The sequence below is a fragment of the Thalia democratica genome, chromosome 3 (genome assembly GCF_965202585.1).
Source record: "Thalia democratica chromosome 3, ktThaDemo2.hap1.1, whole genome shotgun sequence".
Taxonomy (NCBI): domain Eukaryota; kingdom Metazoa; phylum Chordata; class Thaliacea; order Salpida; family Salpidae; genus Thalia; species Thalia democratica.
The window spans coordinates 43,207,225-43,316,441 of NC_139167.1; the positions used below are offsets into that span (position 1 = coordinate 43,207,225).

Below are 109,217 nucleotides of genomic sequence, written 5' to 3' on the forward strand. Positions count from 1 at the left end.
GACTTTAGTTCTACGCACATGGAGCAAGGTTTTGGAGTTTTGTTGCTATATTGTGACTACGGGCAGTTTTAAAGTTAGTTTACTCGGCTTCTTCTTTTTTTAATTATTAGTTTTCGGTATTTTTCCGGGTACCATAACTATTTATTTTTTTGTAGTAGAAAGTTAGTACTTGTTTTGACTTTAGTTCTATGTACATAGAACAAGGTTCTAGCTAGAGTTTTGTTGCTCTAATGTGACTACGGGCGGTTTTAAAATGCGGTAATGACTAAAAGTAAAAAATAAGAATGTGTTGAGAATCTTGAATTTAAATGTCTATGAAACTTCAGCCTTGTAAAACCTCAAAAGTTAAATGGTATTTTTGATTTCTATAAAAATTGACTTGTAATTTGTACTTGAAGCATTCGTGTAAAAGCCAAAGTTGATTTTTGTAAAAAAACGTAATGGACCCCAACCTCATATGCCTTTAAATAGTAATTATTATATGTCTATAAAAATGTAATTTCTTAGATAAATACCTATAAACTTCAAATAACATCTTCAGACAATACTAAACAGAAAATTCAAGCATCAAATAACAATTACTCAAACCACCATTGTTATCAAAAGAACCTTCCAAAAATGATTGAATAAAGGCTCAATAGTCTACCAAAAACTAAGAAATCTTCAAAGATTCCATAACCAAATCATTAATTTTCAATTTCTCTAATTTAACTCTAGCATCAAACCAAAACTTTAATATACAAATGTTAAGACACATTAAATAAAAAAGAAACCAGTACAAACAAGAAAAAAAATTCTTTACAACCTCATCTATTGCCAGTCATTAAAATCAATATAGGTAAAGCTTTTTTCCAAGTAAAACACAAACGTTTTAAAGAAGATCATAAACTAAACTAAATTATAATTAGAAACAATTACAGAATATCTTACATTTTTATGAATAACATAAAGAAAATGATTCAAAAAGATAACCAAAAATACTTAAAAAACAAAAATAATGAAAACAATGACATTATTTTCAGAACAAAATTAGTTAAGTAACTTCTAAATTAAAAGTAACAATTTAATATTTATTTTAGATTCAACTGTTGAGTTGCTTGCTTTGTAACAATGAAAATGGTACACTTACTAACATTTTTGATGCTCTTTTCCATATATAAAAATACTACATCACTTAAAATATTTGCATAAGCAACTCAAGAATGCAGACTAGCAGACTGTTGCAAAATAACAAGCTTATATTGTGTTTCCAAATGACCCAGTTACCACATGTTTAAACAGATTATGTTAAGCCAGAAAGTTCTATTAAAAGACTTTTAAGAAATGCTTAAAATCTAGCACTAGTTTTAAAGTTGCTGCTTGAAGAGAAGACACTAAGATATTGTATTGTAAGATAAAATCCATAAAAAATTTGAATATACTAAACAGTATTTATCCTATACTTTATCAATAACATACACCTTTAAAGTCATTAAACTATGTCATTATTTGCCTTTAGATAATACTTTGGTAGTTTATAGTACATGACTTTTGTTTTCAAGTATTTATAACATAAAGATGTTGCTTCTTTGATTAATAAGCATTTTTTCACAAACAATGGTAAAAAAAGTATTAATAGTTTTGTTGTTAATTCAGGTGATAGTACTTTACAAGTATAGATAAGACTACACTTGATGAAATTTCATTTCTTAAATACCTTTTAAGATGCTTATTCTTGCACAGTTGAAAATGAGCGGTCTGATAGTTTTTTTTTGGAAAATAATAACTTAAGCACATATTAGCTTACAGCATGCATACACAAATTATTTACTTTAACTAAGTATTGGATTTGAAATTAGAAAAACAAACAAAAACTTTTGCATTGCCCTAAATAGCAGTATTTTTTTACAGTTCCTGTTTTATACTTGTTGTTAGGAAAGTTTAACATATTAAAATTTTATTCTATACAAAAAATTGAACCCAATATGCATTATACATATCTGTTATTGTTGCTTTTAATTAAACTGTTTTAAACTGAAGTATTTTTTGCAGTTCTACTTTTACAATATGAAAAACTTGATTTTAAAATCTAATTATAGTAAGTTGATTGCATCACAGTTTACTAGAAAAATTCATACACTTCATAAAAATATTCTACCTACTTACCACTTTCAAAACTGTTTGCCTAGACTTCCAATACCAAAGTTACAAGATTCAATAGAAAAGTATTTAAGATCATTGCAAGCCTTAGAAGGACATCCTGATTGCTTAAAAGTAAGTTAAAGTTGTTATTATTATGTATAATGTTTTTTACTTTTAAGTTATGAAATATAAAGTTATTTTGTACATTATATATACAAAAAATATTAATCAGCATGTATTTATTATATGTTTTGATTTATAGAAAACAAATATAAAGATCTCAACTACTAGAGGAGAAATAGTATATTTATTCTTTTAAGACTTTATTATGCAAACTAAGTTTTGGTTAAAGACCTCATCAGTGCTTAAATAAAGAAACCTTAATCAAATAGAAGCACCACAGATGTTTTTGTGTCAAAACTTTATTCCAACTAACGGCGTTTCACTGCTCTCAAATAAATTTAAGAACAGATCTACGCAGTCTATAAAATATTAACACACATTTGAAAAAAAAGCATGTATAATTATGTATAATGTTTATGTGGGTAGTAGCTATAAACAAACTTTATGGTTTAAAAACAAAGCTTATCAGGATCTCCAGGATTTAACGCCTTTTAACGTAACATGTTATCAAATAGAAACATATAGTTATTGAAATTAGTTACAGCAGTTATAAGTTGTACATTTAAATTATTGCTAAGAGGTTTGCTTCATTTTTCTGTAAAAGTTTAAAGAAGTTAGGCAAAATTTTTATAAATTATAAACTGCTGAAATATACTATTGTTATTTCAAAAATTACTTCTGTAGAATTTGATAAAAAAATAATAATATATCATCCTTGACAAAAATATTTTAGTAAAATCTATTTAGATATTCTGTAAGTAACTTGTTTAGTTTGTTTGTAGCAGGGATCCAAAACATATGATAAAATTGCCCACATTTTGTTCTCAAAAATAAAAATAACTTCCTGATTAAATATATTTTTAACATTAATTCAAATTTTAATTATATGTTTTACATTTGTTCTGTTATTAATATTTGTATGCTTTTAAATGCTTCTGCATTACTTTCCAATTCATGTACTTTAAAAGCTTTTCAAATTGATCACTACAGACCAGTAAATATAATTATTTAGAATAGAAAGAAATCCAACTTAAAATTTGTTAATAATTTTTTTTTTGTGCAATAGAAAGACTATTTATACACAATGGTTTTAATATTAGTTTAGAACAGCAAGAATAAGTGGGATCTTCTATAAATATAGATTTATTAGTAGTTTAAAAGTTATTATTTAGAAAATATTAAAACAACAACAAAAGTTGTATATCTTTAAATTAAATTTCTAATAATGAGATTTCAATAATAAAACATTTTCTCAAAGCATTATTACCCCAAAAGCTAATATACATTTTATAGTTGTAATTTCATATTTAGATATCAAGAAATTCTTGTTTTAAAATATTTTTAAAAAATTTGTACTTATAGGTTTAATTTGTTGTTTAAGGGTTCTTCTTTTTTGACATTGTAATGGATAAGTATGGAGTTTTATAAACTTTCAGTATATGAAAAGTTTTACTATATAGTTAAATAACTTTTTAGTTTTTGTGTTTAAGTCTATTAAATAAATCTATTTAGAATTAAAAGCAGTTTTAAAGTTCAAAAAAGGCTCTTTATACAAAGTTTCAAAATACAAATATATAGTTATAAAAGTTATTCAAGTTTATCATAAACTAGTTAGTAGTGTAGGTATTAGTTAGTTCTATTTTAGAAATAATTACTTATTTTAGGCTATGACTAACTATTTGAGCAAAACCTGGTCTGCTGAATAAAGTTTTGAGAAACTAGAAATAAAAATTAGTTACAATCAACTTATATAGTTATAAAAATTTTTAAGCAAGTTTTTTTTTATAAACCTCTTTCCTAATCCAGCCGTTAGCAAACTACGATAACAGGCAATAATCTAAACTTAAATTAATTTAATTCATTACAAATTTGTTTTTTAAAAGTTAAATTTAATTTTTAGTGTAATTTTCTTAAACTAATTTATCCCACAAAAAACTTTTTCTTTAAAAAGTTAACCGGAAATACATTTCTTTAAGTAATATTTTTTTAAATTTTGGATATTCTTTTCAATTGTTTTTAAACTAGTATACTTGATTACACTTAAGTTATATTTTATAATCAGTCAAAACTGTTTTCTAATTACTTTTTTTAAATATAATTACTAAAAGATTTCTATTGCTTTTCATAATTCTATTTATATACATGGCTGCGACTTTACCTGGAAAAACCTGGAGTTTGACAATTTAGGCAAAAAAAAAAACCTTGAAAAACCTGGAATTTGAGAAAAAAAACCTGGAATTTTAAACGAAAATCACTAAAAAAACCTGAAATTATAACAATTTTCACATGTTCAGTAGTAAAATTTCAATTTGACTCAAAAAATCTATCGTATAAATGAATAAAAAGCTGTCATCATCAAAAATTTTTTTAAATAAAAAACATATTTAAAGTAGCTAGTCCAACAAAATTATAAACAAAAAAATTACAAGTTATACATTGAAAACAACAGGGTTGCCACTGACTTTTGGAAACTTTTCTCCAGCTTTTCAATATTTTTATACTATTTAACACAGTTTCTTACCTTAAACAAACCTTTAAACTAAAAACAGACCCAAAAATATGTACTTTTAAAAACCTGGAAATATTTTTGAAAAATCAAGTGGCTTCCCTGTATATATGAAGATAATGAATGGTTCATTTTATTTGATGTAAATTTTTAGTCATTTCAGGGTTGCTATTTTACCTGGAAAAACCTAGAATTTTAAACAATTTTTACATGTTAAGAAGAAAAAATTTGATTTCACACAAAATATCTACCATATAAATAAAAAAACTTGTCATCAAAAAACTTTTTATTAAAAATACATTTGAAGCAGCTTTAAAATATCTTTTCAATGTTTTTATACTATTTAACACAGTTTTTTACCTTGAACTTAAGTTTAAACTAAAATAAACTCAAAACACGTACTTTAAAAAACCTGCAAGAATTTTTGAAAACCTGGAGAAAAGTTTCCAAAAGTCAGTGGCAACCCTGTCGTTTTCAATGTAAAACTTGTAAATTTTTTGTTTATAGTTAAAATCTTTATAATTGACACCCTGTTTTATTAATTCAAGTTATAATTTATCATATTAAGTTTATGTTTTATTTATTTTTAAATTCTATACAATCTAGTTTTTTTCTTTATCAAACTTTATCGAGGAAAACTTAAAGTCTTATCAAAAAATATAAAAGTCAGATATTGATGAGGCAAAATCTCTTTCATACTCTTTACTTAAAGATGAGGGGGAGTCATTACAAAGATACATAGTTCAAAAAGACAAAATGAATAAGAATACATCTTATATCACTGGACCATGGTTTGACATGTATTTAGAAAGCAGAACACCTTTGCCTTTAAACTACAATCCATTTTTATTGTTCAAGAAAGATTCAAATGAGCTTTTAAACCATCAAACTACAAGAGCTACAAACTTAATTATTAGTGCACTTAAGTTTAAAAAAGAACTTGAAAATGAAAGCCTGGCACCTGAAGTAAGATTGTTTATACCTATTTTTATTTTTTTCAATTAAAATTAATTTTGTTTATATTTAGCAATATAATAATTAAAGTTTTGTCTACTTTTTGGCATTTTGAATATTGTTTTTAAAGTATTGTAGATACTTGTGTATATGTACTTTTGTATATGGTTTATTTTTTTTTAATGAGCCTTGATTCTAAATTATAAAGCTCACCTGAACACACCTCTTAAGGACTTTGAAGTTGTCATCGATATTGGAGTTTTGACAATGTAAACAATAATTCAAGTGATCAAAAATAGCACTGCGTTGGTCTTTTCCTTTGTGATCAGCAACGCTTCTAAACATTTGAGGCAATGTCTCCCCTGTGTGCTCTGGTATAAAGAGCAGGTGTACTTATATATGACATTAGCTTAAAATATTTCTTAATCCCTGCTTTTAATGTTGAAATAATCAGACACTTTCTTGGTGGTATATGCTGGTCTTATTTTTACATTGTGTTTTTCAAAAACAGTTGTTACTATTTTTGAAATCTTAACAACCAATTTCCTAAGTAAATAATTGTAAAACACGAACATTGATAGATTTCAGAGTTTTTACCAGTATTTGTATTTTATTCTTGTTTGAAAGTTGTTTTTGTGGGTTTTAGAAAAGTGATTTAGTTTAGTTCGTATAAGTTCTTCAGGATATTGATTTCTTGACAGTATTTTTGTATCTTTTTAAGTTCTTCTTTAAAATCAAAAAAGCTCTTACATAAATTTAATACTGTTATTATTTAAATAGATCAGTATATTTATGTAATAGCTCTATTGATTTCAAAAAAGAAATTAAAAAAAATACAAAAATACTGTTAAGGGATCAATATCCGGAACAACTTAAATGAACTAAATTAAATAACTTTCCTGAGAGCCATAAAAACAACACTTTAACTTTTAATCGAGGGCAAAATACAAATACTGGTAAAAACTCTGAAATCGATGTTTGTTTTTTACAATTATTTACTTAGGAAATTAATTGTTAAGATTTCAAAAAGAATAACAACTGTTTTTGAAAAACACAATGTAAAAATAAGACCAGCATATATCACTAAGAAAGTATCTGAATATTTCAACATTAAAAGCAAGGGTTAAGAAATATTTGACGCGAATATCATATATAACTACACCTGCTCTGAAAACCAGAGCATCTCCTATATTGGGGAGACATTGCCTCAAATGTTTAGAAGCGTTGTTGATCACAAAGGAAAAGATAAACGCAGTGCTATTTTTGGTCACTTGAATCATTGTTTACATTGTCCAAACTCCAACATCAACATTGACTTCAAAGTCCTTAAGAGATGTGCTCGAGGTGAGTTTTAAAGTTTAAAATCAATGCTCATTGAAAAAAAAAACAAAAAGTATCTGCAAATGGGAAAAAAGCCCTACTAACAATATATTAACTTAAACTTTATTGTTAATTTTGATTTGAATAGAATGTTTTTTATAACTTTGTTTAATTCCGTCTTAGTTAATTTAAACTAATTTTTTTTTAAATAAATCCTCAACTGTTTTACATTTCATTTAACTTTTGAAAAAGAATCTAGTAGATTCGAAAAGCTTTAAGTTTATAAAATAATTGTTTTAGTTTGTATAATATTTTTACATTAAGTTGCAAATGGTATTTAAATACAAGAAAATTCCTTTGGACAATAAAACCTATTTTTTCGTTTTTTTTATGTATTATTTCTAAAAATTCAACATTCAAAGTTTTGTAAATTGTATAAGTTTTTCGTAAAAAAATGTGTCTCTAGCTCATAGAATGAAGGAAAAGATAGATTTTTAGTAAATTATTTTATATCTCGAAAGAAAAAAATTACGAAATTCTAACAGAGTGTAAGCTTAGACTTACTTATGCTGCGAGACAGACTCAAATTAACATAAAGGTTTAATAATACCCACTTAAATCATCAGACCATAAGCCTTTGGTTGATTGAAAATGATTGCATGGTTTTCGGTTGCAACTGACTGACAAGTTTCAATAAAAACAAAACCTGGGTCCTTGTCTACTAAAGGCTTGTGGTCTGATGATCCAATTAGTCTGATCAAACATTTGTATATATTGTAGAAGTTTTTTTTTCTATAAAAACTGAACTATAGTTTATCTTAACGCTTTCAAAAGACTTATATAATAAAGTTAGAAAAATCAAACTTAGTTAGAATGCTTTTGTATCAATATTCTCAAATCTTTGATTATTACCATTGAAGTTAGTCAGTAGTACAACTATTATAAGTATTTGTTAATTGGCTCAAATCATACTATTAATGTTACTTTTTTAATGTTTTTAAATGTTTTAAACCAAAACAGGTCTTCTACCTAAATGACAAAGCAAAGTCCATTAGTACTCAACGTTTGGTGAAAATATTGCCAAATTTTGCAATGATCAGGTTTTTATCCAGTAATTGTGTTTAATATGAAAACTGTTATAATAAAAAAAACTTGAAATAGAAAAGAAAAACAGCTACAGTAATAAAGCTTCGAAATTTAGCAGTAAAATTTAAAAAAAAAATTATGTTGTTTATATTTAAAAAAATGTTTTAATTCTATACACATGTAATTGTAATGCAATTCAAGTTTAAATAGTGATTTTTTTTATTTTTTAGCAGTAATTTCTAAACTAAATTGCAATATAGAGAGCAATACTGCCCACTTTAAAAACTATTGTTGGTTTGTACGGGTCAGGCTAAATTATTTGATTTGGCAATGTCAAAATTTGCCATTTCAACTGCTTAAAACCTTCTTAGTTTCTTTAATTTTAAGTTATGAATATTATTTTTCCTTTTAAGTTGGCTAAGTAAAATATTTATTTTATTAATATAATTCATGTTATATATGAATATATATAACATGTTAATTTTACAAATACTAAAGCCTTGCTAAAGAAAGTGCATTAGACGCTTAAACAGGTGTATAAGCTATATGTTTGTTTTTGTGTATTAAATAATACTAAATATACTATATTATTAAGTAAATACTTATATATATATACATATATATGTATGTTTTTTGTATAACTTTTGCATCTCTGTTTACCAAAGTGCTTTTTATTTTAAATTTTAACTAGCTGAAGATTAAAGACATTTTTTTTGTTTTTATGAAACATATGTACTAGTATTTTTTAAAACGCATTTTACTAATAAATTATTTAAAAGCCCTTCAAGTGGGTTCTGTAGAATGGGATTGAGTTTAAACAATCATCTTATTTTCTACATATATATAATTACCACAGATGTTTTTGTGTCAAAACTTTATTCCGACTAACGGCGTTTCACTGCTCTCAAATAAATTTAAGAACAGATCTACGGAGTCTATGAAATATTAACACACATTATAAAAAAAGCATGTATAATTATGTATAGTCTTTATGTGAGTAACTATAAACGAACGTTATGGTTTAAAAACAAAGTTTGGAATAAAAACATAAAAATATAAAATTGTCTACAAATATTACATATTTAATAAAAGCACACACTAACCTCAAAAAAGCTCTAAGAATAGGCAAGTTTTTAAAAATGAAAATTATATTAAGTTGTGCAGAAATGTTACGTCATAATAAGTTTAACTAATTAATCAATAATTTATGCACCTTAAAAACATATTAAATTTGTAAGTGTTTGTAAATGTGAATGTTGTGAAATAAATAAGTGCATAAGTAGACAGAGTTATTTAAAGTAGAATCGTCAGTTGTGGGGACAAATATTCGATAAATTTTAACGCTTGTTCAGAAGTAGGTCTTTATCTTCTGCTGCAATCACTGCTCTTTCTGTATTGCAAGTTGGGAAAATTCTACTTACTACGTTGGATGCATGTTTGATCTTTGAAACAATACTCCACTCCATTTTTGGCCTTTTACCGTACCTGTGAAAAAAGCTCCGGACATAAACCGATAAACGCGTGCTTTGTTTTTTATTTATATTTTTAAAAGTATGTTTATGGTTAGCATATCTATCCTTGAAACTACCTGCTGTACTTACGATATAAATTTTATCAGGGCCCTTACTTTTAACTTTAACTTTATAAATTACATTTTTACACAGATAAAATAAAAAGATTTTAAAATTACTGCCCATTAAAAGGTAATTGTAAAATTTAAAATGATCATAATTTTTTGGACTGATTTTATATAAATTATTAGTTTTATCTGCAAAAATAACAAGTTTATTAGACTTTTTTATAGAATTGATTTTGTTACGCAAATTATATTGAAAGTTATTAGTTTTAACAGGTTTAAGTTTAATTTTATTAATTAAATCAATTAATTCAGATTCAAATGGTATTAATTTTACACAGATCGGCGCCGACTTTTTAGTCATGAAAGGCAAAGATTAACTTTTGTACTTCATTTACTTGTGTTCAAATTCGCCATACATAAATAACTGATTCGCATATTATGTTTGTTAAAGATGTTTGATAATGGTTTATTTTTGTTGAAATGTTTTTTTACTAAATTTATAAATTCTCTGCCGATATTTGTTTTGACGAACTACAAAAGGGGGGTTATACCAAATTATATTTCGCTTTCTTTTATTTTTATTGTTCGTTTTAGTTTTTTCCGATGTTTCAAAATTAAATTTATCACTGTAACCGCATTTCTATCTCATATATTCGTCAGTAAAGCTAAAGTTTAATAACATGTCTTACAGAAATTTTGATAAACATTTAAGTATCATGACGTAGTAATAATGGAGGTTTTTGTACAGTAAGCTAAGTTTGAAAAATACGCTTATTTTAGTTTTGTTACTGGTTTAATAATTTGTGCATTTTGAAAAAGTATTAGTGATTGTTATTAAAAGTTTTGTAAAGTATGGAAAGGAAAGGTTGTATTAGAAAAATGTTTTAAACTGTTAATGTGCGCGGCCTAATTTTACTTTGATATGTTTAGTTAGTTTAAATTTTGCTGAAAAAGTATTTTTGGTAATGATATGTTATTACACATATAGAAGTTATGTATATAGTTTGTACAAACTTTTAGGTATCTTCCTATGATGAAGCAAGGAGCTTACCCACTTGACATGAGTCAATTTAAAAACTTGTTTAGTTCAACAAGAATTCCATGTCAAGGAAAAGATAAATTGCAAGTTTACAATAACAGTAAACACATTGTAGTGCTTTACAAAGGTAATTTTTATTCTTTGTCGGTCTTGGATACCAATGGCGATGTTATTAATGCTAATGTGGTAAGAACATCACTAAACTGGATAAAAAAGATCTCCTCTGACAATGTTGAAGGTTTTTGATTTAAGTGAAATATAAGTTTTATAATAAATTGTAGATTAAATTTAAACGTTGATGAATTATTATTTTGTAACTTATTTTCAACTATTAAGTCGGTTTACACCTTTTAGTTTTTAATAACTTTTAAACACTAAAGATTTTACAATTATTTGAAATATTAAACACAAAAAAAATATTTAAAAAAAATTCTTGTTATAGAGTAATTATATATAAAAGTTGTAATGATACACAAATTAAACATTTTAGTGCTAATATTGAATCTCTTTCCTTTTAAATGTTGCTAAAACATTTTTACAATTTTCTAAAATAGCTTATTTTGGTCTAGGTTCAATCGCCCATTTGAGCACTGCTGACCGTAATGACTGGGCTTCAGCTCGCCACCATCTTATTTCTTTAGGTGACAACAAATCTAAACTAGAAGCCATTGATTCTGCAATCTTTTGTCTTGTGCTTGATGATCAAGTTGACACGGAGTCAACAGAGAAGAGTGTTGAAACATTTCTACATGGTGATGCGCGTTGGTTCGACAAGAGTTTTTCCTTGATAGTTGCTGCCAATGGCGATACTGCTCTTAATTTTGAGCATGCTTGGGGTGATGGAGTTGCTGTTGTCAGATTTTTTAGTGACATTTTCTCTGATTCTACTGAAAATCCAACTCTAACAGACATTGACGATAAAAATGATTTGATTAGTTCCAACTTGGTTACTCCACTTTCTTTTGAAACTGACAAAGAACTAGAAAATGTAATATCTGTTTCTAAACATGATTATGACACTTCCAGAGGTTCATTAGCTGCAGCTGGAGGTTTTACTGAAAAATTGAACAAAAAGTTTCTTAAAAACAAAAAAGTTTCACCAGATGGAGTGATGCAGTTAGCCATACAGGTCGGCCATATGTATGTATACAACCATCCTGCTCCAACTTATGAAAGTTGTAGCACTTCTGCATTTAAACACGGTAGAACTGAAACGGTTCGTTCTTGTTCAGTCGAATCGATTGCTGCCGCTAAGTTGTTGTTAATTTCTAAATTGCAAAACAAACTGACTGACAATGAAGTGAAATTACAATGTCGAAAAGCTATCAATACAAGCTGTAACAAGCACAATCAGCTTACAAAGGAAGCAGCAATGGGATTGGGCTTTGACAGGCACTTGTTTGCGTTAAAACAGGCGTCACTAGAAATTTTTGGACCAAATGGAACTCCTGCGTTTTTTAATTCAAAGACATACAATTTGATGAACTCTATAGTACTTTCGACTTCGACATTGAACTGCGATGCTCTTCAACTAGGAGGTTTTGCTCCAGTAATTCCTAAAGGTTTTGGTATAGGTTACGGAATAAGAGACGAAGGAGTTGGTGTTAACATTACTGCTTATGATGATACCAAAGCTCAACAACTATGTGATGCTATTGTAGAAGCATATGATGATATTTATAATATTTTTGATTCGTAGTAAAGTTGTATGTTATTGCTTCTATTAAATATTTAATGTTTAATTTTATTTATATTTAACTTAATTCTCATTTTATATATTTGATGACAATAATCTATTGACTTTTATAGTCATGCATATTTTTCAGTTTTTTGTTTACAGTTTAATTGAATAAAATTGTTTTATATAAATAGTAAGGATACTAGTTTTGTTTTAACGTAAAATTTAATTGTATATACAATTTAACTTTTTTTAAGTTTTCATTTATTCAGTTTAGTTTTACATAAAAATGGTTTAAGGACATTTTTTGTTATAAAATTTTTGTATTGTTTCACTTACATCTATACATGCAAGTTTTTAAAGAATTTATTTCAGGAAGTATGATTAAATAACAGGGTTGCCACACACTTAAACCACTATTTCTATAGAAGTTTGAGTTCCACCTTTTAATTCTTGTTAGTTTTAAAATCTCTAATCATTAAGTAATTTTTTTAGCTTTTATTTCAGGCGGGCTCTACTTTTAAGATTTTAATCAAATATTTTTAATTTAGACGCTGAAACCAAGACTTATAATGATAATTCAAACAGTTAAAATTAAAACTTTAAGTTAATTTCACAAATTTATTAAAGCTAAAAATATTTTAATTTTGTTTCGCAAGAGAAAGATTAAGAGACTAGATAATGAACATTTCAAAATAAAATTAAGTACTATTATATAATGGGTGTACAGTACAAGCATTTATTTAAAGTCATACTCGTATTGATTGTAAATAAATATAACTTTACTATAATAGATGCCTTAGAGAAATGTGAATTGCGTTGCAGGCGAAACATTTTAATCTAGTGTCTTTAATTAGCTCAAAATTTTAACAAAAAAAATTTTGGTGATGACAATTTTTTTTATCTCTTTGATAATTTTTTCGTGTTAATTCAAAATTTTACTACTGAAAATGTTCAAGTTGTTAAAAATCCCAGGATTTTTTAGTGATTTTTGTTCAAAATTCCAGGTTATTTTTCAAAATTTCTCAAATTCCAGGTTTTTTGGCAACCCAGATTATTATATTAGTATGTTTAATATACAAAAAAAATTTAATGAATATATTAGTGATAAAAAGATAGTATATTTTATTGAAATACTAATTTTAGGGTTGTCACTTTTTAGGCAAAATAGGTAGCCTAAGCTATCACAATGAGAAATTTTGAAAAATAACCTGGAATTTTTAACAATTTTAACATTTTAAGTAGTAAAATTTCGAATTAACACAAAAAAATTATCTAAGATATAAAAAAATTTTGTCATCATCAAATTTTTTTACTATTAAAAAACACATTTATAGTAGCTTTACAGTATATTTTCAATGTTGTTATACTATTTAACACCTATTTTTACCTTAATCTTTATTTTAAACTAAAAATGGATCCAAAAATATGTACTTTTAAAAACCTGGAGGAAATTTTGAAAACCGGGAGAAAATTTGCCAAAAACATTTGGCAACCCTGAATAATTATAATTTAATTTTATTTTATTCATAATTTTATAATATTTTAATACTTTTTAATAAAAGGTAATACTAACAATTGACTTTAATTAAATAATTTTATAAAAGCACATAAGTACAGTAGTTAGGTTTTAAGTCTTTAATCAGACACTTAATTTTTAATATTATAATACACATTAAAATTTTTCTTTAATTTTTGTTAAATAATTGGTCTGTTTTAATTGTTAAAAGAAATTAGGTGATTGAACAAAACTTATTACAAATTGTTTATAAACTTTTAATATGTATTTTATATATATCAAGCATGCTGATAAAATCGTTTGAATTTTTTTTTTTCATACTAAAAAGCTGATTCTGTTGTTCTTAAGATGAATTTATTTTATAGGTTTTTTTTAAATAAAATAACAACAGTGTTAGTACTAGTTGTTTTATGTAAAATTTTATTTTGAATTTTATGAGCTCATTATATAAAGTTATTTTTGCAATGTTGTATATATTTAATCATTAATTCATAAACAAAGAACAATTTTTTAGTTTGTTATATAAGTTAGTTTAGAAAGTTTATTAATACTGTTATATATTCCTTAATTTTATGTGTTACAGAACTTTATTATTATATGCTTTTCATTTTTATTCAAATTCTTTTAACCATTGACTAATAAATGCAATCTCACAAAATGATATAACTTTATGCATAATAAATTTATAATTTAATTTTTTTAGTTTCTTAAAAGAGTGCGGTAACTTCACTGCAGTTTATAACTGTTTATTTACAGCTAATAAACCTGTATATTAGAGTTTGCTCTTAGTTTTGTTTTAGTCGTAAAGTAAATTAGTTTCTTATATACAATTTTTAAAAATGATGCTTTAGTTCAGCGATTCTTAACATAAGGTAAATTTACCTACCATAAACTGCGGCCCGCGAGCACGTTTTTTTTTTAATGAAATGCAGCCCGCGAAAGAAAATTCTGCGAGCAAATAAATGTGGCCCTCTAAGCAAAATATATTTTATAATAACTATTTTACGGTAATTTGGTATAATTTGACTAATTGCGTTTTAATTCCTTGTATAAAATTTTGAAACAATTTAAAAACTTTACTAACTTGGCTTAAAAATGTGAAAAAGACAGATTGGCATTTGAGTAGTGGTTTTTTCTTAGTTTCATAATAATTTCCTTTTACAATAGCAAGTTATGATCTTAAAAAAGAGTTTTTTAAAAACTTTGACTCAGTTAATTATTTTTAAAATACCTATTTAGTAAACAAACTAAATGCAAATATTTTCCATTGTGTACAAAATAATGAACAGTAATCAACTAAAATGTCAGTTTTTTACAGTTTAAGTATTTTGTTTAATATGTAATTTTTATATAAATTTCTTTTCTGGATATGTTATCACAATATTTTATATTTGAGTGTACACAAAAACATTTAAAGTAATAAGAAATAAGGTTTTTTTTTGACAAATTTTGATTGTTTTAGAAGTTTTTTGTGCACTTAAAATTAATTCCTATGCATACCAATGTACAGAGATGCTCATTTTTAAACCATTTTTTTTTGTTTAATACTTAAATTAGACCACGTGTAGTTTAAAAGTTAAAAAAAAAGTTTTTGGCAGATTAAGTTAATTTCTATGCGTAGCATACAAATCTTCACAGATACTCCTTTTTGAAACTACTTATTTAATACAAACTAGTTTTATGTAAGGTAAATTCGTTAAGTCTGTTTCAGGGGCGTGTTTTGACTGGTTTCCTGTGAACCCCCTGAAAAAAAAACGAAATAAAAAAAGATTCTTAGAATATCACTAAAGATGTTGTTTATTGACTTTGTTTTGGTTATTTGATAAACTTTGAATAATGAATGTTAAATTTATAGCACTGAAAGATTATAAGTTTCCGTAACAATAAATGCTCGTTTTTGCTAATCTGAAATAGATTTTAAATGAGACGTGATAATAGGTAAAAGTTTTAAAGTAGCATTTGTTTTCTAAGAAACTTTTTACTAAGATGCTCTTAGTTCCCATTATAAATTGTTACTTAGTGTAAATAACTTTTGATTAAGTATTGTTTTTCAACTAGTAAGTAGAATTTTACTTAAAAAATGTCCAATATAATCGGTTTTATGTTACTTAGTTAATTACATAATTATGCTGTGTGAAGCTTTTAAACTTTAAAAATTTCAATTCAGATAGTTTTCAAAATCATCTTTAGACCACTACAACACCTGGCAATTTATTATTTAATGCTATTTTAATATTTTTATTCAAGTTATTTTATTTTTCTATATCTGTTGACCACAAAGTTGATTCTTGATTTTTTGAAATTTTCAACTCAAAGAGATTTCAAAACCATCATTAGAAGCCCTGCACCATCAGGCAAACATTTAATTATAATTTAAATATATTTTGATTTAATTGTATAAGTCTAAACATTTTTTTAGTAAAGTTTCAATTTTTATTTAAGTTGTTTTATTTTTGTATATCTGTTGGCTACAAAGTTGATTCTTTCAAATTTTCAACTCAGAGAGATCTCAAAACCATCATTAGAATCTCTGCGCCATCAAGCAAACATTTAATTGTAATTTAAAGATATTTTAATTTAATTGTATAAGTCTAATCATTTTTTTGAAGTGAAATTTCAACTTTTATTTATGTTGTTTTACTTTTGTATGTGTGTTGACTACAAAGTAATATTTTTCTATTACTACTTATATGTTTTTTTTTTATTTCTAAGCAGAAAAAAGCAATTTAAACACTGAGTTTTTCGGCTAAATATTGCGTACTTAACTGGCAGTGCATACCTAAGAAATGCGTACATAAGCCGCAAATTAAGAAAAAAAAGAATGTGAAACCCCTTTGAAAAAAGTCTAGAACATCCCTGGTCTGTTTATTGTTAATCATAACAGTTCATATTTAAGCAAATAAACAATTTAGTATTGCCACACAGTAGCAAAGTAAACTTATGATGTATGTTTTGTTCAATTGACAGTTATGGTTTTAATTATAATATATGTTAAGTTTTGCAGCTGCTATAATTTAAAATATTATTCATATTGTTGTATACATATAAGTGTGAACAATCAGTGTTGTCAAAACACCTTGAGTTTTTGAAAAACTTGGAATATAACAGTTTAGGCTAAAAAAAATCTGGAAAAACCTGAAATTTGAGAGTTTTTTTTTGAAATCTGGAATTTTTACGTGTGGAGTAATGAAATTTTTAATTTACTCACAAAATCTACTATACAATTATTTTACTATATTTTCACCTTTCATTTTTATTAAAAAACAAATTTAAAGTAGTCTTACAGTATCTTTTTAATGTTGCTATACTATTTTAGACAGTTCTTTTTTGAAACTTATTTTAAACTAATTTTGTACTGAAGTTAGACCTTAAAACTTTTATTTTTAAAAACCTGAAAGAAATTCAGAACCCCTGACAAAATTTATTTTTAAACCTTTGGCAACCCTCGAACTGTCTACATTCTTTCTAAGGGTTAAGATAGCACAAATACTTTTTGTTTCATATATGCTATGTTTATACAACACATAAAAAAACAAGTTTTACTAAAAAAGTGATAACTGTAGTTTTAAGTATAATGACAAACTATTTAATATTTTTTATAGTTAACATCCCTAGTAGGTAATTAAACTTATATAGTTTCGCAGTATATTGTTCTATAATGTTCTTTTACTGTATGTAAAACCTTATAGAGAAATTATCATAGTCATTATTTCAATGCACAATAATTAACTAAAATGTCATTTCTTAACAATCTAGGTATTTTGTTTAATATAAAGTTTATACCTAAGTTTCTCTTATAGATGTTTTGTAACTGTATGTTATATTTGAATGTACACAAAAACTTTTAAACTAACATAAAAATATAAAATAAGGTTTATTTTCGTTTTGACGCATTTTGATTTATATAGAAGTTTTTTTGTGAACTTTAAATTAATCCCTATGCACACCAATGTACAGAGATACTTATTTTTAAACAACTTTTTTAAATAATACTTAAGTTAGTAAAAACACCTCTCGTAAATTTTCTCAGATAAGCAGTATTTGTTATACCAGTTCTTCTATCTTAATAGATCGATTAAAGTCTCAGTTTGATTTATGCGGCTTTACAATATTCAGACATTTCCTAAACACGAATTTTTGTTGTTATAAGAAATTAACAGAAAACTTTTACTAATGCCAACACAAATTGTTCAAGAAAGTTTTCAATTCTAAACGGTGTTTTCTTTTTAGTAATTACTTTTGCTACTTTATAAACTGCCTTGACAATTTTTTCTGATCAGTCTGTAGTAACTGAAGATAACCATGCGCTTTGCTAAAACTGACTTAAGTGCTTTGTTTTTTCCGTTTCTAGCAATAACTCCTAACCAACATTTTGTAATTCTTATAGTTATTATTTCACATTTCTCTATTTTAAATGCAATACTTTTATTGCATATAAAGCAATAGATAATTGCTACAATACTCAATAAAAAGTAAGTTCCTACTTCATTAATAGCCACTATTAATACTAAAGAAACTTAACTTCCATTCAAGCTGACATGTAATAGTATTTTTTTGCTGTATATATTTATTGCACTGTTAGTGTTGGACACTTATGAAAAATTTTATTTTCCCTTATGTGTCCAAATTTTTAAAGAAATTAATGTTTTTCACTTGATATTATGTTTTTCCTTTAAAAAAACAACAAATAAATTTAGTAAAACTAATTCCCAAAATAACTATTTTTCACAAACAAAATAAGTGTTAATTTATAATGAGTGTGTTTCTGATTTCTTGATTGAACTGGAAATAACTTGTTAGCTAAGGGAAATGAGAGAATTAAATGAAAGATCGCGTGATCTACAGTCCAAAGTCCAGGGAAAATAAGAGAATCAAATGAGAGATCGCGTGATCTACAGTCCAAAGTCCATCGGAAATTCTAGAAAAAAAATCGAAAAACTATAAATACGCCCAATCAGAGCGTGAAGCGGGCATTCCACCTCGAAACAAGCACGAAGCGACACTCTGCTGCTCGCAAATTTGAACGTTATTCGCCATCTTGGAAAAGCTAGCTGATCTCCGGGAAAACCTTCTCTTGGCGCTCTGAACATAAGTTGCCATCTTGGAAAAGCTAGATGACCTCCGGGAAAACCTTCTTATCCAACAACGTCGACGGGGCGAACAACTCGATTTGAGTTGATAACGTGCCATACTCATAAGCCTACGCATGCTGCAGAAGACAACTTCTTTGGATCAATTTGAACATTGATCTCCACGCGCTTAAGCCCACACAGACTGTGGCATCAACCTTAGGTACACTTCTACAAACAAGTTGTTTTCGTACATTTAATTAATTCCGTCATAATATTTATACATATTTATACTATCGTATCTACTTAATATTGTACTTGTATTGTAATATTTATACATATTTATATCATCGTGCCTATTTAATATTGTATTTTATCGCCACGCTCCGATTACGGAAAGGAACCGAAAGAAGACCAAGCAAACGTTCATCAAGATTCTGTACATGAGACGGACCAACGTCGAGTGCCAGAAACTGAGCGACCGGAGACCAGTGACACGTCAAGGAGGGAATCCAGAGCACGTAATTATTAACTTTAAGTCTTTAGACTTATTGTGAGCTGTCATTGCGTTTATTTGTACATAATAAAACAACATTACTTAGTTTTATTATATTTAGTTGTATAAATTATATAGTTATGTCCTTAAAACCCCTAAAAAAGGCATTTATCTTAAAAGCGCCACGCACACGTTCGCGAACCGAAATGAGTTGTTCCGAGACTACTGCTAACCTAGAATCTGATGAGATTGTCGAGCCTGAGGCCGAGGCAATTTCGAAGGAAATCAGTGAGGCTCCTAGTCTGGGTAACAATATCAGTAAACTTCGTTATTTCTTTATTTCATGAACTTCATTTAAAACAAGGTTGCCAAACAAACAGTGTAGTTTGAAAATCTCACACTATGTTAAATTTGTTAAAGACGTTTTGAAAACTTAGGTGTGTGTGTAATTTTTTTTTTTAATTTTGAATAAACCTTCGAATTCTCAGAACAGTGTTTATGGCTGTAGTGTAGTTTATTAATTATAATTTTTATTAGTATTTTTACATATTATGCTCTTTTTTAAAGTGATTATACTTTAGTTACGTATTTAAACTTTTGTTTTTTTAAAGCAAGTTTTTAGATTTTTAAACTTTTAATAAACTTATACAGGTTTGATGTAACTCACACTTGTTTGCTTTTAAAGTGGCAACCATGTAAAGAACTAATTAATAGCTGTTCAAGATAGTAGATAGTTTTTTAAGACAACTTTAGTAGATGTGTTTAAAAAATTATTTCTTATGTTTTTCCTTTTGCAAGAATTAGCATTATCTAGTCCAGGGGTCGGCAGGCAGTTGGTGCTCGCGGGCCAAATTGAAAATTTCCAAAATCTTTGCGGGCCATAGTTTTAGTTTTAGCGACCTTTAAATAAACTTTTGGTTTTAGTTTTAGTCACACTAAAGAAAGTTTTACTTTTATTAAGTTTAAATTTTAATTGACTTTTAGCTACACATAAACCGCCTATTTAAGTTATACATACTTATCGAAATAAAATTTACAATGACTAAAATACTTAAGTCTTAAAAAAACTACGTACTGTCTTTACGACTATATAAGTTTAATTTAAAGTTTTTACTTTTTACTTACAATCTATTTCTCTATGAAAACCGAGCTTTAAAAAAATTTTTGGAGCGGTACTTTAATAAATTTTTTATATAATGAACCGCTTTTTCATATTTTGTAAAACATTAACCTTTAAAAATAATTTTTGCGTTTTAAATAGTTTTTACTATTTAAAAATTCAGTAATAAGTTAACTAAATATATTTATACCTTTTTACAAGGTAAAAACACTTTAAAAATATTTTAACAAAATTAATATTCAAATACTTTAATAAAATAACTTTTTAACAATAAATTAGTCTTTTACATGATCACCACTTAAAAAGCAAACATGACTGAGTTATATCAAACCTTATTACAAGTTGAAAAAGCTAAAAACTTGCTGCTAATCAAACTTAAATACCTAACTAAAATATCATCATTAAACAAAGTACATAATATGTAAGTAGGCTAGAATAAAATAATAATCAATAAACTACACTACAATCATAAAAACTGTTATGAGAATTCAAAAATTTATTCAAATATAAAAATTTGACACACACCCGAGTTTTAAAGATGTCTTAAACAGTTTTAACCTAGTATGAGTTTTTCAAATTTTTAAACTAGCCTGTTTGTTTGAAAGCCCTGTTTAGAATAAAGTTTACAAAACAAAGAGATAAAAAATTTTACCAACTATTAATCGAATATATTAAAAAAAATATATTTTTAAGTCAGCTTGAATAGACAATTAACTTTCTTAAATTGTTTTAACTAAAGTATACAATTCATTAAGCCATTAAAGAAGTAGAAAAACTATTTTATTATTGAGCATTACTGCAATTTGTTATCTGCAATAAAGTGTTGGGTTTTAAAAGAGTAAATGTGAAATATAAAACGAGCAATAAGAATTAAAAAAACGTTAGTTAGGAGTTATTGCGAGAAACGAAATAAAAAAAACAATTTACCTAAGTCAGTTTCAACAAAGCACATGATTATCTTCTTGTAGTTACAGAATTAATAGAAAAAAATGTTAAGGCAAGTTATAAAGTAGCAAAAGTGATTACTAAAAAGAAGATACCGTTAAGAATTGAAAACTTTTTTAAAGAAAATGTTTTGGCGGTAGTAAAACACTTTTGTTTAATTGTTCAATAACAAAAAAAATTCGTGTTTAGAAGATTTCTGAAGATTATAAAGCAATAATAATCAAATTAAGAATTTAATCAATTTGTTAAGATAAGACCACTGATACAACAGTTCCTGCTCATTAGAGAAGTTTTATAAGAGGTGTTTTAACTAACTTTGAAATTTTAGAAGAATTTCTAGGTTTAATTTCAATGCAAAGCACAAAAATAGATAAAGTTAGTTTGTTAGCAAAGGTGCAATGCACCAGTATAATGGGCGTTGATTTTAAGTTTTTGTAAACAATGTTGTTACTGCAATTATTGCTAGATACATAATGGTAATATGATTTTGTTTAAAACCAGATCTTGAACTTATGTTGTTTATCATTAACTTCATTTAGTAATAAACCAGGAAGCATTATGAGCGAAGATAACAAGCATAAGAAATTATGTAATTAATAACTTAAGTAGTGAACACAATTTTGTCAAACAAACTTTACCACCGACAGTTTCAAAAAATAGTAGAAAAACGAAAAGTCAATACGTTGACCTAGTTTACTTTTGGCTTGTTCTTTGGTTAAGATTTCGTTTGATGTTATAATTAGTCTATGAGTTTAGAAATGAAATTTTATCTTTTCTTAAAATTAAGCATATGAATAATACTGCTTATAAAGATAAAAACTTGATACTATTTTTAGCATTTCTGGTATTTCGTACATCGCAACTTAAAAACCTAACTTGGTTTTACCAGAAATAAAAAAACTAGGAGTAACAAAGTTAGACTATAGGGGTTTCAGATAAAAGAAAAAAAAACTATACAAAACTCCACAACCTTTAAAAGCATCAAACTAACAACAGATGTTGACGTTTTCAATGCAATTATTAACTTATCAGACGAATTTTCAAACTGACTTTCTGACCATCAACTATTGAATAAAATTCAGATCCTATAAAACTTCCACAAAAATGTATTTTCTTAAAGTGTAGCGCACATTTACAACCAAAGTTTAATACGTGCAATAGCTTGATTGATTTTTTTCTTTTTTTGTAAATTATGGAGTACCATAGCTTATTAGAAAAAGCGAAAAAATGGCAAAAGAAACAAAAATTTGCCAAAAAATATTGTTAGAAAATTGAAAATATATACCTAACAAAAACTACTTTAGTTTTTGTTACATATATATCATTTTAAGCATGTCTGTACACACTTATGGAAATAATAATAATAATAATAATAATACATTGTTTTTAAACTTAACTTATTCTAACTTAGTACTAAATAAAAAAGTGGTTCAAAAATGATTATCTGAGTACATTTGTGTGCATAGAAACTAATTTAATGTAGACAGAAAACTTATAAAAAATCAAAATGTGTCGAAACCAAAGTATAACAAACCTAAGTTTTTGTTATTATGTAATTTTTAATGTGTTCGTGCACATTTAAATATAACATATAGTTATAAAACATCTATGAGAGAAACAAAGGTATAAATTACATTATAAAATAAATACTTAATTTGTAAAAAAATGACATTTTAGTTAACTACTGTGCATTACTTTTGTACAAAACGAAAACATTTGCATTTAGTTTATTTACTAAAAAGGTATTATATAACTATCTTACTAATTCAAAGCACTTTTTACATTCTTTCTACAGAAATTAATTTGCTGTTGTAAAAATAAAATCATTATGAAATTGAGAAAAATAACCTGGTGGAATGCTAACCTGTCTTTTTCACACTTTTAAGCTAAATCAGTAAAGTCTTTTAATTATATTATAATGTTATACAGGGACTTAAAACTAAATCAATTAAACAAATTTATATATTAAATAAAAAATAATATTGAAAAAGTTAAAATAAATTTTTGCTCAGCGGGCCACATTTTCATGCTCGCGGGCCAGAAAATTTTCTTTCGCGGGCCGCATTCCGTTCAAAAAATTAACGTGCTCGCGGGCCACAGATTTACCCTTCGCGGGCCGCAGTTTGCCGATCCCTGATCTAGTTTTTTACATGGTTGCCACTTTAAAAGAAAAAAATTGTGAGTTACATCAAACCAGTTTAAGTTTATTAAAAGTTTAAATATCCAAAAACTTGCTTTAAAAAAACAAAAGTTTAAATATTAGTCAATGTAAATTTTATTCCTTTAAATATGTACATTTAAGATAGGCATTCTATGTGTAGCTAAAAGTCATTAAAAGTAAAAACTGATAAATTTTATTTGTTAGTGTGACTAAAACAAAAACTAATAGACTATTTAAATACCACTAAAACTAAAACTGCCGCCCCGAAGATTTTGAAACTTCAAGTTTGGCCCGCGAGCACCGACTGCCTGCCGACCCCTGTTTTAGGAGTAAATTTTCTTTATCACAAGTTATGTATATTAATGTTTTTTAATTATTTTTTAAAGTTACAAGTTATTATTTAGATGTAATTTTATTTAAATTAAATAAACTCTTTAAATTTTACTATTTTTTATCTTTAATAAGCCTAAAGTTCAAAAAATCTAGTATTGTTTCTAAAATTAATCACTATTTTGTAAATTGTGGTAAGTTTGGTGATTACATTCCAAAAAGGGGTAGAGACAACAAAAAAGGTTAAGAACCGCTTTAGTTAAACTACTGATTTCAAGTCTTATTAGAACTAATTCTTGCTAAAGGAAAAACGTAAGAAATAATTTATTAAACACATCTACTAAAGTTGTTTTAAGTAAAAAGAAAATATATAGTGATATAAAATATACGTGTTTACATTTCATTTTTACATTATTATTACACCACTGTTTTTTTTATTTGTGAAGAAATCATCTGTTATTGTTTAATATTAAAAAGTAATCTGAAAGATTTTTAATGTCTTATACAACTAAAACTAAAGTTGTTTAAATATTTTTTGAAAACCAATAAAAAACACCACGTAGACTTATGACAATTGTAATGTCTTACATAGCTAAACATTTATAAAGTATAATTTAGAGCAGGGTTTCCCAAACTCATTAACTAAACCGCCCCCTTTTCAGAAATTAAAAAAAAAATTGCCCCAAATGATTTAAAATAGTATTTTTTACTTCTCGAGTACACACTTTTAAAGCCAAAAAAGTTGTAATCGAAATGTAATTTAGTCTGGAACTTCTTATGCATTCACTTTTGGGCTGTGTTCAAAGTAATTTACAGGGCTTAAAAAATTAATTTACAGTTATTTTCTTATAAGCCCAGTAGAGTATAATAAAATACTTAATTATTAAAAAGCCGCAAAATATATTAGATTATTTTATAAATAGGCATATTTTAAAATTACTTTACCATAGATTAAAAAACTACAAAAGAATGAACAGCTTATTTTACACATAATGAAATAAGTATTAAAACATCATTGCTGATCTAGTTTTAGGAAGTGTGACCGACTGGTCGGTTATCTCACATGAAAAGTGGTTTTATCAATAGCTTCTGTTAATGCAGAAAAATTAGTGATTTCAATACTAAAAAATATTATAAGCAAGTTAGTTATGAAGTAAAAAATTTAATTTTTAACTTTTTAAACTATATGTTTCTTAGTATAATAGCATGAAACAGTTTTTGACTTGGAATAACCTTTAAAAAAGTGAACCTTAATCCTAACAGTATTTTATTTTCTGTATTTAAATTTAAAACAAACAACAATTAAAGGTTTTACAGTTAGTTTTGTGAACAGAAAGTAATTAATTAAAAAAAAAATTATTAGATTTAATTTTTTTTGTGACTGTAGCAGTCTTTTCGATGGCTTATTTAATTCTGTTCAAAAATGAATTTGTTTTCTAGCTATCAACCTATAATAATTTAACAGAGGAAAATAGTGAAAAATTAAAAGCTAGGGTTGAAATATTAAAATAAAGCACACATTTTAATTGTTCTTTGACTTTGAATTAAGATAAAACAAAAAAAAAGTTGTACTAATAAAATAAGATTCCTTAATATACAGATTTTTTAGCAATAATAAATCAAGTTAGAAAATAAAACTGAGTTTTAGAATCTTTTTAGTGAAATAATTAAAGTCATTTCAAATAGAGATCTAAAATCTATACTCTTTTAAAGCCAAAAAATCTTTTTTGGAATAAAAACTTTAATGGTTTACAAGATTTTTTAACTTATACAGACTAAACAAGTAATAACAAAAATCTGTTAAATAAATGTCTTTTAAACATATATTTTATTCACTATGCTATAAAAACTTTTAGTGCAATGTAAAACGACAAATATTAACTACAAAACTAACCAAGTCAAAACATAACTATTAACAAATTTAAAACATAAACCACTCAATAAATACAGTAGACTTCTGCTTGAATTTGCACTTAAGACAAATTCAAAAAGTGCAAATTTAAAATGCATCATCATTTTTTTACAAAATGGCAAATTTCAATATGTTAAATGCAATAATGTTATGAATAAACTTATAATTCACTAAACTATAAAATAAACATTCATTAAAAAATATTGATCTATATAAGCTATTAAGTATAATAAAAGACCCCTATGAAAAGACTTTAAAAAATAGTTGTTTTAAAACAACACTATCATATGTTCATAATAATTCTATTGGAAAAACTAGACGAAAATTACGGAAAAAGAAAGTCATTTATTACAATCCTCCTTTTAGTAATTGTATCAAAACGAATATAGGGAAAGAATTTCTAAAATTAGTATCCAGACATTTCTTAAAATCGGGCTTTTAGGGTTCTATATATAATAGAAATATAATTAAGATTTCATATTCCTGCATGCCTAATTTGGAAAAAGAATTGTCAAATCACAACCAGAAATTACTTCAAAACTCAAATGAAACAACTGAAGAAAACAGCAAGTTATGCAATTGTAGATCAAAAACTAATTGTCCAGTTAACGGTGAATGTCTTACTAAAGGTGTCATTTATAAAGCAACAGTTATGCATAACAATAAGGAAAATATTTACATTGGTTCAACTGGAAGACAATTAAAAACAGATTTTATGAACATACGCAATCCTTTAGAAATGAGAAAAATAAAGAAAGTACAAGATTAAGTAGACTTATTCACAAAATCAAAAATGGCAACACTGATTGAAGAAAATGATAAAATGGGAGATTATTCATCGCAGTAACCAAAACAAAACTAGTAAAATGTGCATCCTCTGCAATTTGGAGAGACTCAAAATTGCATTTGCAGACAACAACAAACTTTTGAATTTGAGATCAGAGTTGGTTGGAAAATGTAGACATTTCACAAAATTTTATTTGAAGTCTTAATTTACTAAACTAAAGTTTAATTTACCTTCATTTGTTTTCATTATATATTTTGTTTTGTCTTTTGTTTCCTGTTATTATTGTATTTTACGTTAATGAAAACTTATCTTGCTGAAAATTACTAAAATTAAATTAATTAACTAATTACCTAATCAACTAATTACTCATCTAAAACTATATAAAGTGTTTGTCCATTGCAACTTGTTAGTTTGTTTACTTTTTACTTGTGATCATCGCTCTAGCTTAAAACAATTGTTAAGTAATAAACTCAATTTAACTTTTGTCTTAATTGTAATAACTTTTTTATTTATTAATACTTAGTTAGTTATAAGATGTAACGTTAAAAGGCGTTAAATCCTGGAGATCCTGATAAGCTAAGCTTATCGGAATATATACCACAGATGTTCTTGTGCTAAAACTTTATTTCAACTAACGGCGTTTCACTGCTCTCAAATAAATTTAAGAACAGATCTAAGGAGTCTCAAAAAGCTCTAAGAATAGATTCTATTCTTAGAGCTTTTTGAGACTCCTTAGATCTGTTCTTAAATTTATTTGAGAGCAGTGAAACGCCGTTAGTTGAAATAAAGTTTTAGCACAAGAACATCTGTGGTACTTAGTTAGTTATATACTTTATTTTAGTTAAGTTTAACAAATTATAATTTAGCACTTTTTTTTTGGGTAAAACGTGCGAACTGAAGAGGAAGTCTACCGTAATTTATAATATTTATTAGGCATTAAGCAAACCTGTTGTAATATAAATAACTTAATAAAATTGTTTTACAGAAAATAATGTCTGCAACTGAATTCTAATCTGATATGAAGGATGAGCTTCATGACTGCTCGCAAGTTTTTCTATATCTGGTTCTAAATCAGTCAAATAAAGCCTCAAGTCACCTCCTTTACAAATATTTAGATTATATCCTTTGCTCAAGATGTTGATAACTGTACTGAAAGCTTTCTCAACAACATAGTTAGAAGGATAAGCTATAAACAACAATCTAACTTCCTCCCAAATGATTGGATACTTATGTCTTATTTTGTTGAGTCCAAAAGCTTTCATATCGTTCTTTGGAAAAATTTACTTTAAGTTCAAGGTCAGTTTGTAAGTCTGAGAAAGTTTCCTGTAAGTCAAAGTTTACTTCAAAAAGATCTGCTTCTAAGGGATCCATAATCCACTTCGGGACGTTTAATTGAAAAATATCAGTTAACCGTTTATCAATATCACATTTAAGCTGTTCCAGATGAGATGAAAATACTTCTACTTTACCTTCAATTATTTGAAGTTTTCCAAACTTGCAAACGGTGAAAATTGATTATTTCTGAATTTTTTTCCATACAGTTCAAATTGGTTTTTGAAACTGGTTATCTTACTTTTGACTTTAACAAGACTTAAGTTTTTACCTTGTAAAGTTTTGTTCAGATTGTTGGCCTTACCATATAAGTCTGACATGTAAGCAATGTCTATTTTTATTTTAACAAGATTGTCTTCCAATACTTTATCCTTTTCAAAAATAAAAAATCAATAATTGAATCAAAAACAGCCAAAAACTATCTAAACAGTTTTCTTTTAATAACCCGTTCACTTCTGTATACATTATCAAAAACTTGCATTTGGTGCTGTAATGGATTTCTTCTTTTGAACAAAAATATATAAGGTATAAGAAAAATGTTTAATAAAAAATTGTTTATGTTACTACAACTTTTTTTAATTTGGCCTTTGCCTACATAAGGATAAACTTAAATTTAATCTCTTATAGTAAACAAAATTTCTGATATACTGAGGTATAACTAAATGTTCATCAACTAGTCAAGGAACTAAAGTTAACAAAGTCTAAAGATATAGAGAGGTGAGTTAGCATTTAAAAACATATTTTAGATTAAAAATATACAATAAACGTAATTTGAGCAATACTAAAAAGATTAAAATTTTAAGAATTCTAAAATGCGTAACTAAACGAGAGTGCGTAACGTCACGAGTGCGTAAAGATGCGAGAGGTTACTGTAAATGTTGAACGCCTTTTACATTTAAAGTCCCTTGCCTTGTACTAAATATTTTTTTAATCAAACCGCAGTATAAAGTATCTTGGAAATAATCCCATTCTGTAATTAGAAACAGCACTCAAGTAGGACGTCATAATATAAACGATTTAGGTACTACATATATTAATGCATATTGTAACAGCGATCAATCGTTGGTCTATTAAATTGCAAACTTTTCCAAAACTTAAAAAGCTCAAATCATTTTCAGAATGATGAATTCAAGTTTATTTCTATAACTTAATATAAAAATCGATGCTAATTAAGTGTACAAACTAATATTGACCATTCAATTTGCTTCAAATGGAAAAGCAACAGTTTTGAGCATTTATTAGTCAATTTTTATTGCAGTTTAAATATTATTTTTTATAATTTTGTAATAGCATTTAAAAAAAATCATATTCATTTCAAAAATATTACTTGAAAATGATGTATGTCCAAGTATTGCAAAAAAAAAACTTATACACCGGTAGTTGTAAACAGTACTAAAATATACTTAATATTATAAAATATTTCTATTTTATCTATCTATAAAAAGCAATACCTTAAGACTTACAGTAATTAAATTCCTAACTTTAAGTAAGAGAATCTTTGATACTGAACTTAAGGGCGACCAAAATGTCAGATCAGTATGAGCTGACATAACTTTCTTGAGCTAGATTAAATTCATTTAGTTCTTTTTATATACTTATACTATGAAGGCAAAACCTACAAGTTTGTTAAGGGGAATTAAATCATCTACAAGTCGCAAACTTTAGTGCTATTTTCTAATCATAATTATTACTTGAAGCAGTAGCATGGAAACCTTTTAAATTGCCAAAATACATTTTTGATTTCATAATAAAGACTTGATTTGTTCAATTTTACTAAACATAAACTTGCTACAGGAGTTACAGAATAGCCTAAAACTTTATAATGTACACACTTACTTTAAACTTGTACAGAATTTTAACATTGTAAAAAAAATACAGAGCTAATTGAAAATAAAGAAACTACTTAAACTGTTTTTCGAAAATTAAAGTCAGTTCTTAAGTATTGGTGGTGTTATTTCTTTAGGGAGGTTTTAGTAAACTGCAATTAAATTGATTTTTCGATGTAGAATATAAATAACTTATGATTAAATAAGTATGTTGATCTTCTCTCATAACTTATAAATTTTTATCAACAGAAATTAAAAACTATTATGTGCAAACACTATAGTTTTTACACATTTGTGTACAGTTTAGACATAAGATAAAATTTTCTTTAAATCATACTTTATCAGTTCGAAATTAATTTTGGAACACGATCGTTCTATTCGCAAAGTCTAAATTTGTTATAAAAAGTATCAAATAACTTATCAAACTTAGAACAGATTTATTTAGTATTATTTCACTACAGGAATATTTAAATAAAGTATATTTTTTGATAGAAAAAGCAAAATGTAACAACGGAACAAAGTTTTTCAACTTTATAAGAGTTAAGTAATTATAAATGTAAAACCAAAAAACAGAATGTAATTATTTAAAAACGGGACATATACGAAAAAGTTCATGTACTTTAAAATCGCTTGGGAAAACATAAAAAGCAAAAAGTAATCTTGTTATAATTCTTTAGACACAAAAGTATTTAAAATAATTTTTAGTAGTAATCAGTATACATTTTTAAGCTGTTATTTTAAATTATAAGAGTAAGTTTGTTTTAGATAAACTGCTCGCCATTTATTAAACCATAGAATTGAGCAAGTAAAAGTTAAATTAGTTTAAACAAAGGTCTTTTAATTGCTAAAAATTAAAAACAACAATTATAAAACAAAAATATTAGATTAAATCATGATGTACAAATTGTAAAGGTTCCTACTTAAATTAATTTTATAAAAAGCGCAGATTAATTCAAAAGTTATTATTTACTTAGTAAGCCCTACATATGTGTTAAATTGTCAATACTGAAAGTAAAGCTTACAATTAGGTTAAAGTTAACCCGAAAGACGGTAAGGTTCATGTACATGAGCGATAAAACCAATAGCTATAAAACTAGTTTAGATTGTTTTCAGCGTTTTGTGATTGCAACGAAGTGCTAGTTCCAGCAGATTCCTTCTGCTGCTTTTTCTTGTTATAAGAATCAATAAGCATTTGCTGTTGCAGACAAATTTGCTGAAGTCGTAGCTGATCATCTACAGAAAGCGAACCTTGTTGCTGACTCTGGTTAAAACCTGACTGAAGCATCGAAGATTGCAAAATCTGATGCTTTGAAAAATCGTTCTGATTTGACTTGTACATTTGTTGTTGCTGTTGTTGTTGGAAATATTGTTGTGGTTGAGGAATCCAATGTGATGAATTCGGTTCTTTATTATGACTGTACAATATATTGCCTTGGGAGGAATGATACACATCATTTCGCTGCATATAAAGTATTTAGTTTTAGCAAAAAAACTTGTCTTATTTACATTTATAAATAGTGTATATACTTAAACATTCAAGTTATATATTTACACAACAAAAAACTATGACATTGTAATTTGCTTTTAATTAAATAATTGAAAGTTCTCAACTTAAGTGGCTTTAAGGAAATTAGTTATATTTTATTTTCAGTATATTAAAACCAACCCAATGTTTCACTTTTATATTAAGATATAAGAGATCATCGGTTGTTAAAATAATTCTCAAAATTTTTTTGAACAAATAAATGGAAGGTATATAAAAACATAATAAGTGAAACAAAATAAAAACACAAAGTATTGAAAAACTTATGGTTTAAAACTTACGGTTAGATAAACTTGTGTTTAATAATAAAGATAAGTTAATTAAACCATAAGTTTTTCAATACTTGGTTTTTATATACCTTCCATTTATTTTTTCAAAAAATTTTTTTGAGAATTATTTTAATAACTGATAATTTCTTATATCTTAATATAAGAGTGAAACATTGTTTCTTTTATAATAAACTGTGAAAATAAAATATAACAAAAAACTATGGACAGTAATTGATTTTTAATACTATGTTAATTAGCAAAAACAAAAAAAATATATAACTATAAGATGTAGTTATGCAATTTACAAATTTATTTTAAAGAATGTGGAGGAATAAAAGTTTATCTTACAGCTAATAAAAAGTATAATATTTTACAGTATTTTTACTGGGTAAATGAGCGCAACTCAAAAAGTATAGAAAACTAGTTATTTAGTTTTTGTAAATTTATTAGAATTCTAACTTACTCATTTAAATATAACTTATAAAACAATTGATTAAATTATCTGTGGAAAAAAAGTTTAATGCAATAATATAAGATGCAAGGACTTTTCACGAATTATATAAAGTGGTCGAGTCTTATATAACACTCTTAACTAAATTATAATTACAAATTATAGCTTATTAAAAAATCATTTCATTACCACTTTGCTTTTAATGAGTTTTATTAAAAAAAAATTAATACAATTTTTTTTTAATTACGCGGGAGGCTAAGACTTCTTTTAACAGTCCAGCCTGTGAAAGATTGTATCTGGAAAATGTTAATCGTTGACTAAAAAAGTTGTCCACCTTCAGTTTTAATTATAGGAGGGTATTTTTGCTTAGTTTTTCCAAGTTTAAGTAGTATATTTTTTATCATATTATTATGGTGTATTATAGTTAAGTAAACTTTGAATTATTTATTTTATAAAAGAATTCTATGATTGAGAGTTTAATAATTTGTAACTAAATGTGGAAAATAAAAAACTTCCTTATAACTGAAATTTTCTTTTTAGCTTTTAAGAAAAATCAAATTTTAACAGTTTTTTGTAGTCAAACTATTAATAAATTGATTGTATGAGATTTTCTAGCAAAATAAACTTTTTACAAAAAGTTACTTTTTACAAAAAGTTTATTAAATTTTGAAATCCATTAAAGTTTTTTATTTAATTTGTTAAACTCTAACTGACCAATTCTTTTTCCTGAAAGTAATTTCTGTATATATTTAATTTCAAGCGTTTACATAAGAAAAATAATTAACTAATGCTTAAAAAGCTAAATGACCGTGAAGTAAAAACAACACAAATGAATAAAATAAAAAAATAACATATCAACCGGTTCATTATTAGATTTCGAAAAGATTTATAGTGTTGAAAAATAAAAATGAATTATTGAATTTTTTTATTATATTACATAAGATCTGTAGGCTAAAAGTTTAAAAAACTTAAGTAAAGTTTCTAAAATTTAAAGTCAGGACTAAGTAAATAGTATTATGTGTTTATAATAATTCTTATTAATTTAATATCGAAAAATACTATTTACAATAATTGAAAAACAAACTGTTTATTACTTAAGTTGTTGTTTATTACTAGTAAGTTGAGAAAAAACTTTAAGTTAGTAAGTTTATATTTATGCGAGTACAGAAAACTCTAATAGAAATTTAATTTAAAAAAGTAGCTATAGTTGTTTTAAAAGGGCTACGTTTTAAAATAATAAGTATTTTTTAGAACAGTCTATAACAACAATACTAAGTGTTTATTTTAATATTGTAAGTTAATCTCAAGTAAGACACGTAGATTAGTTTAAGACTACATTATTTGATACCACATTATTCCCGTTTTAACTCCGGTATAAGCACAACACACCATTATGTTTTACACTGTTTTTGAAAAACCTTAAATTATTTGAATAGTTTAACCAAATTTTTACTGTTTTTTACCTACAAATATATGTTTATCGTAAATATATTCAAAACTTAAATATATAGTTTTGTATGACTTTTGATTTTACATGAATCTTTTACAGACTCCGTAAAGCTGTTCATATTTTATGAACAGCGAAACGCCGTAAGTCAACGGTTGTTTTGATTTTCCAACGTGCTATGCCTGTTTGGATCTCTATGACTTTACACCTTAAATTTGATGCTTAATGGGTTGCCAAAGATTTTTTAAATATTATTATGTTTTCTTAATTTCTTCCGATTTTTAGAAAGTAATTTTTTTTGTTCATTTTTAGTATAAAACTAAGTTTAAGGTAAAACACTGTCTTTAAATAGTAAAAATATGTAAAAAGATACTGATCAAAAAGATCAGAGCACACTGTAATGCTACTTTAAAAGTATTTATAATAAAAAAGTTCTTAAAATAAAACAAAAATTAATTCTGTAAAAAAAAAGCTTTTTTGTATCTAAACATAGTTTTAAATGTAGAAATTGTTCAAACTTCCAGGTATTTATCAAAACTTCTCAAATTCCAGGTTTTTCCAGCATTTCAGGTTTTTTGACAACTCTATAAATTAAAAAACTCAAAAATACTATGAATTATATCTCTTATGAAAAATTACCTCGCAATTCTTGCTTTCAGTACTAAATCGCTGATGGCCAATCGCTGATGGCAAGGTAAATTGAAACGAAGTATCAGTAGTTTCAGACACTGCTTCATTCTGTGTTACTACATTAGGTAAAAAATTACTACCGTTAGCTTGTTGTTCATTATTGTTTACGTTAAGAAGAGGTTGATTTTGAGAAGAATCATCATTAGTTTTGACGCAAAATATTTTGTCATCAAACGTTCGTATGTAAGTTCCCTTTCTTGTTTGCATGATCGTTATTTCTTCTCCTACATTAAGTAAAACGTAAACAATCAAGTTACAATAAAGGTTTAGCACAAAATGTAGTTTTAAAACCATTTAAATTAGTTATCTTGACAAAAATATCTTAAAATTTCATTTTTGTGTACAAAAACATAAGAAGTTTGTTTTATATATTAGATTTATTCAAAACAAAACAAATTTGATGAAAAAAACAACTGAAAACCATAGTTTTCAACTTCGGAACTTAAATAGACGTACAATTAAACATCCTTCTTAAATAAAAAAATCACCTGCTTTAATTCTGTCCCTTCCTATGCTGTTTCCTCCGGATTGTACTGACATAGTAGTTTGCAGAGCTAAAATTCCATTATTTCCACTTATTGTCATAGTATTTGCCATTGGAATGGGAATATCAGTTGTTGCAGTAACTTTTACACATTTTACATTACTTCCAGTAGCTTGTGGTGAAGTTTCCTGTTGTCCGGGTACGATTGTATTACCCGTACTTCGGCTGTGTGGACCACTTACATAAACCATGTTTTTGGAACACTAACAGCCAAAGTACCGTAGTATGTTAAATGCTTGTTCAAAATAATACGTAATTCAACTATTAAAAAAAACAGCATGCATAAAATATGAAAATTAAAACCCAGAAACAAAAAAACTTGATTATATTTTTAGTCTTTACTATCAATTCTAACTTTTACGTTTCTGTTTTTTTTTTTAAACCAATATGTTTCTAAATTGATCATTTCGTATTTAGTACGTTTTTAACTCAAACTTTTTTAACCCATTATACTTATAAGACTTTTACTTTTTATTTCATTATTTTAAATACCTATGTTAAAGATGCTAAAAATTAACTCGTGGTTGTAAAGCAAAAAATTAACTAAATTGTTCAGGGTTGCCACTCTTCGAAGCCAAAAAAAGCCAAACGCAACTTAAAAAAAGACCTTAAAAATTTTTGCGACCCAGGTATAATTGACTATTCCTTTAGAATTTATACTGTTATACGTATTTCATTTATCATTAAGACCATGACGATAAATACATACCTTACACTCACAGGGTTGCCTTTAGTTTTTTTCAAAAAATTTTCCAGGTTTTCCTAATTTCTTCCAGGTTTTTAAAAGTACACATTTTTGGGTCTACTTTTAGTTTAAAGTTAAGTTTAAGGTAAGAAACTGTGTAAAATAGTATAATAACATTGAAAAGATACTGTAAAGCTACTTTAAATATGTTTTTCTAAAAAAAATTTTTGATGATGACAAATTTTTTTTGTTTATATGATAGAACTTTGGAGTCAAATCGAAATTTTAATACCGAACATGTGAAAGTTGTTAAAATTCCAGGTTTTTTTTTAGTTATTTTTGTTCAAAATTCCAGGTTTTTCAAAATTTCTCAAGTTCCAGGTTTTTTTTTTGCCTAAATTGTCAAATTCCAGGTTTTTCCAGGATTCCAGGTGAAGTTGCAACCCTGCACTCAATATTAAACATACTTTTGTAAAAGTGTAAAAACTTTTTGTTATCACCATAACTTTTAATTTCAGCACTGAAATAAAACTTTAAATGTTATAATAAAGCATAGCTAATGCAAGGCGGAAAACTAAACCAAAAATAAACTAAATTGATACTCGAAACTTAAATTGTAGAAAACAAGCTTTAAAATCAAATAGCCTGAGTTTTTATACCACCTATATACTCTATACAATGTTCTCACTAATTCTTATGAAAAAAATTCTAGAGAAATTCATAGAAAAAAATTCGAAATTCCAGTAAAAATTATCAAAGAACTTTTGTCCGTTAGGTGGTGTTAGAGAACAATTATATTAAGCTACTAATTCCTACTCTTTTTTAACTTAATTCTAATACAAATTTATATGTTGATATGACTGTACTCTTTTCATCAGAGTTATTTTACGACATTATTAAAATATTGGACAGTATAGTGTATATCAAAACAATAGGACAAGTTGTTCAAAAATTTAAAGCTTAGAACCTTTTTTTTAACAGATATTTTAAAAGCAAACGTAAGTAAGCTTCAAAGAATTGCTTGCAAAATTCTAAAAATTAAATATTGTGGCTATGTATAAATTTTTTTGAAAATTCTTGAATCTCCCCAGAGATTAAAAAAAAAAATTTAACCAAAAAATAACATATATTTCGACTTAAAAAAAAAACTTGTATTATTTTCCAACGGGTACTATATCATTTCAGATACTAGGTAAATGTACATACACATTTAAGTACTTCAGGTGTTTTTGTGTAGTTGTTAAAAAGTTTAATTTCGATACAAATTTAAGATTTTTTTTGGGTAAGCTGGAACAGAAGTTAACAGAAATTGGCCGCAATTTAACTTATATAACTTCTGAAATACTTTAAGAAGAAAACGAAACAAAACCAATTTGAAAAAAGAAGAAACCCAGTTCTAATCAACAAGATATAACTCTAAGTTTATCTTTATAGCCAACCAAAAGTCAATTACCACTGTGCATAGGCCACACTAAAACAAAAAAGTCTTTTTCTGCCTAAACTACTTTTAAATTCTTTTTTTAAACTTTATCAGTACTTTAGAGCAAACATGAAATTAACAGGGTTGCCACTGATTTTTGAAAAGTTCCTTCCAAGTTTTTTAAAAGTACAAGTTTTTGGGTCTACTTTTTTGGTCAAGGTTTAAAGTTAAGTTTAAGATTAAATACTGTGCTAAGTAGTATAACAACATTGAAAAGATACTGTAAAGTTTCTTTAAATGTGTTTTTTAATAAAATTACTTTTCATGATGACAAATTTTATTAATAAAAACAAATTATACAGTAATCTTCCTTTATTGTACCAACATATGTTTCTGTGTGTTAACGAATCAACACACTTTAACTAGGTTCTTTAAAAAATAATTACTGTAATGTAAGAATAGAAGCATAGAATAAAGTAGGTGTATACATGTTCTCATTAAAATTTAAATAATTTCTACAGATTTAACAGGTTAATAGTTAATAATAGGTAAAATACATGTTAAATCGGATATGTTTTTATGAACTGGTTTCACTAGGATCTTTTGTTAGCAAACGATTAAATCTATATTTTTAGCAGTTAGACATATTTTGTTATCTATATGATAGATTTTTTGTGTCAAATCAAAATTTTACTACTTACATGTAAAAATTGTTTATAATTCCAGGCTTTTTTTTTAATTTCTCAATTTCCAGGTTTTTTAGCCTAAATTCTCAAATTACAGGTTTTTCAAGGATTCTAGGTTTTGTGGCAACCCTGAATTAAATGGTCATAAAATATTAGTTAGTTTGAAAAATGTAGACCTTTTGTTGCTATGAAAAAACTTAAGTCAAGAAGTATTAAATTAAATGGATCTGGCAGGAATCAATATTTCTAAAAATAAAGATCCAGAGTTGGAAGATAACAAGAAAAGCCAAATTCAGATTCAAATGTTTGTAATTATCAAGTTAGAGAAGTAAAAGTTTGAAATGAGTGCCAGTTTAAAACGAAAAAGTTAAAAATAATCAGCTCCTACTTTTGATAAGTTAAGTTTAACAAAAATAAATGTTTTATTTTGATTCAATTAGTAACTATGAATGATAACCATGAGAAACAATTGTAAATAAAATAAAAACATAATCGTTTTGAAAAAATTTACTAATAAAAAAGCATCTAAGTGACCTTTAAAAATATTTAAATTAATTTTAAAATACTATTAAATAAACTTATCAACTATCATAAAATGGATTTAAAGTACTTACGTTAGCATTTATGTAGGTGTACTGTGATTGTAAGTTAAAGTTTTTTCGTGTACTAGATGATGTAGTGTATGGCTGAACACTAGCAACAGGTCTACCTTGGCCATTGAAGCATCCAAACTTGTAATGAGGGCTAAAAAAGAATTAGACATACTTAAATATATTCAATTTATCAACAAACTTGGGAAAAAATAACTTCAAACAGTATAAGATTTTTTTGTTTTCCAATAATTTTAATCGATAATATAAAAACATAGCATAGGTTTCTTATGTATGCTTTTTATTTAAAGGAAATTTACTATTAAGTATTGTTTGTTGCATTTTATATTGCATATCTGTTTTAGAAACAAATGTGTTGTTATAAATTATCTACACGGTATGTTTTCATGTGGTAGATTTGTAAAAGATGAACGATTCAAAACACTTTTATGAAAACAAAAAATCTCCTTTAAATACATGAAAAGCCAAGCCTGTATATTTAAATAAAATTATGTTAAAAAAAAAAGATGGCTGACCAAAATGTAGGTACGACAGAAAGCGAGGTGCTTTATTTAAGGGCATAGGGGATAAGGCACTTTTTTACATGTTGATCTTATTTTAAAGATCTTTTACTTAGCTAATAGTTGCTTTTTACCGTTTTGTAAAATTCAAATTAGTTTTTTAGATATGAGGGTACAAAGTAGGAAAGCCCAATAGGTTCTTTATAGAAGGACCAAAGTAAAAAGGCAAAAAAAGACTATTTCATTAAAAATCTATCTTCTCCTATAGTTTTAAGCAATCTTTCTTAAACATTTTCACTTTAATATTTATGAGTAATAAACATTTCTATTGTAAAAAAATAAATGTTGGGCAAAAATTAAAAAAAATATTTAATTTAATAAAAATTAATGTTAAAAACAAGGTTTTAATAATAAATTCAAACAAGTATAGCTCCTTTATTTTGAAAGAAGAGCAAAGTAACTCAAGCTAATACATATATAGTATACGAAAAATTCAACTTGATAGAGCAAATACGCAAATTCTGCAGAAGGGTCAAATTAAAAATCATTTTTTGCACCGAAGAAGAAAACCCATGCAGTGAAAATTTTAAAGAAACATACAAATTCAAATCTAGATTTACCTTCTAACTAACAAACGAGCTGAAGGAATTTGAAAGCGACATGTTTAATTTAGCCAAAAATTAAAATAGAGAAAAGTTAACAATAAATTCCAGAAAATAAATAGAAACAGACATAAAGAAGATCACAACAACAAAAGAGATACTTGTCAGAGCTGACAAAAACACAAACTACTACCAAATTCTAAAAGATGATTACAACAGAATGTTACTGAAGAAAATAAGAGAAGAATACAAGAAATGCGATAATAGCATAATTGACGAAATAAACACAGAAGCATATGAAATTGTTAAAAATCTTAAGCTAGATGATAGAATAAGCACCCTTCCATTGAAACAATGTTACATCCTACTGTAAAACCATAAGAAAGACTTCAACAGCAAAATGCAAGTAAGACTAACAAACCCAACAGGGTGGAATAGGAATTATAAGTAAGCGGATAATCGACAATATAAAAAAACAAGGCAGAAAAGAGTTTAACCAATGGATAACCTCTGACGAGGTCCTAACCTGGTTCAGAATATTAGAAATTGGAAAATATAAACTGTCTAAATTCGACATCATCTCTTTTTATCCTAGCATCAGTAGAAAAGCATCCTAAAAATAGCATTAACCTTTGGACAACTATATGAAAAGATAGAAGATCATGAAATCAAAGTTAGAATCAATGCAACAAAATCCGTGCTTTACCGTCTAGAACAAACTTGGATCAAAACAAATAATAACAACAGTATGCTACTTGACGTAACTGTGTGAGGAAAGCAAGGTGCTAAAATTTATGAGATTGTAGGTTTATACATACTAAACGGTATAAAAATAGATTAAATTGATTAGAAGTCGGAATTTATAGAGAAAATGGGCTTATAGCGCTTGACAAAAATACAAGTGTACCGGAGATCACAAAAGTCAAGAGGAGAATGCACAAATATACAAACAAAAAGTAATTAAATTTGAAATATAAAACCCAGCATATGAAATAAACTACCTAGATATAAACTGAGTTCAAAAAATAGAACAATCCAACCATACAGAAAGTCAAACACCGAAATTAAATATATTGATATTAACTCAAACCACCCTCAGACAATCATAAGGCCAAGTATGATTGAAAGAAGGACCAACAAAAACTCAAGCAATAAAGAATTATTCGACTTATCAAAGCACGTATAAAATGAAGCACTAAAAAGAAGTTGACCCAACAAAGATATTAAATATATCGATAGAAATAATATCACAGCCAAAAAAGGTAAAATAGAAAACGAAAAGTGTTGTGGTTTAACCCGCTATATGACAAGGTAATAAAAACAAACACAGACAGAAATTTTATCAACATAATAAACAAACATTTTGGAGAAAAGAGTAAAATTAAGAAATTGATCACCAAAAATAATGTAACGATCAGCTACTCCTGCATGATTAACATTAAAAACATAACAAATGTCATAACTCTAAAATCCTCCAAGCCAATAAAGAAAAATAAAAGTGCAACTGCAGAAAAAAAACACGAATGTCCATTGTAAAATCCTAAATGTAGAAAAGAAAATGTCATAAATGAAGCTAAAATAGAGTCTAACAACGACAACAAAGTGTATATAAGACTAAGAGAAAACTAAATCAAAAATATAATCGCAGTGCGTAAAACAACATTTAAGACTAACCTAGATCAAAAGAACTATCTAAAATATAAGAACTCAACCGAACTATCTAAAGAAATCCACAAATTAAAAGATAAAAAACCAAGAGTATGAAATCCTTTGGAGAATAATCAAACAAATTCGGAAAGCTAGATAAGGAAAAGACACATGCAAGCTATGTATAACAGAGGTCCTAACAACTTTAGAGTAGAAAAAGAACTGCATTAACAAAAGAAACGAACTCATGAACACATGTAGCATCAAGCAAAATACTTACTTAAGGATTATTAAACATAAGCAAAGTGCTCTATATAGTTTGTAATGACAGATGTATTTATTTTTATGCATGTGTACTAAAAATTTGTTTTTGCTATTTTATTATTACTTTTCTGTTAAAATTTTCATACACTAAGTTTTTACCATGAAATTTTGTTTACGTAACTTACTAATTTATTTTACTTATACCTAATTAACTAAAAGCAAACTAATTAACTACTTAAAAAAAAATAACACGCTTATTAGTTTTATAATTTCTAAAATAAAGATAGCCATATGTAGTGATTTTGCAAGTTTATTTTGACTGAAAAGCACTGGTAGTAATACCACTGCGAAACTGTTTTGGAATTAACTTATAATCACTGAATCGTTGAATATAATTAAATTAATTACTTTTTTAACTTTAGTCATAAAATTCTTAAATTTTAAATTTATTTTTACAATACGATTTTTTCTACTAATGCAAGGACCATTTTCTTAAAATTTTAGGTTGTCCAAAAAATTAAGGGAAAAATAGATTCTTAGTTAATTGTTTTTAATTCTAAAAAATCGTCAATGAAAAATTTATCCCCCATACGGTTGTATCGAAAACTTTTTATACAACTAACAATGTCTCAAAAGTGAATCAATACTTTTGTTCTGTGAAAAGTATCTTATAGTATATAATTAAAGCTTTCATATTCGGTCTAATGTTAATTTTTTTAAAAAAAGTTTGCCCCCATACCTCAATTGATTACGAAACTCAGCTATTAAGAAATATTTAACTTTATTCTTCTTTGAAAAATACAAATCTAATATAAACAAAGATACTATAGTATGTAAAATAGTTATAACCTAATTAAAAAGTAAAGTTTTACCTTTATATCTGTTACCAATATACACACAACAAACTGTTTTAGAAATTATACACATTTTCACGTATCAAAGTAGATGGGTTTATATTTTCTTTAAATTACTTTTTAAATTGGTTGTTACCATTTAATAAAAAAGCAAACCTCGCATTTCATTATTATCTATAAGCTTATCTGTAAGCATAACAGTATCCGCTATTTGGCGTTACAAACATATCGATAAAGCAAAGTTACTGCATATAAAAACGTAAACAACAATAGAAATTGTTCAAATTCCCGCTTAGCTATTACAGCTCAGTTGTTTTAAATCTTAAAATTTAGTACTAGCTTAAACACTTTAAACTTGCATTGCTGTTTTGAAAAACTAAATATCAATGTTAACTATCTTTCGCTAAAGTTGAGAACTATAATTGATTGATTAAAAACTAGAATAGGGATGAGCAACTTACGGCCCGCCACAACAGAAATCTTGGCCTAAGATGTATTTTCTAGAATGAAAACATTTTGTGCAAATAAAAAGAGCTAACCAATACTTAAAAAATAAAACTAGTATCATAATAAGTATTTAAACACATGCAAATTTTTTTTAAATAACCAGATATTAAAAACTACTTACTAACATAAAAAGTGATAATTAACTTCAAATATTACATTGTATTTACTTTTATAACAGTTAAAAACTTATTAAACATAAGAAATACATATCAGCTGTATATACAAGCTTTTTAACTTCTTTGTTTTTTACAATTATTCCAAATAAAAAAATTCAAAGAAATTTTTGTTTAGCGATTTCAGAAAATAAAAATAAATCAAAAAACTTAATGAACATAAAAACCATTAAAATTTTTAATTACATATAACAAAAGTTCTACATCTACAACTAATACTAACCGACTGGTAGGTAGACTTATAGAGCGGTTACAATTTGCAACTCTTTTGTAATTTGAAGAGTTATCACCATGAGAGCTGCCAGCTGGAATTGCACGACTTGTACTACTGTAGTAATTGATGTAAGAAGGTCTCCTGGATATGGTAAGTTATTAACGAGTATCAAGATTTTACGCAGCATTTACGTGGTTTTGTATAATTTATTTCAATTTCTAATTTAATCTTTCGCATTTTCACAGTAGATTTCAATTGTAGATAAAATGTTATTCAAAAAAACTAGAAGTAAAAAACTTTAAAAAAAATTTATGCGTCTAGTTCTAGTTAAATAATCGGAAAAGTCAGGAAGTGTTATTAGCATTGATAAAAATTATAAATAAAACATAAACGTAAATGTACCCAATGGTAGAAGCTAAGAACGTGTGTCAAAATTTTTTTTTTTAGAATTTGATCAAAGTCTTTATACTTTTTATTTTAGCTACCAAATTTGTTTAAATGCATAACTAAAACTCAAAAGTTTTGAACTTAAATTATTTTAAATATTAGCAGGGTTGCCACTCTTTGAGTTAAAAAATTATCCTGAGTGACCAAAAACTGTCATGAGTAACCTTAAACCAGGGTTAGGCAAACTGCGGCCAGCGGGCTGCATTTAAATTTTGTTTTAACTAATTGATAAAATTTTGTTTTCAATTTTTTTTAGTATTTTAGTGATATCTTTAAAAGATAACTATCGCCCAAAATTTTGTTCAAAAACATTAATAAAAAATATGTTTTTTAAGCACATTAAAATCGTTTCTTTCTCGACCTGCCGACCCCTGCCTTAAACTATTCTCAGTATAATAAATTCCTAATAAAAAATTTAACTGTGGCTCTAATTCTAAATAACAAAAAGAAAAGCCGTATATAGATGTTTCTACATTGATGTTTATGGAACAGATGAGAAATACTGATTTTAAAGATTCAACAGCGGTTAGTCGCGACTATGCCTGCCTGACCAGTCCTAATATGGACGAAACGAGTCGTAGGTAGTCTCGGATGCTGTTGGTCGTGTGGTGAAGTTCAATAATTATTATATTATATTATTTTAAAATGGTAATTATTAGGTAGTTTTGGCAAACAGGATACAAAACATTATCTTGCTTTAGACAAATTTAATTCTGTTTCCAACTTTGCTATGTAGGAATAAGTTGATTTAATAAAATATCTTCAAGATAAAATCTATAAATTAGTTCATTAACTTTAATACAGATAGAATTTTGAGTAGTTTAGATTGTTCATGAGTGACAATGCTTAAGTAAGCTAAATTACATAAATAAAAAAGGGATTATTTATAGTTTTAGAAAAATGACTATGTAAAAAATTAATAAACATTTAAACCAAAAGCTAAAAGATAATAATTTATTGAATATTCTAAGGTTTTGAACTTTCAACGTAAAAACTTTATCAATAAAATAAATTAGTCATCTTATAATATGCAAAATTTATATGAAAATAAGATTACACTTACGTATAATTTAGTGTAGACGAAGCCTTTTTGTCTAACTGATAACTTTTCATGGCTTCTTTACGTTGAGCAACAGTTAATTTCTGGTCATTGCAATTGAGCAATAACGATTCATGAGTAAAAGGTTTTTTTGTTAACCAATTACCATGATTCTGTAATATTTATTTGGTTAGTTATTACAAACTAGGACATAAAACAGGTAATAAGTTAGTATTTTTTAAAGTTTATAAAAAAGCAAGTTACTAGGTTTTACAACGAAGGCTGGAAAATAGTTACGTTGTGTAGTAATAAATAATTCTTAAGCTACTGCAATAAAAATGTTAAATAAAGACAAATTTAGTTTTACCAGTTGTCTTCAAAAAACTTTTGATTATACAAAGCAAAAATTATCAAAATATAATTCTTCATTAAATAAATAAAAATTAATCATAAAAAATCCAAAATATATGGTCATTGATGCATTAAATTAGTTTTTCGTTGAATTTAAAAAAGGTTTAGCATACAAAGTTAAAAATCTTTAGTTAGTTTAACATTTGCATTTACAAAAAAGTTATTTAGATCATTACATATTTTTTTTTAGTTTTTTACATACGACAAATTATCTGAGGAGCATCTTATTTAAGTTTACAAACTGCAGTTTTTCTGCTAGTAATTATTTAGGATTTAAAAGTAAGTTAAACTTTAAACATTAAATTATATTTTTTTGTATAACTTGATCAAAAGTTAATTATAAATTTTTTAAATCTATACACAAACTAAAACTAGTTAATGTCTAGTAGAATAATACACCTTTAAAAAATATTTAACTTTAAAAATGATAAACGTGAAAAAAAACTAGATAGACCACTTAATTTTTGAAATGAAGTTTTTGAAGTATATTTAGCTAGTTTGAGCGCATTTTAGGAAACAGAAATTACAACACATCAAATTAAATACGATAAAATTAGGCTTAGTTTTTTTGGTTATATTTTTTGTATATTTTTATAAAAATATTTAACTATTAAAAAAAATACTTACTAATTTTATAAAAAAAAAAATTATAAATAGCAAACTTAAAAAACTAAAGTTTGACTAAAAAATTAAAAACGATCAAAATAAGAACTACTAGATTAATATAATAAGTTTTTCGCAGATAACTAAAATAAAAAGTTTAAAAATTAAAACTTTTAAAATTGTACAAAATTTTATAAATAAATTTAATAAACAAAATTAAACCGAAAAAAAAACGTATTAACAATTGTAAAAAAACAACAAAAAACCTTGCAAAGAGACAACAAAACAGGATCTTCAATATCAGTAGACAATTCATCATATGGTATAGTTGGTAATTCCTTATCACTAAATTCCAACAAACTTACCACTTCACGTTTTGTAAAAACTTGAGTCGGATTGAGCCTATCTACTACCCTGTCTAATGTTATACCAAGTTTCTAATTTAAAATTTGAATAAAATTAAACATAAATTTAAATTAACTACCTAAAAAAGTTTGTTTGACTTATTGAAAAACATTATTTTTGATTATTTAGTCTGCTTACTCACGACTTTCATCTTTTTGAAGATGACCGGAAACTTTTGTTTATAAAAATTTGTATAAGTAATATAATAACAAGGATTATGAATTAGTCTGGACCGCTCTGTAAAAAATTATGCCAATTTAGACCCGAGGGTAAAAACTGGTGCCTACTTTATACAAAATCAAGACTTTCTGAGTAAAGCCTAAGCTTGTACAGCATATCAAATAGGTGTATCGACATGTCCTGATATTAGTAAACAAACCCAGCTATGGTTCGAATGTTAGACTAACCATTGATTAGTCTGCTGTAAACTTGAAAATCAATTTCATTGGCATCTATTTCAAGACACTAAATACAAGAACTAACCCGTGAAGCCTGATTCTCTTTTTTATTTGAGCTATCCTTAATCAGTACTTATAGAACTTTTTTTTAGTAATAAGTACAACATGTCTTACAGCAAAAATGAAACAGTACAAACTTTTTTTTTGAAAATACCTATTCACTGGGTTCACATTGCTCTTCTAACTTATGCAACAGATGATTAAGCACTCTACTTAGGATATAGTTCATAAATTTTTAAATGAATTAAATCTGCTTTAAAAAAGCACAAGGTAAAAACAATACCAGCATTATCACAAAAAAGTGTTCGAATACAAGTACAAGTAGACTGAAGTGTCATAAACAAGTATACCTGCTCTTAACACCAGAGCATCAATTATATTAGAAAGATGTCGGCCCAAATGATGTTGCTGTTTTTTAGTGCTATTTCCGATCATTTGCATGAATCGCATGAATACCGTGTTAAAACTCAAAACTGAGAATAGTTTGAGTTTTCTAGAGGTGTGCTTTATAATTTAAATCGTAATCATTTACAATGCTAATCGTAAAAGAAAACCGAAGTTAAACACACAAGTATTCGCAAATATTTTTATTGACAGTATATTAACTTATATTCATTTCGAACTTCAAACTGCTTGCAGGGTTCAAGGTTTTCAAAATTTCTTCCAGATTTTTTAAAGTATGTACTTGTTTTTGGGTCTATTTTTAGTTTAAACTTAAGTTTAAAGTAAAAAACTGTGTTAAATAGTATAAAAACATTGAAAAAGTACTGTAAAGCTACTTCAAAAATATTTTTAAAAAAAACTTTTGATGATGACAAAAACTTTTTATCTAAATGGTAGATTTGCTGTGTCAAATCAAATTTTTCTACTTAACATGAAAAAATTGTTTAGGTCTTTAAGTGTTTTTTTGTTAAAAATTCCAGGTTTTTTTTTAAATTTCTCAAATGCCAGGTTTTCCCAGGTTTTTTTTTTGCCTAAATTGTCAAATTCCAGAATTTCCAGGTAAAGTGGCAACCCTGAACTCTCTTTTTTAGAACCTAGTATGTTTTGCGCCTTAATCAATTAAGATTTTTATATTCTTCCGAACTGATTTACATTTCATTTAAGTCTTGACAAATAATTGAGTATAATCAAAAAGTTTAAAGTAATCTACCGGATCCATAAAATTCGCATCCGGTTCTTATTTTGAAATTAGAATCCGGCTAGACCCGGATCAAATCTCACTTTGAAACTAGGATTCGACCAGATCCGAATACTAAGATTCGGTAGATCACTTCAATTAGTAGTTACTGTAAATTAGGAAAATCTTAAAACAAAATAAAAACACCCTTCTATTCTACAATGTTTATCAGCATAAAGTTCGATAGTTTATTGACTAATTTCATTTAGCGCATCGTCAGAATAAGCTTGCTTAAAACTGATAATATTATGGTTTAAATTTAGTTATATTTAATGATTTCTAAATATCAAGCTAAAAATAGTTACGTCATAGAGAATTAAATGCAAAAAAAGGTTTGAATTGGAATTAAGTTATACTTTACTGATTAGATTAGATTAGATTCGAGAAAACAGTCACTTCACTTATAACAACGTAAGACTATCTGGATTAAACAACAGCTCTTGTTTAACAATAAGACTAGATTGTTTTGGTACATTGAACAGACTAAAAATGAATGTTTCGGTGTTTGTTATTCAACCTACGGCTTTTAACTTGCAAAATACTATCTAGTGAGCTTTTACAAATGAACTTTTTATTATGTTTTTAAACACGTTTACTAGTTTTGTTTACTGTTTAGTCAAAAACGACTCTTTAAGTGAGGCAAAAAAAAATATCAAAGTGCGCGCAAGTGTAAAACGCACCTACTCACTTATGTTTGCCCTCATTTCTTGCGGGATTTGGGTTTAAATACTGCTTCTCAACATTAAATGGTTTTTAAAGTAGACGAAAATAGCAGCATTTTTTATAGTCATATTACTTCAGCGTTTTGTCGTAAGTTTTTGTCGTAGGTTTTTAACCTTGCAGTTAAAAAAGAATATTTTTATCAGAACTAATTTAAATCTCTTTTTTGCACTTACTAGTGATCTACCGGATCAACAAAATTAGGATCTTGCCGGTTCCGCATACATATTTAAAATTAGGATCCAGCTGGTTCTGAATTAATATTTGAAATTTCGATCCGGCGAGTTCCTGATTCTGACATGGACATGCATATAAAAAAATTGCTTGCATGTACGAAAAATACCCATTAAAATCTATCTCAGGGGTCGGCAAACTGCGGCCCGTAGGCCAAATACATTCCTAAAAGCTAAAATCTGCGGCCCGCGAGGTATTTTCCAGCTCAAAATATACTTTTTTTAAAGAAGTAATAAGAATTTTTTTTTGGTACATAGTATTTCTTAGTATTTAAAATAAGGTGATATGGTCAACATAGAACTTTTAAATTTATGCTTAGAAACAATAATATTTTTCTAAAAAATATATATGAAAATATATTTTTAGTAAATTTATTGCTTGACTTAGATCTGTTTTATTTGTAATATATTTATTATAGTCAATATTGCTAACAAAGTTTTTTTTTTTGAATTTATGGTAACAAGTAGTAACCGAAGTTAATTAAAACTAACCAGACATTCCCTGCTTTGAAACTTGTCTTTCGTATATTTTTTTTTCCATTGACTGGTCTGCTACTAACCTAAACAGAAAAAAGTGTTTTATTTTTTGTAATAACCTGTTATAACAGCTGACTAATACGCTAACATGACTTGTAAGATAATTTAAAAATCTAAAAGACTTTGCTTACTTACTGATGTTTACAACTATATCAGAAGTTGGAACTTCTATAAAATTGCATTAGTAAAATTAATACTTAATAAGTATAACTACATAAAAATATTTGTAAAATTTTTTTAATTAAACATACTACAGCTGACTCAAATGAAAACTAAAAAGCTTTAGAATAATTAATATAGGTTAGACAGTTAGTATAATTGATATTGTATTGAAAAACAAAACTACCTATAAATATAAGTTTTTTTTTGTTGTCCGTAGCGATAGCACCTACAAACAGCCTGAGCATCGTAACAAGGGTTCCAGCTGGCATCAGTTACAACGACACGGTTTGCACCTATCAAGTTTATACCTAGACATCCAGCTCTATAAAACAAAGTATATAGTATTATTGCAAAAGGAAATTAAAACATTATTTTACAATCTTTATACCTAGACATCCAGCTCTATAAAACAAAGTATAAAGTGATATTGCAAAAGGAAATTAAAACATTATTTAACAATCTTTACAGTTTTATATTAAACGTCGTTAAAGTTTTTAAATAGCTGCTCAAGTGTAATTAAAGTATTTTAGTCATTAATTTAGTTCAAAAACCGTTATATAACTATTAATAAAAAACAAACTTAGTTGACAAAAGAAACATCCACAAGTCATTACTATTCGGATTATTAAACTGATTAATAAGTTTTTCTCGTTCTGATGAGCTTGTGTTTCCGTCTAAACGCAGATACGATCGTCCTTTTTTCCATTTCCTAAAGTTTCATTTTACAATAGAAACTATGTTTTATATAAACAAAATCAGCATAGTTTTTTAATTACTAAAAATTAGCAACTATGTTTAAATACTGTATTAATTGTTTCTATTTTGTTTAAGAAAAAAGTAATTTATAACTCTGTGATTACAAGTAGGTACAAGAATTTTTTGTAACTTTTTAATAACTATTTTTTTACACTGTTCATAAAAAAAAGGGAACTTATTTAATGTTTCAATAATTATTTACCTTGATAAAAAATAACATAGATACCATATTAAGAAAATGTTTACAAACTTTGACATGCCAGTAGAACCAGGATACTTAGGAACAGTCATAGACGAAAAAAAGCTTTCTATTAGTGAAAGAGTGGACAAAGACTGGCTGAATACAAGAATTTTATCACCTATACTGACAGATTTTTCTACAAGATGCAACAATACCGTCATCTTTCCTGACTGATTTAAATCCATTGTTTGGAAATTTTCATACGTCTTTCCAATCTATGTTATATACCACAAATAAAAACTAAATCATTCTGTTTTGTGAAAAAGCAAGTAAGGTATTTAACTAAACAAAAAAAATTTAATCACTACATTTATTTTTTTAACGTTTACAAAACAAAAATATAAATATATATGTTTAATAATAACAAATTTTAAAATAACTCTTTCTTTATTAAATTAACACATGTTTCTTCAACGGAGCTCTGTAAAAAAATAAATACTGTAAGGAAAGAATAGAAGCTTAAGTAGGTGTATGTATGTGTTTTAAAAAAATAAGAATAAATACTATAGATTAATGTAGATTAGTTATTAATAATAGATACAATACATAATGTTAACCCCGACTGATAAAAAACTCTATAATATTTGTAATTATTATAAAAGGTGTGGATTCTGGTACGCTTAATTTATTGGTACTACTCATCATAATTAAAACCAACCTTATTTAATTACTATCTAATAAATATTTGATTCTATTTGAGACTACTTTGTATAAACCAGACAAGACAGTTTGGGTGATGTATCTATTATTTAAAAGAACCACAAAACAATATTACAAAATCTCTATTTCAAAAATATAAGTTATTTTTAAAACTTTTATAAATCACTTGACAAAAGTGCAAACTTAATAATAAACCAAGCTTAGTGTAGTAAACTATAAAACAAATAAAGAACTGCAGGATTCCCACTTGTTTTTTTCAAAAAAATTTCCAGGTTTTTAAAAGTACACATTTTTGGGTCTATTTTTATTTTAAAGTTAACTTTAAGGTAAGAAACTATGTTAAATAGTATAAAAACATTGAAAAGATATTGTAAAGCTACTTTAAATATCTTTTTAAATAAAAAAAATTTGATGATGACAAATTTTTTTTATTTATATGATAGTTTTTTTGATTCATATCGAAATTTAACTACTGAACATGTGAAAGTTGTTAAAATTCCTTTTTTTTCGAAATTTCTCAAATTCCAGGTTTTTCCAGGTTATTTTTGCCTAAATTGTAGAATTCCAGGTTTTTCCAGGTAAAGTAGCAACCCTGGAAGTGGCAATTATTTAGATCTATTTAAAAAGATTTTTTTTAAATAACTAGAAACTAAATTAAAACACTTAGTGAGCAATAAACTATAAAAAGTTTAATAAACTAATAAACATGTAAATCAAGCTCAAATATTTAATCAATTAAATACCAGTTTATGTATTAACTTTATATCAAAACAATACTTGCAATTAAAATGCAATCCAATAATGTTAAAATAGAATTCTTTCAGTAGATCCTTCTCTCAGCTACAAAAAAAAACACACTAACTGCACACATAAAAATGTATTTGTTATGTTATTTATGAAATGTTTCCTCAGTAATTTACGCCTGATTAATCCTCGTTTCTCGTTGGCTCATTTGGGTGCTTTAAGAGTTCGCTTCAATATATTGTCATTGATGTCTAGCTCTAAATATTCTCTAAATATTCAGAATTCAAACAATGAACAATGCAAGTAATTGCAGAACTTCATTACAATTAAATCTAAATTATGATAAAGTAAAATAACATACAAAATAAAATATAGTATTTTTAATCATTAATTTAAAATAAACTATAGAATTATTTTTATGTACACCTACTAGAATTATTTAATCACATATGTACACCTACTTTAGCTTCTATTCTTCCCTAGCAGTATATATTTTTTTACAAAGCTCCGTTGAAGAAACAGAAACATGTTTTAGTTTAATAAAGAAAGAGTACTATTTAAATATATTATCATTATATTTCCAGTGAACTTGTTTCGCTAGGATCTTTATTAGCAAACGATTAAGTTTAAATTTTGAATAGTTATATACATATTACTACAATAAACAAACTGAAGAGCTGCTCTATTTAACAGAATATAGAAACAACTGTATTTGAAAACGTTGTTTTACTGATATATACATATTTATTTATTAGATTATATAATAAATAAACAGATTTAGACGACCGTTTCGTATATGAGATATAACGTCCCATATTCTCCTCAGCAAAGCTAAAGTTTATTAAAAAAGATTAACAAAAATTTAGAATTTAATTTTTTTATAAATATTATCACGTAGTAATAATGAAGGTTTTTGTGCAGCAAGTAAAGTTTGAAAAATACGCTGTTTTCATTTTTGTTACTGGTTTAAGAATTTGTGCATTTTGAAAAGTTTGGAAAAGTTGTATAAGAAAAATGTTTTTAACTGGTCGTGTACGCGGCTTAACTTTAGTTTGATTTAATATTTGGTTGGCTTTAATTTTGCTGAAAAAGTATTTTTAGTAATGAATGCATATATTTTGTCTTTCGCTTTTCTTGTTTAGTGTTATGGTCTTGTCTGATTTATTAATTTCGAATTTTTCTAAGTTGCAAAGACTGCAGCCGAATTTTGTATTAAATTTTGATTTTGTTCTGTTTAGCATTTCCCATTTAATTTAATATTCTGTGTTAATATCTTTTAAATTCGAAATGTAGTTTGCCAGTTCTGTTGTATGTCTTTTGTTAGTGTTGCTGAATGAAGATTTGTGATTCCTATATCTTTGTTTGAAACTATTTATTGTAGATCCCAAGCACTGTTCGGTTGCTTTATTGGATGTAACTGTTGCTCTATAGATTATGTTAGAAACTAGGTATTGGTTGTTTTAAGGGCAAGGTTCTTTGCGTCAATTGCAAAGTTTATCTTTTGAGTTACTTTTATCGTTTATATTATTTTTGTTTAAAATATTATTGCTGTGTTCTGTTATTTTGCTTCTAAAATTGCTTGTACAACTGTATGATAATTTGCGATATATTGCGGTTGAATATGGTTTTATATGGGTGGCTTTTATCAAAGGATGTGGTAATCAAACTGCCGAAAAATACAAAATTGTTGAAAATTTCGTACTCGTGCATGCCAAATATGTGAAAGGATAATGTCTCATAGTCGCAAAATGTTAGAAGATAAGGCATAGGAACGAAAACAATGCAACTGCAGAGATAAATGCATGGTGGATGGTAGTTGCTTATTATTAAATTTTATCTATAGAGCGACTATAATAACATCAGAGAAAAGTAAGCAGTATGTTGGCTCATTAGGTTTATCGTTTAAAAGTAGGTACACACGCTATAAATGTTCTTTTTAATAACCGTAGTTACAAACTAAAAACTACGATTTCGAAATATATTTCGGATTTGAAAGATAGAAATAAAGATTTTAGCATTAACTGGGAAATTTTAGCACGAAAAAAAACAAATTAAATTTAAAACATGGCTGCACTCTCTGCAATATGGAAAAACACGAGATCTCAAAACTAAACTCAAATCTAGCTTTAAATAAACGAAATGAACTTTTTAGTAATTATAAATATTTTTCAACAATAATTTTAAACGTTTATGCAAACTTAGTGTGTCTTATATTTTTTAATGATTTATATAGTGACATAACAATCCTTAAAGTGTTTTGCTTGATATCATGTACATTTTAAAATATGTTTAAAGATACTATTTTACAATAAACTAACTAACTGAAGAGCTGTTCTGTCTAACAGAACAGTGAAACATTTATATTAGTAAAACGTAGTTTTGTGTTAATATATATGTATATAAATAACTATTCATAAATATAAATTAAAGCGTTTGTTAATAAAAGATCCTAGCGAAACAAGTTCACTGGAATACAAAATAATAACAAATTATAAAGTAATTCTTTGATTTCGTAGCTCCATTGAAGTGTTAATCCGTTAACACACAGAAACATGTGTTAGTGCAATAAATAATAAACAATGATATTTACCGCAAGATCAACAACAACAGCATCCGAGACAATCCTACGACCGGTTTCGTCCTTATTGGGTCTCATCAGGCAGGAATAGTCGCAAGAAACCGCTATTGTGATCTTAAATAAGCGGGCTTAAATACAAAGTACTGAAGCTACCGTTTGTGGATGAGTCCTAATAAGGACGAAACCGGTCGTAGGATTGTCTCGGATGCTGTTGTTGTTGATCTTGCGGTAACAACTCATCTCAACTTTGTTGATGATGGCCGAAATAAATACTGGATAAAACTTAGTGTAATAAAGAAAGGATATTGTATAATTTGTTATTATTATATATACATATATATATTTAGTTATAGGTGTTAAACATTGAAACTGAGTAAACGATACGAAAATTAGTTGTTTTTTTATATTATAAATTTATAGTTTAGTCAAGCTTTATTTAAAACGTAGTATTAGAAAATAACAATGTAAAAAATAAAAAGTTTTAAAGCTAAATTACAGCATTAAAAATTACTTTCAAACTTTAACTTAAAATCTTTGACTTCTATAGCAAATATTGAAGAAACAAAGTAATACTTATAGTTAAAAAAACAATAATCAAAAAAATTAAGTTCATTTACTTGTAACAGCTAAAAACTTCATTATTATTCTGATTTATATTTATTTTCTCTTTTCTTAAGAGTAACGCAAACAGCACTTGGGACATAAAATAAGGTTATACATCACTAAATGGTTTAAAGTGTTTGTCTAGTTGAAAACTATAGACACATTTTTTTCAAATAAATTAGAAACTTGATAAAAACGAGAAGTAATTCACAACCAAATATTTATGTATGTATTGCTAAACTAAAATACTAACTTTAATTACCTGATATTATAAAAGCAACTAAGAATTGAAAAATATATATATATCAAGGATCGTCAATGTGTTTTACTTCTTATTAAGACTGATTAAGTTTAAACAAAAAAGAATAAAATCAAATTGCAAGAAAACAATTAAACCAATGACAAAATTAACTTATTCAAGTTTTAGGCTATTTACTTATTTAGGCTGAATATAAATTTCATATATTTTCTTGTAAATAAACTAACCCATTCATAATTTTCCTTTTCCTTTTCTTCAATACTTGACATGGATTTAGGAGAATTAAAAACATTTTGTTCTTCACCAGAATCAACACTAAATATTATTATGTTCAATCATCTAAAATTATCAATAATACTCTACTTAGGAACTAATACTAATACTTTGTAAAACAAACTATTTTAAATGTTTTTTTAAATCAATTAAAATAATTTATTTAATGCCGTAAATATTATTCTTATAGTTCTATTCAGATAGATTAATGTATATCAAAATCAGTATTAGTACGTTCTATAATTGCGATGTTTTGAAATTTAAAAAGATTATTCTCTACTTAAAAACCTTTACTTTTTTAAAACAAATGGCTATAAAATGCAGTAAACTCAAATTTTTTTTCAAGTTTATAAGCGTTTAAATTGAAAACTGACCACTACTAACAGCAGAGAGCTAATAATGTAATATAAAACACTTTTATTTATGCATTTTGCTCTTTTCTCTGCTTACCAAATAATGCAGTAAAACTTCGTTCGCATTATCTTTCTTTTTCTCTATAAACCGCACACAATTTTCAACTTATTTTATTGTGAGCCAAAATTTTAAATGTAATGTAAAAAAAGAGCGAAATGTTTATTGTGCTGCAGACTGCTGCCGTCTTTTAAATAGCCTTTTTAAGGTGCTTTTGTATATAATAAGTGCTAAAAAAGTTGTGAGATTCATTATAAAAAAAAATAGCTTTAAAACACGTAACTCTCTTATACCTATAAACCATGAATCTGTGTACTAATTTCAAGATAAGTATAAAATAAAAATACCTAAAAACTAATTTTTTTGAGAACAGAAATTCGTTGGTCGATTGTGTTGTATTAAGTTAACGTGAGTTTATAAAAAACTATGCTACTTATGTATTTGAAACATTCAAAGACTAAACACTGTAAAATATTTTTAAAGAATGTATCAAGTTTTAAAAGTTTTATATTTTTCAACCCATGAATTTTGACTGCCTAAAAAGACATTCAGTAAAATAATTTAAAAATTTTTTTGTTTAATTTAATGTAAAATTTCAAAGCTTTTTTAGCTTTATAACAAATTTAAGTGACTAGTTTTTAAAATTTATACTTTATTTACATAAAGTTTGAGATTTAACAAAACAATTAAAAAAACTTTACGGAAAAGATTTATTTTTTAACTTTGTAACAGTTTTTTAACACAGTAAGAAAAAAAAAATCTTACAATATTGTTGTAAATATACATTGGCTATAATAATTTTTTTCATAATCTTACTAAAGTTAAAATAAAATAAGTCAAACTTAATATTTCAAAGTTTTTATTATAAAGCAATGTTTCGCCCTGTAGGGCTTTTATATTATCATTAAATTCTAAAAAAATGAGTGCTATAATTTTGACTGTTAAAATAAACCAAAAGTTAACAATATAAAATAATCGGCTTCGAACTTTTCAAAAAATTGTTGAAATATAATTACTAAAATTGCTTCATGTAAACTAAAAAGATACCCACAAAAATTAAATTTAGTTAACAAAGTAGCTTATTGTTCATATACTGAAGTTCATAATGTGAGTAACTATTAAAGTTATCAAAAAAAGTATAGTAAATAGGTTAAAAAACAATTTGATCCATTACTTATAACAATAATTTATATTTTAAATAGTTTTAACTTTTAGTAAATTAAATTTTTTTGAAAAGCTGTTTTGCAACAACTTTCAAATGTCAAAAAATACGGTTACATGACAATTCAAATTTTTAAAACAATGTTTATGGGGTAACGTCTCTAAAAGTATATACTTGATAAAAATAAAAAGTGCTCAAGTAGGTTTAATTATTAAGATTACGTTAGAAAAAAAAATCTGAAAAAATATATTTATAAAAGCAGAAAAAAGGTACTATATTTTAGTAAATTTGAAAACATATTATAGCCATATCTCAACAAAAACTTGAATTTAAAAGAATAAAAAATGCTCTTGTACATATAATTAATAAGAACATGACGGTAAAACATTTTCGCTTTTTAATATTAATTAAAAGAGATAATTACTCAGAAATAAAAAACTTAACGGTTGGAATTTGAATTGTTAGATTTTAAATAGTTGTGCACCCAAAAATACTCGTTACTAAACTAACTTACTAAACTTACTAAACTTTACTACACTTAACTAAACTTTACTAAACTTACTATACTAAACTTACTTTTTTTAGGTTATTATTATGCTTTTCTTAAAATATTTCATCTATTCTATAAAACTCACGTCATATAAAAGTTTTTATTTATTTAACATCATAAAAAGTTTTAATTTATTCCAAAAATTCAATTATTTCCTAAAAAATGTGTATGGCGAAAGCAAAATTTTTTGGAAAATAACATTTACAAAATGCAGTTTTTAGTGATAATAAACTTTCTTATTTATTTTGTTCATATCAAATATCTGACTTTTCCTCAATTTTTTTGGAAGATCCCTTTCTTTCTTGACTTTTGTCTTTTTTTTTTGTTTTTCCTGACTTTCCTGACTTTGTGACAATCAAAACAATTACCAAAACAATGTTTAACTCGTTTAAACAATTTAAACGAGATCTTCAGTGGTTTAATGAAATCTTATTTCGGTAAAATCTTTTTTTTTTTATGTTTGACTCCCCCCCATGCCTTTTAAAGTAGGTTATAGGAATATCTTGTACAAATTCGTATTTTGCTCATGAAGTAATTAAGTAAACTAACTTTGCATCGGCTTTTCTTTTGAGCAACCTTATGCTATTTGAATCTGTTAAACTTTTATTAGTTTGTTTAACAGATTGTTTATTTTTACTACTTATTTCAAAATCTAACTCCAGTTCTAGATCAGCATTTAAATCTATTTGCTCTTGATAAGTTTTGTACAAAACGTCTGGATGGTTCCAAATCTGCAAAAAATAAAATAAAAACAAGAATAACAAATTAAAAACTGTAAACATTAAACTTAAAACTTTAGAATATTTTCTTACACTATTTTTTCAACAAACTATCAAAAGTATGCAAACATAATATTTTTTATCAAGTAAATTATACAGGTATATTTAGCCTAAAACTAAGAGCCGGAAAATAAACCTAAAATTTTAATTTTTTTCAAATAACGTACCCGACAACAAACAGAAAATGCACGAATGGGGTTCAAACAAGATTGCCAAGAAACAGAAGAAGAATCTTCCTGTTGATTACTCCTTGCCCTCATGTATGCATTGTAAAGCTTTTTTTGGATTTTGCTTAGTCTAACCATCAACACATATTCTTTTTTTTCGGGTAAAGAGTGACATAATACGGAGTGTGACCTAAAAACTTATTTTATTAGTTTTCTAATTAGAAAAAAAAGATTATCTAAATTACCTAAAATGCAATTAGACTTCAACTTTGACTATTAACAGTTTTAGCTTAAATTTATTGAAGCTCAGTCAATTCAATTTATCTTACGTTTAAATTAAAAAATCTGAATAAACAATTTTGAACTCTATTTATAAAACTATTTATATGCAGGTAAAAATTAGATAACTGTAACTAAAATTTTGAAACAAACTGATTACAATGTACATAATAGTAATTGTAACGTATCAAGTAAATAAAGTCTTATTGTCTAAGTGTTGTTTGTTTGGTTATTACTTGTTTATACTTCCTTTAATTGCGTTTTATATAAAAGTTACTTTTGCTAAAATTTGCATATCATTAATTTATAATTTGTTTGTTATAATACAAACCTTTACAATAAATAAATAATTTAATAACTACTTCAAACCCAGTTTGTTAAGAGTTCATATTTCACCTAATAGTTTAGCAAAGTTTAGTAATGGGTAATTAATGACAATAGTTTGAGAACATGTATAAACTAGATTTTTATATCTATATAGTTTGAATTAATTTTTACATTAAATAAAAATAAATTTTACAACCTTCTTTGAACAAAGCCTTTTAGCAAGTTATGAAGAACATGAGACCTACATCTCATTAATTTCCTATCTTCTTTAGTGCTATCAGTACCTTGTCCGTTTGTAATTGGTCGCTCAAACAAGTTATAAAACTGACGTTTTGATCCAAGATATTCTGGTCTAACAAAATCAACCATGCACCAATACTCGACCAAATTGTTCTGTTCAGAAAAATAATATATTATTTATTCCTTTCATCAGTAGTTTACAAAGCTAGCAAAAGACAAGATTTATCAACTTATACAGAAACAAAGTAATCATAAATTAATCAAGAGAGTAAGTAAATAAGTAAGAGAGTAAGTAAGAGAAAGACAAAACAATTAGTGTCATTTAAAATCAGTTAATCTTGCATTATAACTAATCTATAGTAAAACTAAACATTAATATAATGACAATAACACGTTTTATAAAGTATTACGAAAATAAAGAAAGAGTATGACCCAATTTTTTTTCTTACATAAAACAGGTTCCCTTAATAAAATACAAATAGCTTCTAGTTTAAATATCTCGAAAACTATACTAAGTGTTTTAACTATTTCAAACCTTTTTAAATTATAACTGTTTGCACACGTTGAGTTATTTACAAAATTTTCTGCAATAAACAAACGTTTGAAGCGTTCAGAATTTTAACTGGTATATCGTATTTCTTTTCTGAATAGCAAAAATCCTCTACACTCCTTGGCACATGCTCTTTTATCATTTTTCTTAGTTGTCTTGTTGTCAATCAGATATACCTTGCTTTACAACAGCAGCTGAAGTGGTAAACTACCATACTTTTATTTAAGCTGGATATTAAACCTTTACCGCATGGTGTTATTAGTGGTTTTGACGTGAAAATACTTGGGTTGGCTGCATAATATGTTTTTCTTATTGGCAAATTTTCTTTTCTAACATTTCTTAAACTTTATTAATGGGTGGGAGTTTTAAAGTAACTACACATTTTTCAGTTCCTTATGTCTTTCTTATATCCAAGTTATCAAATGTAATTTAATTGTTTTGTTAACTAACTCTTGTAGGTACCCATTTTTGTTTAATAGTAACTTGATCTGATTGATTCCACTTAGTATTAGCTCTGGGGAACAAATTTTATGTGCACGATGACACAGAATTATGACCAGATTCACTGATCTCTTTAAACTACAATCGGATTGAAAATTAAAATTTAAATAACTTGTAAATAACTCAACATGTGAAAACAATTATAATTTAAAAAAGTTTAAAATAGTTAAAAAATTTAGTAACGTTTTCGGTTTATTTAAACTAGAAGCTATTTGTATTTTATTAAGGGAACCTGTTTTATGTAAGCAAAAATATTTGGGTTAGACTGTTTCTTTATTTTCGTAATACTCTATAAGGCGTTTAATTGTCATTATATTAATGTTTAGTTTTACTATAGATAAATTATAACGTAAGATTAACTAATTTCAAGTGATACTAATTGTTTTGTCTTTACTTACTCTTTTGATTACTTTATGATTACTTTGTTACTATATAAGTTTGTAAAATCTTATCTCCTGGTAGCTTTGTATTTTATTGCTCGAAATATATTTAGTTTACAGAACTGTGTATCTTATTGTACAATTAATGATCAGAACTGTTTCATTATTAATTTTAAATGAAGATTTTGAATGTCGCTTATAATAAAAACATATATGAGCATATAAGATAGTCCTTAACTCAACAAACATTCAGTTTGACCGAACATTTCTAACATAAACTGTTATCCTAGTTTAAGGTGTCTACTCTACAGCAAAAAAAAATAGTTGCCATCTTAAATTGATTTGGATGTACGCCTTAAATTTGTTCTGAAAACTGAGTCGTGATTTATAAAGCTTTCTTAAATCTAATAACTCTTATTTTGCACTTATTTGTCAAAACTATCTACATAAAAATTTAAGTGTAAGAAACAATAGCGTTTAGAACCACAGGATTTACAGAAACCCAAACTATGGCAACTATGCCAGGGAAATTGTTCATAATTTACAGTTTTTTCAGTCGACTTTTTATAATTCTACTAATTCTCATTTTGCTCTTAGAAAGTTTTAACAATTAGATATGTATTTTTATGTTCATATGATAAAATATAAATCTCAAGCACTCACTTTAAGAACTATCAATAATATACTGTTCAAATATTTTTTTCAAGTATCACAAAGACATATATTTAACAAAAAAATTACTACTTAATAATTTCTCATAACTTTTTAATCAATTATTCCATAACTCTACAACCTGCATAGGGTAGCCAGTTAGGACAATACGTCGTTTAGTTTTTATTTCTTTCAACCTTTCAGATGTTCGAGCACCATTATTTTTAATCCTATGGCCTTCATCACAAATTATAAGATCAGGACCAGGATTCAGCAACATACTCATTAAACCTTTAAAACAAAATATTTGAACAGTTTAAACTTTGCAAGTATTTACAATACATGCTATTAGTTTATCTTACTATATAAAACTGATTAAAATAGCTTTAGTCTGTCAAATTTTTACACAAAATTTAAATCAAAAAATGAATTAATCGAAAAATATTAACTAAATTTAAATTAAACTTTCTCAAAAGCGATTATTTCATCTATGTTCTATTAAGTATCCTGTTGATTTGATGCTCTTTTGCATCAAATCTAATGTGTAGTTAAGATGATTTTATTTTTATTTTTCTAAAGTGACAAAATTATTTGAAGGTAAATGCTGTAAACATTGAAACTTTGTTATAGAATAGGAAATATTTATTTTAAAACAAACTCTAAAATAAAGCAGTGTAGCAATTACCTTCTTTTTTTTTTCAATTGTTGCTAGGTAAAATAGCTTTTCATAAAATTGTACAAACATAAAATGTTCAGAAACTATTTAGTCAAAAACAATTTTATTAAGTTATGTATTTTTTAAATGAACAAAACATACATTTAATTTAGTAATTGATATGTTGGCAGATACACAAAAAAATTATGTTAGTAACTACTGTGTCATAGTAGGATGTAGAAACTAAAACAGTAAAAGTAAAGTTCAAGGTAAATTAATGAAAAGTTTATTAAGTGAAAATTAATTGTTTCAAACTTAGATGACTAGTTTTATACAATTTTTTTATACAAATACATGGAAAAAGAGATGAGATGATACATCATTTCTAAAAAAGCAGGCTATAAAAATATTAAATATATTCTAATATTAAACAAATTATTTTTTTACAAATACTTATAGAAAAAATTAAACGATAATAATAAAGATAACTTGTAATTACGACTTAAAAGCTCGTATCTATAAAATATTATTAACTTTAGGAGTTTACTGTAATTGAGTAGTTTTTTTTTTGTTCAAAATATATTGTAAACCTTTGTGTAGATTTGATTTCCTATCTTCCTCGTCTACATCAATAGGTTGGCTTACCTTAGGCTTCTTCTTTTTTTTTCTAGAACGTGCATTTCTACTTGTAGTCAATAGTCTGAACATCTCATAACCTAACAATAACACACCACCCTTTTCTGTCCATTTAGTCACAACCTTTGATCTAAAAATTGGTAAAACTACTAGTTTTCAACTACTATACAACAAATTTATATTAGACAAATGTATTCGAATAAAAATAGTTTTACTTATCACTCTGGTGTAAAATACTGAACTCATTCCTTACATTTAATTGATTAAAACTACTTTATGACAAGCAAAAAATAAAAGCTTATTCACGTTATCATATTTTTCCTAAAGCAAAAAATAAAGTAACTTTTATATTTCTTAATGTTTAAATTATCAAAACGAAGTTATAAAAGCATTTTATCAAAAAATTGTTTAAATAGTATACTGTTTGCATATTATTTTAATTTATTGTAAAGTTAGATGATGTACCTATAATGTAACAGTTGACGAAATATTTATATAAATTGTTTATTAAAATTTTAAATAAAAATATGTTTATAAAAAATGACTACAATGTTAAGCTTTACTAAGCATTACAGCAGTGGTTCTAAAGGTGTGCATATATGCATAGTAACGTACATAGAAATTATTTTACTGTTCAGATAAAATTTAGCAATGCAAAAAAAGAAATTTTTATAATTTTTGTTTTTTCTTGTTATATTAAAAAAGCTAATTGTAATATAAATTAATTTTTTAATAAAATATTTATTAAAACACTCAAAAAAAAGGTATGCTTTTTATAACCTTTTTTATAGTCTAGTGTGCAAGAACTTACTTTACAAAAAGATACTGCGTACAGCTTTTGAAAAGGTTTAAAAAAACACTACACTAAGTATACCACAACAGTTAATAAAAATATAAAAATACAATGCACATGTAAAATTTTCAAGTTATATAAACTAAAACAATAATAATAACAAATAAGTTTCAAGTTAAAAATAATCAGTAAATATATGATAATACTGATGTTACCTAGCATCTATTGTTTTGTGAATATCTCTTAAAATATGAACTGTAAAACTTCGTGGCTTTACATCATCATTATTACACAAACTATTAGTTGGTGGAAGCCACTTGTCAAATTCAGCTACCCAATTCATCAACGTATTAACCTGAATAAGTCATATAGTTAGTAGAAGTTTTGATAGTCATAAATAAATACTGAATACTATTACCACTATTTTTCTCTGAAATGTTATTAAAAAATTAATATTTTTTTTAATATTTTATATAAGAGTTAGGTAGCTTTCTACAAGCAAGAAACAGGGCATTATAAGCAAAGTTCTTTGCGGGCCGCTATAATTTTATTTTACTTACAATAAAACTTAACAATTTAACACTAAAACTTTAACAAAAATTTTAACGAGCTTTTCATTAAATTGATGAGATGACTTACTTATAAATAATAACAAAATTATAACATTCAATTACATAACTTTACTAGTTTAGTTTTTGTTGCCAAGCATATTAATACATGAAGACTTGTTTAAAACTTGAGAACTAAAAATAATTTATTAGTTTTATATTGATAAAAATCAAAAAACTCATCCACTAAATCAATAAGTTATTGAAGAAGTTTCTGAAGATCAAATGTATAATTGCAACATACTTGCTTTTTTATTAATTGGTAATTCAGATTTACATTTAGCTTATAAACATTTCTAAAACCAAAAAACTTTTATTGCAGGGTTGCTCTTAAAACCTTATAATATTTATCAACTGACAAAAGACCCTATTTTTTGGAATATAATTTTTATTATCATTTTTTAACAAACTTAGTATAAAAAACTTTAACAAATTTGACTACATCTCTAAAGTTAAGTAATATTTTTATATTCTATAAAAACTGACTTATGTTTATACTTAGTTTTTATATAAATCCAGTGTAAATTTTTGTAAAAAAAATTCTCAATCCCCACCCCTTTACCCCCTTCAGGTACACTGCGGACAGGCTGAAGATATAATATGTATTATCAAAAACAACCAAAAACCTACTAGATTCTATCAAATCTATAAAATAATCAATACCAAATCCGCAAAGTATACTTCTAAACTTTCTTAAACAACTTTGCAAATGTTTTTTTAATCCATTTTAAAACTTATTCTAAAGTTTTTGAACAGTATCAGTATAAAAAGTTGATTTTCATTGTAATAATTATTACAAGATGTTAGTCACAAAATTCATTAAAATATGAGTTGACCTTGCCTCCTTCTTAAGTTTAAATTTTAAACTTTATAAAAGATTTACGAATATCAACTTTACACGATATAACACCCCCTAATTTAAGTTCAACGCGGTTTCGGTCCACTGTGAATTTGTAATATAATAATCATCATATAAGCATAACTGTATAGCAGGGGTCAGCAAACTGCGGCCGCGAAGGGTAAATCTGCGGCCTGCGACCACGCTTTTTCTTTGAACAGAATGCGGCCCGCGCGAAAGAAAAAAGAGCGGCCCGCGAGCATGTAATTGTGGCCCGCTGAACAACAATATATTTCCATTTGATTTTTTTTTATGATTTGTTGTAATTTAATTAATTTAGTTTTACGTCCATGTACAACATTTTAAAACCATCAATAAATTTACTGCTTAGGATTAAAACTTAAAAAAGACAAATTAGCTTTCTAGAATTTTTTTTCATCTGTTTAGATAATAACTTACTTCTTACAATAGTTACTGGTCTGAAACAAAGTTTTAAAAGTACTTAAAAAAAGTTAGTTATGTAATACATACTTATTAAATAGATAAACTAAGTGTAAATTTATTCTATTGTGTAAAAAAGTAATGCACATTGCACATTAATTTATTAACTAATATATCATTTCTTTACAATTTAATTTTTTTAATGTAATTTATACCTAAGTTTCTCTTACAGACGTTTTATCACTATCTATTATATTTGAGTGTGTACAAAAACATTTGAAACAATATAACATTAAGACATAAAGTATATTAGTTTATTCAACTTTTGTTTGACACATTTTTTTTCATAAGTTTTCTGTGCATTTTAAATTCAGTCCTATGCACACCAATGTACACAAAAGCTCGTTTCTGGAATTTTTTTTACTAATACTTAATTTGAATTAATTGTAATCTAAGCATAATTTTATTCTATTATAGTTGTTTTTTCACTTTAAGTATATTTAAGTGCGTACAGACACAATTCAAACAAAATAAAAAAAGACATTAAGTAAACAATTTTGGGGTTCAGAAAACATTTAATATTTCTACTAAGCTTTCTGCACACTAATGTACACAGATGCCTATTATATTTAAGTGCGCACATAGTTTTTTAATTAAAGTAAGAAAATGATATTAGGAAAAACGTTTATTTATTCAAAATAAATCCTTGATTTTAAAAATTAGACTCTCAGTGAAGATAGGTCAATTTACATGCACATTAATGTATGTACAGTGTACACTGATGCTCAGTTTTGAAAAAAAAATCTAAACTAACACCAGGGTTGCCACACACTTAGGAAACTCAGGATATTTTAAAACTTTTGAAAATATCAGGGTGACTCAGGATATTACGAATATCTAAAAAAAAACTTAGGATGATTCAGGCGAGATTAGTTTTTATATAAAATGCTCAGGATAGTTTTAAGATTTATAAATACCTCGAACCAAATGTTTTCTCGGTTTTATTTCTCAAACATACTTTATTTAAGAACCTAATTTTATTGATATTGTAAAGTAAAAAAAAAGATGACTTGGGTCACTCAGAACATTTTTTATTGACTTAAAGAGTAGCAACCCTTTAATTCTTAGGTTAGATTAAGTGTAATTTAAGCATCATATTCTACTACAAATGTTTCTTCATTAAATAATTAAGTGTATACAGACACATTGAAAACGATATATGACATAATTTTAAATATTTTTTTGTTTAATATAATTTTGGATGCACGACTATTCAAACTCTAACAATTCAAATTGTTAAAAAATGTTTTAAAGGGCCACAACTCAAAAAGTAATATATATACAAATAAAATTCTTAAAAACGTATGTAATTTTTATTGATTTCTATAATCCATTTTTTATTTGCAGTATCTTTAATTATTTTTTGAGATATGGCTAAAATAAGTTTTAAAACATAATAATTTTTAAATATCTCAAAAACTATTTAAAATTTTGCAAAGAGAAAAACTAGCATGTAGATATTAATAAGACCTACAAACTTTTTTTTTTATATATATATTTTCAATTATGGTCTCTTTAAATATTTTTTTTAAGAATTTGTGTTGTCGGAATTTGAATTTTCCGAACTTGAATTGTCATGTAACGATACATTTTTCTTTTTAATAATATTTCTTTGCAAACTAATTCAATTTCTAAGCGTTGCACACTAACATACACAGATGTTCTTTTTTTGAACTAACATTTTAATGTATACTTGATTTAGGTATGTTAAATTTTTTAAGGCTGTATATTGATAATTAAATGGGTTTACACTTATTCTTTTTTAAATGGAAGATAAAACAATGAAGATTTGCCATAAAACTCAATAAAAAATTAGTTTTTTATTTTACTAATGGCTTAATAATTTTTTATACTTAAAAAGAAACATTTTCGAAACTTATCTGTTTTTTCAAAGCTAACTTATGGTAATTAAACTTTAGTTTTTTCGCTGTATATAATTATCTAACTGTTAATAAACTTTGTTACTACTTTATTTTGTGAATTTTAAGTCACTTTAAAAAACTCAAGTGTTTGTGCAATTTCTATTTATACTACTTTGGATAAATCTCCAAATTCTAAAAATATTTTTAAAAACTGTAGTTTATAAATTGTAATTTTTTTCCAGTCCAGCTACATATCATGAAAATTTTATAACAATCGTAATTTAGGTATAAAAGCTTAGTTAGAGTAGTAGATTTTATTTTATAGAGTTTTTAAAAAGCTTCAAGTTGCTCTTTACCGTTTTAAAAAACTCAAATTAGTTTTTGAGATATGACCGATTAAAGTCGGGCCGCATAATAGGTTACCTATAAGAAGGGAAAACTATAACAGCAAATAAAGACTATTTTATTTAAAATTTAACTCCTCCTACATTTTACAAGCAATTTTTTTTCATATTTTAGTCTAATCTTAACACCAGTGGTCGGCACGGTGCACTGGTGCACACTAGTGTACATGAATTTTTAAGGTGCACGAGACTTTTGGGGTGCATGAAACTTATTTTGGGGTACATGGATTTTTTTTTTCGCGCAGAAACTAAATTAAAGTTTTTTTTTTAATTTTTCTACATTTAACACATATTCAACCTTGATATCTAATTGACCATTTTGTTGTTAATAAAACGACCATTTTTGTACTCTCCTAGTTCTATTCTGTTACATTATGTAAAAATTCTTCCACCCTTAGCCGCCCAAAGAAAAACCGAAGTGAGCAAATCTCATAGATTCTTAAAACAAAACAAAACGGTTAGTATTCTATTAATGTTTAATTTTATTAACTCTTATTGATTAAAAGCATTTAGCTACATTAAAAATCACTAAATTAATCAGCTTAATCAACTGATATTTGACAAAAAATTAGTTAGGCCAAAAAAATTCAATTATGTTTTACTTATAATAAAACTAAAGTATAGGAAGGGTCAATAACAGGGCTGTCTCATACTTAGCTCTCTAAGAATAATTAAGTCTAGTTTTAAATTATGAAAAACCTAGACCAACTAAGGCTAGTTTTAATATATTTACAAAAACTTAGCTTGACTGAGACTAGTTATAAATTTATTGAAAATCTTGGGTTTATTTCTATATCTTTTAAAAATCTTCAACTGTTGCTTTACTTGAAATTTTTTAACTTTTAATTAATTATTAATATTTAAATAATTTAAGATCTATAAATGTCTAATTTTCATTGTAATTTAAATATATACCACTCTATACATACCACTATTTAAGGCTAGCTTGTGTTATAAGTCTAGTCTTTAGTTACTCAGGCTTATTTTCTGACTCAAAAAGTGGTTAACATGTAATAGTGTCAAACTTATCGCTTAATAAAAAACCATTAAGCTAACCTAACTAAATATTTAAATTTACCATTCAATAAAAAGTACCAAGACTACTGATCGTTAATTGGGGTAGTAACAATGTATTAAATTAATCTAGCTAGTATTTAAGACCGAGGTGTTACAAGTAAAATATTGTTGTAAAAATTAGATCATCAATATTAAAAGTTTATTAAAATTGATAGGGTAAACTGGTAAATTTAAAGTTAGCGTGTAAAAATTAACTGGGTGTTACCAAGTTATTAGTAAAAAAAACGATTAAAAGTGTATACATATTCTTAAACACTAGCGGCGCTAAAGAATGCAAATTGGGGTGCACAGAATTTTAATTTTGTGATTTAGGGTTCACGTATTCGAAGTAGCGTGCCGACCACTGCTTTATACAATAAAAAAAAAACTTACTTTAGACTCTGAATAATTTTAAGTAAAAATACTTTTTTTTATAGACTTATTTTCAGATTTTTGTCATAAAATTTAATTTTTTTAAATCATTAATAAGTATCGTTTTTCTTATAATGTAAGGAACATTTCCAAAAATTTTGAAGAAGATTGCTTGAAAAATTAAGGAGAAAGATAGATTTTTAGTAATTTTTTAAATTTTCAAGAAAATTGACCCCGAAAAATTTGCGGTCCATACAGATTAGAAACTTTTTACAAAAAATAAGACACCTCAAAAGTTAAATGATATTTTTGAATTCTATAAAAACTGGCTCGTAGTTTGTACTTGAAATAATTTTGCTTGAAATAGCAAAGTTAGTTATTTTTTGTAAAAAAAGTGTTAGACCCCTCCTATAGCCTTATAACAGCAAGTCTTTCAGTTTTTGGCTTTTTCAAATTTTTATTAACTTAAGCCTGTTAGATGAAACTTAGACATTTTTTGTGGCAACCATGTATAAGGCTATATTGATTATTAATGAAGTGTTTACTAGAGTATTTAACCATTATTTATGTAAAAAAAAATTATAATACAAACAGGTATGAATTTATTTTAGCTTACTAGTTAAAGATCACTGAATTTTCCAAAGAGAGCAAGTTATTTAGTTCGCAAAGATTATTTTCAATAACTAATATTTAAAAAATTTATGAAAAAATGCTTATTTATATAAAAAATGCTTGTTTATATGCGACATGTATAAATGTGAGTCTAAATAACTAAAAAATAAAATAATTAAATTAAAGTTTTAGGTATTTTAATAGTAGACATTTTATTAAGACTGAAGTATATTATCGAACATCCATGTATAGTTATATTAAATGAAGTATAGTAATATTATCGAATGACTGAAGTCAGGGGCGTCGCACTGCCGCAATTGCACCACCTTAAAATTGTTTAAGAAAAAATTAAGTATCATAACGTTTTAGTTATTTTTTAGAATAAAATCTCTTATAAAACTCCAATTTAGACAACGACCAAACTACACTGCCGCAAACTTTAAGCTGACTGCCGCAAATGAAATCAAAAAAGCAAAATTTACTTCAAGAATTACCGCAAAATCAATATCTTGCGGCAACTAAACTAAGTTAAAAATTTTCTAAAACAGTACACGCTTTAGTATCATTCCATCTTGAGCTATTGTAAATAAAAAATGAAAACAAAGCTAAGCAGAGCAGAGACAACTCGACCAGGGACAACTCGAGCAGAGGTAACTCCAACCAGGGGCAATTCGATCACTGGCAATTAAAGCACCGGCTACTCGGATTTTTTTTATCTGCACCACCTAAAAAAATACCACGCAACGCCACTGACTGAAGAATATTATTAATAATACGTAAATTTTAATAGGCCGTCTATGTGTATCTAAAAGTTATTTAACTTTATAAAGTTAATAAAATTAAAATAGTTTTTCATTTTGTGAATAAAACTAAAACCAATAGATTATTCAATGTCACATAAACTAAAACTGCGGCCCGTGAATACTTAAAACTTGAAAGTTTAGCCTGCGAGCACCAATTGCCTGCCGACCCCTGCTGTGTAGTAAAGATTTAAACTAAAAGCACATTTGTAAATATGTTTTTCTAAAAATGTTTAACTTTGATTATTTTCAAAAGTTGTATTAAACTAAAAAATACGTGAGGTCCGGATCTGGAACGCGGGTCCTAGATTCGGTAGATCACTACTTAAATTAGCTGACTTTAATATCCCATCACCAAAAGCAAGAATTTTTATAAGGAATTGTACTTGTTGGATTGAATCTATATATTTAAGGTTTTTTACTTTAAGTACCTTTTAAATAACTTTTGTACCATATAACTTATTATTTTCATTTGAAAAGTAAGTCAGTAAACTCTATTCTATCACAAGATAAAAATTTGCTCGCTTATCATACTTTTTTTTTACCAAAGTTTTTTTTTTGTAAAAAACTAAGGGACTTAAGCGGATGTTGTACAAATTTGTTATTCTATTTACTAAAATAGTTCATTAAATTTCAGTAAATTAGGTCTATTTATTACATACAAATACTCTTGATTACCTTTTTTATTTCTTTTTATATTTATTTTTGTCTGAGTTGATAAATGTTTTATACGCTTTTAGTAATAAAAAAAAATATTAGTTACCATTGTTTTAAATCATTTTAAGTATTTTGAGTTATTCACAATTTATAGAAGTATTTTTATTCAAGATTTATCAACTCAAAAGTAAATATAATATTGATAAAAAAGTTTATACAACAGTAAATAAAAAAGGCAGCAAATAATCAGACTAATGTTACTTGATTTTAAAATAACCTTATATTGAAAGAGCTTTTTGTATACTTTAAGCCTGGACCTACCTCTTTGTTATACATTTAATAACAACTTTCCACGAAAATTATCTTCATTAAGTCTTGACGTTGTTTGTTATGACTTTTAACTTAATTTGTATATAGTTATTAAGAAAGTACAATCTAAACAAACGTAAATATAAAGCTAGTTTACAACTACTTACTGGAACAACGCACAATACAGTGGTAGCAGCAGTATGCTGAAGGAATACGTCAATAAAAGCGATGACTTGTAATGTTTTTCCTAATCCCATTGAGTGCGCCAATATACATCCCAATCCTTCAGTTTTATTATACTGCGTCCGTGATATTACTACGTTGTCATACATAAATCTGATTCCTCCAATCTGTAAATACTCGGTGTTTAAGTGTGGTAAATAAAAACATTAATTTTTGATCACCACTAAAAATGGGAACGGGTCTAAATTGCACGAAGACAAAATTGCACGAGTGCACAAAATTGCACGATGCCAAATTTGCACGAGGGGTCAAAACTGCACGAGGGAACAAAATTGCACGAAGACGATTTTGCACAAAGGGTCAATTTTTGCACGAGAGTAAAAAAATAAAATTAAAAATAAACAGAAAAAAAAATTATTTAATAAATAAAAAAAAGTTACTGGCCGACGGTAAGGGTTAGGGGTAACAGTGATAGTAAATATAAAAATTAACTAACAAAAATTATAACTTAAAAAATAAAAAAAGCTACCGACCGAGGGTAAGGGTTAGGGGTGACAGTGATAGTTTAAAAAAAATAAATAAAATAAAAAGTAAAAAAAAATAACTTACTGACCGAGGGTAAGGGTTAGGGGTAAACAGTGATAGAAAAAAAAAATTAAAATAAAAAAATTCAAAAAAAATTTAACCCGTGCAAAATTGTCTGCTCGTGCAAAAGTATCTTCGTGCAATCTTGTGCACTCGTGCAATTTTGTACGCTAGTGCAATTTAGACAGCTACCCACTAAAAATATATGAAAAATAAAAACTATATTGTGAAACAATATGAAATTTTCCCTGGGTTTCCACTCTTTCAATTAACCAAAAACAGTCTTAATGACTAAAAATTACACCGAAATAGCCTGAATTAGTCTAGTTTATGAGAACAAAGAAAATATAAAGTAAAAGTCAAGAAACTTTAAAACATTATGTTTATCAAGATCGAAAACTTGAAAAAGTTATAATAATAACAAAACAATTAAATAAAAATTATTATAAAAACGGTTTATTCTAATTAAAAAAAACTAATTTTAAAATTTAAGAAAGAAATAAAATGTAGCTTGAAGTTTGATGAAAAACTTTATAATTATCTAGCCTAGTTTGGTCTAGATTATTTTTAATTTCTAACTAGAGTAAGTCGTAACTCTTTGGTGTATTGCTCTTTTGACCTTCGTAAACCGTTTATCAAGATGGAAAAAAGTGTAATATGAATATTCACTTTGTATACCTACTGATTACTCACTGATTATTACCAGCAAATGGTTGCTTCATGCTTGCGTGTATAAACCGTTTGTAGGTTGTCGACTACAAGTTCTTCGGTTGAGGCTGACTGATGAGTCCTAATCAAGACGAAACAGGTCTCATTCTACCGAGGGCTTGTGGTCTGATGATCGAATTAGTATGATCAACCCTTTTGTTTTTCTTTGTATACCTATGAGTTTAACAAAAGCAGCAATACCCTTAGTATACATATCGATAAAACATCAGAAAGTGTAAAAAACTAATTCGAAAGATGTGCAATAATACTTTCAATGCAATAATATATGTATAAAAAAAATCCAGGTCACTTTAGATTCATCAGTGTCAATGCAAAAAGCCTTGTTACTTGTGCAAGATGTTGAAACAAAGTAGAACTCAACCTACCTAATGCTGAAAAGATCAGAAAAATTAAATTAAGTGTCTAGAACTACGTGGCTAACAAAAAGTTTAAACCCGTAAATATTCTTACAGCTGATGAATGGAAACTTGTTAGCCTAAATGAACTGCTCGAACCTTCTTATATAGTAACGCAGAAGTGTAGTAAAATCAACGCATTGCTGTCAAGTTTAATCCCGCATACAGCAGTACTTAAAAAAAATTAATCATAAATATAGTCAACCAGGTTTATATCAAAATAGTTCTACAACATTGGCAACCTTCGCAGAAAATATAGAAGAGACTTTCGAAAAAAAAGTTTTATACTACTAATAACAGCACACGAATAAACCTTCATGATAACGACTTGTTTTTACTCACAACAGCTGTTGATCCAAAGTATCGACATGACTTTTTCCTTGCTTATCTCAAACAGGGGGTTGTAAGTCTACTGAATTTTAAGTAAAAAATCACAGTTGTTGTGAGACTGGTCAAAGTGGTCAAGCTCCTCTAGTACCGCCTAATAAACCTAAAGCTCAAATACCTACAAACAATGTTCCCAAAAAAATTTTGTCGTTGTATTCTACATCAAATCGGATAGAAGTGCAAACACTCACGAAAGTGAGTAACAAGATACAGTTGATCGGGAAAATGAGACCGAAATTAAGGATTTATTGGCTAAAGAAAATTTATCTGCTGAAGAAGCTGAAGTCTTGTCATGGTGGAACTCAAACAAGAAAACATACTCACATCTTTCCAGGTTTGCAAAAAGGTATCTTTCGGCACCACCATCTTCTGTTTATTCTGAAAGGTTATTTTCAGAACCTGGTGACTTGTAAGAACAAAAGCGGAATCGATTGCTTTCAAAAACCGGCGAAAAACTAGTTTTTATCACAACTTGAAAACACAAAAATAGGTTTCTTTGTAGCTTAATGGCGTTGATATAAGTAAATGTTACTTACTTTTGTATATGTAAACAGTTGCTAAAGAAGTTATTGTAAGTAAAAGTCTAATGTAAATCCTATCATAAAAAAACGTTTGTTATTTTTTAAAGCATTGTAAGATTTAATTTGACTTTCTTTAACGTCATACAATTACAAAACTCAAAATTAGTCATCAGGGTTTGTGCGCGTCGGGCTAAATCAGGCTAAGTCAGGCTAAATCAGTTTTTTTGAAAAAAGTTGAAAAACGTCAAGCTAAATCAGTTTTTTATTTAAAAATTTGAGAATCTTAGTTTTTCTCAGTTCAAATACTTGAAAATTTTTGATTAAAAAAAAATTGAGAAATCTTTTTAAGATCAAATTGAGATGTGAATTAATTTCTAAATAAAGATTTTGTTATTAAAGACAGTATTTGTAAAAATAAATGCTAAAAACCTTTTGTTGAATCTCAATTTTTTTTAATAATCTTCATTATTACGTTTTGAGTAAATTATATACGTCATAATTATGAAAATTCATAAAAAAATACTTTTTAAACATTACAGTTTAGTTTAACTACTTAGCTGTTTGTTTGAATTTGTTTACATCAGCTATGTTTTTCAGAGCTTAGTTGGTTGAACTGTTTTAATTTCTAATTAAAACGCTTTATACCAAAAACTTTTAGATTAAAACTCTTAAGAGTTTATTTATATATTTACTGTTTGTTTTAAGTTATTAGAGATATTCACAACACTAAAACTTAGCTTTAAGATATAAGTACTAAGTTTTGTGGGAGTACAAATTTTAAGTACAATTCATTTTTCTTTACAAGAACAAAATATTAAAGGTTTTTTTTTAATTAAAGTTTAAGCTTTTTAAATCTGATACGACATCAACAATCACTGTATTTATTTAGAGCTTAGGATTTATAATTTATGCTATAGATTTATAATTATGTATCAGTTTTAAGTATTAGTCAAAATACTATAATAAATATGTTTTACTTATTTTATTACTCGTGTAAGCATTTCATTTTAAATTTTAATAAAACACGACAATGGACGTTGTTTTATTATAAATCTTCTGGTTATAATGTTTTTACTTATTGCTTAATTAAATTGAACAATTGTGTATAGTAATATATATTAAATTTTTACACTAGTAATAGATTAGATGTAACACTTACTTTAAAACTTATCATGGAATTTGTTATGTTAAAGGGCATAGGGGAGGGGGGTTCAATCACCTTTTTCACAATTTAGTCTTATTTTATTGAGTTGTAACTAAGCTATGAGTTGCTTTTTGTAGATTTATAAAGCTCAAAATATTTTTGAGATAAAGCTGGTTGAAGTCGGAGACTACAATAGTACTAATCAAGACCCCCCAATACCTACAATGACTTCTAAATGGGGTTTTCCTTACTTTGAAAAAATGTCAGGCTAAATTGGTCTCAGTCAGGCTAAATGAAAAAAATTTCGCGCACGAACCCTGGTCATATAAGTAGGTTGAAATTTAACATTTAAACTGAGGTTTTGTATAGGTAGCTTTTTTGCTTTTTTACAACGTTTTTTTCCTAGTGTTCAAATAAAACATTTAGACAATAATATTGTGTTTTTTTTAACAAAATATTTGTATTAAACATTTTTTAATAATTAATGGTATTATAATAATTAGACTTTATAAGTTTGCTCTCTACTTATACTACATAAAACTAAAACATTTAGGATCCGGAACCAGCCGAATTCTATAGTCAGAAGGAATTTTGTTGTATTTAAATACCATTTGCAACTAAACAAGAATATAATTTCAATTTTTAAAATTTTGTAAAACTTTTCGCCTTTTGAATCTACATGACTCGTTTTCAAAAATTAAATGAGTTGTAAAACAGTTTTGAAGGTGGTTTAAAAATGTAATTAGTTATGACGTAGTTGTACAAAGTCATAAAAAAACATGTTAGTAAAATAAGAATTAATAACGATAATTTAATATATCGTGAATGAAAAACAACGAAAATGTTCCTAGTACTATTGCTAATTTAACCACAAAGAAACTAACACTAACTGAAAATAATGCACTCAAGTACGAACTTACACATTGTATTTTACTAAAAAATATTGATAAAAATAAATTACGTACTAATATAGACATTCAAATTAAAAAAATATCACTTAATAATAAAACTAAACTAACTTTTGATGACCAATTGCTCTTCAAAATTCAACGGAAAGATTTATAAGTAAAGCACAAAGCAAATGTCAGTCTAGACCAGGAATTCCCAAACTTTTATTCACAAAGCCCTCTTTAAAGAAATAAAAAAAGCTATGGCTCCCTTCGACAAGACTTCTCAAAAAACTACCCTTAAATAAACCTAAAACCTCTTTTTTTTTGCTCTTCACCATTAACTCAAGAATATCTAGTATAAGTTTCAAAACTACCCTTAAATACACCTGAGAGAGAGACTTATTTTTTGCTCTTAAACATTAAATCCATAATATCTAGTGTAAGTTCCAAAATATGGCATCATGGCCCCCAAGGGGTCCATTTGACCTATTTTGGGAAACCCTGGTCTAGATAAAATCAATTGGTTCATAAAACTTGAAGTAATCTCAAAAAAAAATCTCTAATCTTCATTTGTAAAATTGACAAGGTAACGGTGTACTTGTTATTAACAAAAATGGTTATTTTAAGAAGTTAGATAAAATAGTTATAGATAAGACAAGGCTTCAAGAAATAGAATACAACATAAACTCTGTAAAAATAACAAATCCGGTAAACTTATCCATGGATAATACAAGAAAATAAGGTCGCTTGTTACTGTAGGAACTATATAAAAAGTTTAGTTAATAACAATACTTATCATAAATTTCTCAACGAGGCGCCAACGCCAAGCCAGGGAAATCGTCTAGAATGGTTAAAAATCACAAAAACGACTATCCAATTAGACCGGTATTATCTGCTAAAAACAAGCAAGAATATAACTAGGCTAAAAGGCTTGAAAAAAAATCTGAAACTTGTCTCAATGGCAAGTTTAGTATTTCATTCTCAGCCGAGTTTGTTAGCAGAATATATACACTAGACATAAAACATACAAACACTTTTGCTAGCTTAGATATCAAAAGTCTCAACACACGAATTCCATTAAATGAAGCTATTGAATATATTTTAAGAACTATTAACAACAAAAATAATAAGTAAATTTTTAAAGGTAAAATAACAAAAAACACTTTTAAAAAATTTTAAATATCTGCTCTAAAAGTGTCTTTGTCTATAAAGAAAAAATATACAAACAAATAGACAGCATTGCATGGGTAGTCCATTGGTGCCATTATTAGCAATTTGGTTTATGGCTTCAAAAAAACTCATTATATTAATAGCAAATTCAATACAAAAACCGATTTTTTACGCGAGGTATATTGACGATATTTTTGTAATTATGAAAAATAATAATGACGTAATTACTTCTTTTCGGTACTAACTTTAAATAAAAATTTGAGACAAGAACTCATTTTGCAGTTTATTTCATTTTTTGTGAACTTAAAATTTTTCAATCTACCCTTTTCAAAAATTCTTGTAGATAACTAAATAGATTTTTGTAAAATAGTAAACTTGATAAAATTGTAAGGTTATGCGTCATAATAGGTAAATAAAATTATATGTACTATGCGATGCTATTATAAAGTTGTTAAACAAAATTTAAAGTATAAAGCTTAAGTACTAGAAATTGAAAGCATTAATAGCAATTTTGATAAGAGGAAACCGACTCATTTAAACTTTCTTAAAAATAAAATTAAACAACAAAAACAAAACTTAGTAGCGAATTTACATTAATTTAAACAAATTAGAATTGTAAACAAATTTTTGTTTGCATAAACTTGGCTTATTAGTTTTTATAAATATAGATTGTAAAATACTTAAACGTTACATGTTACGTCGTTTACAAACGATTGAAAACATATTATTGCTACAGTTTTTTGCTCATTCTAAGTTATTTAACAAATGTTCACCTATCGCCGATTGACTTTTTATTGGCTTGTTTGTCCAACAGATCATCCAGTTTCTTAAGGCGTTGGTCACATGTTGGTCCCTTCTTATGTGGAATCGTTACGAAGTTCTCCCAATATACTCACTATCACAGTGGCATTTGTACTTATAGATTATGTTGCATTTTTCTGGATCAGGAGTGAGATCTTTAACAATCCCGTTAAGGGGTTTTCTGGTGGAATGAGTTATTCTTAAAGTTACGGCCCCGAAAGTGTTATCTACGGTTTCTAAATCTATCTATAGGTTTACTACTAAGTTTTGTTTTCGTTGTTTAATTTTATTTTTAAGATAGTTTAAATAAGTCTGTTTCCTCTTATTAAAATTGCTATTAATGCTTTCAATTTCTAGTACTTAAGCTTTATACTTTAAATTTTGTTTAACAACTTTATAATAGCATCGCATAGTACATATAATTTTATTTACCTATTATGACGCATAACCTTACAATTTTATCAAGTTTACTATTTTACAAAAATCTATTTAGTTATCTACAAGAACTTTTGAAAAAGGTAGATTGAAAAGTTTTAAGTTCACAAACAATAAAATAAACTGCAAAATGAATTCTTGTCTAAAATAATGACTTAATAGTTTTTTACGCGATGAAATCACTGCATTATAATTTAACATTTACTCTAGAAATATCTTCCAATAATAAACTACCATTTTTAGATAAAGAAGTTAAACTAGTTTCAAACAAACTCCACACAAATGTTTATAGAAAGCCAGCAGATACTAACCTACTTATGCAATACACAAGTGTATGCTTAAAAGCATGCAAGTTAGGTCTGTTGGATTATTATTTAAATAGAACACTAAATTTATATACGAGCTATGTTGATTTCAAAGAAGAACTTTTTAAAATTACAAAAATACTGTAAAATTATCAATATTTTGAACAACTTTTACGAACTACAATAAACAATTTATCTTTTAAACAAGAGCAAAAAACAAATACAGGTAAAAATTCTGAAATCGATTGAAAGTTGTATTCTACAACTATTTTTCAAGTTTTTTTCAATTCAGTAAATTGCTCATTAAGATTTTTAAAACGAATAAGATAGGTTTTAAAAAACACGATGTAAAAATAACACCAGCATATACCACCAAGTAAGTTTGTAAATATTTCAACATTAAAAGCAAGTGTTCTGAAAAATTTGACGCATATGTCATATATAAGTATACCTGCTCTGTAAACCAGAGCGTCTCCTATATTGGGGAGACGTCGCGGCAATTGTTTAGAAGAGTTGCTGATCACAAAGGAAAGGACAAACGCAGTGCTTTTTTTGATAATTTGCACCATTGTAGACAATGTCAAAACTCCAATATCGATAATAATTTCAAAGTTCTTAAAATTGTGCCCGAAGTGAGCTTTATAGTTGGCAATCAATGCTCTGCTCATAGAAAAATAAAACCCAAAACTAAATATCCAAGTTTATGGAAATAGAATAACTTTACTAACAATATATTAACTCAATATATTTTTTTAATAGCATGTTTTTTATAACTTTGTACAACTACGTTATAATTAATTTAAATTTAAATGTTTACATTATTCTTCAAAACTGGTTTACAATTCATTTAACTTTTGAAAAGTATTCAAGTAGATTCAAAAGGCTTTTAGGTTTAGAAAAATTTGAAAATGAATAAAAAAATCTTGTTAAGTTGTAAGTGGTATTTAAGCTCTAAATTGTTGTTTTATTTGAAATTTTAGCAACAGTTATCTGTAAAAATATTTTAAACTATATGAATTAAAAAGTTCAATAAGTATACAAGAATTAGATAAAAGATTATAAAAAAAAGTTAACTTAAGTCATTTTTAAGTACAAACTTGGTGAGGTCTGATTATTTTAGATATTTGAGGTGCAAGAAAGACCTTTTCTTTTTCACACAAATGATTACAGTTAACAAGTACTCTTCCTTCGCTGTCATGAATATTTTTCGCATCGTCAACGTGCAAACCACTGCAATTTGTATTGATATTTGTAAAAATTTATCTAAGTGAAAACTGTTCTGTGACTTTTGTTCACCTAAAATTTATTTTGATACTCTTTTGATTGTTTAATTATCTCGAAAACTATTAAAAAGTTGTTTTTTTTTACTTTTTTAAAACAGACTAATTAGATACAATATGTATACTATACAGGTAACTGTACTCAGAGTTCTTTAAGGTTAAACACAAATTCAAAATATCTTGAACAAATTAAAGTATAAAAACAGCTAAAAAACCTGTTATTCATATCTACATCAATATCTTCATCTTTTTCTAAAAGTATTACATCATCACTGCTGCTATCAGAACTTATGTTGATGGTTTCCTGTTTTTTTTTAGTGGATATCTGTGATTCCTCTTCATCACTGCTTATACAGATTACTGATGCTGCAATTAATATCAACGCATAGTTATATTTTGATTAAAATTCATAAACTTTACAACTATTAGATATTAAAAAAATACATCGCAGTGCAATACCTGTTGGTTTATAACACCTAAATTCTAAAACCTCTAAAAACTCAGTGTACTTATTATAACTTATACAGTGGCCACTGTTTTTTTTTAGGTTTTGAAGTTTTCTTCCAGTTTTTAAAAGTACAAGTTATCTTTGAAATACTTTATAAAATACTTAGTAAAATAAGACCAAATTAATTAAAGTTCAAACGAACTATCATTGAATGGAAAAGAATTTTTTTTTGTGCTGCCATACAACAATTAACTTACAAGACAGTTTTGTCTCACTAGGGGTGGCGGTAAGCAAACTTGTAAGACAAGGTGCAGTGAAGTAGCTTGAAGATGATTGACCTTTGCTTAAACCATCTTTTAAACCAGTTTCTTTTTTTTCTTCCTGCATAATTATCTTCAGTTAAAATATACATTTTAGTTAAAATAGTATTATAAAAGCAGAGTATAAAATTAAATTTACGAAAATGTATATGTATATTTTAAGATCTTAACAAAAATACAATCATAATCATACCACAAGGTAATTCAATTGTTAGGTTAAGTTCAAAAACGAAACACAAATATATATGTTTTTTTTTTGCTTAACAAAAACTATACATATTAGAAAAAACATTAATTGACTTTAAAATATTAGATGTAACGTAATCAAGTATTAAATCTTAAAATTCCAAAGAAGCAAAGCCTGTCCAAAATTATAATAGTTTATTTTACACAACAACTTTATTATACTGACAAAATTTTTCTGCTCGTAAATATGAACAACTCTGGAGAGTCTGTAAATCAACGTACATTTAAATATACTTGAAATCTAGTACTCAGATAAACAGATAAAATTTGTCTGCCTTTTTACATTAGAATCGGACAGCTTTTGATAACCAGACAAATAAAAATTGGTAAAAAAATCAATTTAAAAAACTTTTAAGAAGAGATCAAACAACATGATAAATAGAGACTAACCAATAAAAAATATTAAAATAAAACAAAAATTGGATAGCAAAGATTACTGGATATATGCTGCAACATGTAAAATATATAAAAAACTTCATATTGTTCAAACAATTAACAGTATTGAAAAAAGATGGAGTACACACAGAAACATTTGGAAAAGTATCATAATTAAATCAAATCATGAGCTAACAGTGGTCTTTAATCTAATCAAAATCTGTGCACCCTAAATTGCAAAATTAAAGTTCAATGTACCCCAACGTGCGAATATCTAGTATAAGTTTCAAATTTCCCGTATTATCTAGTGCAGGGTTTCCCAGACTTTTTTTCAAAGGGCCACCCTTAAGCTATGTTAAGCTATGGCCCCTTCCAAAAAGATTTCTTAAAAAAATATCACAAAACCGCCTTTTTTTTTTTGCTCTTCATCATCAGTTCCAGAACATCTAGTGTAAATTTCAAATTATGGCCTTGTGGCTCCCCCTTTTACAATATTGTGGCACTTTTACGGATTGCGGCCCCCTAGATTTTTTTTTAATATCTAATACAAGTTTTAAAACTACCACTAAAAACGCCTAAGATATTTTTTTTGCTCTTCATCACGAACTCTATAATGTCTAGCGTAAATTTCAAAATTTATAATATTTTTTTTTAAGTTACGATTCTTGTACCCCAAAATAAATTTTGTGTACACTGGTGAACACTTTGAAGAACACTGAGCAAAAGAACTAGTTTGCATTAATCATTCACTATTAAAAGATTTATATAGAAAACATATCAAAAAAATAAAAGACGCATATAAAATACAGTTTTTATAAAGACCAGTAAATAATAACTTACATTTTACAGAACCGAGGTGGATAAAACAAATTAGTTTAAACAAATAATTATAAAGTACCACACAAAATTTTCATTATCAAGTTCTGCCTTAGGAAATTATTTTTTGTTTACAGCTGTTATAAATAGTTGCCCTAATTACAGCAAATTAGAAAAAAAATTGGTGGTAGTTTGTGTGCTTATAATCTAAATTTTTTATTTGTTGTATAAATATATGTCATAAGCCTTTAACTTTTTCATTTAATCATTAAATTAGTTTACACATTTAAGTATTTTTATGAATTTTGAATTTTATTTCTTGTTAAAAATATCCAAACTACATTTTATTGTATTTCTCTACAAGTAATTATTTTTTAATAGAATTGAAAATTATTTTAATAAACGAAAGACCTGTTGCTTGGTGTTTTTCTTTAAAGAATTGAGACAGTTTTTTCGATGGTTTTTTTAACAAAAAATAATAAAAATTTTGATTCTTAAACTCCAGACTTATTGCTCTTATTCTAAATATTATAGATTACTAAATGAATACTGAACTTTCAACTTAAAATAATATTTTTTTGTATAGTTTTGTTTTTGCTTACTGTTTTAGCTAATTGCTTTAAAAAAAAATTCAGAAATTATTAAGCACTGACGACCTTTTTGAACGAACTTAGTTTGTCAAATAAACTATTAAAAAATAAAATAAAAATACTTATATTGATAACACTAGAAACCTTAAGTAAATTTTTATCAATATTTTTAGTAAACATACTTAACTTTAAAAAAAAATACACTATTTTACTTTTTTAATGTTTGTTGATTTTCACAGACTCAGTAGAGCTGTTCATAATTTAAGGGAAGCAAAACATCGCGAGTATAAGAAAGTATTAGCATACAAAAACAGTTGTTTAAACTTAAAGTATAACTATACTGAATGAAAAATTAACATGAAATAAATGTATTAAATTTCCAATTTTCACTAACCTGCATAATACGAACTGTTGCTTTTCTTTGGTCTAAAAGCAATTTTCTTCTTTCCTCTTCTTCCTTAACTGCTTTAATAGTTCCCTCTCCAAGATCATCCATAGTAAGCATTTTCCTTTTACATAACAAATAAATAATTACATAACTATTACAACTAATTTATGTCAAAAATATAAAATTAAACATATTTTTAATATGAATACATACTAAAGTCTCCACTGTCAACAGTGCCCCTACCCTACATTTGACTTTGACTTAGTAAAAAACTTCACTGTGTGGAATAGTATATAAAATTGACTTCCTTAATGTTAGCAAACGGCATTTAATGAGATTTGAAAAACTATATTACATATGAAGTGTATATTATGCACTTTCAATATAACTTTGCAACTTAATAATAAGTTAAATAATGATGTAGGCAATTACTTTTATTTGTTATTGTAGTTATTTTATTTCGATTTACTAAAACTTTACTGTATATTTTTTATGAAACTACTGTTGCCAATAAAAGGTTCTTACTTTTTATTTTGATTGCTGAATATTACAAATAAGAGCTCACAGTTTACAGGGTTGCCTCTCTAAAAGGCAAAAAAGCCAGCCTGAGTTAGCCTGATTTTTAAATATATATAAGCGTAAAATTGAAAAAAATGTTATTAAAGCTTAAATATCTATAAATACTAAAACAATAAATAAAGGAATTATTTAAAATAAATATTTTTTTTTAAATTTTGAAGTCAAAAACCTAGCATGAGATTTTGTGAAAAAAATATTCAAAATAGCCTGTGTATAGCAAACCTTAGTATAAATAAACTGTAAAAATTATCTTTAGTATTTTACTCTATTGTAAAATAATTAAAAAACATAAATTATCTTAAAAAAGAATTTATCTTTAAATTGTTAGCAGGTTAAAAATTATGATGTTATAAAAGTTTTTGCGTACTGCTGAATAATATGTTACCTTAAAAAGTATTTTTAAAATTTGATAAAATATAAATAAAACTTCGTCTTTAATATAAATTTTTCTACATGTAGACCTAAAAACTCTAGTTTCAGGGCTGAAAAAACTTATCAAACAATCATAACTTCAAAAAGTATGAGTTTTTTAAATATAACAATAATAGCATTAGGCATACTTGCCGGAAAAAAATTAAACTTACTTTTTATGGTATTTTCTCCTATATTTATTTTTGAATCAAAGCGTTTATAAATGAAGTTCCGTTAAATCAAGCTATTTTAAACGGGGACTAGTCAAATATGCACGAAGACACTTTTGCACTAGGGGTCACTTTGCACGAAGAGTCACTTTTGCACAAAAGGTAATTTTTGCACGAGATTAATAATATATATATATATATATATAAAGCGACAGTCATAACTGAAAACCAGAACAAGTTTTATGTTGGCTCTACTGGACTATCGTTCAAGAATCGCTACACAAAACACAAGTACAGCTTCAAACACGAAAAACATAGAAATACGACAACTTTATTGCAGTACATTTGGAAACTAAAAAATAGCAAAGTTAATTTTTAAATTCACTGGGAAATATTAACAAAAACGAAAAATAAATATAGTTTAAAAAATGGATGTAAATTGTGCAATGCGGAAAAAATCGAAATTTTAAAAGTTAAAAAATCTGATACTCTAAACAAAAGATACAAATTACAAACTGGCTGTATACATTATCAAAAACAATTTATCTAAAAACTCTGTTAATAATTATGTCCAAAATCAACTAACTATTCTATTATTTCGTAATACCTAATTTTGTATAATTTTATTGCTGTACTTACAAGTTTGCTTTTCATTGAATAAAACTTGGCTGAAGATGCGTATTAAACGCAGAAACAGCTGTACCAAGCAAAAGTTTATTTTGTGTATCTTAGTTTTATATATATATATATATATAAATAAAATAAAACAGAAGCTTAAAAATAAATTAAAAAAAAAAAACAAAAACGAAGAAAAAAAGTTAACGACCAATAATGGTTAGAAGTAACAATGATAGTAAAAATAGAAAAATATTTAACGGACACTATTAAAAAATAATAATAATAATAAATAAAAAAGTTAACAGGTAATAGTAACAGTAAAAATATAGAAATATAAATAAATAAAAATATAAAACAAAAAACATAAAAAAAAATTCAACCTGTGCAAAAGTATATTTGTGAAAAAATGTTCCTTCGTGCAAAAGTGTCTTTGTGCAAAATTGATCCTTTGTGCAAAAGTGTCTCTTCGTTCATAAATGACAACTACCCATTTTAAACATCTACATTTTTAACCTTGAATAGTCAAGACTAGACATTTGATCATTTAAGTTTAGGAAACTGTAGCACTTACAATTTCTATAGTTATGCCATAGTAAAATTCAGGTAAATATGCACTTATGCATTAACCTAAAATCTAATTAATTTAGGACAAATTTAAATTTAATCTGGCTATTTATTCATTTTAAGGACTTTAAATACTTAGGTTGAACCTTTCATAATTAAAAAACATTTATTTTTATAATTAGTACATAACTTTTTTAATAATTTTAGTAACATTAAAACCACATAAAAAAAGTATTTTAATAGTAAATATAGTTAATTACTGATTTAAATAAAATTATTTGTATAAAATATTTATTCTTGACTGAAAATTTACACAAAACTTTTTTTTTTTTTGATTCTATTTGAATTTTTTAATATGATGTTATTGTTTTATAGACTTTCTCAACACTGAAATAAATATGCAAAAAAAAAAAAATAATAGAGAAAATACGAACCTTATTTTACGCCTTTTGTTTGGATCTCGAGGCTTAGGTTTTTTTTTTATACTAAGTAAACTAGTTTCTTTGACTTCATTTCTAATTTCATCACTACTTGGACAATCATTGTTATCAGATAAAATTGTATTATTTTTGTCATCAATCATTTCATTTGCTTTAGTCACTCCTTTGAATATTTTTTAAGTATAAAGACCACAGGCCAATTAAGTTATAGCACAAGAAAACATAATAGTTTTTGTTTTTTTAATAATCTTTATTATTATTTATTGCTACATATATCTAGTTCTAGTAAAATGTTTTTTAAATGAACAAAAACCATTGTTAAAATACTAAAGTAAGTTATAATAGATAAAGGTAAAATTTAAAACTTCCGGGGTAGAGTTTTGTAGACTATTATATTGCATTTAGTATATATACTTGTTATTATGTTACTATTTTTATCATGTCACAGATTATTCATTGTCCATCTAAACAAGGACTTGTTCTTTATCAACAATCTTCAACAGAATAACTCAAATAATGTTGGATGAAGCCTTCAGAAAATTTAAACAAAATTGAGGATGATAAGTCATTTAGTTCGTTCAGTCATACAGGTGTTACAAATCCACCTACAACAACTTAACCAAACTTTGACCAGGGATCAGTCAGAAGACCCGGCTAGCTTTTACAAATGGATGTGAAGCATTAAAGCTAAAATCAAATATAAGAACAAATAGCTAAATAAGCACTAGGATTTCAGTTATTCCAATATGCACAAGACGAAACACGCTCAGTTCCAATCAGTACACAATTTTTAAACGCACAATTCCCATCCAAATCAATTCCCATCTGATCATTTAAAAGTAAAACAAAAATAAAAAATTTTTTAACAACAACAACAACAATAATAATAACAACAATAGCAAAAAAATATCGACCAAGGGTAAGGGTAACTAAGATAGTATAAAAAAAAAAGTTAATAATAAGTAAAAAATTAAAAGGAATTAATAAATAAATAAATGTTCTAAAAAAAATTTTAGGTTGGAATTGATCAGTTCAAAACTGATACGGGTGGGAATCATGCTAGTGGGAATTGTAAGAATATTGCACAAGACAGCTAGGTGATCTTATGCTTTCTCAATTTTCTTGACAAATTATAAAGTCTAATAACTATGTTTCAGTTATTGGACAATTTTGCATACTTATTGCAAACTTATAGACAATTGACTCTTAACATTTAAGAAAAATACACACATTATTTAAAAACTTAAATCCTTTGTTTAAAAAAAAATAAATATATTTTAATAAAATTGTTAGAATTTAGTCATTTAATATTAAAGATTATAATGATACCGCAAACTCTTAAAATAACATGATTTTAACTAAACATTTTAGTGATAGTCTAAAATAAATACAATACTTTAAATTATATAGCTTATTTATACAATATTTAATTACAAAACACCTTGAACTTTACAGTTTTCTTCTATTTTCTTTTGATCTAACTCTAGTTGAGTTTTCATAGTTTCATCTAGTTTTACGCTGCTTCTTGAGCATCTAAATTAATGTAGATAAATAAAAAACTTATTCAATTCAAAAATTAATTGAACTATGTATAAAATCTGAAATCAATAATTTACTATATTAAATAAAACAATTACGATGTTTCACCACAAAGTGGATTTTGAAATTGTAAATCTTTAACAAAATAATAATGGTAAAAATGACAAATAATTTAAAATTTGAGTGATATGTTTATGTTTATTTAAGGCCATAGGGAGGGGCCCAACATTTTTTTTTTACAAAAATTAACTTTGGCTTTTATATGAAAGCTTTTAAGTACAAACTGCAAGCCAGTTTTTATAGAATTCAAAAATGTCATTTAACTTTTGAGATATTTTAATTTTTTGTAAAAACTTTCCAATACAAACGTATGGACCGCAAATTTTTTGGGGTCAATTTTCTCGGAAATTTTAAAATTCACTAAAAATCTATCTCCTCCCTCATTTTTCAAGCAATCTTCTTCAAATTTTCAGGAAACATTCCTTATAATAAAAGGAAAAAAAGTTACTTTAGAATTCTAATAATTTAAAAAAAAAATTATTACAAAAATTAAAAGAAAAAGTGTTTTTTTTTCTAAAAAAATATATTTTTACAAAAATTTTTTTTAATTCCTAAGTAACGTTTTTTTGTTATTGTATAAAGATTAGACTGCGAAAGTTTGAAGATTGCTTGAAAAATGTAGAAGGAGATAGATTTTAAATGAAATAGTCTTTTTTTGCTGTTTTAGTTTTCCCTTCCCATAGAATACCTATTATGCGGCCCGACTTTGACTGGTCATATCTTAAAAAACAATTCAATTTTTTAAAAGCGATAAAAAGCATCTTGAAGCTTAGAAAAAACTCTATAAAATAAGATCAACTAGTAAAAAACATGGTTTACCCCCCCCCCCCCTATGGCCTTAAGTATTTTGTTGAGAAAAAAATTATTTGTCATTTTTACCATTATTATCTTATTACAGATTGACAATTTGAAAATCCGCTTAGCAGTGAAACATTGTAATCATTTTTCTTTAAAATAATAAACTATTAGTTTTCAATCTCCCCTGTGGACCGATTAATGTGTCTAATTTGTTTTAAACTCAATAGCAAAAATGTAAAATACAACAACAACTTAAAGAAGTACTCAAATTATTGAAAACTAACAATGTTTCTTTATATTAAATTTACAAAACAGTTCTACAGAGTGTTGTTAAAATAAAATTACATCTAGTATAAAAGAAAAATGTGTGTATTTTATAAATATAAACATACATAAACTATATGTATGAGTAAAAAATATAAAACAAATAGAGTATTTAAATTATAATATGTATTAATTTTATAAACACTAAATAAAATACTGTTAAGTACGTTTCTGGCAATTCAAATTACAACAGTTTAAATTCTTATATAAAGAGTGAACAGGCCACATCTCAAAAATAACCAATATTATTTAAGTCTAATATTAAGATTACAATAATAAAATAAATTGTTAAAACATTTACTAAAATAAATAATTTACAATAACTCAAAGCTATTGGAATTTGACGTGTCTTGACTTGTTATAGTACTATAAAACTTAAAATAATAACTTTATTATATTGAAAACTATTTAAATTAGGAATAGTCTTTAACAAGTTGATCATAATAAAATCAAAATAATTCAAAGTCATTTAAGTTTACAAATTGGAAATAAGTACAAAACAAAAGATTGAACTCTATAGTGGTATTTTTCTAATACTTTAAATTATGTCCTACTACTGTACTCAATTTTTTTTTTAAAGTTGTTCTCATTTATAAACATAAATACAATTATATTTTTAGGTACTTACAAACATAAAATGTTCTTAAAGTATAATTATTCTTAATGTGCAAAATAGACTAAGATAAATAATAAAAACTTACTTTTGAATTGATGAACTCATTGAAGTTAACTTCTTATTTATCTAGATTGCATGTCACAAAGCAAAATATAATTTCAATAAACAGTTGTTGTTTCATAAATGTAATTTTATCTAAACTATTTTCTGTACATTTGTTTAAACTTCAAATATTATTCTAAAACTTTTAAAATATTTGTAAATAAATTTTAATAAATTTTGTACTGTGACTACTGGTCTGTTATGTCTCAACATGAATTGAGGCTATATGGGGTCTACCTTTTTTTACAAATTGATCTAATTTGTCAAGATATTATCAGACAATTTATAACTGCTAAACAAAGTTCAAAGTAATTTAAGAGATGTATAAATTAACCTTTGTGAGAATAAACTCCTTATCAAAGACACAAATCAAAAAGAAGAAAATTAGTTCATTACTAATATTAAAATAATTTAACCTTTTTTTTTTAATCTTTAAAAAATACTCTTTTTTGTCTCTAAAACTAAAATAAATGTTCTGTTTTTTTAAACTATTCAAAAAAAATGTTTCCTGGAATTTTGAGATCTTAAGCTCAAAAAATAAATACAAGACTCTGTAAAAACTTACTTTAGTTCAATCTTTAAACTTTTAATAAAAATCTTTAATAATTGATGTAAAAAAATGTTGAAACTTCCCTATGTCCTTCTTTTGACTACATAGTACAAAAATTACTTTATATGTTGTTTACACAGTTTTACACTATTTTTTATTAAATCTTAACATCATTACCTTTTTAATTAGCTTTGAAAACTTTTAATTGTATATATAAAATATATTAAATATGTGGTTGAAATAGGTTGAACAAAGGAATCAATTTTAGTTTAAGATTCATGTATTGAAAAATGTTTATTGAAAAACTTATACAGTTACTGAGTTTTGCCACGAAAGGAATTTTAAACTGTGATTCTTATTCAAATAGAAACCTAAACATAAAATTTATGTATAAATTGTTAAGCAACAAGGCACATGTTTTACAAGTTGATCTAATTTTAAATATACTTAAATTAGCTAGCAGTTGCTTTTTTACTGTTTTTCTAAAATTCAACAAAGTTTTGAGGTATAAGGCTATAAAATCAGAAAGTCCTATTTCCTTGTAGAAGACCTAATTGAAAAGACACAAAAAAAGCTAGTTAATTAAATTATATCATCTCCTTTAGTTAATATACAACTGTTCTCAAACTTATTTTAACTTAAAACTAACATATATGTTAAGATTTTTTTTAATTATAAGTATAAGTATATTTTCCAAAAAAAATTTTTTGCTCTGGGTCATAGTTATAATTTTTTTATTTTAAAAGTTACAATACAACTTTTCCTAGAATGCAAGGAATATTTCCTAAAAATTAAAGGTTTATGAATATATAGATTTTAAGTTATTTTTTTTTAATTATGAGAAAATAGGCAATGAAAAACTTCAACTTCATATTTTTGTATCTGAAACGTTTTACTTACTGACTAAAGCTCAAAACTAAACTAAAAGTTTATATAAAAATTGTTTTATAAGTTCAATTTAGCTTAAAAACAAAGTATAGTGCTTTTTTTTGTAAAACATATGTCAAGTCCTCCTCCTTCTTTGATCTTGAGTGATATAACTTGATTTGAAATAAAAAAATGTTTTAAAAATGGATAATGAAAAATTTACAACAGACATAAGTATTTTCGTTAAAGTAGCTTTTAGAAGTATAAAAAACACACTAAAACAATCAAAATACATTAAGTACGCATAAACATAAGTGAAAAGAAATATTTATTGCAACAAATAGTAGAAATATCAAACTTTAATTCAATAAGTTTAGCAATATATTTTGAAAATTTATCTAAGAATCATTAAGGAAAAACTGCACTATCCTTTTAATAATTTGTGGGTTTAAATTGGAAGTAAGGCTAATTTTATAGAACTTGAATTTGTTTTGAAGATTCTTTACAAAGCTACAACTTGCTTCTAAACACTATACTAAAACCAAAGTAATTTATTGTATACAATACATCAACTTAAAAAGATTAAACAGATTTCTTGAAATATATTTTCTACACAGTTATATCTTTTTTTTTTTATAAACACACAAACTAATTTTTATATCAACTGTTTCATTTCTTATGAATAAATAATATTTTGGAAATGTAATTTTTCATAACAAACTGTTTATTTACTTTAGTCTTTTGTTATTTGTAAAAAAAAACATTAGAATACTAATTTCAACTTCTAAAGTTTTTAGCTTATAAAATGTTGAAGAAGACAGATTTTTAATAATGTTTTATTAAATACAAATCAACAATGATAAACTTTACGTATATTTTGATCTAAAACTTTTAACAAAATAAGTTACATCTCAGACTTAAGACTAAGATTTTTATTCTTTTAAACATAACTTAAAATTCAAACTTTCAGCGGTCAAAGATAAAGTAAACTCTATTGCAAAAAGTAGGTTTGTTGTTAACTGCCTATGGAATTAATAAAGAAATACTGTTCTACATTTTTTAACAGAATGACAAAGTATATATTCTTTTATGGTAAAAAAAACATCAGTGTCAAACAATATCACTTGCAACGATAAACGTTTTCTAGGAAATAATCATAAAAATGCAAACATTTCAGCAGTTAAAGTTTCATAATATGTTGTTTTACACAATCACATTACAAATTATGCATTTTATTTTTTAAGCTAATCTGAAATTTGAAAGTTTTTGTGTAAAGATTTCATAAAAAGTTCATTTAAAGTACTCAAAAGGAAATGATTACAAACATTAATAACATAACTTGGAGGGTATAGTTATTTAAGAATAAAAAATATTTTGATAATTTAAAAAACAAGTGTCTTCATTGGCATTAAATTGGTATTAAAAATTTTATTAGTACTAAAAAGAAAAAAAATACTTGTAAAAGTTCAATTCATAGAACTCTTATACAAATTTTGAAACTTTTAACAGAATTCCCACAGAATTTTGAAAAATAAACTAAATCTTGGAAGAAAATTATCCAGTTTGAATTAGTAAAATAAATTTTATCCATAATAGTGTCCTATAAAATATTTACTTGTAAAATTTGGAATTAAAATTGTTCAGTCAGTTTGTGTAATGATGATTATGCCAGTATTTCTAAGAAGTGTTCAAATTAATTACTCTACTGTTTACATATGTCAAAAATCATCTACAAAGTAGTAACATGATAAAACTTTTTCATATCAACTTTTCAAATATTTTCTTTCTAGTGGCCATTGGTTTTTTAATAAATCTCTTCCAGGTTTTTCATACTAAAAGTTTTTTGTCCATTTTTTGCAATTTTATATATGTCAGCTGCAGAGTTAAGGTGCTTCTGATTGGCTAAAACTTGATTTCTGTTTGTTTAAAGTTTTAATTAAATTAGTAAAACATTTCAGTGCTTAAATAGTTTTATGTTGGGGTACTGGTTTAGATTAAAAATTTTAGGTAGAATGGGTTAAGATAAGATTTCAAATTTCATTTATGTATTGCTGTTCTATTAATATATTGCATTTGCAGAATAACATGAATGAAAAAAATTCTAAAACCTTACCTACTACAGCATGCCTATATTTTTAATAACAATCATTTTTTTAATAATAAACTTTCAATGGCAAAAAAGCCAGGCTGAGTGACCAAATACTATCTTGAAATTATAATAAAACTTAAATATAATCTTTGTGAGCCAAAAACTGAAAAAATACTGTCAATAAAGCTTATACACCAAATTACGCCAAAATAGTATCAAAAAGACTAAATATAGACATAACTTCTAAAAAAAAATAATAATAGCCTGAGATTTAAGAAAAGTTTCTAAACCAGCCTGACTTTTACTAAAAAAATCAAACTAGCCAGGTTGGCCTGAGTTTTTCAGAAATTTCTCTATAACCTGAGTTTTTCTGATTGTATGATAACCCTGCAAGTGGTATTAGCTTTATTTTTAAAAATTTCTTTATAAGTTATTTAAAGACTAAGTTTAAATGGTTATGAAGATAGTAATTAAGACTTTGAAACCAAAATTTATTTTCATTTAAAATTAAGGGCATAGGGGGGGTAAACACCCTTTTTTGGTTTTTGATCTTATTTTATATAGTTTTTACTAAGTTACAAGATGCTTTTTACAGATTTTAAAAATTCAAAATAATTTTTGAGATATAGCCGGTCAAAGTTGCAGGCAACAATAAGTTTCTTATGGGAGGCGCAAACTAAAACGGCAAAAATAGACTATTTCACTAAAAATCTATCTTCTCCTACGTTTTTTAAGATAACTACCTCAAACTTTTAGGAAACGCGGCTTGATATATATTTAGAAAATTCTGATGGAAGGAATTTTTAAAAAATTGAAAAATAATAATTTAAAAAAAAAAATAAACAAAAAAAATAGTTTTTTTTTAGTTTTTTTATTATTAAATTTCTATTTTTTAATTTTTTAAACTCTGTTCCAACAGAATTATCTAAATATTGCATGGAACATTTCCTGAAAATTTGAGGTAGCTATCTCAAAAAATGTAGGAGGAGATAGATTTTTAGTAATTTCTAGTTATTTGCCGTTTTAGTTTGTGCCGCCCATAAGGATCCTATTGTAGCCTCTGACTTTGACCGGCTTTATCTAAAAAAATATTTTGAATTTTTTAAATCTGTAAAAAGCATCTTGTAGCTTAGTAAAAACTATATAAAATAAGATCAAAAACCAAAAAAGGGTGTTTACCCCCCCTATGCCCTTAACTTAATCAACATGCAAAATTTTAGTTAATTGTACAATACATAGAATTGAATATATTAGAAGTCAAACAATATTAGCATATACAAGGTTGCCACTCTTTGAGTCAAAAAAACTGTCCTGAGTCACCATATACAGCCTTGAGTCAGACTGTCCTGAGTCACCCTTAGTTTTTTAAAGTTTTTAGAAAAAAGTTAGGTAATAACAGAGTTGCCAAAAGTTTTGAAGAAATTTATTCCAGGTTTTATAAATTTTTTTCAGATTTTTGAAAGTACAAGTTATTAAGTCTATCTTTAGTATAAAATTAAGTCTCAAGTAAAAAACTGTCTAAAAAAGAATAACAATATTGAAAAGATACTGTAAAGCTATTTAGGAGTATTTTATGATTAAAAAAAATTGATGATGACAAATTGTTTTTTATATGATAGATTTTTTGTGTCAAATAGAAATTTTAATAACTAACATGTAAAAGAAGTTTAAAATTCCTTTTTTTTTCCAGGTTTTTTAATGATTTTTGTTGTTTATTCAACAATTTTGGCAACCCTGTGTATTGAGATTCTTAAAAAGTTATGAAACTATCCTGAATCAGTATAAGTTTAAAAAACATAATATCCTGAGCTGCCCTGAGTCATCCTGAGATTTTCAAAAACTCCAAAATATCCGGAATATCCTGAGTATCTTAAGTGTGTGGTAACCCTGAATCTAAGAAAAATGTATTTTGAAAAAATTCCAATTATGGTAATGGTTCAAAATAAAGACTTTAAGATTTTTTTTTAAATTATGAAACCTATGTTTATTCAGTTTTTTAATCTATTTTTTAATTTAATATTTTCTGCTTAGATTATTGAATTATCCTAATTATCTAGGTTTTTCCAATTTGGTTAGGTCAGATGGTGTAGGGGTCCTAATAAAGGCTTTGAATATTCCTTGAGGTGAACAATTGAAAATTGAACTTATTGGTCACTTATAACAAAAAAAATTATTTTAAACATTTTAAGATTTTTTTTATTTGAAACAAAATTATTTTTTGTTTATGTTTGTTTATGTTAACAGTGAAAATGTTTTTAATGAACATTTTTTAAGTTATAGGGTTGCCACTCGTTTTTTCAAAATAATTTCCAGGTTTTGAAAAGTACACATTTTTGGGTCTATTTTTAGTTGTAAGTTAGGTAAGATGTATAATAATATATAACTGTGTTAAATAGTTTAAAAACATTGAAAAGATACTATAAAGCTACTTTAAATATGTTTATTAATAAATAAAAAACTAGATGATGACAATTTTTTTTATTTATATGATATATTTTTGAGTCCAATTGAAATTTTACTACTGAACATGTGAAAATTGTTAAAATTCCAGGTTTTTAAGTGACTTTAGTTCAAAATTCCAGGTTTCCAGGTAAAGTGACAACCCTGGGTTTACTTTTAACTACTTTTTTAATGATTGACAACTGGATTTCAATCTTGTAACTTTGAGCTAATAAAGTTTTTGAAGATTCACGTTAAGGCCACACAAACTTTTTTAAAACTATAAAATGAAAAACTTAAATTTAATTGCTTGTATAAAAAACTTCTTTAAAAACTGAGTTTGTTAGTAGAAAAACCATATACAAATTTAAAAAATTAACTATACCCAAAAACTTTAAAAGCAGTTTTAGTTGTAGTAACAAAAACATAGAACATAACAGAACTAAAACATCAACAATTAGAAAAAAATACTACAACACCAAACTAAAAGACGAGCTTCATTCCTTACGGTACAACTTTTCACTAAAAAAGTTCTTTAGCTTTGATGCTCATCCACATCCTTATCTTTACTTCTACAATAATGTTTTATACATCATCTTTTAGCTTAGAGTATCTAGTTTGTGAACTATTATTTTATTTATATATTGTGTTGGTATAAATGGTGCTGTAGCCCATAGAAAAAGTGGTACATTATGGCTTTTTTTCAGTTTTTTTGGAAAATCAAAATAAACAAATAGTTTTGACTTGATATTTTTTTTATGCATATAAAATAATATTCTGCTCATTCGCTATGTACGAATTTAAATAAAACAAATTATTTTTTAAGGAAATTGGTGATTTATTGTTTTCAGTATATTATGGTTTATCTCAATAAATATTCAACTAAAAGTAAAATGAATAAAAGATTCACACAGTACTAATTATTTTGCATTGTTAGCATGCACAGTTTTTATTTTACCAAATTACTTTTTGAAATGTTAAGCATTGAAATTTTCCTTTTTTTTTAATTTCAAGCGGGTGGCTTGGCGTTTAGCCAACAGATCCTTCGCTCTACTGAGCACAAAAGATAGCTTTTTTTAAGAAAGTGTTCAACGTTTAAAAAAGCCTACTGTTATCTAATATAAAAGTTCAATATCGTAAATAGTTAAACAGCGATGAAACCAATGCAAGTTGGATAAATCAAATTCAAATATCAGTTTGAAACAGGCATATTTTGAAGTGGTTTTTACTGTATTCTTACACTATACTTTATCTATTTTTTACTATTTGTAAAAATTAGTTATGTTGTTTTGAGATTAAAATATCTAATAATATATTATTTTATTTAAAAATTACATGTAAAAATCAACCTTACCTATCCAAAAAATATTTTATATAAAAATTAAATATTAAGATAAATGGTTGTTGTTTAATAAAACTTATAATACTGATCTAAAAGTTTTAAACTAATACTTTTATAATTTTTGTACATTTAACGTAAAATAAAATTACATGATTTTAAAATAATTTTAATAAAAGCATAAACTAAAATTTTTTTAAATTAATTTCCTTACACAAAGGGATATTTTAACATATATCAACTTATTAATTGTTTCTATATTATATATAAACTAATAAAAAGTAGCATTTACTTACTTATAATACAATAATAAATTGTATATTGAAAAGAGTTCAGAGTTCAGACTTTTAGATATAAAAATGATTGAAACTGGTAAACGAATATACTTTTTCTCTTAAAACAAAAAAGAAACTGTTTAAACGTAATAAAACAAATTTATAGATTTAAAGGTTAGAATTAGATCAATTTAAAAAACAAAAAAATAATTATGTTTGAAATAAAAACAAAAAAAAATTAAACGTAATAACTAGAACTCATTTTTAGTAGTTATAAGTAATAGTTTTAAAAGTTTCAAATAAATGTTTTCAATAATTAGTCTTTCAGTTAAAATAAACACGAAAAACCGTTTAAACGTCCTTAGTAGAACCCTTTTGTATATATTTAAGATCAGTAATTGGACGAGGCATGGCTTTATAGGCAATTTAAGTAGAGAATAAATGTACTTTTAACGTTTAATAGACACGAAAACAAAGTTATAGCATCCAAAATTCTAAAATGTTGTTTTAGTACATAAATTAGACAGACAGTTTTAATATTAAGTTTACAGTTTTATAAAAAAAATTAATAAAAATACTTTTTAGTAACAAAAAACATAAAAACGCTTATAAAACTCTTATGTAGAAGTTTTTAGCACAAAAGTTACAAAAAACAATAAAAATGTAGTTTAAACAGGTATAGTAAATAAACTTAAAATAAATAAATTTTTTAACAGAAACAAAAACACAATTAAAGCGTCCTTAAAGTTATCTTAATCAATAAAACCAATTATTGTACTTAACAAAGAAAATAAATTTTCATAACAATTTCTACCTATAGGCTACAATCCTTATTGACAAGATATTTTACAATTCAGATAGTTCAATAATCCGTTCGGCAATTAAACTTTATAACAGTTTGTATAGGTAATATAATTTTCTATGACAATAAACAATTTAAAATGGTTTGGTAAGCAGTTATAAAAAAAATAATCTTACAAAGTACAAACTTTTTGGTAAAAAAAAATACAAAAAAACTTTTAAAACGTCCTAAGTAGAGGTTTTTATCACATAAATTAGAAAACTAGTTAAAAAATGTAAGTTGAGCATGTTTAATAAAATAAAATTACAATAAATGAACTTTTAGGCTTAAACAACCACAAAAGAACCTTTTAAAGTTGTTGTAAACAAATTATTTTAAAAATAAATAAGTTTGTATCTTATGTTTGTTTTATAAATTATTAATTTTTTTGTTTTTTTTTTTTGTTATATTAGCAAAATAGACATAAATTTAATAGGTTTAGCATATATTTCTTGAACTTACATCTAAGAATATAATTGCAGTGCAGAAATTTATGAAAAATTTCAAAGTTATAAAATTTATAAAAGCTAAATATGATGCATATTTCAAGCTCCGACGGCCGAGCGGTTGAGGCGCATGGCTATAAACAGCTTTTTCTGACCTGTGCGGGTTCAAAACCCAGCAGGGTCATATTTTTCTAATTGGTGACCTGCCTGGCCCACCACTGCTGATACTCACCTTTTGACTCAAAAACTTTTGAGTCTAAAATTTTTGTTTCATTAAAAGTTGTTTTTTAACAAGTCAGTAGAGGAATCAGATTAGCTCTGCTGATTTAAAACAGGGTTAATTGAAATTACCTTACTGAAATTTAAAATTAACTAAAAGTAGATATCCTCCATCTTTTTTAAAGCAATATACTTCAAATGATTTCATAAAAGCAAACTTAAATTGTATGAGCCAAGAAAAAAACAAACTGTTACTAAGGCTATTATAGAGAGGGGTCAATCAATTTTGTAAAGAAAATTTAACACTAGGTGTTAAATGAAAACCTAAGTGTTACCTGTAAGTCTGTTGGAATAAATACAAAAATTTGAAACTTTGGCAGAACAGAGTTCATATTAAACTATTTAACTAATCACTATCAATAACTAAAGTTGTTTACAATAAAAAAACTTTTATGGTATATACCTTAAGCTTTCAAATGTTATGTATTAACTAAATTTATTAACTATATATAAACTGGGATATATTTTAACTAAATATCTATTATAAATAATGAGAACTTCAACTAAACAAATGGACTTAAAATACTATAATATTCACACTATTATCACATTCTTAGATTAAGTTAACATCAATTTTTTTTATCTATGTGCTGTTAACTGTGTTACTATTACTACTGTTTATAAATTCAAATATTATAAGATTTTATTATTTCACTCAAAAAAATTTATGTTGTGTTTTACTGTTTAGCTGTTAGCATCAATTTATACGGTTGAACGATTTTACCTCATTTAAAAAAGCTATCTTTCGTGCTTAGTAGAGCGAAGGATCTGTTGGCTAAACGCCAAGCCACCCATTTCAAGCTACTTAGTCTTTGAAGTACAAAACAAACGCAAATGATTTGTTTTAAACTAATTTTTTAGGTGGCGCTACAGATTATTAAACTAGTTTAATATATAATTTGATGCAATTTTTTATCAACATAACAGCAAATAGTTTCTTAAATTATTTATTTTATATTATGTCAGTATGAATGGTGCTGTGGGAACGGGTCAGAAAAAAAGGGGCGTAACTTTAGTACGGAATGACACATAAACACAAAGTGAAACTTTAGCAAAGTGTGACACTTTAGCACGGAGTGACATATTAGCACGGCGTCACTTTAACTCAGGTAACATTTTAGCACGGAGTGTCATTTTAACACAAAGTGACACTTTAGCATATAGTGACACTTAGGCATGGAGTGACACACTCACACAGAGTGACACTTTCTGTGACACTTTAGCGCGAAAAGACACATTAATACTAAGTGACACTTAAACACAAAGGGAACCTTAGCAAAGAGAGACTCTTTAGCACGGAGTGACACATAAGCACGGTGTCACTTTTGCACAGCTAGCATTTTAGCACGGAGTGTCATTTCAGCACAAAGTGACACTTTAGAACGGAGTGACAAACTAGCACAGACTGACTTTTTATGTGACATTTTAGCACGAATTGACATATTAGCACAAAGTGTCAGTTAAACACAAAGCGACACTTTAGCAAAAAGAGATTTTTTAGCACGAAGTGACACATTAGCACAGAGTGACACTTTAGCACGAAGTGACACAATATCAGAAAGTGACACTTTAGCACGGAGTGACACTTTAGCACGGCGTCTATTAACTCATTTTACCAAAACATTTTAACGAAGGTATTTTAACACTTTTAGTTTTATATTTTCAACAAATTACTTTTTGTATAAAACTAGCAACGTAACAAGCTCCAGGCCTTTTATAACATTATAATTAGCTTAAATTAGTTTTAGTTAGTAAATTAAAAATATTGCTATTATTGATAAATAAATTGACTTTGTTTCAAAGCTCCGATAAATCAATAGATTATTAAAAATTTACTTAATAGATTTTTATAATACACAAGGTTTTAACATCGTAAAACAAAACACGCGAAGTTCCTCTTATTTCTACATCTACGTGTGTCGCAACTTTTTAAAACGTATGCAGGTGTTAAAATTTATATATATAGACTACTGCAAATGTAAATAAACTTATCTCACTTATTTTTTATCTATTTAGCTTTTTTATATTTTAAAACTTTTAAGAAACAGCACAACTTAAAGTTATACCAGAAAAACTTTTACTTGATTGTTTTATAAGTTTTAGGACTCATGTTTTGCCTTTCTTTTTAAGGTTATTAGATATACAAAGCTAAACATCATTTAGATGTACAGTTTAAAATCTATTAACATAAAATAACCAACTTTTCATAATTTATGGATAAAAAAGTTCTCTAATTACCTAAATAAAAACAAACAAACCTTAATTTGATCCGTCTACTTAAAAAATTGTAATTAAGAAGCTTTTGACAAATCTGACTGTGAATTAAAAAAAAAGAATCAGAAAGGCTATGTAGCTCAGAAATAAACCTTTTAAATTAATATACTGAAAAAAAAAAAACAGTATTGTGTAGTAACTAAATTGTTATCTTTCATATAAGAACAAGTTAACAAGTTTCAAATAAGAACCATAAGGATGTAGTCAAATTACTAGTTTACAGAACTATTAATTTTAGACCTGGTACAGCTTTTTTTTACACTTTAAATAAAGCCAAATTTTCCACAAATTTGATAACAAACTATCTCCAACAATAACATTCATATAGCTCTTCGGTGAACAATTTAATACTTGTATTAATCAGTTAGCTAGCTTGATAAGAGTTATTCCGCTTGCATTGAGAGTTATTTTCATTTGAAAATGCCTTTTCAAAAATCTGCTTGTCAGCTGAAAAAAAGTGATATTGATTTTAATGAGTTCTGTGAGGCTTTAGTTAAAACTAGTTTTTATAAAAAGCATGAGCCTGAAAAAACTGAGCTGAGTAAGTTTGAACCAGTTACTAAAGTTTTATTTGTAATTATTAAAAATCTTACTTTGGATAAAAAATTATGTTAAAACACAAACAACAATGTATTAGTTTTTATAAGAAAAATCCTAAGAAATAAATGAATATCTTAAAACAAACTACAGTGGCCCTACTGGTGAGTTTAATTTTCCCTCTAATTTTTTTCTAATTTTCAAGTACGATGAAATTTTTTTGTCAAATAACTTATTTACTCCAAACTTAATGAATAACATCAGAAACAAATTTTGTAAAATTAATAGTGCGTGTAAATTAAAACTTTATAAAAAAAATATGAGAAAAAGTAATTCATTTATAAGAATTATAGCTACCTGTGGGTTTGATCGGTTGTCCTGTTAAGTATGTGATGACTTCAGGATGGGTCCCTCAAGGAAATCAAATTAAGCTTAATGTTGAACAACAAGGGCCAATTTTACATCCTAAAACCGTAAAGGTCAAAAGTTTTATTTCCAAAAACTCACGAATAAAATTAGGGAAAAAACTAAGTGGTCTAAGGGAAGTCACTTCTACTCGTTATTCTCTTATGGTAGAAAATAAATCCCAATATAAACAGTTTAATGACACAAATGTACCTAAGAATTCTACTTTACGCCAAATTAAATATTTACACACCAAAAATGAAAAATTGGATCCTGACCCACTACTTGAAGTTATTAAATTTAGAGAAGTACAACGGTCCCAAAAAATTAATTTTATAAGAGAAATCTCGTGTGTTCCTTTAAGAATTTTTTTAATTCATCAAGAGGCTTTAGATATTATAAAGACTGAAATGAATAATGGTAATTTATTAAGTTTACATATTGACTGCACTGGCAGTTTATTTAAAAACATAAAGATAAGTCTCCTTTTTATTACTCCATTTGTTTACCCAGTATTAAAAGTCCAACTTCTAAAGACAGTGCTCCACCTATTACAGTGGCTGATGCAATCCTTACAGATCACACTACACCCTCAATTAAAACTTTTCTAGGTAAGTTCTTTCAGTTGTTAGAAAAACACACAAATAAGTCACATCAAGTTAAAAAGGTGGAGTGTGATTTCAGTTGGGGATTTATTAATTCAATTATAGAAACTTTTAATAAATGTGACACAAAAACTTATATTCAGCGGTCCTTTGATATATTAATTAATTTAAAAGATATATCTAATTTTTCTCATTTTACTGTTATTCATTTATGCGCATCACACATCATAAAAGCCATAAGTACTAACTTAGCAAAAATAACTAAGAGTAAGAAAGTAAAAGAAAAATTTCTTTTTTGTTTTGCCCGTCTTCAAAATTGGAATGACTTAAGTAGAGCAAAAGATTTTTTTTATCATATAGTAATAGTTTTTTTTATCTCAGTATAAAGATGAAAATTTCAAAAAGTGTTTAAAAATTATAGATAATGAAATTAATAATCCTGAATTAAATTTAAAAAGTTTTAACCAAAGTGACCAATTTGATGTCACAAATCTAAGTTTTTATTGTAATTTTGATAACGGTGTTTGTAAAGGCTCTCCTTTTTTTAAGTGTTTTAATTCAGTGTTCTCTGCAGCAAAGAGTTCTATACAAAAATTTTACTTTAAAAAAGGTATAGTAAAAAATGATTTATTTTGTCCAGCAATATTTAATTTTTTTTTGGATAGATATCTAGCTCTTTTTTCAATGTGGTCTGGTGTTCATGAAGTTCATCCTATTAAGAACAGAGACACCAACACTTATGTTGAAAACTGGTTTATAATGATAAAAAATAATGTTTTTGATAAAAAAAGATACAGTTTTAAAAATTTTATTGAAAAACTTTATTTAAATTTAGAAGGTCGTTATATTGAAAGAAAAAGAATTTTATCAATGCAAAGCGTTGCTAGGTATAAAATTAAGACTGCTAAAAGAAAACTAGATGACAGCAGTTCATCTTTATCTGCAGAGATGTGGTCTAAGAAGAGAGCTGCTGTCATCCCAAATAAGATTAAAACAAAATATTATGTTTCACCTTTAAAAAAGTCTCGTTCAAATAAAGATAAATCGTTCTTTAAATGAATTCTTTTACAAGTCATTACATAACGACCACAGTTACTTAAAATCTAAAAACTGTATTTTTTTTTACAATATAAATCAGATTAGCAATAATCCAGCTAGACCAAAAATAAAAGGGTGTACCATACCTAAAACTTCTTTAAACACGTTGAAAGGAGACCATTGGCTTAATGGGGACATTGTAAATGAATATTTTAAATTAATTAGTCAACAGGGCAAATATAAGACATATGTAGTGGATTCTTTTGTTTTTGAAAGGTTTTCAGAAAAGCAAGACAGGAAATATAAAAAGAATCTTTTAAACTTTGATTTGGTTTTTTTTTCCATCAATGTAAATAGTAATCATTGGGCCTTTATTTTACTTTCTGTTGAAAAAAAAAAATTCATATTATGATAGTATGTACTCTAGTGATTACCATGCCATGACACAATGTAAAATAGCAAAAAAGTTTATTACGGCATGTTTACCTTTTCAGACTGTTTATTATCTCAATGGCAATGTCAAAATATTGTAAATACACCTAAACAAATTGATATTAACAACTGTGGTATTTACATGGGCCAAAGTACTAAATTTATCTCCAGAGGTGAAAATTTTTCCATTTCTCCATCTAACATTCCAGACTTAAGAAAAGAAATGGTTGCTGAGATTTCCTTGGGGTTTTTGTTTAGTTAGGCTAATACTTTTTCAAAGATTATGCGGTCCCTACATCCTAGATTTGTTGTAAAAGTAAAAGGTTGTAATTATAAATTTTTTGAGACTAAAACTTTAAAAATAGTTATTATTTTGACATATAATTATTTTTTCATAAGCATGTGAGAAATGATTATTTTAATTGTGAATATTTTTTGCTTGTTCTATGTACTGTGAATGAAGAATTGTATTTTATATCTAATACAAAAATTTTTTTTGACAAAGCTAGTTATTTATTTTTTTTAGTTACAATTCGTAATTTAAAATTTAAAATACTTTTTTTTTATGGTTCTAAACTGAAGTGATTTTTGTTTTAATATTTAGCTTGTTTGTTTTAGCATGGCCTATACAAGTGAATCCATTCACTTCATGATTTTTTATGTTAAAAATTCTTTTAGCTAGTGCCATGGAGAATGAATGTAAATTGCATTTTGTTTATAAAACCTGATTAAAGTTAAACTGTATTTTTTTTAGGTTTTTTTTTTAGTTACAATTTTTTATTTCAAAAATAAGTATTTTTTTAATGCTTTTAGACTTAGAGTTTTTTTTTTTAATTTTCATATCTAGCTATTTTGTTTTAGCATGGTTTGTTTCGGTATAGTATTTTTGTATTTAGAGTTATATTTATATTATTAGTTTTCAATAGACTTCATTTTTAATAAATTTTTCAGTAAAAAACTGAAAAATACATATTTTTTTTAAACATATATTTTTTTCTAAACTACTAGCAGTTGTTTATATTTCATTAACAAAATAGAACTTATTTTTTAAAAGTATTTGAATTTTTGTGTTTTTTTTTCTCTGTTTTGCTGTAAATAATCAATAGTTGGTTCACATGGGTGGGTGTGTTCACACTGTTGAATTATTTTTTTTTTGTTCAGCGCTAGTAGACACTTTGTTTTAGCCACATGCTTTTCCCACACTTAGTGGTTTTTATTGCGGCAACTTTAATTAAGTAAGTGTCTGATATGCGTCCACCAAAAGGTTTTTTTTTTAATTTTTGTTGGTTAGTTAAATTTAAAGAGGGTAAAGAAGGAACAAATGATGAAGCTTAAAATTTGTTAAACAACATCAATTGTTGAGACAGCTAGCATTATTTTCTGATGTTTTTCTTCTTTTAAAATTTATTTAAAACTCTTTTTAAATGTATAATGTATAAAATGCAATTTATTTCTAAAGCCTAACCAAGTAGTAAGATTTTTCATTTTAATGAATAAATTTTGCGAAACTAAAAACCTAGCTCTTTTAAAATAAAAACATTTTATAACTTTAATTACAGTAACCTCTCGCATCTTTACGCACTCGTGACGTAACGCACTCTCGTTTAGTTACGCCCCTTCTTTTCTGACCCGTTCCCACAGCACCATTCATACTGACGTAATATAAAATAAATAATTTAAGAAACTATTTGCTGTTATGTTGATAAAAAATTGCATCTAATTATATATTAAATTAGTTTAATAATCTGTAGCGCCACCTAAAAAAATTAATTTAAAACAAATCATTTGCGTTTGTTTTGTACTTCAAAGACTAAGTAGCTTGAAATTAAAAAAAAAAAAGGAAAATTTCAATGCTTAAAATTTCAAAAAGTAATTTGTTAAAATAAAAACTGTGCGTGCTAACAATGCAGAATAATTAGTACTGTGTGAATCTTTTATTCATTTTACTTTTAGTTGAATATTTTAGTTGATGAGCGTCAAAGCTAAAGAGCTTTAGTAAAAACCGTAAAAGTTGTATCGTAAATGGAATGACGCTCGTAATTAAAAGAAACTGTTGTAATTAAACTAGTGATGTACCGGAACCACAATTTCGAGTCCGGCCGGACCCAGATCCGAACTTTTTTTTCAAACTGGGAACCGGCCGGACCCTGATCCGGACTTTTTTTTCAAATTAGGATCTGGCCGGAACCGGATCCGGACTTTTTTTTTCATATCAAGATCCGGCCGGATCCAGATATCAGACAAAAATGGCAATATCCGGCGGGTCCGGACCCGGATAGTGAGTCTGGTACATCACTAGTTTCCACATAAAAAGTAGAGCTTACATTTGTAGTTTCAAAATTTCATTTCTATAAAAGATAAAAAAAACTATGAATAACTTTAAATTTAGTATAAGGAAAATTGATAGAAAGATAAAGTACATCACAGAAACAATATCTGGTAGCTAAGATTAAAATCTATTAAATAAGATCAACTTGTAAAAATCAAGGAGGACCCCCCGTATAGCCTAACCAATCTAAAATCAATTAAAATCAAGTTCTTGAACAAAATTGACTAGAAATTCACAAAATTTTGAAAACTGGATCAGCTTAAACTCATTCAAAATCTCAAGGAAAACTAGCCTGAGTTTTTCAAAAAATTTTAAAACTAGCCTAACAATTTGGTAGTAAAGTTTTTAATTTTAATTCTTTAGAAGAAAAAGTCACAGAGTTACAAAGAAGTTTTTTGGAATTCAAAACAGAGTTTTCTTCCAATTTGAAAAGTTTGAATCAAAGTTTTCTACATATGTTGATGCAATGGAAACGATGAAACCAAAAGACTTTTATTCCAAAATCAGTACTAAAATTAACAGTTTTGAAGCAACTTATGCTGATATTGTCAAAAACAAGCCAGTTGAAGTTCTTACCGACATAAACAATAAACTCGATGTTGTAAAAGGTAAAATAGAAGCTGATAACGAACAAAAGCAGATTGAGAAAAAAAGATTAAATATAATCGTATTTAATATTCCTGAAAATAAAGGTGTTCCTCAACTTGATGGCTGCAAGAAAGATTTCAAAGTCCTACAAGAATTTTTAGGTGAAAATAAAATCGAGAAACACGAACTAAAATCCTTATACCGTATAGGTAAATTTGAAGATGGAAAAATCAGACCTACAACTGTAAAACTCAATGACAAAAAAGCTAAAGAAAGACTTATTAAACTGAGAAATCTCAAGTATGTGACAAATGAATTTGAAGTTAAAATCTACATAAATCAAGATCGAACCATTGAACAAATGAAAAAATTTAAGAAGCTAAGAGAAGAATTAAAAAGAAAACAAGTTTTAGAAGAACAAAATAATCTCAACATAAAATATTTGATAAAGAACAATGAGATAGTGGAAGCTACGAATCATCTTTTTCGATTCGACACCCAGAGGCTCTGGGATTAATAGGACAGACTGTAAGTCAGACGTTTTAAACTTTTATAAAAAATTGAATCTATCTGCTAGTTCTGATAAGATTAATCAGTCTTCTATAAATAGTTATATTAACAGTAATTTAAAGATTTTTTATACTAATATACGATCTGTTTTAAATAAAGTTGATATTTTAGAAAATTATTTATATATGAAAGATATTGACTTATTTTTTTAACTGAAACATGGTTGACTTCTAAAGTCAACGATGCCGTTATTTGTCCTCGTAATTATAACATTGTCCGAAACGATAGGATAAGTAGGGGTGGAGGTGTTGCAGTTCTCTACAAAGATTCCTTTAAAGTTTTTAGTGTTAAAAATGATATAAACTTGATTAATACTCTTGGTTTTGAATATTTATGTATAGATGTGATTTTTAAAAAGACTAAACTAAGATTTTTGTGTATCTACCTTCCTCCACTGGCTGCGAAATGTGCCCCAAATGTTAAAAATATAATTAAACTGATTAAGTTGTTTTTGCCGGATAGCTATTCTTATTTTGTTCTTGGGGATTTCAATCTGCCAAACATTAACTGGAGAATTCCTTATACAAGCTTTAATGAATCCCATGATTTTTTTCTTGATTTCTGCACAGATAATTTTTTAACTCAAGTAATTGAAAAACCAACTCATAAAAGTGGAAACATACTCGATTTATTAATTTGCAACCATTTGGGTTTAGATAAAATAACATCTCTTTTAACTAGCTTCCCATTAACAACCACGTGTGACCACAACTTGATCTCATTTAACATTAAAACTGAAAGTCAAAAAATACATAATTCTAAAGTAGTTTCATATAATTTAAAAAAGGCTGATTTTAAAAATATTAACAAATACTTATCAAACATTGATTAGACTTCATTATTTAATAAATCAAAAAATCTCCAACACTTTTATGACCAATTTATCGACTTAATTCAAACTTCAATTAAACTCTTTATACCACCTTATCCTAAAAATAACAAATGCAAAAAATATCCATCTAACATTAAAAAATTATTAAAAGAAAAACTTATTCTTTACAAAAAAAGTAAGAAAAATAAATCATTCTCCAAAGACTATAGAATTAAATCAGAAGAATATGAATTAGCTGTTAAAAAATACAATTTAGAATATGAAAAATCCTTCTACACTAACCCAAATTTAAAAAAGTTTTATAGCTACGTTAAATCTAAAATTAAATTAAATACTTCATTGCCTCCCCTATTTGATCACCATAAAAACAAAACAGTAATTTCAGATTTTGAAAGAGCCACACTCTTCAATAAAAATTTTCAAAATGTATTTAAACAAGATCAAAATCATCAAAGTTTTAAGCAACCTAAAAAAACATGCAGTAAAATGAAAAGTTTTATTATAAGTTCTGGAGACATTAACACATCGACGAAGCATCTTAAAGATAAAATTATTAGAACGCCAGAGAAAACTCCACCTTATTTTATTAAGCATGCTATTCCATCATTAGTTTTTCCTTTATTATTAATTTTTAATTGCTCCCTAGCATTGTCAGAAATACCAAAACAATGGAAAACATCTTATGTAATTCCAGTATACAAAAAAGGTATCAAACACGACCCATTAAATTATAGGCCAATATCCTTAACCAGTACGTTTTTCCGAATTTTTGAACACATTGTTTCCCAAAAAATATTTAACCACCTCTTCGACTTTAATTTATTAACACCAAAA

At 26.1% G+C, this 109,217-nt stretch overlaps 2 protein-coding genes across 4 annotated transcripts; one reads left to right on the forward strand and one right to left on the reverse strand.

The window, feature by feature from the left end:
* Positions 1-2,035: 2,035 nt before the first annotated feature.
* On the forward strand, positions 2,036-14,262 carry LOC145831976 (carnitine O-palmitoyltransferase 2, mitochondrial-like). The gene is made up of 5 exons (XM_082939333.1): positions 2,036-2,253; positions 5,417-5,716; positions 8,045-8,124; positions 10,710-10,966; positions 11,298-14,262. The coding sequence occupies exons 1-5, from the start codon at positions 2,047-2,049 to the stop codon at positions 12,425-12,427; spliced, it is 1,974 nt and encodes a 657-aa protein (XP_082795459.1). The 5' UTR covers positions 2,036-2,046; the 3' UTR covers positions 12,428-14,262.
* A 16,225-nt stretch (positions 14,263-30,487) lies between these two features.
* Positions 30,488-89,755, reverse strand: LOC145832686 (helicase ARIP4-like). Of its 3 annotated transcripts, XM_082939991.1 has the most exons (27): positions 89,632-89,755; positions 87,651-87,742; positions 86,204-86,372; positions 83,434-83,548; positions 80,950-81,073; positions 80,460-80,610; positions 80,062-80,194; positions 71,587-71,769; positions 63,616-63,755; positions 62,562-62,737; positions 61,459-61,607; positions 59,191-59,387; positions 58,389-58,578; positions 57,992-58,173; positions 55,274-55,361; positions 50,212-50,417; positions 49,786-49,914; positions 49,390-49,527; positions 48,999-49,066; positions 45,777-45,928; positions 44,521-44,669; positions 43,020-43,151; positions 38,253-38,382; positions 34,792-35,050; positions 34,412-34,527; positions 34,253-34,351; positions 30,488-31,362 (listed from the first exon to the last, which is right to left on the reverse strand). In XM_082939991.1, exons 1-27 carry the CDS (start codon positions 89,649-89,651, stop codon positions 30,997-30,999), a joined length of 4,053 nt encoding a protein of 1,350 aa, XP_082796117.1. In that variant the 5' UTR covers positions 89,652-89,755; the 3' UTR covers positions 30,488-30,996. The 3 variants fall into 3 exon arrangements, with proteins under 3 accessions (XP_082796117.1, XP_082796118.1, XP_082796116.1); XM_082939992.1 differs by having other exon boundaries at positions 34,253-34,527; positions 34,792-34,975; XM_082939990.1 differs by having other exon boundaries at positions 34,253-34,527.
* Positions 89,756-109,217: the final 19,462 nt, after the last annotated feature.

Excerpts from the sequence above, each read along its gene's own strand:
- LOC145831976 (XM_082939333.1), top strand. The coding sequence starts at position 2,047 with ATGAAAAACTTGATTTTAAAATCTAATTATAGTAAGTTGATTGCATCA. Across the intron at positions 2,254-5,416 it reads GACATCCTGATTGCTTAAAA|TCAGATATTGATGAGGCAAA; the intron begins GTAAGTTAAAGT and ends AAAATATAAAAG. Across the intron at positions 10,967-11,297 it reads CTCCTCTGACAATGTTGAAG|GTTCAATCGCCCATTTGAGC; the intron begins GTTTTTGATTTA and ends ATTTTGGTCTAG.
- LOC145832686 (XM_082939990.1), bottom strand. The coding sequence starts at position 89,651 with ATGAGTTCATCAATTCAAAA. Across the intron at positions 49,067-49,389 it reads AAAAAAACTTATATTTATAG|GTTAGTAGCAGACCAGTCAA; the intron begins GTAGTTTTGTTT and ends TTTTCTGTTTAG. Across the intron at positions 43,152-44,520 it reads TCGTCTACACTAAATTATAC|GAGACCTTCTTACATCAATT; the intron begins GTAAGTGTAATC and ends TACCATATCCAG.